At 43.4% G+C, this 144,179-nt stretch overlaps 11 protein-coding genes and 2 long non-coding RNA genes across 25 annotated transcripts; 10 read left to right on the plus strand and 3 right to left on the minus strand.

The window, feature by feature from the left end:
- Positions 1–11,172: 11,172 nt before the first annotated feature.
- LOC101739112 (uncharacterized) lies at positions 11,173–12,196 on the plus strand. Its single transcript, XR_001140308.3, has 2 exons — positions 11,173–11,475; positions 11,946–12,196. It is a non-coding gene; the product is annotated as an uncharacterized LOC101739112 (long non-coding RNA).
- A 292-nt stretch (positions 12,197–12,488) lies between these two features.
- Positions 12,489–14,930, minus strand: LOC134199118 (uncharacterized). The gene is made up of 2 exons (XR_009973472.1): positions 14,608–14,930; positions 12,489–14,129 (listed from the first exon to the last, which is right to left on the minus strand). It is a non-coding gene; the product is annotated as an uncharacterized LOC134199118 (long non-coding RNA).
- A 592-nt stretch (positions 14,931–15,522) lies between these two features.
- LOC101739574 (adenosine 3'-phospho 5'-phosphosulfate transporter 1) lies at positions 15,523–25,601 on the plus strand. 3 transcript variants are annotated; one of them, XM_062669296.1, is made up of 8 exons: positions 15,523–15,751; positions 16,457–16,562; positions 17,043–17,146; positions 17,953–18,146; positions 18,563–18,787; positions 19,359–19,509; positions 20,685–21,082; positions 24,752–25,601. In XM_062669296.1, exons 2-8 carry the CDS (start codon positions 16,480–16,482, stop codon positions 24,902–24,904), a joined length of 1,308 nt encoding a protein of 435 aa, XP_062525280.1. In that variant the 5' UTR covers positions 15,523–15,751; positions 16,457–16,479; the 3' UTR covers positions 24,905–25,601. The 3 variants fall into 3 exon arrangements, with proteins under 3 accessions (XP_062525280.1, XP_021209180.2, XP_021209181.2); XM_021353505.3 differs by having other exon boundaries at positions 15,524–15,751; positions 16,452–16,562; XM_021353506.3 differs by having other exon boundaries at positions 15,525–15,751; positions 16,452–16,562; positions 20,703–21,082.
- Positions 25,602–27,141: 1,540 nt separating this feature from the next.
- LOC101739718 (uncharacterized) lies at positions 27,142–44,301 on the plus strand. 11 transcript variants are annotated; one of them, XM_062669300.1, is made up of 10 exons: positions 27,146–27,308; positions 27,930–28,044; positions 28,641–28,789; positions 29,372–29,459; positions 37,854–37,923; positions 38,426–38,514; positions 40,124–40,367; positions 41,487–41,513; positions 42,848–43,093; positions 44,014–44,301. In XM_062669300.1, the coding sequence occupies exons 7-10, from the start codon at positions 40,311–40,313 to the stop codon at positions 44,161–44,163; spliced, it is 480 nt and encodes a 159-aa protein (XP_062525284.1). In that variant the 5' UTR covers positions 27,146–27,308; positions 27,930–28,044; positions 28,641–28,789; positions 29,372–29,459; positions 37,854–37,923; positions 38,426–38,514; positions 40,124–40,310; the 3' UTR covers positions 44,164–44,301. The 11 variants fall into 11 exon arrangements, with proteins under 11 accessions (XP_004923270.1, XP_062525284.1, XP_062525285.1 ...); XM_004923213.5 differs by lacking the exon at positions 27,930–28,044 and having other exon boundaries at positions 27,142–27,308; XM_062669301.1 differs by lacking the exon at positions 27,930–28,044 and having other exon boundaries at positions 40,100–40,367.
- On the minus strand, positions 35,211–36,624 carry LOC119628743 (uncharacterized). The gene is made up of 2 exons (XM_038012184.1): positions 36,592–36,624; positions 35,211–36,506 (listed from the first exon to the last, which is right to left on the minus strand). The coding sequence occupies exons 1-2, from the start codon at positions 36,622–36,624 to the stop codon at positions 35,211–35,213; spliced, it is 1,329 nt and encodes a 442-aa protein (XP_037868112.1).
- A 1,993-nt stretch (positions 44,302–46,294) lies between the features above and the next one.
- Positions 46,295–47,999, plus strand: LOC101740086 (uncharacterized). The gene is made up of 2 exons (XM_038012046.2): positions 46,295–46,527; positions 46,927–47,999. The coding sequence occupies exon 2, from the start codon at positions 46,935–46,937 to the stop codon at positions 47,781–47,783; it is 849 nt and encodes a 282-aa protein (XP_037867974.1). The 5' UTR covers positions 46,295–46,527; positions 46,927–46,934; the 3' UTR covers positions 47,784–47,999.
- Positions 48,000–51,148: 3,149 nt separating this feature from the next.
- On the plus strand, positions 51,149–52,695 carry LOC119628725 (uncharacterized). The gene is made up of 2 exons (XM_038012050.2): positions 51,149–51,185; positions 51,623–52,695. Exon 2 carries the CDS (start codon positions 51,631–51,633, stop codon positions 52,477–52,479), a length of 849 nt encoding a protein of 282 aa, XP_037867978.1. The 5' UTR covers positions 51,149–51,185; positions 51,623–51,630; the 3' UTR covers positions 52,480–52,695.
- Positions 52,696–55,840: 3,145 nt separating this feature from the next.
- On the plus strand, positions 55,841–64,940 carry LOC119628724 (uncharacterized). Its single transcript, XM_038012049.2, has 4 exons — positions 55,841–55,877; positions 58,470–58,572; positions 63,143–63,188; positions 63,926–64,940. Exon 4 carries the CDS (start codon positions 63,934–63,936, stop codon positions 64,780–64,782), a length of 849 nt encoding a protein of 282 aa, XP_037867977.1. The 5' UTR covers positions 55,841–55,877; positions 58,470–58,572; positions 63,143–63,188; positions 63,926–63,933; the 3' UTR covers positions 64,783–64,940.
- A 9,024-nt stretch (positions 64,941–73,964) lies between these two features.
- On the plus strand, positions 73,965–77,470 carry LOC134199120 (uncharacterized). Its single transcript, XM_062669305.1, has 2 exons — positions 73,965–75,965; positions 76,439–77,470. Exon 2 carries the CDS (start codon positions 76,447–76,449, stop codon positions 77,251–77,253), a length of 807 nt encoding a protein of 268 aa, XP_062525289.1. The 5' UTR covers positions 73,965–75,965; positions 76,439–76,446; the 3' UTR covers positions 77,254–77,470.
- Positions 77,471–80,788: 3,318 nt separating this feature from the next.
- Positions 80,789–82,716, plus strand: LOC101738062 (uncharacterized). Its single transcript, XM_062669307.1, has 2 exons — positions 80,789–81,174; positions 81,685–82,716. Exon 2 carries the CDS (start codon positions 81,693–81,695, stop codon positions 82,497–82,499), a length of 807 nt encoding a protein of 268 aa, XP_062525291.1. The 5' UTR covers positions 80,789–81,174; positions 81,685–81,692; the 3' UTR covers positions 82,500–82,716.
- Positions 82,717–87,423: 4,707 nt separating this feature from the next.
- On the plus strand, positions 87,424–89,036 carry LOC119628723 (uncharacterized). The gene is made up of 2 exons (XM_038012048.2): positions 87,424–87,681; positions 87,968–89,036. The coding sequence occupies exon 2, from the start codon at positions 87,976–87,978 to the stop codon at positions 88,822–88,824; it is 849 nt and encodes a 282-aa protein (XP_037867976.1). The 5' UTR covers positions 87,424–87,681; positions 87,968–87,975; the 3' UTR covers positions 88,825–89,036.
- Positions 89,037–92,043: 3,007 nt separating this feature from the next.
- LOC119628356 (uncharacterized) lies at positions 92,044–123,548 on the plus strand. Its single transcript, XM_062669306.1, has 2 exons — positions 92,044–92,078; positions 122,468–123,548. The coding sequence occupies exon 2, from the start codon at positions 122,476–122,478 to the stop codon at positions 123,322–123,324; it is 849 nt and encodes a 282-aa protein (XP_062525290.1). The 5' UTR covers positions 92,044–92,078; positions 122,468–122,475; the 3' UTR covers positions 123,325–123,548.
- A 13,530-nt stretch (positions 123,549–137,078) lies between these two features.
- Positions 137,079–138,403, minus strand: LOC105842978 (uncharacterized). The gene is made up of 2 exons (XM_012697612.3): positions 138,333–138,403; positions 137,079–138,083 (listed from the first exon to the last, which is right to left on the minus strand). The coding sequence occupies exon 2, from the start codon at positions 138,073–138,075 to the stop codon at positions 137,227–137,229; it is 849 nt and encodes a 282-aa protein (XP_012553066.1). The 5' UTR covers positions 138,076–138,083; positions 138,333–138,403; the 3' UTR covers positions 137,079–137,226.
- Between the last annotated feature and the right edge of the window lie 5,776 nt (positions 138,404–144,179).

The raw sequence follows: 144,179 nt of genomic DNA on the forward strand, positions 1-144,179 counted from the left end.
AATTATGTGTCGCCGTCGTCACTATCATTTTCTAATAGTGCTACCCCTTGGATTAAATTTATGGTAGCACCTGAGCTGGTGGAAGGAGTTGGCTCCTCATCGTCGACATAACGAAGAGTCGCTGTCGTCACTGGCGTAAATAATAAAACGCTCAGTGACTGAATCGACTATAATTATGGTCATTGGTATTTGGTCCTGCCATTGCAAGCAAATTTAAAACAATAACACTCGTAACAAAAACTAAATTTAAAACAGTAATAACAACTCGTAACAAAAACTCAATATAAACAAAGGGTTCCTACAACTTTAGTAGGCGCATGTGTAATCATGAGCGAACGGAACGTGGACGCGGTGCGGGAGGGTAGGGTCGACTGACTTACCAATCGCGCGCTCGGAACGGTGCTACGTCTTTCCCCGCGTCCCGCTTGACAACCAAAGAGACCTAAAAAACGACTTCTGCGCATCTAGCGACTCTTGCCAAGTTACGTGCCGGGGACTATACCTCATTATAACCAAGAAAAAAAATAAAAAATAAAAAATGTTTGGGGTGGACAGCCTGAACATACTATTGATACACAAATAAAACCAAAGAAACATGGCTGAAAAATGTATAGTGAGTAAGACAGGAGACCGGCTTCGTCCTCATCCCTACTACGTGATGTTTGCTGGATGAGAGGCGACACCTGACGGGGATAACTGATCGATTGAATTTAAAAAAAAATCATAATTAAAGGAACTTGAAATTATAAACTCTGAATAAGAATTTATCGTACTACAATTATAATATTTGATTGCCATCTTGCAACCTTATTGCGGATCTGTGCATAGAATAAAAAAAAATTAAAATCGGGATGGAAAAATAGGAGTTGATCGTATAAGAGTGAAAATTGAGAGTAATATATATTTTTCTTATTTTAAGTCATGACAAAATAAAAAATAAAATCTTGCCAAAAAATTTTAAATTTATAATTAACAAATAAAAAATAGGGGTTGATCGTAGAGGGGTGAAAATTTCAGAGTAATATGATTTTTTTTATTCTAAGTCATGACAAAATAAAAACAAAATTCTTGCAAAAAAATTTAGTTTTTAATTAGCAAATAAAAAATAAGGGTTGATTGTAGAAGGGTGAAAATTGAGGATTGTATGTATTTTTGTATGTTGTATTATAAAAAAATAGAAATTAAAAATTTTGTCTAAAAAATAAAATAAAAAATTTAGGGGTGGACTACCCCTAACATTTAGGGGGATGAAAAATATATGTTGGCCGATTCTCATAGATACCGGATAAGCACAAAAAATTTCATCAAAATCGGTCAAGCCGTTTCGGAGGAGTATGGCAACGAAAACTGTGACACGAGAATTTTATATATTAGATACTACTCGTATATTTTTGCATTAGACATCTATGACTTTTGCCCCCGCAACGTACAGTGAGTCGTACTCAATTATCGTAATGTTTTAAATTTGGTAATTAGAATTTTAGATATTTTGGCGAACTGAACAAATAGCTGCTACGAACGTACATTAACTTAATTAAAAACATTGAATAGGGCGTTTGTTTATAACTTTATTGACGTACCTATTCTCATTGTCGTAGAAAGTAAATTTGATATCAACTTCATTCAACTATGAATACCAAAAATTTATCTGATTTTTATTTATTTCATTTGAGGGTTAGACGAGCTCAGGGCTTTTTTGATGTTAAGTGGTTATCAGAGCGCGCAGACGCTATAACTTCATAGCCGTAGACTACATTGTAGCATGATACTCCCATTGGATTATCAACCCGGCGTCCCGTCCCATCCTTCAAAGCGAAATGAATATTTATAGCGGAATCTAAAAAATGTCGAACTTTGGGAATTTGACAATATTCAGATATTGATGATATGGCTACATACTGGTTGCATTTAATAAAGATTTGGATAATAAAGATTTAATAAAGATCGGTTTGAAGGGTGGGGCAGCCGTTGTAACTATACTGAGATCTTAGAACTTATATCTCAAGGTGGGTGGCGCATTTACGTTGTAGATGTCTATGGGCTCTAGTAAGCACTTAACAACAGGTGGGCTGTGAGCTCGTCCATCTATCTAAGCAATAAAAAAAAACATTCCAATCCACAGATAGTAATAAAATTGGTAGTTCGAAATCAGTAGTGACGTGAAATTCAAATCGATTCGAAAATAGGACGCATGTTATATTGAAATTAGAAAAAGTGGTGAACTATATTCGACATATCTTGAATATAAATAGTTGATGGCAGCTGTTTTGTGACTGATTCCGAAGGTAACTATAATATTTAAAGGTACCTATGTTATCTATGAAGAGGAGCGCGGTGGGAGTCTATAGATAACATAGTTTTCTTTTTCCATCAACATTATCACATATTTGTAAACTTTTTTAACACTTGCTATTTATTTTTAGATCTTAATAATTATATTATGTGCTTTCAGTAAATAGTATTAGTGTGAATATTTAGTTTATAATGTTCTCCAATTAACAAACAGTGTATGAACTTTTAATTTTTTTTTATAATTTTATTTTATTATATAATTATTATTATTTTATTATATAATTTTATTTTTTATTTTATGACTTTTTATAATTTATTTTACATCCCAAATTAAATAGCAGTTAGTGTTAACAATGATTTTACCAATAAAACACAGCTTTAAGCTCAAACATCTAAATAAATGTTTTAAAAATTAAAGCTTTCAGATTTTAAAAATCGACCAAAAGTACTTACAAAATTAAAAGATCACAAAATTATAAAGTAAAAAAATAATCTGAATCACTTGTTTTATTTATTATGAATCCCGGCACTGAACTCCGCGCCTAGCGTTCGCGTGCGGCGGCTACCGACCGAGAACTGGCGGAGCTCACGGGGAAAACTTTACTATTATTTTCATAGTCCACGGAAGCGACTGTGATCTTAAATTTTCATAGAAAAGTTTGATTGTCATTGTCTTACATGAATTCTGCTGAAAGATCGTGCATCTCTTCTAAATCAATTTTGTATGATGAAAATTGATTTGGTCATTGAAATTATGGAATAAGATCTAACTTTTTCATACCAATATGTCCATCCAACCAACATTCGTTCATTAGTATGATCCACCTCCTGGTCTATTGTTGTCGAAAGCTGTTGGACGAGCACGAGAGCCGTGCCCTAAGCACTTCATTTCGGATCCTCGGTACTTTTAGATACCTCAAGCACCGATCACCATCATCGCCGTACCCGTCGCTTGCGACGAAGGGCTCGACGAGTAAATTAAGCCGTAGAGACAACTCACTGAGTTTCTCGCCGGATCTTCTCAGTGGGTCGCGTTTCCGATCTGGTGATAGATTCTGCGAAGCACTGCTCTTACTAGGGCCAGTGCTAGCAACAACCCCCTGAGCTCACCTACAAGTCAAGGAGAAGCTGAAATAGCCTCTCAAGGCTATCAGCACCGGAAGAAAAAAAAACGAGAGCCATTATTAAAATGGAGTTCATGTCTCGGATTAGGGTGCCATATACTTTGTGATTTCTGCTGACTTTAGGAATATCAGCGTACATTTGTAATTTGGCATACACTCAATTTCATGAAAAATTGCGTGCCTTTTTATGGTGTGATTGAAATTGCCTTAAGATGTTTTGAGCAATTATAATCCCCCGCGATCGAAATACTTAGGACGATGCTATCAATCTATGCACGGTAAACAGAAGGATAAATGTTTTCAGTAGCCTCTTAAAAAAATCTCTTATTTTATATTATTCGGTATGCGCATTTGTCACTCAACTCTTAAAGTTTTTCGGAGTGCATGTGCTTAGGAGAAGTTTTCTAACGCAGAATACATACGACTACATTTCGCTCAGCCTTTCGCAATGTCACCGCTGCGTAACTCTATCTTGAGGAGCAAAGGTCGTTGTCTGTGAAGTTGTAATGAAATGTCGCATACAGATAACAAGTGCAGAGCACAACACAAACGCCCTATCAACAACACTAATTTGGGTGTTTTATCTGGAGCACCGCGGGACGGTTTCTAATTATCAAATTGCTGTTCCAATATAACTATGTGGTCCAACGATAAGATATTACAGTTGTTGTGCTTTGGTCGTAGTCCCCTATTTCAGAACCAGACGGTCTGATGTACATTTTAAGCATCATCAGGAAAAAGGTAAGCTTAAAAGAATCCGGGGAAGGTGTAGCGCGACGCCATCAATACGGGCTTCTGGCCCGACGCCCGAGGGAACCGGCGGTCGTGTCGCTGGCGACCGCGGGTCCGGCGTCTGGGGGACGGCGGGATGGATGTAATATGCTCTGCGTAAGCCGGGCTCGGGCCGGTCCAGGGTAGGGCGCCAGCTAAGAGCGACAGGAGTTTTTAGTGAGGTTCGACTCCCACATACCCCGACCGCCGTGCAGGTGGGGATCCGGAGTATTTTCTCCTGTGGAAAAAAAAAGGTTAAAAGAAGACGCTTGATCCTGAAGAAAGGTGTTTGGATTATAGGAAGATTTGCTTTAACTATTTTCGAAGCGAGGATGTGTGTAATTTGTCTGTGAGTGAACGAGGTTGTGGCCCCCCTGATATAAATTGGTTACCGGAGCTCTTACAACACAAACACATGCTCATACACATACACAATGCGAAAATACCACCTTTGTACGACTACATTTACTAGGAAGCTTTAAAATAAGATAAAATACAATATCCAAAAATATTGACTTTAATCAGGGTGGCTAGGACACCACACACCAGCGTTCCAGGAATGATCGCCCGCTGTACCCGGCTCCTTGCTGTAACGCTATAGTTCGCTTGATAGCGTGTTGATAGAAGCTTTTCGCTATCAAACCGCGCACCGCCTCACCGCCGTGGGTGCCTTAAAACAGCAGGTCTACGACTTAATATTTTATTTTTATTTTTGTTATCATCAACGGTAAGCGCCATGGTTATCAGTGCGCATTATTATCAGTCGGAAATTACTAGCTCGTAATCTTGTGTCTAAAGGCATACGCTTCAACTGTCAAGTAGGCAGTGGCCGGACTATTCTCGTGCGCCGTTAGAGTTTATTGGCGACCAATACCACTTGCCAATAGATCTGCAGCAATCTGTCCGTTTTTATCCACGGCTTAAAAACACAATATAACCGAATGACATGACGGCGGTGTGACATGCTACAAATTCTATGGAAGTTCTTCTCTTGCCGGTGGACATTTCTTACGTTATAGAGTTTTAGAGCCTACGACTCTTCGCATAACCAGGCTTGCGAACAACTCGAAGTGTCATATCAGCTTCGATTGATCTCTCCTTCATTGCTGAAACCCGACTGGTTACAATATTGTACGCAATGTATTTATTGCATTCTTAGTGATGTGACTGTACAGACCTTAATAAAATTGTTTTTATTAATAATTCTAAACTTTATAATTAGAATGCAAACTGTTCAATATTAGTTAATATGAGTTATAATAATAATTGTCTGTATTCGTAACGTAATTATTATAAATTAATTGACCGCGTGCCAGCTCCGACTGGGTGATAGTGTAAAAATGAATAAGAATTTTATAGAATTACATCACGGCATATAGTAGTATTTATGAAATTAATCACAACCGCCTTTTGTTCGTATTGAGTCACCGAGACAACGAGCTGCCGATTTATTTAAGACATTCTTTAACATAAAGACAATAGGTCGGCCTTATGCGGCGGAGTACGTCCATTGCCGGCCCCCTTAATGGTCTATGGTCAGGATGCCCATGTAGAGATATCTATGGTGTTCAATATGTTATTGCGGTTTGTTTTGCCACATATAATTGACGGGATTATATCGGGGCATAATTGATAGAAAATTAGTTTAAGAGATGGTGAACATTATAATATTCTGATTGAGTTGACATTGAGGAGTTAAACGCTGTACAGGAAGTAGTTGTAAAAGGAACAACAGCTGCCCTGATCGTCAGCTTTGGGCTCATTCAAACGATAACTTTCTACATCGTCGGCAACAATAGGCAGGACTTTGCAGACAATACCGCTCATCTATATATTAATAGGTACGTGAAGGAAAAACTTTGTATTTCTTTTTACGAAAATTACGCGGACGGAGGAATATGAAATTTCCCAGACTTATAGACAATATAGAGAAGGAGTGCAGAATGCTAATATTTTTTTAAATTATGCCTAAAAAGTACATTAAATCAATAAAAAAATATTATACACACTACGTACCATGTATTTGACGCACACACGCATGTATACTATTTATTTTTTGTCAAGCTTTTGTTCTTAACGTCTGTGATCAAATTGAGAATAGATTAAATATTGTTTTTCTATAGTGTAGTCTTGGCGAAATTTGTGATTATAGAAGTATACTTAATAGTCTTTGAAAAAATTATCATAATAGTGTACAAACTTATAATTTCAATTAATTATTATAGTTGAATTTCGACTACTGAGGGACCATTAGTTTCGATAAATTCATGAAGACAAAGAGTTTATTTACACAAATACTCACCGTGGACCTTTATGTTATTTATGACGACGCTTGCAGCTAGCTGAAAGTAAGTATTGTACTTTTTGACGAAGCATGTTGCGGATAATAACATGTACTTTTAGGTTAGGAGTATTGTGTTCTTTTTTTATAATAAATACTCATAGGTACTGTACGGTCGAATGGCGATGACTGTCGGTTGTGAGCCCGCGACCTGATCGCACACGTTTTGCGGTTTCTCATTCATGCCGTTTCAATGACTTACGCAAATTGATGCATGTAATGTTTTCCTTAATTGTAATCAATTACGGGTGACTTAGCTGAATTCATAAATCCACATACATCTATTTCTTTTTTTTTTGCAAATGAAAACTACCATTGCCTTCTCTGTCGATAGATAGGAAATATTGTTCAATGTTGACATCGCGAATTCCATTGTTGCCCATCTCGTCTCCCAGGCTTCCATAAGTTGGGGTCTTAGCGAAATTGTAGGCATTTTATGTTTTTACTAGCGTTTCTTTGTCCACGTGGAATAGTTACTTTGGCATAACACTTTTTACCCCCGACTTCATTTATGTAGAAAATGAAAATTATTTTTAAATAATAGAATGTTCTATTTAAGGAACCAAAGTCACGCTTTTTAGCCGACTTCAAAAGAGGAGGTTATCAATTCGACTACCATTTTTTTATCTATGTATGTTCACCGATTTCCTGAGAATGCTTGAACCGACCCTGATAATTCTTTTTTCATATACACACACATTACACGTACATTATCTACCGGTTTTAATTTCAATCAGTTACATGGCGTAACATTAACAAGGTTAAAGTTGTGAAAAAATACATATTTATTATTTGGAGGAATAACTGGTAATTCGTATAAGCTTATTACATTTATTTTTCCACTAGTAGGAAAGATGGTTGTGAATCCGCACGAATTTGGTACTATCAGGTTAAGCCTTGGGACCTTAAAACCTTGTCGGCTTCGAAAGGAAACAAACACTCCTTCGGCTATGTAGGGTAGCAAGCCCTTTCTGCGCCAAGAGAAATAGGTATCTAACACAAAGAGGCAGCCAATAAAGCCTCCGTATTGAAATGTCTCAAGTATAGCCGTAATTGAACGTGACAATCTGCCAGGTTCGATAGCGTCTGCTGCATAGTGATGAGAAATTAGCATGAGGTACATGGTAATGGCGTCGCGCCGTGCGTGCCAACATGGCGGCGCCAATGATATGCTGCAGATTGGTAAAATTTTTGGACATTTGGAAATTAATATGCGATTCTTATGCGTTCGGCAACGCTCTGCAACAACACGCAAAATACAAACTAACATCACATAACTATTCACGTTGACTAATTTCCTTCATAAAGAAAAAGTCATCATGTTCAAGAGTTTCTTTCTGTAACGTGGATAGGCTAATATTTATATGAGTTATGGACTCCCTACACCAGTGGCCGGGGCGTTAATGATAAGAATCTTTGTGGGGGTGAGAAATAATAATGCTAATTTTAAATGCGCAGCGAAGCGGACGGGTACAGCTAGTTAAGTTTCAGTAACCCCGGGGATCATCATCCGGATGGCATTATAGTCCTAGACTGGTCAAAAAACAATTGATACATAGAAATTAATCAAATCTCAACGCGACTTCAGACTATAGAGTGAGTGGAAATTTTAAAATGTTCTGGAAAAACTGCCGATCCCGTGGGTGCAGTTTGTCGGAGCAAAACTACGAGTCGCAGTGGTAAAAAAACAGAAAAGGAAGAGAGGGGAGAGGTTCGTTTGCTTCGTGTGTCGTACCGGTAGTCATCGGTCTACCCCTGACTGTGACTAGCAGCGCGCCCAAATATTTACTGTATTTTATTTATCTTATAAAAACAAAATCCGCAGTAAAAACCCGTCAAATAATAGTATCTGTTTCTAGTAGTGCGTAACCCTCAGACACAGCCCACTGAGTTTCTCGCCGGATCTTCTCAGTGGGTCGCGTTTCCGATCCGGTGGTAGATTCTGCGAAGCACTGCTCTTGCTAGGGTTCGTGTTAGCAACGTCGTCAGGTTAGAGCCCCGTGAGCTCACCTACTAGTTAAGGTTACGCTGATATAGCCTCTCAAGGCTATCAGCATAGGTAGGAAAAACAAAAAGTAGTGTGAAAGGACTTAATACGCTAAAATCTACTATAGATAAATGGTTTACATAATTCATTTTAAACTGGGTTTTTACAGTTACGTCAGTTTCACATATTTTATAGCAACATGACAATTTGAATCATCAAAAATAATAATATTATGCGAATTACACATAATATAATTACACATTATATAATTACACACAATAGCTGTATTTGCGATTTTAAATTTTATTTGCCATAGTAGGTACAGTGAAATATTATACAATTGCGTACATTTAAATTTAATTAGCGGAAATAGACAAAAGCGTAGTCAGCCTGAACGCGGAGTCTAACACTCAAAAAACTACAACTACTTCAAGAAACATACACATTAGAAAATAGAAATTAGACTGGTACATAGGATGAGGATATATATAATTAGTACGGACGGATGATGGATGGAGTAGTATTAGAGAAATAGCTTAAGAAGAAGTATCTTCTGATCGGTAGGCGATAAACTATTTTTATCGATAATGCTAAAGTCCCTCAATTGCTAATAAACAAATATAAAATATGTTCACAAATGACGACTATCTACAGTACAATGGTACTACTGTTTTTCCTTTCCGAATTAAAATATTTAAGTTGAAAATCATTAAAAGTTTTGTGCATTTTTTTATATAACTAGCTGACCCGGCAGACATCGTAGTGCCTCAATCGACAAATAAAAGGCCTAAGCTTTTGTATAAATAAATAAACTTAAAACAAACAAAAGGAATCCGTCCGACGGGGGACACATCAAAGGGAAAAAAACAAAATTGTTATTTTTATTTAATTCTGAGCATTTTCATATTTATCTATCTTTTAAACCTTCTCTGGACTTCCACAAATAATTCAAGACCAAAATTAGCCAAATCGGTGCAGCCGCTCTCGAGTTTTAGCGAGACTAACGAACAGCAATTCATTTTTATGTATATAGAAGAAGAAGAAGACAGAAAATAGATATATAAGATCAAAGGTTACAATAGCTAAACACGGGGCTAAATTATTTCGATGGAAAGATAAAGCCGCACATATAAAGAATAATGTACTCATCCAAACATTAGTGTTTATAAACAGTCTGTGTAGGGACTTATCGCTAAAATACTTATTGTTATTAATTGCTAATACAGACCAATTACATTACGTGTAAACGATTATGTGTTTAAGTTGTCATTTTGATCGCATTTAGTAATTATTGTGTTATCTGAAAGAATATTCTGTTTGTGTCGTGTGGGTATTTGATTTTATTTTGACTTTGATTGATGCAGATGGTTCTAATCATTATATTTTTTTTGCGGTTCAAGTCGACCGTATTAACATATCCAGTCAGGCCCATGGAAGAATGGCCTATGTCAATGGAAGCTAAGAAATTATCTATAATCTGAAAGCTTATTATTATTTTAATTTAAAAAAAAATATTGGTTTGCTCTCAATACTAGCGATGTTGCATTCACGGAAATGAGACCATAAAATTTTAGAAGTTAATAGCGTATTAAATTTTGAATACAGGAAAACTACAGATATAACGTAACTAATTCCGTTACAAAAAAAAGCGCTGTCATAAAAATCGAAAGTCTACTTTAAGATAAGGTCAAGGTCCCATTCAAGGCGTCCATGTCTCACCCCCATGAACTTGAAGCGGGTCATTAAGGTAATTGCGAATTGTCACTGACAAGGAAAATGACAATTCACTTCAATCAAACGTCACGAAAATTTCTATTGTTACCATACAGCTTCGTGCGAGAATAAAAGTTATTTGGCCTACCGTCTTCAAACACCTTTTAAAGCGATACTCTCTCGGCCTGGCTCCGCCCATGGTATTGCCATCGGCCATTTACGATAGAAACTTCTCACCAGTAGCTAACTTGATTGCTCGTCTGGCCTGGACGGTAATAAAATACAGACTACAAATACAAAATAGTCATACAGACTCGCGGCATATATGATGGCAAATTGCTTATGGACATCTGCTCTGTGGATTTCTTCGAGGTTATCATTTCATCTCCTTTATCATTGCACTATCTACTGTCTAAAACCGGAGCGTTCATTCACAGTGCCATTCCGGAGATCTTTCACACCACGCAACATCCGGCTTTGGAATGAACTCCTCCTCTGTGGTACTCGTAGGTACTATACTCGTAGGTATATACTTCGAAGAGAGTATTCTGAAGTGTGCTGCAGCCTGGAATTATTGATGTCAATGACGAACGATAACCACTTACAATCAGGTGGGCTGTATTTCTGCCGAAAAAAAAACATGTAACCTCAAAAAGAAATAGTACATATGAGTCGTCTATTATCAAAGGCGGCAATCTGTGCATTTGGACAACAAAATTTTATTGATATGTCAATACAGATTTATTTGAATATAATCGTCTCCTTCAAAGAATACGGTTCAAAACCTGCATTAAATAAAGGTTAATAGTTAACCTGTTATTTATCTAAGATGTCGTTCCGAAGAGTTTTGTGACTGCCGATGGAATACAAAGTCAATAATTCGTTTTTCTGATTTACCAATCATTGTCCAAAAGTCAGATTGCCGCCTTTGATAATAGTCGACTCATATAAAACCTATTCAAATGGGTAAGGAATCTTTATTTTCTCTAAAAAAGTTAAACGCAAAACTATAAGGAACGTTTGCTGTCACATGCAACATGTCAATCAACACACACAATGGTTGGCCTTCGATATTCGTAACCTTGTAAATTAAAGTTAATACTTTATTATAAACAAAGTAACAATAAAATTCAAAGCAGCTTTATGTTTTCATATTAAAGATGAGGCTGCTCCACGCAGTAGCTGTTGTGTTCACTATGTTGTTGTTCTTTGTGCGAGAAAAATACGTACTGGCCGGAGTATGCCCTGTTAGTTATTTTAATATAAAAAAACGAATTCAGGTACTCAGATATGTACTACGTAATCGACCAGTGAATATCCGATGTATTCATTATTGATATACGAGTTATTTGAAACGTTATTAAAAGAGACTTCCCTTAACGGTTGACTCTCTGACTGTACAATTACGTGCTCACTACTTAAGTACATTATGTATCTATCTTATAATTTAAATTAACCTATTAGTAGAAAGTGAGACAATGTATGTATATGTATAAACATAAATTATTTTACGTATTACGTATAATATAAAATTACTGATTCTGTTTGTGTCGTGAAGTGCACTCGCACTCTGAGAGAAAATGTAAGTTGTCTCTCATTCTTCCATTCTCTCTCATTCCACGCGGATAAAACTGCTGGCGTAAACGAAAAACAGTAAACGCGACATTAAATCGTACTTTTAAGAAGTTACTTATTTCGTATCTTTGTAATGTTTCAGGTAAAAAACCGTCGCATCGATATAGAACCATGTTCAGATGACGACACAGTTTCCAGTATCAGTCCGATGTCGTATTCTGCAAATAATTTCATTGCGCGCGCTCGAGTCAGTACTCACTCAAAGCCCAAATATAAACGAGACCCGGAAATTGAAGTCGACAACGAATATATCGGTGAACACCCGCAAGAATTCATCTAATCACGAAAACTTAAATTTTATAACTAATTAAAACAACATTGTGAGAAAGCCAATTTTAGTTTTATTAAAATGTATAATAAATTTAATTATAAAAAAAAACTTAAATCAAACTACTGTGTTGCCAAATTAGTCTGCCTTTTATTATCGTTTTGTGTGAAAAACTTAAATTTTAGAACTAATTAAAACAACAATGTGAGAAAGCCAATTTTAGTTTTATTAAAATGTATAATAAATTTAATTATAAAAAAAAACTTAAATCAAACTACTGTGTTGCCAAATTAGTCTGCCTTTTATTATCGTTTTGTGTGAAAAACTTCAATTTTAGAACTAATTAAAACAACAATGTGAGAAAGCCAATTTTAGTTTTATTAAAATGTATAATAAATTTAATTATAAAAAAAAACTTAAATCAAACTACTGTGTTGCCAAATTAGTCTGCCTTTTATTATCGTTTTGTGTGCAGTTCCGTCTTCTCGTGGCGGGTACCATTAAGTACCTGATATTCTTTTTGTAATACGGACACGCCGGTTCGTCACAGCCCAGTACTTCAGCTTCACGTAGGACTGGGCCGCCGTCCCGCAACACTTCATCTCCTATGATCAGTCTTCGTGCGCAAGCCAACAGACAAGGGCCACAGACCGCCACGGCACACACCGCGGCTAGAAATTGAATTATAAACATAACAGCTTGTAACCACATCATAGCTCATAATCACATATTGCTAGCTCTTCTTTATATCAAAATATCTATTTCAATATTTTATATTCTTGTTATAGATTACTAAAATCAGCATTTATTTTTGATATTACAATGCCCTTGGATTGATTAAGAATAAATATGTTTACAAAATGATGTGTCCGTAAAAATATAAAAATCTGAGTAAAAACTTTGATATTGTGACATAATATGAAACGTAAAAATTTACGTCTACGTTTTCGTTTATCTTTTACTTCATACAGTAAAAAGTTTGTATATCTATCTGTTAGAGAGCGGGATTTAGTAATAGCACTTATGACTTTTTCAAGATTATCTTACTATTATGTACAGGTTTTGAGCAGCAATATTCGGTCCGTGGGTTTAATGGACAAGGTCGGTGGAATACATTCTCTCTATGGTTTTCAATAACTATTATTATCGACCAGAAGTGAGGTAGTTAACAAAAAGAAATAAATAACCACTGAAGTAGGAAACCTATGGAAATGAAACGTCAACAAAAAATTCGTGCCACTGTGACGTCATCTGGCCACAAAACATGGCGGTTTTAGTGCTGACCAGAAGATTTTAATGTTAATAGGTTTTATCGACATACGTTCTTGGCTTATTTTATTTTAAATATTGTTGAGTATGAATGTATTTTTACTTATATATTATATAGAATTTATACTTTAATAGGAATTAAGCATATTGTTATGTGCAAAGATGATGTGATTTAGATATTATGTGAAATCTAAGACGAGTTCGTGCTTCAAATTTTCCAAGTAAACGATATGACGATTTTTAAAATTTGCTACACTGATTTTATAAAGTTGTCGTTTGCCGCAAAACATAAAGATATGGCATAGTACAGTGCCATCAGCCCATTTCTAGCATGCTGAATGTTATCGTATTTTGAGTACGCTTAGACTATTCCAATCTATTTTAATTGTTTTGCTGACTCTAAAGTCCGTAACAGACTACCGCAGTGCACCTCAAGGAAGGTGCACCGCAAATTTTAAACTTATCAAGGGACCGCCTGATAAAAAAAAACACCTACAGAACATTTATTCGTTAATGAAATTACAAACGTCATTCCTTGTGACTTCCTCTCTAAAATCACATAATTAATAAATATTTAACGAATTTACAATAGTGTTTTACTCACTGCGGAATAAAACTATTTTATTTAAATAGTTCCGGATTTTCGGCCTCATTAGACGGAGACGGAGACATTTACGTATATTCATATTTCATTTTATGTACGCACTGAAATACTGTTATATTGTTTTCCTGCGAGTTAAAGTGCTGAGTAAGAACGAGATAGATATATGTTTATGTGTGTGCCTTCAAAATGGGTGCTATTTATATAAGCAATTGTACGTATAGAACAATATGTCGTGTCCCTACTTTAAAGGTCTATGTAAATAACACAGAACTGGCCTAATTATATTTCACTGAATTAACAAAACTTCTAACAAAATGATTTCAATTTACTATTAACGAAAACTTAAAATTACACAAGTCCCAAACATTTTTCAACAAGAACCGCACACACGAACGCCACGCACAAAAAAGAGGCAAAGGCGCAGCAAGGGATTGCTTTTATAGTTTTAGCGCTGGCTCTCGGTCGGGGGTTGCCTGGACTCGGTAACACTATTTTAATTAATATATAAGACACAAGTTGCTGTTTAAGTATACATAATTTAGTGATAAGCGGCGACTGGTCCCCTGGTATTGCTTAGAGCCATAAATGATGGTGAATACTCACAAACACTCAATCATAATACTCATATAAAAATAAGGTGGGCCATTTGCTTGACTATCTACGTCCCGGCTCCTGTAAGCTGACGGCCTCCCCTGGTGAATCTCACGGTGTGACCTGATGGGGTAGAAGCTGCGCTACCAGCACTCTAGCGCACCGTAAGAGCGCCTAAAGCCAACCCTTGGGCCCGCGGTCCGCTCCAAACATCTGCGAACCGTCCACTCCTTCACAGTACTTCACACACTTGCGTTCCCGCCAAAGTTACATTTTTTATGGGATTTTATGACCTGGTAACTAACACCTTTAAGTCATGTCTTATTTTAATTTACATTCTTATTTTTATGAAAAATGATAGTATGGAGTGTAATGAAATGAAATGAAATGAAGATGATTAATTTGAGACATTAATCAATTGGGATGAAATGAGATGAGATGATATGGGATGAAATATAATCTCAGTAAAATGGTGGTCATTTACTGTGATTTTTTCAGTTGACTTTTTGGAGGATCCCGAGAAGTGACGTCCAGCAGCTTTGTTTAATTTTTACACATTTGTGCACTTTAAAAGATTTTAAATAGTTAATAAACTACTGTTATTACACATTTAAAGCTGAAGAAACACTAAATAGACAAATTAAAACAAATCACAACATCGCTTCTCGCGTTCCCGCCAATCAACATTTCAAACATAATACGATAGAGGTCTAGAAGATTTAAAGTCGTCAAGAATACCTTTTGAAAGATAAAACGCCAAGAGCAGGCGTATTGAACGATACGACTATGCCGGTTTTCAAATCTCGTAGTAAAGTATAATTTTTTTACTTGATCGGTTCTGTGTTAATTATCGATTTAAAAAATCTCATCTCAGTAAATCGATTTCAAATTGTTATCCCTACTATCCACAAATCTCAAATATGAAGTGTATAATCTATGCAAGTAGCATAGATTTTCCACTAAAAGTGATAGATGTCTAATTGAAATTAAAATAAATTCTTTTGTAAATAAATATTAATCAGTGAAAATGAATTTTGATTTGTGAATTAAACTAATGACGGAATTTGGTAAAAATTATCGTAAAAATAAGTTATTTTCTTTTTATTTGTAAGGACGTATAATCGGAGACCACAATGCGATCGAATGTCATAATTTGGTGAGCACTAACAGAATAGTGGAATAAAAAAAATGCACAGTAGTGAAATTAACATTTTGATTTTAAAAAAACTCCAATTTAAAACTTTAAATTGTAATGAATGGACAGAGATTGTAACCGAAATATCCTAGTGAAATATTTGTCAAAAGAGCTTATGGAACTCATAGTAAATCTAACAAATCAAATCAAGTCAAATACATAAGATATTTTGACTTAAGTAGTGTAAACTGTGTGTATTATAGTTTTATTTATAAGGGTCACTGTATCATTACTGGTGCTCAAAGACACCAAAAGCGGATACCCACTTTGGTCCATTACATAGAAGTCTCGATTTTATTATTTTACAGATTCAATCGGTTTCTTTTACTCTTCTCTTTCAATTTGTTACTTGACGTGTGCAGAATAATCTTTTCAATCATTTAGTAATTATTTTATCTGGTTTCATTTTATGTAGAGTTAGCTTTTGCAAGTTAGGAGTTTGTAGAGCTTTTGAGTCATTTTGAAGTAAACTTTGTTTTGTTGCTTGATTAATAACTGCATAGAACATTCACCAGAAAAACAATAAAAGAATAATTTAACTCATTCAAGATAATTTTGTGATATAGAAAGTTTTAGATATCTGTAAATAATAATAATAGCAAATTCTAGTCAAATAACAGTATTTTAAGGAGTATGTTTTTTTTAAACTTTATATTTCTAGGGTAGTGATAGCATCATGCATCCTGCTGATGTGGTTGATTGGTCGACTTTACCACGAACTTCTGTATGCCTATGAACAGTCCAGCACACTAACAAATATAGAGTATTCATGGTAATATTAATATTTAATTGTATCAATAAATTTATCTTTATTCGTTAAAAGATTATCTTAACAAAAAACGAAATTCATTTACCTAGTAATTTAAAAAAACACTAAAATTGTTACCAAGACTTTTTTACATATGTGATCTTATATGGAAGTGGAAATATTCAGGTTTTATGCTATCTAAAATGGTGAATGGGATGTTAACTAATGTGCAGGCAGTCAGTTAGCTATTACACCGTTTTTGAAATACATGAGTGCTGCTGACTAATAACTCTGGGGAGATATGCCCTCAGAGGGAAAAAAAGTGAAAAGAACCTTAATTACAAATTTTCAACTCAGATGTGCCCAGAAATAGTTAGGGTTGATGTCTAAAGATAAATTGCAATATTTTAGGCAAGACAGTATATATTGAAATTTATTTCACAATATAATTTGAAAGTGTTTAATTATTTGAAATATTTTAGTAATTTAGTGTGTATTCATTAGGTTGTTCCGGCTGCTGTTAAACGTTACTGGGTACTCAACGATACTGGTACCTGGATTCATACTTTACAAATATCTACATAAAATTAATTATTTCCAAAAAATAAGTAAGTATTATTTACAGTGCAGTATTATTTACAGCTAAAGTTTATTCTTTTACAGAGCTACTAATAATTCTATTCCATTAGAAATAAAATAAGCTAGAGCAGCACCAGAGTTAATTCATTCTCTAAATTAACATCACATGGTCAAAATATTCATAAAAGCTCCTTTTTGTTATTTATCTCATAAATGGGCTTGTTTTATTGCATACTATTTGGTTCATTATTTCAGTGGGTGTAGCATTCAATAATTAAGATCTGTTTTCATGACACTTTATTCAAAGTTTTGCAATCGTTATGTATGATCGGTGAGCAATTAGTGTTCGCCATGTATGCATGATAATTTACAGATGTGTAAAATGAAATAAAAGTATGTCTAATTCTTTCAATCTTTCTAAATGTGGGCCTAATGTATGATAAGATACAAATTGGTATTCATTGTTTGTAAAATAATTTAATATTCAAATATTAATGTGCATTTCATGTAAATTGAGAGATATGCATCTTTTTAATTATTGTACAATTATGATCATGTGATATCATTAAATCAAACCAAAAGTATTTTTTGAGAATTTGGAACTATGATAAGGCTGTGCACCCACTCACGCAGACTTCCAATACACTTGTAAAATTAAGAAGATGGTCAGTAAAACCAAATTTAATGGTGTATTTTCTATAATTTTGAATACCACTGTTGAGTTTGTAACAGTTGTAAACCTCTAAGTTACTTTTATAATATTCATATTGCCTATCTTCAGCTCTCACAGGCAAAACAACTGGCGAGATTGATCTGACTGAATAAACTTTTTTAGCGAATCCATCGTGTTTATCTCGTTGTCTGCAAGCTATTTTCGGTGAATGGGACGACAGGATACCAGATCCCGCAAAGCCTTCGAAGGTCGAAGGGGAAAAACGTAAAGATAGCATTGAACTGTTGTTCTGTTTCACCGGACTCATGGGTGCTTATCTAGTCTGGGGATTGTTGCAGGAGAAAATTATGACACAGGTAAGTTGATTTTGTTGCTCTTTTTTGAGGACTTAGGATTGGTTATTGATATTATGGACGACTGTTTGAAGTTGCTGGATAGACACTGGTCAGAGTCTACTTTTTAAACTGGATTTATAGGATATGAGTGAGTGGGTATTCGAAATATAAAATGAAAATTAAACTCTATAGACATTAGGTGGCAGCACTTTAGTAAATGTATTGTAATTGAGTGTTCTTGCTGTGTAGGTTATTGAAGACTACTGCTTTAAATTGAATTGTTTTTCAACCAGAAACCAGTAACCCAATAGCGGGACCCTACGCCACGCCAGCGAGCGCTAGTAGTAGGCGGGTAATAATAAGCCGTACGAGTGGCTCTACCGATGGCTGACGACAATTTGAAGTTGGGCAGTGCAATGTTCTACCGTCGTCCCCAGAAGTACGTGATGCCGGACGGGTCCACGGCGCGGTTCAGCGACTCGCAGCTGCTGGTGTTCGTGAACCGGCTGGTGGCGCTGGCGGTGGCGGCGCTGCGGCTGCGCGCGTCGGGCCGGGCGCTGCTGGGGGGCCCGCTCTACCCCTTCTCCTACAGCGCGCTCACCAACGTGCTCAGCGCCTGGTGCCAGTACGAGGCGCTCAAGTACGTCAGCTTCCCGGTGCAGGTCAGTCAGAACCAGTCAAATATTCCACTATTTCCACTTTCATCTTTAATTCTAAACCCAGGGTGCCACTGTAGCAATGGAACAGCAAGGTAACCAGTGTTCTTTTTTATAACATGCATGCATAATTTTTGGTGCGCTGCAGACTTGGCCCTCGCCAGTTTGCAAAGCATTACGTACAGTATGCGCGCGAGTTCATGTCCATCGGGGCCAGAGGCGACGCGCGGGGGACAGCTCACCCGCCTCCGCCCGCCTGCCCGCATTTGTCTGACTTCGAGTGTTGTTCTTGATGGTTGTGACACAAGTCCAGGTAGAAAAAACCTACTGAAAAAAAAATCCTTACTGATTCTGACTCTGATCTGTTACATTAAACCAAATTGACAGCTGTTGACTAAATCGGTAGTTATTATCGACATTACCATAATTAAGTAGATATCACAGCACTTTCGCATTCCTAAGGATGGACATGAACTCGCGCACCTACTATAACTATAAATTTGGTAAAAAAAAACCCAGTACGATCTTGTAATTGTTATTAAAACTAGTAACATTAGACTCGGACTGGGACTGGCAGGTGCTGTCCAAGTCGTGCAAGGTGATCCCGGTGATGCTGATGGGGGCGGTGCTGTCCCGGCACAAGTACTCGCGCGCGGAGTGGGGCACCGCCGCGCTCATCTCCCTGGGCATGGCGCTCTTCCTGCTGGGGACCGGGGCCGCCGTGCAAGGTCCCTACTCGAGCCTTTTGTTTATTGCTTAGATGGGTGGACGAGCTCACAGCTCACCTGGTGTTAAGTGATAGCAAACAATCACATAACCGATACTGATGATATATTTTTAACTAACCGATTAATAAAAAAACAAATTTCCGCTCTCAGCCCTTTTCGACCTTTGATATCGCATTGCACGAATTTATATGATCACCCACCGACCTTAATAAAGATTGTTTATTAGATATTTGGTTAAATTTTACATTGATTTATAGGTGAAGATCAAACACAGGTGTTTATAGATATTTATGGTATATTGTTATCGGCCGGTCATAGTATGAGCAGTAATGGTCGAAATCAGAATTTTCGGAGAGTCTACGGACATACAATACGCGTAATCGTAATAATGATTTTTTTTATTGCTTAGATGGGTGGACGAGCTCACAGCCCAAGTGTGAAGTGGTCACTGGAGCCCATAGACATCTACAACGTAAATGCGTCACCCACCTTGAGATTTAATTTCTGAGGTCTCAATATAGTTACAACGACTGCCTCACCGAAACAACCGAAGCGCCTGCTCTGGTCTCATTCCGAAAACGACTATTTAACAATTATAATATAGTCTTGTACATAATATAGAGCACAATCCCATCGTTTTTATTCCTTTCGGAAACAACCGGCCTTCGGTCCGCTGGTAGTCAATGGGTTCCGTCGTTAAATGGACATCAACAGTGTGAGTTTGAAGAAAGATGTGTCATAGCGCTCGGGAAGCACCCACGTTGTCTGTCTGTATGTATAGCAGTAACCAACTCCATATATTAGCAGCTTGTCGTTTCATCAAGAGAAAATCAATTAAAATACTTATTTCACTTCATTGCATAATCAATTTTAGTTTCATTTTTGAAACATAAAATAGGAATTTAATATACAAAGTCAGTAGGTTCGCTGATAGAAATATTGAAAATTATAATGGAACATTCGCGTTATCGAGATTCGACTTAGATAATGTCATTGAGATAACTAACGTGTTGACAATTTGATTTATCGTGACGGATTTCTGCTCTGAGAGTCTCGCTTCAGAACATTTGCGAGTAAATCTTAAGATGTGTTTACCGGTTACATATAGTTCGCGTGACGTCACAATTCAATATGATGGAATCGGCGTGAAATTAAAATACTTCCTTATTCCGAAGTGATGACGTTGCGTGCAGGCGCGCGCGGGGCGGGGGGCGCGGCGGGTGCGGCGGCGGCGGGTGCGGCGGCGGGCGCCGCGTCGGGCGCGTGCCTGCTGGCGCTGTACCTGTGCTGCGACTCGTTCACGTCGTCGTGGCAGGCGGCGCTGTTCGCGCGCGGCGGGGTGTCGGCGCTGCAGATGCTGTGCGCCGTGAACTGCTGCAGCTGCGCGCTGTCGGCCGCCGCGCTGCTGCAGGCGCCCGCGCTGTCCGCCGCCGCGCGCTTCCTGCAGAGCCCGGTGTTCGCGGCCGACTGCCTCGTGCTGTCGCTGAGCTCGGCGCTGGGGCAGCTCTTCATCTACCGGACGATATTCAAGTTCGGAGCCGTCGTCTTCACCATCATCATGACCCTGAGACAGGTGATCATTATTTATCGGCTTTCACTCATCGAGATTGATTCTCAGTCGACGGCTTGGCTGTGCCTATAATATTGCTGATGACCATGAGCGACGGTAACCACTTACCATGAGGTAGGCCAAATGCCTGTTTGCCTACGATGGCAATAAAAAAGCAAAGGTTTTAAATGACGACAGGCAATCGTGAGCACTCGTGAATCTCATAAATATATGTATACTTACAGAATTATTGATTTTACATTACGCTCTAGTGATCTTTACCCAAATAACTTTAATCAAAAATCATTTTCGTCCAGAATATAGAAAAACTATAGTAGAATTTTTTTGTCGTTGCAGTTTGGGTAATAAAAAATCGGAGCGGTGAAGCGAGTATTTCCCTCTCTCTTCCACTCACGAGCCTAATGGACGGGCATAGTGATGCGTATTATTGTTGTCGATAAGCGTTATCGATAGTGTATTTAGTTTTGTCATTTTGTGGGTTAGTGATAAAAATGAAAGAAAAAATCACTAATCGAACATTTACACCACATATCGCCGCAGCAAGTTAACGAGAACGGCAGAAATTAACACTTTGTAACTTTTTGGGATTTATTCTTATTTCAGTGAAAATTTTTAACACAATGTTGATAACAACACGTGAAAATATTATTTTGAATAAATTCAGCCGTTTTGATACAAAACAAAGGAGAAGCCATTGTGTCACTAAAGAAATTCAGAGAACGAATGCATAAAAACACATTTCTCTTCGACATAATGTACTATAATTTGCAGGTAAAACTACAAATGAATCATAACATAACAATGTCTCACCACCCTTCGTATACCGCCCCGCCGCACAGTGGGTCGATACTATGATTTTAGTGACTTAGGCACCAACTTTGTTTTTTTTCATTTTTCTTTATGTAGATAGATAGAGCTCGTTAATCTAAATAATAATTGTTTTAGGCAAAAATTACAAAAACTTTATAGTTTGGTCAGAAAAATGTGTTTTGTGATTTTTTTGTATGGAGCGGGTCACATTAAATTAAATTCCTGCTAAGTACCGCGAGGTCCCGCTTTGAAACTTTATTTTCCTTACACCTTGTGTATTCTACTATCATTTGATGCTACGAACATGTGCATAAAGTTGCAACTCTGCCAAATAAATGGATCGAAAAAAATGAATAAATACATAGAATAAAAACCTTTATATTTTTTTTCGTAAGTGCTTTTAAGTTAAATTTGATATGGATTAGTAAGTAAAAGCACGTAATGATACCCATAATTACATAATACCTAACAACAATACATTTAGTAGGTCTCTAATTAAGCAATCTCTCTAAGTTTTATATATTTTGTTTCACCATTCGATCTTTGGGCCAGAAGACAAAAGAAGATTGTGTAAAATATCCTCATTAGTCGACGTTCTACTTATTTTTTTAGAATAACAACTCTCTGTATATTTCCGAAAATCTTTATTGAGAGCTTCCGCTGCCTCTTCCGAGAGCTTACCTATTTGAATGGCACGAAAGTTCTTCATTATTGTATATCATCGCCATGAGCCAACAATTTATGGATACTGGAAGGCATATAATAACAGAGATATAAATTAACATACAATTCTGCAGTACCTATATCTACAAAATTCGGAAAAATTGGAAAGGTCCACGCGCTCTCCAGATGTAACAGTCTGAAGAATCACGTGAAACCTCTCTATTCAATCTTTACGTATTCCTGTTATGTGGGCTGTTCCTTCTGCATCCCTGAAAAATCTTCTAGCAGTATTGCCATCATTGGTTGTTCCTACTTCTTGCTTGACAACATCTATAAGTAAACCGCATTCCTTTTTAAACGCTTGCTGTATAGCGCTTTTTCTGATTGATATTTTTTCTTTGTCATCCCCCCTTGCAACCCCATTTCTTGAAGTCCAAATGATAAGATGCAAACAAAAAAGTGTCATATAAAAAATAATCTCACAGGAAACTACATACGATGAAAAAATTGTGAAGTAATAAAATGATATTTACCGATATGAAGTAAGCACTCCATGCATCTTATCCAGACATGTTAATATGTAAACCCATACTGGAAGATTTCTTCATTATTTTCTCTTTGACAAGCAAGTGACTCCAAAAAACTCTGACGGTTTTGCTTTGCAAATATCACAGACAGCAGAAAATGTTTCTGACAAATATGAGGTTATTTTGCCGTCTTACTTTTTTTACTACTTTTCACTTTACTTGTACTTAAACACTCCTTAACTTTTTTTAGATCTTCGGGGTGATTTGACTAGTGTTTCATTATTTCTCCTACATCGTCATTTCCAGTGTTTCTCAAACTATCAGTTGTAGTAGCTTTCATTTCATCCGGGGATAACGAAAGCGATTGGTAAATTTGTTCAATACGTCTTCGTTTTTGCCTGGATCCCAATTCTTCAAAAGGTTTTCGAGGCGTAAAAGTAGATGTCGAGGGTCGAGGCTTCTGTAGTACATTTGAGGGTGGTACATTTTCAACATCTTCAGTATTAGAAATCTCGAGCCTTTCCTGTGCAGTGTTGATAGCTTTAGATATCATTCCTACGGGCCAGTTTATTGCACCTTCTAACCAATCACATTTTTTTCTTATAAACTGCTAACATGCGACTACTTCGTTTTCATATTGCACTTATATTTGAACAAAAGTGCATACAGAATTTTTGGAGCTCAATACTTTTCTCTTCGGTCACGTTTATTTGATTTTGTAGGAATTGAAAGAGTTTTTTATTATCAGACAGCGACTGTAGTTGCTCTCTTAAAATCATAAATAATTCTAAATTGTTAACAAAATTATTCATTATAACGGAAAAAGGAAGATCACAACGACAATCACGAGATGCTAGTAGTAGTACGAATAAACGAACACTAGTTAGTATATAATAAACATGGTCACTTTATACTTCCAGAGACAAACAAATGTTTACTATATTTTCTACTACCCAGTAATGGCTGCTTAACTAGTTATCCTCATTAAATAATGTTAACTATCCTAATAATTAGAGAGATTGCTTAATTAGAGACCTACTAAATGTATTGTTGTTAGGTATTATGTAATTATGGGTATCATTACGTGCTTTTACTTACTAATCCAAATCAAATTTAACTTAAAAGTACTTACGAAAAAAAAAAAAAAGGTTTTTATTCTATGTATTTATTCATTTTTTTCGATCCATTTATTTGGCAGAGTTGCAACTTTATGCACATGTTCGTAGCATCAAATGATAGTAGAATACACAAGGTGTAAGGAAAATAAAGTTTCAAAGCGGGACCTCGCGGTACTTAGCAGGAATTTAATTTAATGTGACCCGCTCCATACAAAAAAATCACAAAACACATTTTTCTGACCAAACTATTAAGTTTTTGTAATTTTTGCTTAAAACAATTATTATTTAGATTAACGAGCTCTATCTATCTACATAAAGAAAAATGAAAAAAAACAAAGTTGGTGCCTAAGTCACTAAAATCATAGTATCGACCCACTGTGCGCCGCCGTGTACCTGCCTTCGATGACTCATTTGTTTTTATCGATAATGGCGTTGCGCCCGCGCAACATGCTCACCGCCCTAGCCGGGCTATGTTTTATGACCCAAATTGCAGCGACAAAATAATTCTACTATAAGTATAGTCTTATAGCCCTTTGCACCCCTTGCGCCCGCAGGCCGCGTCCGTGCTGCTGTCGTGCGCCGTGTACGGGCACGCCGTGTCGGGGCCGGCCGCGGCGGGCGTGCTGCTCGTGTTCGCCGCCCTCGCGCTGCGCCTCTACTGCAAGCAGCGGGCTCCCCGCGCGCCCCCCGCCGCCGCCGCGCTCTAGCGCATGCAGTGGGACACCCCCGCGTGCCCTCCCCCCGGCACAACACTCGCCGGTTGAACCGTAGGTTGTGTACTGATTGTATACCGCACTCTCACTTGCGGTCTAAAATTGTTTTATTTATATAATAATAAGCGGTAATCATGTCGGTTGGACCCTAGCTTGGTGGACTTAGACAATGCCTCAAAACTTCCATTAAAAGTATCACGGGTCAGTGTGGTGGTCTAGTGCTGGTATAATTGTAGTATAACTATGTAGTTACACAGATAACCCTATTATCGATGTATAAAATTTTATACATCAATATTAGAAATTATATTGATTTTTAATATTGTCTGTTTCTGTGACAAACATTCTTTATATATAGTTAGCGATGACGCACGTGCGCAAGCGCTGCGGGCGGCCGCCAGTCCGGAGCCTGTGTAGCCGTCGGATGCTTGTATTATTTTACCCGCTAACCAGCTTCGCAGCGCTTGCGCATAGTTTTGCTTATAAACTGATAGTGTTTATAAAACTGTGCGGGTGGTTTAATTTGACTACATTTCATAATTGACCACAGCTTATTACCAAGCGATAACAGCATTTATTTATTTATACAAGGAGAACCAACCGACGACTGTATTTTGTTCACAAATCTCAAGTCTCGAAATTTAGAAACATAAGGTTATATTGTAGGTTTAATAAAGTTTTACATATTGTATACGATTTTTTATTAAATTTATATTATCCTTATTTTGACCGTCATGCGTGCGCACGAGTGTGCGTGCGTCCGTGCGCACCAGTGTGTGTGTGTGCGTATGTATAGAAGAAAGTGCGTGCGTGCGCACGAGTATGCGTGTGCATGTGCGCGAGTGTGTTTGTTCGTGCGCATGAGTGCTTATGTGCGTGTGCGTGTGTGTGTGTAAATGCGTGCTCACAAGTGTGTGTCTTCGTGTGCACAAGTGCGTGTGTGCGTTTACAATCTACTAATAAATTGTTTAATCTAATTTTACTTACCATTAATTTCAATATTAAAAACACAATTTATTTAACAACAATTACTTTTAAAGTACGTACTGTAACTGATAAAAGTATTGAACTTGCTTAGTCATTTTGTTTTGTTCGTTGCTATAACATGGCTGCCTTCAGGCAAGGGGCTTCAATTGTTAGCGGATCATAAACACTTGATATTTGATGTATCGCTGTGGAGGAGAGACCTTCAAAGTGTTTGAAATGTTCTCGTTGAGAACGTGCTCTCCGTACACACTTTGGTAAAGCTTACGTAATGTGTACTTTTATGTTCTCTTCATTATTTATTCAGATCATTACCGTTCAGCAGATATATTATATTCAGTTGATTTTATATATTTTTTTAAATTTGGGGAAACCTATTATATCGGCTTATTGTTTTGATGCAAATATGATAGAGGGGTATATAAGCATCTTATTGTTATGATAGTTAAAGTCAATAAATTTGGAAACAATAGAATTGCTTCTGTTTGATTCTTGTCTACCCACCTATCATATTACAGTTATGATAAAAAGGGGATAGAAAAGCCTTTTCTTACTATGTTTGTTAAAAATTAGATAAATAGAATTGATGCTACTATTATTGAACTATCCACCAAAAATATTTAATTACGCGCGTGTCTGAGCGTTTGCGTGTTCGCTTGCTTGCTGCTGGGCAGCACAGACTGACCGTCAGTGAGCAGGGTAAGAGTAGGGTGAGTGCCCCCGGGTGGGTCGCCGCCCGCGCACCGGGACGCGCTCGTCTCGACGCCGATGAGTATTGTAATGTCGTATTTTGTTCATTTTTCCGACTTAATTGAACGACTTTTACGGCGTAATCTCGTGATTTGTCGCGACGAAACGATTTGATAGTCTGGGACCAAGAAAACTGGTGGTAGGACCTCTTGTGAGTTCGCGCGGGTAGGTACCACCACCCTGCCTATTTCTGCCGTGAAGCAGTAATGCGTTTCGGTTTGAAGGGTGGGGCAACCGTTGTAACTATACCTGAGACTTTAGAACTTATATCTCAAGGTGGGTGGCGTATTTACGTTGTAGATGTCTATGGCCTCCTGTAACCACTTAACATCAGGTGGGCTGTGAGCTCGTCCACCCATCTATGCAATAAATAAAATAAAATAAAAAACTAGACTATTCGAAATGTCCGCAATGTAATAACGGGCCGGGAAATTTTAAATAAAACATTGCAAAAAGAATATCATCACATTTACAATTCTGACAGCACAAAAAGGTCGTTGACGTGACTTTTCAAATTGACAGACATGGTTTAGCATTATTTGGTGTTTTCTCAACAAATTGAAAATGTTTTCGTAATCAAATCGTTCTACCGATCCTCATAACAATGATTTTTTTTTAGTGTTCATTATCTAGTAAATTGAACTTATCGCACATTGGACCGAATGTTAGTAATTTTTTTAATGTTTTAAGCTGCCATATTTTTCTAAGATATCTCATCCCAGTAGACTCCTCGCAGTACGTTAAGGATTTTAAAGATACACTAATAGACTCGTATCGGTTCTACGTGTTCTAGCCCATCCTCTCTTCATGGGTGTTGGGCTTGGGCATTAGCGATACCCAATCAAATTTCAATGAAATAACTATTCCTTTGAGAAAATCCGGAGAGAAACTCAGTGGGCTGTGCCTATGGGTTAGTTTATTTACCGAACCCTTCGTCGCAAACAACGGGTTCAACGAGGACGATGACCGGTGCTTAAGGTACCTAAAAGCACCATTAATGGATCGGGAGGATGCGGATGATGCGGAGGATGCGGATCGGATGGATGATGACGTGTTTAGGGCAACGTCGACTGTTTACCATTCGGTCCACAGAATCGGGTATGGCTACATTGGAAATCGCCTAAAATTACACTGGAATATATGTATAAGCAGTGGGTAGGGCATATTACTCGTAGAACGGATGGCCGCTAGAGCCAAAAAGTTCTCGAGTGGTGACCGCGTGCCGGAAAACGTAGCGTGGGTAGGCTTCCCACAAGATAGACCCAAGATCTATTGAGGTTTGCAGGGATCCGCTGGATGCAGGCGACGCAGGACCGATCGTTGTGGCGAAGTTTTAGGGAGCAGTGGACGTCTGTGGACTGAAAGATAGATACGTAAAAAGGGAACGCAGGAGAAACTATGTAATTAAAAACATGAAACGAAACTAGAACTATGTACAGTACAGATGGTTCGCGCCTGTTCGTAAACGGCACATTTTTTTATTGCTTAGGGAGCCCATAGACATCTACAACGTAAATGCACCACTCATCTTGAGATATAAGTTCTGAAGTCTCATGTATAGTTACAACGGCTGCCCCACCCTTCAAACCGAAACGCATTACTGCTTCACGGCAGAAATAACACGTCATTTCGGATCCTCCCGATCCACTAACGGTGCTTTTAGATACCTCAAGCACCGGTCATCGATTTCGTCGAACCCGTCGCTTGCGACGAAGGGCTCGACGTGTAAATTAACCCTCAGACGCAGCCCACTGAGTTTCTCGCCGGATCTTAGTGCGTCGCGTTTCCGATCCGGTGGTAGATTCTGCGAAGCACGGCTCTTGCTAGGGTTCGTGTTAGTAACGTCGTCAGGTTTGAGCCCCGGGAGCTCACCTACTGGTTAAGGTTGCGCTGAAATAGCCTCTCAAGGCTCTCAGCTAGGTAGGCAAAAAAAAGCAGAAATAGGCAGGGTGGTGGTACCTACCCGCTCGGACTCACAAGAGCTTGTGTCCGGTAGCGGGAGCGCGTAATGTTGCTGCAAGTGCTGGTGACGTCACTGGTGGCGGCGGGCCTGGCCCCGTGCGTGGTGCAGAGCGCCTGCCGCACGCGCCCGCAGGCCCCGCCCTCCGCGGTGTGCATGCACCGGCTGGACGCGTGCGCCCACAGGTACCCCGGCTCTACCACCACACTACACTACTCACTCACTCACTGACTACATCAGGGGCAGTGCTAGCCGCTCGGTGGAGACTTCGTCCTGTCGTCTCGACATGATGCCGTGGAGGTGCAACCTGCGTAACAATTACTGATCTTTTGAATCGCACGAAGATTGCGTTTAAGCTGTCTTTCATTCCCCACTTGGTATTAGGGAACACGTTAGGCCTTTTTTTTTTAATTTAAAATATTACGAACCATGGAAACATATAAAACCGTAGAGTATGTGTCTAAAATTTTTTTTTTATAACTTTGATGGGTGTACGAGCTCACAGTCCACCTGATGTTAAGTGGTTACTGGAGCCCATAGACATCTATAACGTAAATGCGCTACCCACCTTGAGATAAGTTCTAAGGTCTCAGTATAGTTACAACGGCTTCCCCACCCTTCAAACCGAAACGCATTACTGATTCACGGCAGAAATAGGCGGGGTGGTGGTACCTACCCGCGCGGACTCCCAAGAGATCCTATCACCAGTAAAACGGCAATAACACAATAAATATGCAGACACATTAAATGGAATTGTTCGTTGACAGGAAGTCTACTAAATCAATGAAGAATAATAATTAAATACACGACCTACAGACATACCTACATAACTACACTTGAAAAATCTTATCAGACGTAAGTTCTTTGATTAAAAATGTAAATTATTGGATTATTATTATTTTTTTTTTTTATTTTTTTTTATTATTATTATTATTATTATTATTTATTTTTTTTTGTCAGGAGGAAATCGCCGGACTTCCGCCCTCCACTGGGGATGGAGGGCGGGGCATGTCAGAGTCGAACTGACTAAAACCTCCTGTCGCTCAACAACCAACGTCCAAACCTCGCATGAGACAGAACTCATGAAGAGGCAGAGGGGGGAAAGTGAAGCGTTTAGTGCGGAGCACATCTCTCCCATCACCCTCCCCCTCGGGACGCCGGACCGGCGGTCGTCGGCGCCACGACCACCAGCCCTCTCGGTCGGCAGGCTATCCGAAGCCCGCCTAGATGGCGCCGGTTAGAGTGAGCTATCCTACGGAATACCCCGCTGGACCAGAACCAGCGTGAGTCGAGGATAGCCGGCCTTCCATCACCCGGATGCTCTTGCGTAAAACGCGTGCAGAGCAGCTTGCACGTCGTCTTCTTAGGCCCCCTTCGCCGGTCCCCAGACCGACATATGAGGGGGACCCGAAACACTTAGAGGGCCAGGGCTTGGGCGAGATCCGCCTCCCTGGCCCCCGCTCGACGGCGGCGGGATTGTGCGTCTCTCACGCGCCCCGCCGCCTCCTTCTGCGAGATGGTGCACTCGCAGAAGTCGAGCATCGCCTTCCACGACTCGTCGTCGCCGAGCATCGATGCCACAACAGTCGGCAACGACAAGTCGTTTTCTGTTTTTGCGACGAGGACACGGCGCCACCCCTCCCATGCGGGGCAGGTAACGAGCGTGTGCTCCGCCGTGTCCAAGTCGCAACCACAATGGTGGCACTCTGCCGTCGGCTCGGCTCCGATCCGGTGCAGGAACTCACCGAAGCAACCATGCCCAGTGAGCACCTGCGTGAGCCGGAAAGTGAGGCGTCCTCTGTCACGATTCACCCAATCCACAAGGACCGGGCGAATCGCCTCGACGGTCCTACGACCGGCCGAAGGATCAGCCAGCCGTCTGGACCATGACTCCAGCACGGGGTGAATTGAACTTGGTTCAATTCAACCCGATAAAGACACAAGTTTGCGCGTTCACTGCGAAGAAGGACCTCTTTGTCATGGCGCCGCAATTCCAAGGAGTATCCCTGCAACCTTCCGAGAGTATTGGGATACTTGGGGTCGACATTTCGAGCGATGTCCAGTTTCGGAGTCATTTGGAAGGCAAAGCCAAGTTGGCGTCCAAAATGCTGGGAGTCCTCAACAGAGCGAAGCGGTACTTCACGCCTGGACAAAGGCTTTTGCTTTATAAAGCACAAGTCCGGCCTCGCGTGGAGTACTGCTCCCATCTCTGGGCCGGGGCTCCCAAATACCAGCTTCTTCCATTTGACTCCATACAGAGGCGGGCCGTTCGGATTGTCGATAATCCCATTCTCACGGATCGTTTGGAGCCTCTGGGTCTGCGGAGGGACTTCGGTTCCCTCTGTATTTTGTACCGTATGTTCCATGGGGAGTGCTCTGAGGAATTGTTCGAGATGATACCGGCATCTCGTTTTTACCATCGCACCGCCCGCCACCGGAGTAGAGTTCATCCATACTACCTGGAGCCACTGCGGTCATCCACAGTGCGTTTCCAGAGATCTTTTTTGCCACGTACCATCCGGCTATGGAATGAGCTCCCCTCCACGGTGTTTCCTGAGCGCTATGACATGTCCTTCTTCAAACGAGGCTTGTGGAGAGTATTAAGCGGTAGGCAGCGGCTTGGCTCTGCCCCTGGCATTGCTGAAGTCCATGGGCGACGGTAACCACTCACCATCAGGTGGGCCGTATGCTCGTCTGCCTACAAGGGCAATAAAAAAAAAAAAAAAAAAAAAAAAAACGGACCGCCGAGATTGGGCCCTCCGCGCTCTGACCACACAGGGGCTGGGACGCGCCACGCCCCGGGCACGAAGGTCAGCCCGCCACTGATAGTCAGCAGCGAGCGCCTCCGCTTCCAGAATCCAAGGCGGCGTCCCAGCCAGTACACACGCCGCCTCAAAGGAGATGGTGCGATAACCACGGATGACCCTGACCGCGATGGTGCGTTGCGGCCGTTGCAGCAGCTTCGCCACCCCCGCGGCCAGGGACTGGCCCCACACAGGTGCCCCGTATAGGGCCATTGATCGCACCACCCCCGTATAGAGACGGCGCGTCACCTGGTCAGGCCCCCCGACGTTGGGCAGAAGCCGGCTTAACGCGCCGGTCACCCCCAACAAACGAGGGACCAGGTTCTGAAAGTGAGCACGGAAGGTCCAACGACTGTCCAGGATGAGGCCGAGGTACTTCAACTGCACCCCGACCCCGATACGGACGCCTCCAACCACGATATGGGCATCGACAGGTGGCACTCTCCGGGGCCTGTGGAACCACATGGCCTCGGATTTACTGAGCGCCACGTCGAGGCCCAATCTCCTGATTTTGCCGACGACATGCGCCACCCCAGCGGTAGCAAGACGGGCAGACTCAGCAAAACTCCCCCCCCGGGCCACGACTAACGTGTCGTCTGCGTAACAGATTACGCTCAGGCCCGGGAGGAGGGCACCCCTTAGCACCCAGTCATACCCGATATTCCACAAAAGAGGGCCGAGCACCGACCCCTGTGGAACACCGCGCACGACCGGGAATCGGTGCAGGATCCCACCGTGTCCGGTACACGTGACCGATCTGTCCTCCAAGTAGGAACCCACCAGCCGGCGGAGGTAGGGAGGCACTCCATGTCGTTCCAGCGCCCCCCCTATCACGGACCAGGGCAGGGTGTTAAACGCATTGGCGATGTCGAGCGACACCGCCAAAGCCACCCCACCCCTGGAGACGGCCTCCTCCGAGAGGGCCCGCACGCGAAGGATCGCGTCTACTGTTGAGCGGCCCTCTCGGAAGCCATACTGCTCCGCCGACAGATTGGGTCCCACCCTGACCAGATGCTGAATGATGCGGGTCGCCAGAATGCGTTCCAGCAGCTTGCCCACCTCATCCAGGAACACGATGGGACGGTACCCAGCGGCAGTATCCGCCGGGCGCCCTTCCTTTCTCAACAGCACGAGTCTGCCCGTCCTCCACGATGAAGGAAACCGTCCCGACTCGAGGCAGGAGTTGTAAAGCCTCAAGAGTCGGTCCCCTAGGGCACCAAGAGCCAAGGCCCAAACCCGGCCATGGATGCCATCCGGGCCGGGTGCAGTGTCTTTCGCGCACATTTTGCGCACGGCCACACGGAGCTCCGCCCCCGTTATGCGGGGCACCTCAGCAGGGACTTCGCCGTCGTATTCCGGCGGCGCGTCCATAGCGGGAGCGACAAATCCTTCCCGCTCCTGCGGGAACAGCGCCGAGACGATGTCCCGCAGCTGCTGAGGCTGGAGACGCTCCGTGATCGGGGGGGCCCATGGGCGCATTTTATTGCGCACCATATGATAGGGCCGCCCCCACGGATCCTCATCCAGCGTCTCCAAGAGACCCTCCATGTGTTGGTTCTTGGCTCTTCTGATGGCCAGCTGCAATGCCCTCTGCGCGACGCGAAATGCACCGTGCAGCCGGGCCTCTGCCGCCGCGAACGCAACCGGATCGTTGCGCCGCGGCAGGCGGCGGCGGCGATGCCTGGCGCACTCGCGCCTCGCCCGAACGCACTCCACGCGGAGTTGCGCAATTTCGGGCGACCACCAGTACGCCTGGCGATTAGGAAGTCGAGGGCCGATCCGGGGCATCGACGCATCACAGATGCGACGCATCGTGTCCCGGAACCACCCTGCCTCTCCCTCGACCTCGACCGGGTGTGGACGCATGGGCGCCCACGCCGCCACCGTAGAGGCTTCCATCAGGAGCTCCTTGTTCAGGCGCTTCAGTGCCCACTTGGGGAATGACCGGGACGCACCACGGGGGTGGTCCCCGTGGACGTCCGCGACTGCGGAGCGGGCGGAGAGATCAAACCGAATATATCGGTGATCTGACAGTGTCTCCGCCCCCTCCAAAACTCTCCAGTCGCGGATACGGCGTGCGATGGCCGGGCTTGCGAACGTAACGTCCACAATAGACTCGCCCTGCCACCGCACGCACGTCGCAACCGAACCTCTATTCAACAAACAGAGGCCGGCCGCGTTCGCCCACCTCTCCAGTAGCCTACCACGAGCGTCCGAGCGGGGGGAGCCCCATGCGACAGACTTCGCATTGAGGTCCCCCGCGAGAATCACTGGGCGGGGAGCAAGGCGGCGAGCAATCGCCCCGATCCCGCCCAGGAAATGCCCGAACTCGACAGTAGGCCTGTTCGGAGAGAAGTACGCCCCGATCACGACGGTCCCTTCCAACTGCACCGCGACGAACCCTTGGCCCCTGGTCACCATCGCCAGGGGGGGGATCGCCGCGTCTCTTCTTATGACTATGGCCGCCAGGCCGTCATCTTCCCCGAACCAGCAATCATTTGCCGGGGGAACGAAGTACGGCTCGGCGACCACAGCCACATCTATGGACCACTCCGCCATGCTCTGAGACAGCATGTCCTGAGCTCTGGCGGAGTGATTCAGGTTTCCTTGGAGGAAACGATAGATGTAGTCCATTACTGTTGAACCACATCCATCGCTCCCTCCCCTTCACCGCTGCCCCCGCCCTCCGGCACCGGCGCCGCAGCGGGGATTACAACGTTGGCCAGTGCTCCTCTGGCCAACTTTCTCTTCTGCCGGTGCTTTGCCTTGCGACGCCGGTTGCGTTCGGTATTATCACCGGACGGGAAGCACGCTTTGCCTCCTGCCCGATGGTTTGCCCCGCGCCCGGCTGCAGCGCACAGAGCGCAGTGCGGGGCGGCCGTGCAGGACGCCGCTTTATGACCCGGTTGGCCGCATCGGAAGCAGAGACCACTTCGGTCAACCGAGCTGGTGCACCTGGCGAGGCCGTGTCCAGTGCTAAAGCACCGCAGGCATCTCCAGGCCCGCGGTTCTTGAAGACGCACGTGGGCCGCTATCCAGCCCACTCGCAGTCTCCCTGGATCCCCCGTCGATCTTCCCGGTGGAGGAGTGGCCAAGAAGGTAGCCGCCTCAACCGGACAGCGCGCCCACGCCGACCTGGCCCCGGAGTACCCTGAGCGGAGTTCACCCACGGTCACACTCTCTGGAGCACATCCACCCTGGGCGGCTATCGCGGCTGCCACCTCCTCTTTGGTGGCGCAGTCGTCCAGGCCGGTGATCCTAATCTCGGCCATCCTCACCGGCCTGTGCACGCGCACCTCTTCCTCCGGCAGCGCCACGCGGAGCGTCGCCACTAGTTTTTCTGCGATGCCAGAGCTGTCGGCACCGGGACACTCCAGCAGCTTCGCCCCATTGGCAGTCTGCCGGAAACGGAGGCCTTCTTCTGCCCCGATTTCTTTCAAATTTACAGCCGCGCGCGCCCGGGCCATCACATTATTATAGGTAAGGCCCTTTTCGGCGGCGGCCGGCAGCAATGTCACTACAACGGCAGCCGACCGCGCTGCACGCGGCTTCTTCTTCTTGCTTTTCTTCTTGCCAGCGGCTGGTGCTCGACCCTCGCGGGGAGCAGCCACGGCCGCTAGCGCTGTTTTACGGGCTGCAGCGGTCGGCGCTCGACCCCCCCGGGGAGCTGCCAGAGCCGCTGTCTGTCGCCATGCCTGGGTGCCCCGCCTCACCACTTCCGTCCAGCCCTCGTCCATGCTTGATGGGGGAGGAGGAAGGGGACGAGGCTGTGGTTGGGACCGTGGGTCGGGATTCTGGTCCCTCACACCTCTGTTGTTCTGGTTCCGGCCTCCACGCCGAACCACTCTCGCAGGTGGGGTAGGAGCGGAGGTCGGCCGGGCGGCCCGATCCCGCGGGCTGACCGCGGCTGTTGGCACCGGGATGCAGTCTCCGGAACGAATTGAGGAGCGGAGCATCTCCTCGAGGCCGGCAAAGTGCTTGCCGACCTCAACCGCCACCGCCCGCGAGATGCAGGCCACAATTTCCTCTCTGCTTGGGAGGCAGTCATCCACCCCCCCATCCCAGCAGCCATATTGTTTGGCCTCTGCGACCCCGCAGCACGCGGGGGCGAAAGAGGTGGCTCCGCAATCCTAGGCCGTGGCAGCGCCGGCCACTCGTCCACCATCTTCGCAAGTGGCGAACGGATGTCGCCAGCCTGCGCTGGCGCAGGCCTTACTCTTCCTCTCCGTGTGGATGCAGAGGCAGCCGGTATCGACGGAGGCGGCGCAGGCCTTAACTCAACTCTCCGTGGGGGTCGGGGGAGCACGGGAGTGAGTGCTCGCGTCACAGGGGCCACAGGGATGGGCGCTGTCATAGGCGCCGCCACACTCATTGCAGCCTGCGAGGGCACGTTAGTGTCCATCGTACCCACGGAGGGCCCAGAGCATGCCAGCGTAGGCACTGGCGACAGGGAAGTCTCTCCCTGCGAGGCCGAGGAGTCCCCCGGGATGCGACTCTCCCTGGAGTCAAGCTGTGCGACGAGGCCTTTGTTTTCAGCCTCCCGGCTCGCCACCAAGTCATAGAGCTTGGACATGGTGGGGATCAGTCTCGTCCTTACCATAGCGGCTCCCTCCCGAAGCCTTTTCCGGTAGCTGCTGCCTGGTTGGGCGCCCTTGGCAGCCACGGTTGACAGCAGTTTACCGAGATTGACCAGCGCGAGGTCGAGATCACGAAACGTCTCGTCCCCGCTAGCCAGAGACGCAACCGACGTCGACATCGACTCCACCGATGTCGCCGGTGACACGGCACCCCTCCTCCTTACTGGTGCCCGCTGGGGTGCGGGCATCGTGTCTTTCGACGCGGCAGGCCCCGAAATCACCGGAGCCACGTCCTCGATGGCCATGGTCTTTTCCGGCACCTCAGTGCTGGAGGATGACGCACCGCCGTCGTCGGAAGTTACTACGGGGGTCTTCCTTTGGCCCCTCTTTTTCCCCGCCGATGGTTTGGTGGGGATGATCGCACCCGAATCACTGGCGAGCGTAGAGCGCATCGAGCCGGCGATCAGGGAGCGCGTCGGTTCGACGGGAATTCCGCTGCCCGTCGCACAGCCTCCTTCATCCTGGCAATTGTTGCGTACGTGGGGCAGCGTGCTTCCACCGAGGTGAAAGCACGGAGGGATTCTCCGCCCGACTCGCGGGCGGTACCCTCCTGGGTACTAACTTTTCACAATTGGCCATTGTCATGTAGGTGTTCCTTTTTTATTAACCAGGGGTTTGGTCCCCTAGGATCTACGACACCCTCGGGACTGGAAACCCTCCAGCCATACATCCCATCGCCGGGTGTCGAGCTTGAGATTGGGGCATTTTTGAAGAGGTTTACATCCTCGCGGCTCCGACCAGTAAAGGTAGGAGCCCCCGTTCCCCATCACTGGGGTTTACGGTTTGGCCGGCGGTGGCCGAAGCCTGTCCGCCGCCCACAACGCGGTGTGGAGCCACGCCGGCAAGCCGGTACCTCCCATATCTGGAAGGCTTTCCCCTGTAGCCGAAGCCGGGGACATGGTAACCCGCAGCCGGAAGACACAAAAGTGCCGCCAGCTCATCAGGCTCCCGAGAGCCAACCCCTCATCCCCTGAATGCCTCCCTTTGCCAGTGCAAAGGGCGTGGGGAGAAAGCCCCTCGCTCTCTCTCAAGGCAGCACCCGTTGAATACGGAGGCAGCCAAGGAGAGCTGGGTGCAGTTCTCTTGGTCGCGGCGTCCCACACAGATTCCTCTGCACGCGATTTTAGGGACGCACGCTTAAGCCCCACCGCCACGACAAGGCGGAACTACATTCGGTGGGGAATTATTTATGGTAATGAGTTGTAACTTGTACTATAGAAAATAGCTTGAACGGCGACTCGGGAACCAATTTCCGCGTCTCAAGGACGATGGCGTCGTTCGCATTGTGATATCCGCGGGCTCCGGTGACCACTTAGCACCAGGCAGGTCGTGACATTGTTCATTTGGTTAAGCAATAACCCACCGGTCACGTGGCACGCAGCTGTCTGCGGACATTCGTAGGTGGCTCTTGGCTTCATTTCGTCTTCTCTAATCTTGTATCTACTTATATACGTAATATTGGAAACAATTCGTGAACATTTTAAAAGAATAAATTTGCCGTTTTTATTGGTGCGATTCTTTTTTTCGAGGATGCGGAAGAAGAACAAAGATTTGTAAATGAGAAAAAAATTACGAGTTTTAGCGGCATTGCTAAAAACCACTAATGCGAGTAAAAGCTTATCATTGAAAGGCCTGCCCGCTCGCTTATCTTGGATAGCTTCAAGTACCAAGCACATTTGCGGTCACGTACCTAATCAATTTGTTATAATTTTAGTCAATTTAAAACCAATTAAACGCGATCTAGTCTAATAGCGGATATTGTTGCGTGCAATTAATTAAATGAATTATGTTTGGCTCCGCATCTGCAGGTACACGGAGGAATCGAGGACGTGGAAATTCGATTGAATAACCTACACTTCATTAAAAATATTTACCAACGTATGTTTGATGAGGTTTTTTTTCCTACCTATACTGATAGCCTTGAGAGACTATTTCAGCTTCACCCTAACGTGTGTAGATGAGCTCACGAGTGAGCTCAGGAGTGTTGCTAACACTGGCCCTAGCAAGAGCCGTGCTTCGCAGAATATACCACCGGATCGGAAACGCGATCCACTGAGGAGATCCGGCTAGAAACTCAGTGGACAAATGATAAGGTTTTAAGCATTCCTTTGATGAGGTTTTAATCATGTGCCTATTTCTGCTGTGAAGCAATAATGCGTTTCGGTTTGAAGGGTGGGGCAGCCGTTGAAACATATTGAGATCTTAGAACTTATCTCAAGGTGGGTGGCGCATGTACGTTGTAGATGTCTATGGGCTCCAGTAACCACTTAACACCAGGTGGGCTGGGAGCTCGTCCACGCATGTAAGCAATAAAAAAAAACCATCTTAATTGTGTTGGAACAATAGCGGGGACGGAGCTGATGGCAAGCTGTTTTTACAGATGCCATTGGATTGGAAATTAAACGACAAAAACGCCGCGCTAAAGAAATTTTCAATATAAGCGTACTTATATTTAGAGATTGAGTAAAGGTGACTATGAACATATATTTGTTAATTGTAATTTTTAAATTTCATGTTTTAATATTCGTTTTGGGCTAGTCAAATATGTATAAAATATGTAAATTTAAAAGAAAATATGATCTTTGACATCTCAGGTGATTATTGCAACGTAAGCGAATTGCTCAAGTGTATTCTAATTACCGATCGCGGTTACGTACCCGTCTACTGAATAATCATGTGTGGATGCTTCAGATAACCTTACATTTTTAGTTAGGAGGTTACTTTATCGCCAAGTGAGCTGAAGTCGCAGGTACCAGTCACCACACTACACGATGTAGTAGGCTTATATAAGTAGTGCGGTTAAAGAGTTGACAATTTTCTCGCATAAACTTGGACACCCGCAAAGACAAACATACAACAGAAGGAAATATTTGGAGAATGAATGCCTTTGTTGTGACATGATGTCCGTGTAAAGTTTATAAGCATCGTATTGTTTTATTGTTCCGATGATCTCCCCTACCATTTGCTTTATGGATTTCGAGTTAAATGTGGTCGATGTGGTCGAGCGCTATGACATGTCCTTCTTCAAACGAGGCTTGTGGAGAGTATTAAGCGGTAGGCAGCGGCTCGGCTCTGCCCCTGGCATTGCTGAAGTCCATGGGCGACGGTAACCACTCACCATCAGGTGGGCCGTATGCCCGTCTGCCTACAAAGGCAATAAAAAAAAAAAAAAAAAAAAATCTTTATAAAGTGTGGTGAAATTTTACAAATTCGGGCGGGATGTCAGTGATGCTCAAATAGAATACCGTGCGTTAATTACTAAACGTTTTATGTTCAAATTACACTTTTATATCTGATACTACAAACAATGAAAGAAAAATGCTAGAGATGCCATCCCTCATGAGGTATCAGATTGGATCTAACCTCGGCGTCTAATGAGAGCTGGCTCTAAGGCTACGTTAATAAATATCAACCATCGTGTTCCGAAAAAAAGAATACATGTAAAAATAAGGGATGTAATGAAATGTTTAGCAATTATAAAAATTGGTGAGCCACAAAAAAACAGCATTGAAATAATTTGGTCGGCATACAAAGATTTGTTTACAATTTAAAAAATCAGGCAGCAATCCTTGCTCCGCAAATAATTCTGATAATGGTCAAAAACTAAATCATAAATAGTTCAGTTAATCAGTTTACAATAACATGAGTATGCATATAATTAATATGCTGTACAAGAATAATTACAGCAAAAACAATTACAAGATTTTGGAATGTTTGCTGGCCATGGGTTGCTGATCAATTAGCTATTTCTGCTCACATATTATATTATTCTACTCACAAAAATACGTATACTATGCTAACCATTTAAATAACACCCTAAAAATGATACCTACATGAGAGCAGGTTATAAAGGACATAATCAATGTATAGTTTTTAACTAAACTACCTTGTACCTTTTTTTATTGCCGTATAGGCAGACGAGTTTACGGCCTACTTGATGGCGAGTGGCTATCGTCGCTCATGGACGCTAGCAATGCTAGGGACAGAACCAAGCCGCTGCCTACCGTTGAAACCCGCCTGCGGACTACGTGACAGATGTCAATCCGCCGACCAGTTATTTCGTTTCGATATTTTAAAGGAACCGAACTCGGCAAGTGCTCGACGTCTAGTTGGCGATCGACCGTACGGCGCAGTACAGTCGTAGGGGCCGCGATGCGTATATCACGCGGCGGCGTCAGGACGGGCCGTGAGTGCTCGTGCGGACGGTGCTGTGGGGGCCGCTGGTTGCTGTGCTGCTTCACTTGCCGCTGCTCGTGCCACGCGACATGACGGGACCCGCCGCCGCCGCCGTGCTGCTGGCGCTGCTCGCCGCCGCGGGGCAGGTGCGTGTGCACTACCACCCAGCCTTTTTTTTTAATTGAAATATTACTGTTGGCCCGGAGGCCTTTCCAGTTTCACCAGGACAGGACGTTTAAACTTCCATGTACTTTGAAATCGTCGTGGCCTAAAGGATAAGACGTCCGGTGCGTTCGTGTTGAAGCGATGCACCGGTGTTCGAATCCTGCAGGCGGGTACCAATTTTTCTAATGAAATACGTACTCAACAAATGTTTACGAAAAATCAAACCCGCAAAATTATAATTTGCGTAACTACTAGTGGTAGGACCAATTGTGAGTTCGCGCGGGTAGGTACCACCACCCTGCCTATTTCTGCCGTGAAGCAGTAATTCGTTTCGGTTTGAAGGGTGGGGCAGCCGTTGTAACTATGTATACTTGAGACCTTTAGAACTTATATCTCAAGGCGGATGGAGCATTTACGTTGTAGATGTCTATGGGCTCCAGTAACCACTTAACACCAGGTGGACTGTGAGCTCGTCCATACATCTAAGCAATAAAAAATAAAACCCTACGTTACGTACTGAAGTAATTATTTCGATTTCTCTCTTCAATTTTTTTACTAGGGTGCCAGAATGTCTAGTAGACTCTGGGACCGACGAATCCGAACGATGTTGAGAAACAGTCTACTTCTAAGAGACTTAAAGACTAAAACATACATTAACAAACAAAAGAAGGCAAATTTGGCAATCCAGGCTCCTTAGTAACAGAAATCGACATATTTACTTCAGTGCGCCGCGTAGGGCACCGGTGACCTATACGGCAGTCGACGTGCTTAGCGACTGATACATCCCCGCCGCGGGATCACCAGAATGTCCGACCTAATGTTAGCGCAAACTCTCTGAACTAATACAACGATGACGTATTTCATATATGGATTAAAACACTTAATTAATTAATAAACATTATCTAATATGAGCGCGCACTTAACCGAACACTTAGGAAAAAGACAAGAAAGAAGTTGAGTAAAGAGCGAGATAGCTATATTGTAGAATGACAGGTGTCAAATGCGTTTAGGAAATGGTTTTATCTCACAACGTACACGTAACTTTGTAGGGGAATAAGGTATAGTAGCATATCTTAATATTTCTGATTATTACTTTTCAGGCTACAACAGGATGCAAGAATTGTGTGGTGAGTTTTTTTTTTTTTAATTAAAACTGAAACTTGGTTGTTCATGCTGTTAATGCGTCTTTCCAATGAAAGATGGCTGAGTTTTACTTAAAGTGAAAGTATCAATACTGTTACTTCATTTTTCTAGACGTTTGGTCATTTTTTCCTTGCCTATTCGATTGTGGCCTAAGGGTCTATTCCAACTACGCACCCCCGGGTAGGTGAATATTGAAGTGAAAACTTCTTTAGAATCGTTGTGATTTCAAACCGGATGCAACGGAAAAAACGACAGGTAAGAGACACAAATACAAAAGAATGAGACAGAAATATACATACTATTTAATACAGCGCCATCTGTGAGATTTTTTTAATGCTAACGTGTGTATGAAAGCTCTTGTAGTGAATTTTAATTTAGGATTATACGTGAAATTAAAATATCAATTCACAGAGGGTGCTACCTTACAATTATTTACTAATGACAAAATTTTAAGACGTTTAGGATAATTGTATTTTAATTTTGGAAGGTTTCACTTCTACCACGTGTGAATTGCACACATGTATTTTTTATTTATGTGCTACAGCAGGATGAGATCATAATTTTACCTGGGACATGTGCCTACAAATAACAGGAGATCCATCCATAATATCACAACCTCAACGGACCTTAGTTTAAAAAAAAAGGGGTTGTCATTTTAAGTATTATTTTTAGAAAATATTACAGACCAGTTTAAGTTACTTACTCCAATATTTATTGTAATTTTTTTTTTATAATTTATTCAAAAATTTTCGCTTTTCAAGGTGATATGATTAGGTATCGGGGGCATAATAAAAGTGAAGCCTTTGTCTCAAAAAAATTTAACTTGTGACATGGTATTCATTTCATCAATGTCACCCATTCATTTAACAATTATGTAATTTCAATTTTGTCTAACAAATTAAGTAACATTTTCTGACATGTTCAGGTTATTATACATCGCATTGATAAACTAGATTATAAGACAAGTCTAGTGTTCAATTCATGACTACCTTCAGACTTTGAGTTGAAATTATAAAATATGTTATCACTAAAATCATATCAAAACTGACATTTGAGTTGAGGACACACAGAAGAAAAATTATATAAGCTAAAGTATCCGTTTCAATGAAGCCAATCTGACGACGGGTGGTAGATTCTAAGAAGTACTGCTCTTGCTAGAGTTAGTGCTAGCAATGTCCTCTCAGGTTGAGTCCCGTTATTTTTTCTTCCAACTCGGAGCAGCTGGAATAACTCCACGAGGCTACTGGCGATTAGGTAGGGAATAAAATGAATAAATAAAAACTTGATTCACTAGTTTAAACAACCTTGCTTGTTACAGATATTGGGTAAGGAAGAGAGGGCGATGTTTCGTTCTCACTCCGACGCCTGCCTCGCGCAGTCGCGAGTGGAGCCGAGGCTGTTGGAGTCCATGATGAACGGCGAGCTGATAGATGACGCAGCGCTGAGGAAGCACGTGTACTGCGTCCTGCTCAGTTGTAAGATGATCGGGAAGGACGGGAAGCTGCTCAAAGCCGCGATACTTGGGAAGCTGGCTGCCAGACCGGCCGGGCGTGACGTCACCAAGGTACGCATCGTGTGCTCCAGCGTTTGGTTTTGGTGCAGCGGCAACCGTACTTGAGACGTACTGTGAGGAGGGACTGCGGCTCTTTTTTTACCTGCCTAAGCTGATGGTCTTGAGATACAATTTTAGTGTAACCTTAACCTGTAGGTGACCTCACGGGGCTCAAGCTTGACGTTGTTGCTACCACGAACCCTAGCAAGAGCAGTGCTTCGCGGAATCTAGCATCAGATCGGAAATGCGACTCACCGAGAAGATCCGGCGAGAAGTTTAGTGGGCTGTGTCTGTGGGTTGATTTACTCGCCGAGCCCTTTGTCGCAAGCGACGGCTCGACCGGTGTTTAGGGTACCTAAAAGTACCGTTACCGTTGTCGCGGGACTGCGGTACTGACGCTAGCCGTGGCGGGCTGCCCGCCGGGCCGGAGCCGGGCCGGAGCCGGGCCGGAGTGGACCAGACCCTACTCCAGCGCGGCACTTGTTAAACTTGACTAATTTGGGGCCGCGCGAATGCACCTTTGGGCTCGTACTTACTACACTGACTCTAGAAGATGACATACTACACATTTTATTAAGCTTAAACTTAGCAGTAGAGTTCATCCATACTACCTGGAGCCACTGCGGTCATCCACAGTGCGTTTCCAGAGGCCTTTTTTGCCACGTACCATCCGGCTATGGAATGAACTCCCCTCCACGGTGTTTCCCGAGCGCTATGACATGTCCTTCTTCAAACGAGGCTTGTGGAGAGTATTAAGCAGTAGGCAGCGGCTTGGCTCCGCCTTTGGTATTGCTGAAGTCCATCATGGGTGACGGTAACCACTCATCATTGGGTGGGCCGTGCGCTCGTTCGTCTGCCTACAAGGGCAATAAAAAAAAAATCTTAGGCTTAAGTTCAGTCCAAATTCAGTACTCGGATGGGCTCGGATGCAGGTGCTGGAGGCGTGCGCCGAGCAGCCCGGCGCTAGTCCCGAGGACGTGGCCTGGAATATATTCAGATGCGGCTACAACAGGAAGGCGGTGCTGTTCGACTACATGCCCGCCGGTGGCGCCTCTAGCGGCAACACGGAGAATCATCCCTAGTTACTTAGTTCCGATACCTACGTACAGATGTCGCTGTTCTAAATAAATTATTATTCCGGTTTATGGTGTATTAAAATTACGGTATACATTATTAACAGAGTCCATGTATTATTTATAATTAATAAATATTTTATGTTATATTGGTTTACTTAGTTTAACAATATTAGCAGTGCTTTAGGTTATTTGATCCAGAATAGTATTCACAGATGTCGCTCACGTTCATTAAGGAGTGTGAGTCAGTACATAAACAAGTGAAACAGTTTTAGAATCAGGCGTTGTTTTGATTACATTTGAGTAGGGTCAGAGTGTCATCATGATGATAAGACACCGTAGACCAATTTCCTAATCATTGATTTAACGAGTTATTGTCGGCCCCGACGAGGGCACAACCCGCTTTGTGTAACTCAGTGTCAGAGGCACTCCGGGGTGCGCGCCGCAGCTATATGTAACGGCGGTACACCGGACTCTATACCGGGTGTGGGAACTGTACACTGGTGCCTTGTACCGGGCTGTACAGCTCTAGGCAGCGGCTTTACATTTATGGTGGGGACGAACCCTGCTCGCAACTGGTTAGAAAGAGATGAGAAAAACGTCTCAAACAATATCTCACCGGCCAAAATTTAAAGCTTATCACTGAGTGGCTCTGAGTTGAAGCATCAGCCAGTGACACAGTAAGGGCGAGTAAATAGTACCTATACTTAGTCTGGCCATAAATACTGTTACAATTAAAAATAAACAAAACATTACATTTGAATTTGGAATCTGTCATTTTTATATGATTGCTCATTGAGTTTTCTCATTTTGGCGCCAATACATTGTACAATATTTTGCGATATTAAAATGGCGTGAGTGATAAAGAGAACCGAATCGCTGTGATTGCATTACACAAAGTAGGTATGGAGCCAAATGCAATTTTTAAAACTCTCCATACGCTTGGTATTAGTAAAATGTTTGTGTACCGGGCTATTAATAGGTGCAATGAGACCTCCTCTGTTTGTGACAGAAAAAGATCTGGCCGTCCACGTCGTGTTCGTACGAAAAAAGTAGTCAAAGCAGTAAGGGAAAGAATTAGAAGAAATCCTGTCCGAAAGCAAAAGATTTTATCTCGGGAGATGAAGATAGCACCTAGAACCATATCGCGTATTTTAAAAGATGACTTAGTACTTGCAGCCTATAAGAGACGTACTGGTCATTTCTTAACTGATAATTTAAAAGAGAATAGGGTGGTAAAATCGAAACAACTACTGAAGCGGTACGCAAAGGGAGGTCATAGAAAAAAATTGTTTACGGATGAGAAATTTTTACAATTGGGCAACAATTTAACAAACAAACAATTACCGTATTTATGCTCAAAGTTGTAAGGAAGCTTCCCAATTAGTCGACAGAGTGCATCGTGGGGACTATCCGACTTCAGTGATGGTTTGGTGGGGTATTAGCTATGAAGGAGTGACTGAGCTATACTTTTGTGAAAAAGGTATCAAAACATCGGCACGAGTGTATCAAGATACCATTCTTGAGAAGGTAGTGAAGCCCCTTATTAGTACCATGTTCAATAATCAAGAATGGTCCTTCCAGTAAGACACGGCGCCAGGTCATAAAGCTTGGTCTACGCAGTCAACGTTTCGGACTTCATCAGAGCTGAAGACTGGCCGTCGTCTAGTCCCGATCTTAATCCGCTGGATTATGATTTATGGTCAGTTTTAGAGAGTACGGCTTGCTCTAAGCGCCATGATAATTTGGAGTCCTTAAAACAATCCGTACGATTGGCAGTGAACATTTTTCCCATGGAAAGAGTGCGTGCTTCTATTGATAACTGGCCTCAACATTTAAAGGACTGTATTGCAGCCAATGGAGACCACTTCGAATAAGCTTTTTATACTTTAATTGTTTTATATTTATGTATTAAACTAACACACTGTAAAAGTAATAAATGTTATTTGCAATAGATTTTTTTTCCTTTGTCTCAGTTTTTATGGCAAGACTAGGTATATTATGTAGGTACAGATGAGGTACGAGAGATCGTGGCCCTCCAGCAACTCAACACGCATCGGAAACCTGACCCCTGAGATTATTTTGCCATGTTCTCAATCACTCGGCCAACACTACAATACGATTACGATAACAATTACGACTGTTAGTAGTTTATACACAAGAGAAAGTGAGAAACAACGCTCTCCGCTTAAATTTCATTCATTTAGAAGAATTGCAAATTCACGCGGGCGAAGTCGCGGCGCACGTCTCGTGAATGATACGTCATGTACTTGACCTCAAGGGTATCTGTTGTTTTTCTAAACGTCTTTTATGTTTCTTAAATACAGATCGGACAAATACAGAAGCGTCTGTCGTGCTCTGTTGCTCAAAACGGTAAGTCACTGTTCTTATTGTATTTAGATGTTTGTTAAAGCTTGAGATAGATGCAAAGAATACTCGAAAACTGAGCCCTTGACCGCAGCGGGAAGCCAGTTTTGAGACATGAGGTCGAAGTCATAACTACCAACTGCTTTGAAGGTTTTAAATTAAGTCTTAACATTAACGCTCGTGAACAACTGGACAGGGGACTCCAGATCGTCTCAAGTTCAGAGATACAGTCAAAGAACATTGTTGATCAGTGGCGCACACTTGAGATCTTCTCCAAAGTGTCACCCGGGTAACGAGCGCACGCGGGGGCCGGGGGGACGCTCCGGTCCCCGCGTGATGTCTGACTGACGTGACGCTCACCTTCTCCTCTATAGTACTATAGACTGTTTGTTATTGACATTATAGATTCCAAGATGAGGGTGCTGTTAGTTTGCCTGGCAAGCTTACTGGTCTGCCTGAAGACGGCTGAACCTCACTCATTGCCGCAAAAGGATTACGACACCGACTCCAGCAAACATGACATTACCGATCCACTGAATGACACCAGCGGAAATAATAGCAGCTCGGTCCCCGACAACACCAGCGGAATCTTTGATTCTAAAACCACAATATTAATCCTGCGTTACGTAACTACGGGTGACAAGAAAGAGTTCAAGGGTATATACGCCCACAAGAACGGCAAAGTGAAAAAAATTTTAGCAGGCGGCAGGGCCGTCTCAGATTGGTTTTCGAAGTCACGCGCCTATTTGGGCAATAAGGACGGTATCTACGCTTACGACACAGAAACAGAGAAGCTTGAGAAGTACGGCAATCTGAGTGACAGCATCATCGGGATCTTAAAAGAGAACCGCACTGACGACCTGTACATTCTGACGGAAGACCACGTCGTCTACAAGGTCACGGAGGAAGGCACCAAGAAAGTCAAAGTCAACGAAGCTGAGCATGCTGAGCAAATAGCGCTGGACTGGGATGACAACTTGTACTACATCGGAGCGAACAATCAACCGTATGTTGTCACTTCGGACGGTGCGAAGAAGATCGAAGGTCTTCCAGCTAATCCAACCTCAGCCTCGTTCTCTAGGGCTCCAATCACGACAGAACATAGATCCTGGTTTATGTCCGGAAAACAGCCCTACATCATCTATCGCAACGCGACCAGCGAACCATACGTATTCAACGACCAAGAGAAGTTGGAATATGAGAAAAGAATTCGTGCTCTCCAACTTATTTTCTTACAGTTGAGGAATCAAGCAGAGGAATAACGTATTATCTTCGGGTTTCGCGTGTTGTAGAGATAATTAAAATGACTTTTACAGACTGACCGTGCCGAACGCAGTCGGCCATGACCACGAAAACTAAAGAATTCGAAGCTTTGGGATTTTAATAGTGACAATAGCAAACTGGAGGTCAAACTGTAAAAGCAATTTTAATTATAGAAATAACGTGTTTTTTGATTGAAATGAATGAATCTTGTCGAATGTTGTTGTTTTATTTCTTGTTTACCTGGACCATATAAAGCACATTGGTACGAGCATAAAGTAGAGCATCCAATGTATGTGGTTGCCGTTGCTCGTGGATCCCAACAATCTCATTCGAAAAAGAAAATTACAGATCTGTGAAGAAATACCTAGAGAGCGTATTTGCTCATCTTGATAGAACGTGACAGAATCATTTATCAAAAAGATCCACGTGGTGCGCCCTTTTTCAAATGATGAATCTTTTTCCCGAGGCGGAAGATACAGTGCTAGGATGGAAATTACAGGGTCAGCGGACCTATGCTTAGGTTGAGTTGCACGTCGAACTCTTTTAAGAGTTCGACGAGCATGGTTACCGGGTCCCTAAGCCGGCTCTTAGTGTTAGAGCTGAAGGAGTCTAATACAACAGTTATTGAAGCTGATGGATTCGTAAGGACGTGTCTAGGACGTCGACGGTGACTAGCTTTTGCGTAATCAGGATTTCGGGAGTAGTTAGCGGCGGCAACGGTAAGGCGATTATCATTTTTTTTTTATTGCCTTTGTAGGCAGACGAGCATACGGCCCACCTGATGGTGAGTGGTTACCGTCGCCCATGGACTTCAGCAATGCCAAGGGCAGAGCCAAGCCGCTGCCTATCATGACGCATAGCCTTATCAAAGTACCGTTCCGACGCCTTACTGGTGGTAGGAGGATGTCTTCTGAGTACGCACGAGTAGGTAGACTTCCACGGTGAAAGAATAACATCGTGTAATAGAGATCAAACCCGCAAAATTATAATTTGCGTAATTACTGGTGGTAGGACCTCTTGTGAGTCCGTATGGGTAGGTACCACCACCCCACCTATTTCTGCCGTGAAGCAGTGATGCGTTTCGATTTGAATAGTGAGGCAGCCGTTGTAACTACCTAGTCAGGTCATAAATTCTGTCACATGTTTAATGTAAAATAATTGAAACAAGTTTATTCATTATGTAACCATTCATATACCAAAATGAACTTAACAAAACATAGATTCTTATGACACTAAAGTTTATTCAAATTGACCTCCGTAATTTTCAATACAGGCCTTCGATCTGCGCGGCCAGTCGTCTATCGCAGCACGAACGAGGTCCATGTCAATATCGGCGGCTGCCTTAATCAAGGATGTCTTGAGTGACTCCAAATTGGGATGAGGCTTTGAGCACGCCTTTTCCTCCAAGTGTTGCCATATCTTGTAATCTAACGGATACAAATCTGGACTGGAGGAGGGCCAGTCTTCGTGCCGGATGAAGTCGATTTCACGCGCCGCCAGCCAGTCTTGTGTCCTCTTCGCTCTATGAGCTGGCGCCGAATCTTGTTGGAATACCCAGTGCCTGTTATTGAATATGGTATGAGAAACAGGTTCCACAACTCCCAACCATACCATGAGCGAGGATGGAAAATGACCTCGTTGGACACGCGGAATACGGTTGCTCGCTTCTTTACTACTGTGTGCGTATACCTTATCATTTTGTTTGTTGTAGCTCTCTTCTACGGTAAAAAAATTTTCATCCGAAAAAAGAATTTCCCGATATTTTTTTCCCGCGTACCGCTTCAACAAAGCGCGGCATCTCTTCAGTCTCAGGGCCATTAGACGAGCATTCAAACGATGTCCTGTTTTTCTTCGATATGCCCGAAGCCCTAAGTCTTCATTTAACACCCTTTTCACCGTGGTTCTGCTTAACCCCATCTGAAGGGCCAACAGTTTCTGCTTACGTTTGGGATTTCTTTGAATTCGCGCCTTCACAGCTTTTATCACTGCTGGAGTCCTAACAGACCGAGGGCGACCACTTCTTGACCTGTCATCTACACTAGAGTCTTCATTGTATCGTTTGATGGTACGATAAACGAATCTTTTGGTTATATTCAAGTTTTTCAGTATGTTAAAAATTTGAATTGGCGCGTAACCGCAACGATGCAACGCAATAACTGCAACACGGTCTTCTTTAAGCGTCTAAGTACTCCATATTTAAAAATGAGTAAAATTCTAAAAGTATACATTTTTATTTTCATGAACAATTCGAAATTCGAATTCAATAAACTTTTTTGTGGCCAGCATTCTAAAAGAAAAGTTTTTACTGTGTGACAATACTTATGACCTGACTAGGTATATTGGGACCTTAGAACTTATATTTCAGGGCGGGTGGTGCATTAACGTTGTAGATGTCTATCAGTAACCACTTAACACCAGGTCTGCTGTGAGCTCGTCCAACCATTAAGCAATAAAAAAAAATTACACTCTCGAGTAGGCCGGAGGGCGCCGAGAACTATGTTATATGGCTCCCTCCCGCGGCAACTGTGCATACCGTGCACGGAATTGACGAGTAAGCCTTGTTCAAGAAGGTCGACTTTGAAGAGCTCGGCACTGAACTCTTTGGGGATGCCACGTATCACGGCACGAAGTTCACGCTCCTCCTGGAGCGTATACGTACGAAAACTTAAACGTTCCTTACGGAGATAAAAGAAGCGGGCCCTGTGGTTGTCGGGTGTTTGTACCTTAATTTTGATTCTGTTCCTAGTTTACGGGCTCAGGTGAAATTAATTTTTCGCCCTTAGCTTCCAGGGAGACTCGATCCGAGGCGGCCTCTTGAAGGATTACTGGGAACGGGATCTGGGTTTTTGACTGTGTCACCGGACATGGCGACACTGTGGCACGGTGGTCGGGGGCACGCGTTCGCGGCTTTACTATTTTTGGTGGTCGCGGGAGACAGGGACTGCGTGGCACGCTTCTTCCCCTTTTGGACCAGGGTGAAGCAATCTGTTGCCAGGGCAGGGAATGGGTCAACCTTCATATCCGAGTCCGAGTCGGAGGACGAGGAGGAGGGCACAGGAGCAGCGAGCGCGACGGAAGTACGTCCGCACGCGACGGTTGCTCGGATCAGAATGTTACATATTTCAAGAAAATTAGCAGCTTAAGCTGTTTGAGCGATCGGTACATGAACAAGACACACAGTTTTAGAATCAAACATTGTTTTGTTTACACTTTAGTAAGGTCAGAGTGTCATAATATTACATTCATTAAATTCACGCGGGCAAAGTCGCGGCGCACGTCTCATGAATGATACATGTACTTGACCTTAAGGGTATCTGTTGTTTTTCTAAACATCTTTTATGGTTCTTAAATACTGATCGCACAAATCCAGAAGTCTCAGTCGTGCTCTGTTGCTCGAAACGGTAAGTAATTGTTCTTATTACTGTATTAGATTACTGTATTTAGATGTTCGTAAATGGTTGAGACGGATGCAAATAGTGCGCGAAAACTAAACCAATGACCACAGCAGGAAGCCTGCCTTGAGACATGAGGTTGAAGTCATAACTACCAACTAGAGCATTAAAGTTGAAGGTTAAAACCTTAATTAAATATTAACATTAACGTCCATGAATAACTGGATAGGACTCCATATCGTGTCAAGTTCAGAGATTCAGTCAAACAACATTGTTGATTGGGTGACACTGAGTGGCGCACATTCGAGACCTTCTCCAAAGTGTCACCCGGGTAACGAGCGCACGCGGGGGCCGGGGGGACGCTCAGGTCCCCACGTGATGTCTGACTGACGTGACGCCCACCTTCCCCTCTATAGTACTAAAGACTCTTTTTGTTGAAATTATAGATTCCAAGATGAGGGTGTTGTTAGTTTGTCTGGCAGGCTTACTGGTCTGCCTGAAGACGGCTGATTCTCACTCATTGCCGCAAAAAGATTACGACACTGACTCCAGCAACCATGACATCACCAATCCACTGTATGACACCAGCGGAAATAATAGCAGCTCGGATCCCGACAACTCCAGGGGAATGTTCGATTTTGGCCCCACAACGTTCCTCGTGCACTACGTAACTAGGGATGACAATAAAGAGTACAAAAGTATATACGCCCACAAGAACGGCAAAGCGAAGAAAGTTTTAGAAGACGGCATAGCCGTCTTTGATGAGTTTCCGAAGTCGCGCGCCTATTTGGGCAATAAGGACGGTATCTACATTTACGACACAGAAACAGAGAAGCTTGAGAAGTACGGCAATCTGAGTGACAGCGTCATCGGGATCGTAAAAGAAAACCGCACCGACGACCTGTACATTCTGACCGAAGACCACGTCGTCTACAAGGTCACGGAGGAAGGCACCAAGAAGATCAAGGTCAACGAAGCTGAGCATGCCGAGAGAATAGCGTTGGACTGGGATGACAACTTGTACTACATCGGAGCGAACGATCATCCGTATGTTGTCGCTTCGGACGGTGCGAAAAAGATCGAAGGTCTTCCAGCTAACCCAACCTCAGTGTTTATCTGTAGGCCTCCGATCAAGATAAAACACGGAGCGTGGTTTATGTCCGGAAAACAGCCCTACATCATCTATCCCAACGCGACCAGCAAACCATACGTATATAACGACCAAGAGAAGCTGGAACACGAGAAAAGAATTCGTGATCTTGATGTTATTTTCTCACAGTTCAGGAACCAAATAGAGGAATGACGTATTATCTTCGGATTTTGCGCGTTGTAGAGATAATTATAATGACTTTTATATACTGACCATGCCAGACGCAGTCGGCCATGACCACGCAAACTGTAAAGAATTCTAAACATTGGGAATTTAATATTGACAATAACACCCGAGGTTCAACTGTAAAAGCAATTTTAATTATAGACATAACGTGTTTTTTGATTGAAATGAATGAATCTTGTCGAATGTTGTTGTTTTATTTCTTGTTTACCTGGACCATATTACAACGCATATCATTATAAGCATAAAGTAGAGCATCCGATGTATGTGGTTGCCGTTGCTCGTGGACACCACCAACGCCGGAGACACAGCCTGGGCGCTGCCTAACACGAGGGTTCACTAAAAGTCCACTTTAGACCTTGGATCTCAATAGAAAAAGTAAATTCCACACCTCTGAAGAAACACCGAGACAGCGCATTTGCATTGCATCATGATAGAATGTAACAGAATCACTTCCAGAAGAGATCCCCGTGGTGCGCCCCTTTTCAAATGATGAATCTTTTCCCTGAGGCGGAAGATACAGTGCTAAGATGGAAATGACAGTGTCGCGGTCGTCTCCTACAAATGTTAGAAGAGTCTCCACGGAACACACAGATCATAATGTAGAACAAACAATTGTTAAAGGACTGTCGACATTTGTTCCTTGATTCCTTTTCATTTGTTGATTCCGGTTTATGATATATTAAAATTGCGGATTCACGGTATATGTTATTAACAGAATCCATGTATTATTAATACGTGTTATTACGTATGGTTGAAGGATGACTGGTAGCCCGGAGGCTTTTCTTATTTCACCACGACAGGTGGGCGGGCACGGGCTCAGCCAGGAGGAGTAGGATTTGCTTACAGCTACCCAGGCGTCTCCAAAGGGAACCTAACAACTCAAGATCAGCTATTTCGCCGGGGACCGAACCTCCTACGAGGTCACCGCGCCTTGGGGGCGCGCGGCGTATGTGGGACTCAACAATCTGCAGGTGTTGAGAGCAGACCGCGGGCCCATGGAGTTTTAGGGCCCACCCACTAAACGACTCCCCTGCACTCTTACATCTGACGTCCGATCCCCTCCAAGGTCAGAACCCGGATGAGGTAGGGGGGCTACCGCGGTCAACACTACAACCAGACGGCGCGGCTCATCCGAAGAACGGATCAATAACGCCCAGCCGACGGAGCCTTCGAGGCGAATTGAAGGCTCTGAAACGTCGGCCGTCTCGGTACGGTAGCCCGTCAGGCCGCCCAGACGGTGCCGCTGGTGTCCCGGAATACCTCGCTGGAACAGAACCAACCTGCCGGGTCGGGACGCGATACAACGCCAACCGGTCGCTCTATTACTCCTCGGCAGCGCATGCTTTAGGGCCCTACTCACCAAACGATTCCCCTTGCACTCACCCGTCGTCCGATCTCCACCCGCGATCAGAACCCAATCAGAGTAGGGGGGCTCCAACAGTCAACACTAGAACAAGACTTTCGGTACCACCCCTAGGGCGCCCGACCGACGGATGGTCGAGGCGATAGTCAATGACTGCCAGCTGGGTCGGAACGCAATACACCGCCAGCTGGTTGCTCTTACCCAGCAGTTCTATGAAACTGCTATCATGTAGCACGCTAGAGTGCAGTTAGTGCAACGCGCGGTTCTTCGGTCTCCGACTCGGCGGTGACGGGTGGGTGCGGAGTAGGACGAGCTCTCCCTCTCTCGTTCCGCCACCTCCTTTTGCAAGATGGTGAACTCACGAAAGTCGAGCATCGACAAAAAGTGCCCGTATGATGAGCACGAGACTGTCCGGATCGCCCATGTTGAATTTGTTTGAAAATCAAACCGTTGTGCCAGACTTTGTCGGCTTTTGCGACGTCAAAGAAGAGGCCTCCCGTGTAGAACGGTTTTTGTCGGTTAAGCCCTTCGAGAATGTGCTCCGTGAGATGGTGCACCTGTTATACATATTTTGAGTGATTTGTGTGAAATTCGAATTGTTCATCGATGAGAATGACCTTCGATGAGACGAAGTCTCTGCAACGTTTGTAGAGTGGACGCTCGTACAGTTTGCCTAGAGACATGAGTAGGTTAATAGGGCGGAAGCTAGTCGGATGATTTTTTGGTATACCGGCTTTATGTATGCCGATATCGTCCGCTTTTTTTATTTTTTTTATTGCTTAGATGTGTGGACGAGCTCACAGCCCACCTGATGTTAAGTGGTTACTGGAGCCCATAGACATCTACAACGTAAATGCGCCACACACCTTGAGATATAGTTCTAAGGTCTCAGTATAGTCACAACGGCTGCCCCACCCTTCAAACCGAAACGCGTTACTGCTTCACTGCAGAAATAGGCGGGGCGGTGATACCTACCCGTGCGGACTCACAAGAGGTCCTACCACCAGTAATTACGCAAATTATAATTTTGCGGGTTTCATTTTTATTACACGATGTTATTCCTTCACCGTGGAAGTCAATCGTGAACATTTGTTGAGTACGTATTTCATTAGAAAAATTGGTACCCGCCTGCGGGATTCGAACACCGGTGCATCGCTTCAACACGAATGCACCGGACGTCTTATCCGTTAGGCCACGACGACTTCAAACCGCTTCTTTCGATAACGCGGGATAGATACAGTTCCTCATAGCGGTTACATATTTTAACAAAATTCGCAGTACTTTAGGTTGTTTGTTCCAGAATTGTTTTGAAGTCGTCGTGGCCTAAAGGATAAGACGTCCGGTGCATTCGTATCGAGCGATGCACCGGTGTTCGAATCCCGCAGGCGAGTACCAATTTTTCTAATGAAATACGTACTTAACAAATGTTCACGATTGACTTCCACGGTGAAGGAATAACATCGTGCAATAAAAATCAAACCCGCAAAAATTATAATTTGCGTAATGACTGGTGGTAGGACCTTTTGTGAGTCCGCGCGGGTAGGTACCATCGCCCCGCCTATTTCTGCCGTGAAGCAGTAATGCGTTTCGGTTTGAAGGGTGGGGTAGCCGTTGTGACAATACTGAGACCTTAGAACTATATCTCAAGGTGTGTGGCGCATTTTACGTTATAGATGTCTATGGGCTCCAGTAACCACTTAACACCAGGTGGGCTGTGAGCTGGTCCACATACCTATGCAATAAAAAAAAAAAAAAAAAGAATAATATTCACAGATGTCGCACGCGTTCATTAACGAGTGTGAACCAATCAGTACATGAACAAGTCAAACAGTTTTAGAATCAGACGTTAATTTGGTAGCACACGAAAAAGGTCAAAGTGTCATTCATCATGACGATAAGACATAGTAGATCGAATTCCCAAAACATTGATTTAATGAATTACTGTACTTTGTGTAACTCAGTGTCAGAGGAACTCCGGGGTGCGCGCCGCGGATTATTCGATGTCTTGTTTGTTCGATATTTGTAGAAGGATATGTCAGGGCGCTGAGCGACATCAGACTCTATTCCAGCTGTGGGAACTACACTGGTGTCTTGTACCGGGCTGTAGGGCCCTAGGCAGCGGCTTCACTTTTGTGGTGGCGAAGAACTTTGTTGGAAACTGGTTAGGGAGACATAAGCGTCTCAACAATGCTCGACTTTATTCCAAGCTTATGACTCAGTGGCTGGGGCTCTGAGTTGAAGAATCGGTCAGTGAGTTAGTGCGGACGAGTAAATAGTACATAATAATATATACATATTGTTACGCGCTGGGGTTCACGATAAATAAATGTTCCACTAAAGTACAATTTAAAACTGTATTTATCACTTAGAACGCTTCACAAACACTTTAAAATTCTCAATTCGCTTCTTCCGTTTCGCTTCAGGTGATCCGTTTTCTGTTTCGCTTCGAGTAGTTCCGATTATTAACTGAATGCGTGTCATCTCTGCAACGCCTTTATAGTCGATACGACATCATCGTTGAGAGCATTCCTCATAAGTTGAGCACTTTCGGTGCGTACTTCCGCTATCTGACAATAGATGGCATTGTACTTCTAGCACGCCTCTGTTCGACGGGTTTTCCGCTGCCCGTCGCATAGCCCCCTTCATCATGGCATGCTTTTCCCCCCCAGAATACGCGGAGCAGCGTACTCCCACCGAGGTGGAAGCATGGAGGGATTCTCCACCTAAGGTGGTACTCTCCTGGGGTAATTTTTCTTTTAAGTGTGCCATCATTATTATTGTTCCTTTGTTATTTAACCAGGGGTCGATCCCCTGGGACGGTCCTCACGACTGGACTCCCTCCAGCCACTCATCTCATCGCCGGGCACGTCACAAGCTTAAGATTAAGGCATTTTTTATAGAGGTTCGCATCCTCGCGGCCCCTGTTACGCAGCGGCCTCCGCCTCCTACTCGGTAGGGATTACGGTATGCTTTTACGAAGCCACGCCGGTAAACCGGTACCCCCCTCTTGAGGGCCTTCCCCTCAAGCTGCCAAGAGGCAGCCGGGGATATGGCCTAGCATCCAAGAGGGCTCCAGAAGGGAGCCCTCTCCCTCTTCGCGCACCCTTTGTCTAGCAAAGGTAGGAAACGGGAAAACGGTGTGCAGTCCTCTTAGTTCGCGGCACCCCTGTGCAGACAACGCTGCTCCACGGTATCGGGGTGCACGCTTAAGCCCCACCGCCGCGACAAGGCGAGACTTCTTGTGAGTCCGCACGGGTAGGTACCACTACCCCGCCTATTTCTGCCGTGAAGCAGTAATGCGTTTCGGTTTGAAGGGTGGGGCAGCCGTTATGACTATAATGAGACCTTAGAACTATATCTCAAGGTCTGTGGGTGTGCATTTACGTTGTGGATGTCTATGAGCTCCAGTAACCACTTAACACCGGGGGGGCTGTGAGCTCGTCCACACATCTAAGCAATAAAAGAAAAACAAAGTACAACTTGAAACACTCCACAAACAATTTAAAATTCTCAATTCGCTCCTTCCACTTCGCTTCAGGTGATCCGTTCGCTGCTTCGCTTCGAGTAGTTTCGATTACTGAGTGACTGCGTTCCATCTCTGCAACGCCTTTATAGTCGATACGACATCCTCTATCGAACATTCCTCACAAATCGATCCGGTATCTTACAACTAATGGTGTTGCACTTTTCAAGAGTTCTAGATGATACTAGATCCCTTGGTATTCGTTTCGGCTATTCGGCGATAGATGGCGTTAGTGGCGTAACAATGTGTAGGTACAGATCAGGTGCGAGACCACCCTCCAGCAGCTGGACACACACCGGCACCGGACCCCTGAGATGATTGACATATTTTGCCATGCTCTCAATAATCTCCGTGGGAAACTTTTTTTTGTTATGTTCACATAGCATGGTATTGGCTCGAACTGTAAGAGTAGTACACACGAATATACGCAAATATAAATCAAGTAAAAACCGTTCATTTAATGAACATGATAAACGGGATCACTCGGCCAGTAATACTGGGCCTATTATCTTTTTTATTTATTTATTACCTAGATGTGTGGACGAGCTCACAGCCCACCCGGTGTTAAGTGGTTACTGGAACCCATAGACATCTACAACGTAAATGCGCCACACACCTTGAGATATAAGTTCTAAGGACTCAGTAAAGTTACAACGGCTGCTCCACCCTTCAAACCGAAACGCATTATTGCTTCACGGCAGAAATAGGCGGGGCGGTGGTACCTACCCGTGCGGACTCACAAGAGGCCCTACCACCTTGTATGTGTATGGTAGGGCCTCTTGTGTGGCGCATTTACGTTGTAGATGTCTATGGGTTCCAGTAACCACTTAACACCAGGTGGGCTGTGAACTCGTCCACACACCTAGGCAATAAAAAAATTAAAAAAATAATAGTTCGTCATCATGTCTGGAAAATGACGCCATTTTGACGTAAACGTGGAGGGTCGCGCGGCGCCACTGCTCCTGCAGCAGTAGCGTCGCGCGACCACGGTCGCTTGCTAGCCACGCCCACAGGTCGCGCGACCGGGTCGCTTGCGTTGTTTAGGGTTTCATATATTTTTATACTAAGCAGTGAGTCGCGAGACGCGGGCGCTGGCCTGTCGCGATCGCGACGAAAAAAAAAGTACAGATCGGACAAATACAGAAGTGTCAGTCGTGCTCTGTTGCTCGAAGCGGTAAGTCATTGTTCTTATTCTTACCAACTGTATTTAGATGTTCGTCAATGCTTGAGATGGACAGAAATAATAAGCGAAAACTGAGCCCATGACCACAGCGGGAAAGCTGCCTTGAGACATGAGGTGGAAGTCTTAACTACTAACGGCATTAAAGTAGTTCCGGTAGATGCTCTGGTCCCCGCGTGATGCCTGACTGACGTGACGCTCATCTTACCCTCTATAGTAATGTTACGCTGGTAAGAGTAACGCCATCTATCGCCGAATAGTCGAATGAATATGTAAGGATCTAGTAGCATCTAGAACGCTTGAGAAGTATAACGCCATCTATTATCAGATAGCGGAAACACAATACTAGAAATGTGTGGAATATTCTCGATGATTCTAGGGATGTGGTATAGGCTATCAAAGCGTTGCAGAGATGGCACGTAGTCAGTTAGTAATCAGGACTACTCGAAGCGAAACAGCCAACGAATCATCTGCAGGCCGAAATAGGTTTTAAATAGCTTAAGAAAAAATAGATACAATATAAAAAAAAATAGTTAATAAGTGATTACGTAAAACATGTATAATCTTCAATTAATTTATAAGCCATTTAAGCCATTAAAGTTAGTGTATCAGATGAGAGATTCTTAATAGACCTTTTGGTCTGAGTACGAACGATTGAGTAGCGCTCTCGTTACGGTAACATATAGATCGCGGGACTCGTTAACGAGGCTTCTCGAAATTGCACGCGGCAGCGATTTTTTGTGATGGCCGCGCGTGTTCTTGATTTTTTTGTTGCCCTTGTAAGCAGCCGAGAATACGGCCCACCTGATGGTGAGTGGTTACCGTCGCCCATGGACTTTAGCAATGCCAGAGGCAGAGCTAAGCCGCTGCCTACCGCTTAACACTCTCCACAAGCCTCATTTGAAGAAGGACATGTCATAGCGCTCGGGAAAGACTGTGGAGGGGAGCTCATTCCATAGCCGGATGGTACGTGGCAAAAAAATTCTCTGGAAACGCACTGTGGATGACCGCAGTGGCTCCAGGTAGTATGGATGAACTCTACTCTGATGGCGGGCGGTGCAATGCTAAAAAAGAGATGCCGGTATCATCTCGAACAATTCCTCAGAGCACTTCCCATGGAACATACGGTACAAAATACAGAGGGAACCGAAGTCCCTCCGCAGACCCAGAGGTTCCAAACGATCCGTGAGAATGGGATTATAGACAATTCGAACGGCCCTTCTCTGTAGGGAATCAAATGGAAGAAGCTGGTACTTGGGAGCCCCGGCCCAGAGATGGGAGCAGTACTCCACGCGAGGCCAGACTTGTGCTTTATAAAGCAAAAGCCTTTGTCCAGACGTGAAGTACCGCTTCGCTCTGTTGAGGACTCCTAGCATTTTGGACGCCAACTTGGCTTTGCCTTCCAAGTGACTCCGAAACTGGACGTCGCTCGAAATGTCAACCCCAAGTATCCCGATACTCTCGGAAGGTTGCAGGGATACTCCAGGGAGGGGGGATTGGAATTGCGGCGCCATGATAAAGGGGTCCTTCTTCGCAGTGAACGCACAAACTTGTGTCTTTATCGGGTTGAATTGAACTTGGTTCCACCCCACCGGAGACTCGCCCCAGAGAGTTCTCCACTTCAGACACAAGTTTTGATCGTCTCCCCCGTGCTGTCATCCGCATAGCAATGCATGCCGTCAATAGACAGCATGTCATTGATATACAGGATGAAAAGCGTAGGGGAGAGCACCGAAATTTGTGGAACGCCAGCGTTAATGGTAATGGCATCAGAACAGTCACCGTCTACAACGACCGTGATGCTCCGCCCATCCAAAAAGCTAGCGATCCACTTGCAGAGACCCTCGGGGATTCCGTAAGATGGTAGCTTCGATAGAAGTGCCCTATGCCAGACCCTGTCGAAGGCCTTCGCGATATCAAGGCTCACAGCAAGAGCCTCGCCCTTGTTCTCCAAGGCTTCAGCCCACCTGTGAGTAAGGTATACAAAAAGATCGCCAGCTGAGCGACCGTGACGGAAACCGTACTGTCGGTCACTGATCACCTGCGATCTTCAAGATACTTCAGGAGTTGTGTATTTATTATTCGCTCCGTCACCTTGGAAAGCAAGGAAGTTATCGCGATAGGCCTGTAGCTCGATGGGTCCGACCGGTCACCCTTCTTGGGGATAGGGTGGACGTGGGCGGTCGTCCATGAAGACGGAACCCTGTTAGTGCAATAAGAGAGGCGTTACAAACGCGTTAGCGCAGACGTCAGCTCAGGGGCACACGTTTTCAGAACCACTGCAGGGATGTCGTCTGGTCCACTCGACTTATGGACGTCCAGGAGTCGGAATTCCCGCCTGACTGCACACTGTGTAAAGCAGATCTCCGGCAGGGAACTATCACACCTTGGGATGTTCGGTGGTGTGGCACCCCCGTCGTCCACAGTCGAGTTCGAGGCGAAGAGTTTGACCAGAAGGTCAGCCTTCTCTTTCGCACTATGGGTCAGACTGTCATCGGTGGTGTAGTGGTGGGAGACTAGACCTGCAAAAGTTTCCTTCTGCAGCTTTGGCGAGCGCCAAAAAAGCACGGCTCCCGGAGGGATAGCTCTTCTGTCGCTCGCCAATTCTAGCAACGTGCTCCAACTTCGCCCTGGCAATAACCTTCTTGTAGGACCTGGAAGCGGCGTTATATCTCCGCCTTTTCTCTGAGATGTTAGGATCCCGACGTCTCCTGGCATCATCCCATGCCACGTATGCGGACCGCCTGAGGTGTCCAGCGTCCCTGTTGGCCTTGTTATACCAGGGTCTGCTGCTACCCCCAACGGGCGCTTCAGAGGAGGGAATAAACAATTCCATTCCATGGAGCACCACGTCTTTAAGACGGTCTGCACCGACGTCAGGATCAGCAGAGGAAAAGCAGAATCGCCTCCATGGGTAGGATGCGTAAAATTCACGCAATCCATCCCAATCTGCTGACATATACTGCCAAACTCTTCGATACCTGGTCATCGTTCGACAACTAGGACGAGAGAGTGGTGTGGTAGCACGCATAAGGCAGTGATCAGACGATCCAAGCGGAGCGTCGACCACCACACCGTATCCGGCTGGATCGGTGGTTAGCAGAAGATCCAACAGAGAAGGTTCGTGCCCCTCAATATCTGGGACACGGGCGGGCTGTGTCACCAGCTGGGAGAAGCCGTAGGCCAGGGCGAAATCGTAGGCAGCCCGACCCGGGAGGTCAGGTGGTTCTGGACCCCAACTCCTCCTGGTGGTGAGCGCTAAAGTCTCCAAGAACCACTACCTCCGCAGATGGGTACTGCTCAAGCACGCGGTTAGTCCCCTCTTGCACATGCTCGTCTCAAGATGGTGGTGTACGGCGTCGAAGTTGCTATGTAGACCCTTTACATTGCTGAAATTCACATTAAATGTAGAATGGGGAATCGCCGACAAAACCCTTTTTCTTTTTCGAGCTGTCATAATTTTATTTGGAAAGTGGGATTAGGTGGGGTAGGAAGTTCGAGGCGAAATCATGACAACACCTGAATAAAGCGCGAAACACAGTACGTGCTCGACCACGGGTTGCGTGAGAGACTGACGCAGGGCATGGAAGGGCCCCCGGTCCGCCCTGCGTGCGATCGCCGGGATCCACTCCATTCTCCGACTCCGGCACGACGATCGCATGACAGGATTTTACACCGGTTGGCGGGACAGCTTTCCGGGGCGGAGCTTAGTAGTGACACCCGGGTTCAAGTCCCCAACTGACCGGAGGGCGGCGGCGAACTCCGTTTCACTAGGTCTCCCTATACCCCCGTCAAACAATCACGTCCCGCGAGCTCGCACGCACATCTGTTTCGCATGTTCCAGGTATCATCAAGATTCACCCCGAACAAGGAAGAGGAAAGGGAAGGAATAAAATTGGCTTTCCAACCCATACGCCGGAGCATAGCTAGACTGTTTGGCGGCAGACTCTAATTGGAGAGTGGTCGCCAGCCAGTCGGACAAATCCTACCACCGATTATGTATTCGTCTCCCGTTTAGCACCACCCAGGGGTCACTTGTAGGGAATCGCCGGTTAAACCTACGGAAGCAGGAAGCAATCAATCCCCAAAAGTTCTTGTTTAACGGAGGATTCTTGAAAATGGACGCGCCAACAAAATGGTGTGTACTGGGTGCGTGCGATCATACGGCTGGTCGGGGCGGAATGAAATGGAGGGGCGCGCGCGTCCCGCGGCGTCGTAGAGGGGGGCACCGCTTCTTTCGTTAACACTTGGATTAACATACATTTACATTAACGATTAGGGTACTTTGCATCGCGGCCTATACTGGGCCTATCTACTATAATAAATACGATTACGATTATGATTATTGTTCGTGCTTTTTAAATTATCAATCAATTTGTTCGACTGTCACTTTATACACAAGAGAATGCGACAATCTCTGCGGAAATTGCATTCATTCGGAAGAATTGAAAATCAACGCGGGCAAAGTCGCGGCGTATTTCTCGTGAATGATATTATATTATATACTTGACCTCAAGGGTATCTATTGTTTTTCCTAAACATCTTTTATGTTTCATAAATACAGATCGGACAAATACAGAAGTGTCAGTCGTGCTCTGTTGCTCGAAACGGTAAGTCACTGTTCTTAACTTTTTTTTATGCTTGAAGGCTTACTGGTAGCCCGGAGGCCTTTCCAGTTTTACCAGGATAGGTGGGCGGGCAAAGGCTCACCTAGGAACTGTTCTTAACTCTCAACCGCAGTGAAGTAGAGGGTTTTAAATTAAATCTTAACATTATGGACCTGGGCGATAATTCTTGTGTGCGCGTACTTATGTACGCACGTAAGAAGTTATACTTTATTTTTATTAAATTTCTTTTTTTTTTTAATATTAAATAATTAATAATAAATATTTAACGTTAATAATTTAATAATATTTAGTATGATTTATATTAAATAATAATTTTGTCATTTATATTACTAAATAATAAGTCAATCAAAAATTCTAGTCGTACGTGCATGTGTTATAAATACATTAAAAAAAATAACCTACTCTCTGAATAGCTTAATTGAAGCGACCAGTAGAAATTATAGTCCACGCTTTACACAGGATTACAGTAGAGAGTTTTAAACGTCCGTGAATAACTGAGTAGGACTCCGGATCGTGTCAAGTTCAGACATTCAGTCAAACAACATTGTTGATTAGTTGACACCGAGTGGCGCACACTCGAGATCTTCTCCAAAGTGTCACCCGGGTAACGAGCGCACGCGGGGGCCGGGGGGATGCTCCGGTCCCCACGTGATGTCTGACTGACGTGACGCTCACCTTCCCCTCTATAGTACTAAAGGCTCCTTTTATTGACATTATAGATTCCAAGATGAGGGTGCTGTTAGTTTGCCTGGCAAGCTTACTGGTCTGCCTGAAGACGGCTGATTCTCACTCATTGCCGCAAAAGGATTATGACACTGACTCCAGCAACCATGACATTACCAATCCACTGAATGACACCAGCGGAAATAATAGCAGCTCGGTCCCCGACAACTCCAGCGGAATCTTTGATTCTAACACCACAACATTCATTGCGCGTACCATAACTAGGCGTGGCAATAAAGTGGACAAAAGTATATACGCCTACAAAAACGGCAAAGTGAAGAAAATTTTAGAAGACGGCAATGCCATCTCAGATTGGTCTCCGAAGTCGCGCACCTTTTTGGGTAATAAGGACGGTATCTACATTTACGACACAGAAACAGAGAAGCTTGAGAAGTACGGCAATCTGAGTGACAACGTCATCGGGATCACAATAGAGAACCACAGTGACGACCTGTACATTCTGACAGAAGACCACGTCGTCTACAAGGTCACGGAGGAAGGCACCAAGAAAGTCAAAATCAACGAAGCTGAGCATGCCGAGAAAATAGCGCTGGACTGGGATGACAACTTATACTACATCGGAGCGAACGATCACCCGTATGTTGTCACTTCAGCCGGTGCGAAGAAGATCGAAGGTCTTCCAGTTAACTCAACCATACCGTTAATCTCTAGGCCTCCGATCACAATAAAGCACGGAGCGTGGCTTATGTCCCTAAAACAGCCTTACATCATCTATCCCAACGCGACCAGTGAACCGTACGTGTTCAGTGACCAAGAGAAGTTGGAATATATGAAAACAGAGCGCGCTTTTGAAACTATTCTCTCACAGTTGGAGAACCAACTAGCGGAATAACGTAATATCTTCGGATTTCGCGAGTTGTAGTGATAATTAAAATGACTTTTACAGACGACGACAAACACGACATTAAACTGTAAAAGCAGTCTTAATTATATTATAGGAATAACGTGTTTTTGATTGAAATGAAATCCGAATGAATCTTGTGGAATGTTGTTGTTGTTTTATTTCTTGTTTACCTGAACCATTTATACTTCTATAGCATATGAGCGTAAAGTAGAGCATCCGATGTGTGATCCGATATGTCACGAAACTCGATGGGCAATTCCAAAACATAATCCTTTAACGAGAGAAACGGCTGCATCTATGTGTTAGAATTGTATTAGCGGTGCTTATTTAATAGATGGCGCTGGTAAACATAAAAAATAAAAAGTATTTTATTTTCACGTTAGTAATTTCATATTTCTCATTGCTATAGGTTGCTAGTTCTCATTCAATCGCCTCTTTCAAGTTGAGTCTACTTATCACGATAATAATAATTAATAAATTATTCTTTAAACAGAGTTCTCAACGAAATATTGAAGTGGTCAAAAAGTGTAAACTTATGCAGCAAATCTCTGGAGGAACTGGAGTTCATGAGAGTTTTTTGTTTAGGTTCATGCTATTTTTTATTTATTGACTTTGTAGGCAGACGAGCATACGGCCCACCTGATGGTGAGTGGTTACCGTCACCCATAGACTTCAGCAATGTCAGGGTCAAGCCGCTGCCTACCGCTTTATACTCTCCACAAGCCTCGTTTGAAGAAGGACATGTCATGTGTAGCGCTCGGGAAACACCGTGGAAGGTAGCTCATTCCATTGCCGGATGGTAAGTGGCAAAAAAAACCTCTGAAAACGCACTGTGGATGACCGCAGTGGCTCCAGATAGTATGGATGACCTCTACTCCGGTGGCCGGCAGTGTGATGGTAAAAAAGAGATGCCGGTATCATCTCGGACAATTCCTCAGAGCACTCCCCATGGAACATACGGTACAAAATACAGAGGGAACCGAAGTCCCTCCGCAGACCCAGAGGTTCCAAACGATCCGTGAGAATGGGATTATCGACAATCCGAACGGCCCTCCTCTGTATGGAGTCAAATGGAAGAAGCTGGTACTTGGGAGCCCCGGCCCAGAGATGGGAGCAGTACTCCACGCGAGGCCAGACTTGTGCTTTATAAAGCAAAAGCCTTTGTTCAGACGTGAAGTACCGCTTCGCTCTGTTGAGGACTCCCCGCATTTTGGACGCCAACTTGGCTTTGCCTACCAAATGACACCGAAACTGGACATCGCTTGAAATGTCGACCACAAGTATCCCAATACTCTCGGAAGGTTGCAGGGATACGCCAGGGAGGGGGGATTGGAATTGCGGCGCCATGTCAAAGGGGCCCTTCTTCGCAGTGAACGCGCAAACTTGTGTTTTTAACGGGTTGAATTGAACCAAGTTCAATTCAACCCGTTCTGCACACAAGTTCTGATCGTCTCTCTTGCACCACGCTCCGAGAAAGACTCTGATGGCCGATATATCACCCATCCCCCGTGCTGTCATCCGCATAGCAATGCATGCCGTCAATAGACAGCATGTCGTTGATAAACAGGATGAAAAGCATGGGGGAGAGCGCCGAACCTTGTGGAACGCCAGCGTTAAGGGTCACGGTATCAGAACAGTCACCGTCTACAACGACCGTGATGCTCCGTCCATCCAAAAAGCTAGCGATCCACTTGCAGAGACCCTCAGGAATTTTGTAAGATAGTAGCTTCGACAGAAGTGCCCTATGCCAGACCCTGTCGAAGGCCTTCGCGATATCAAGGCTCACAGCAAGAGCCTCGCCCTTGCTTTCGAAGGCTTGAGCCCACCTGTGAGTAAGGTATACAAAAAGATCGCCAGTTGAGCGACCGTGACGGAAACCGTACTGTCGGTCACTGATCAGCTGGGGATCTTCAAGATACTTCAGGAGTTGTATATTTATTATTCGCTCCATCACCTTGGAAAGCAAGGAAGTTATCGCGATAGGCCTATAGCTCGATGGGTCTGACCGGTCACCCTTCTTGGGGATAGGGTGGACGTGGGCGGTCGTCCATGAAGACGGAACCCTGTTAGTGCAATAAGAGAGGCGTTACAAACGCGTTAGCGCAAGCGTCAGCTCAGGGGCACACGTTTTCAGAACCACTGCAGGGATGTCGTCTGGCCCACTCAACTTATGGACGTCCAGGAGTCGGAATTCCCGCCTGACTGTACACTGTGTAAAGCAGATCTCCGGCAGGGAACTATCACACCGGGGGATGATCGGTGGTGTGACACCCCCGTCGTCCACAGTTGAGTTCGAGGCGAAAAGTTTGACCAGAAGGTCAGCCTTCTCTGTCAGACTGTCATCGGACTTGCGTAGTGGTGGGACACTAGACCTGCAAAAGTTTCCTTCTGCAGCTTTGGTGAGCGACAAAAAAGCACGGCTCCCGGAGGGATAGCTCTTCAGTCGCTCGCCAATTCTAGCAACGTGCTCCAACTTCGCCTTGGCAATAACCTTCTTGTAGGACCTGGAAGCGGCGTTATATCTCCGCCTTTTCTCTGAGATGTTAGGATCCCGACGTCTCCTGGCATCATCCCATGCCACGTATGCGGACCGCCTGAGGTGTCCAGCGTCTTTAACTTTGATAGTTCGACCATTATCTTCTTTTGAACGCCGACGATAAACTGGATATCCATCGTTCCCTGTGACTGTTTCAGCAACTAACGGTCGCGGATATCGTTTTGTGCACTTTCCATCAGCCATGCAAGGCGATAATGGATTTAATGCACCGCACGGTCCATGCACCATCTGTGTCGTCACAATGTCGTGTAGATGGGGATTAGTGACTGGATCAGGAATTTCAGCTGATACGATGTCATCCACTTCGTTTGAATGTAATTTGGTCAGCAACCAAATTAGGATATGAGCATGCGGTAAACATTCGTTTAGTAATTAGATTTAAAATAAGAATTTAATCGATCAGAAATTTAACTTTTTATTATTTTTCCTGGGTTCTTAGCTTTGAGATTAATATAAATATAATCTATGTTATATGTTTAGTTCGATTTATGTTAAAAAGAATATAAAGTAACAAATAAAAATGTTGTAAAACGTTATTTATTTCAAAAGGTTTCTAAACGTTTTGTTGGTTTTCAAAATGACATCCAGCAAAGTGACGTTTTCTAAAGTCGGGGCGGAATAAGGTGAATGAAGTTAGCCCCTCAAAAAAATTTTTTTTTCCTATTTTATACTTATTTTCTATTAATTCATTTGTTCATCATTTGTTCATGATTGTTCACTGTTAATAATTGTTTGTTCTGCATTTATTTATTTAAAAAAAATATTTAAAAATATACCTACAAGTTAGCCCCTCTAATGCAATTTTTAATATTTTTTCATCCTTAATGACTCGTAAATATTCATTTTCGATTGTTCTTATATAAAATACGTTTGTTCTCTTTCGATATTACTCGTTTTTTGTTTAATTTACTATTTTTATTAGTTGAATAAATGTATGCAAAATTTGTGTACTGCGCATGCGTCAACTATAATGCCTAAACTTTCTACGCGGTTTTAATTGTGAAAAAAAAAAACAAATATAAATCCTGAAGGAGAAATTAATTGGTATACAGTTTAATTAAAAAAATTAAAAAATAAATAAATGAAATAATGTGCATTGGCGTTAAGTTAGACCAAATACATTTTTTCCATCCTCCTACTTATCGTTCTGAAAGTATAAAAAAGATAGGGAGTTCACATATGTAATATAAACAAATAAGTAAATATGTTCATTATTTATCTTTCAAGAGATAATATTATAGGTATACATTATAATAAGTTTTTTACACAGTCGAAATTATATTCCTAACATTAGTAAAATAACATTTTAATACGATAGGTAAGAGGATGGAAAAATGTATTTGGTCTAACTTAACGCCAATGCACATTATTTCATTTATTTATTTTTTAATTTTTTTAATTAAACTGTATACCAATTAATTGCTCCTTCAGGATTTATATTTGTTTTTTTTTTTCACGATTAAAACCGCGTAGAAAGTTTAGGCATTATAGTTGACGCATGCGCAGTACACATATTTTGCATACATTTATTCAACTAATAAAAATAGTAAATTAAACAAAAAACGAGTAATATCGAAAGAGAACAAACGTGTTTTATATAAGAACAATCGAAAATGAATATTTACGAGTCATTAAGGATGAAAAAATATTAAAAATTGCATTAGAGGGGCTAACTTGTAGGTATATTTTTAAATATTTTTTTTAAATAAATAAATGCAGAACAAACAATTATTAACAGTGAACAATCATGAACAAATGATGAACAAATGAATTAATAGAAAATAAGTATAAAATAGGAAAAAAAATTTTTTTTGAGGGGCTAACTTCATTCACCTGGCGAAATAAGCCCCCTGAGTAGAGAACAATGAGTAGCTGTCAAACAATGTATCACGCACGGGCGCCATCTACTTAAAATGTTGATTTGTAGTACATGCTATGTATCAGAGATGGCGCTGTATGTGAAAAAAGATGTTCCCGCTTTTCTGTTGAAAATTTTCTGAATGAATATGCTGAATGCTGAATTTTCTTTGCTATAAACCTCACGGAGCCCGAGATCTTTCCAACGAATGCAAAACCGTGAAAATCGGTTCGTGCGTTCTGGAGTTATAGCGTCAGGAAGGAAAACCCGACTTATTTTTATATATTAGATAAAGTCAACCGTCGTGAAATAATTATCGAAATATACAGAACATCCTTTTTTTTTTTACATCCTGGAGTCTGAATTGTTTTACAAAGGGCTAATACCATTTTAGCACCCAGTGTCATCTGCTGTTCCTCCTCCCTAAAATAGATGTACCGAAAAGTGTCATCTTCCGGTACATCTATTTTTACAAGTTCTTGAATCCCGACATATTGGGTTTCATAAGATTATACTGCCTCCGGTTTTCTGATTTAGTGCTCTTGTATGGTATGACTATTTCTTCTATACTATACTTCATTTCTTCTTTTGTCGAAAGGCAGTTCCTTCTTATTTTTTCAATGAACGGACGTATCTTGTAATACCGGTCCTCATCTGGATAGGTGTTGTCCACAAAATGAATGTTGCGTCTAATCTGCTCGAATCGTTTTAATGGCATGATATCGGCCACTTATGCATATTTGAATTCTGTAGACAAATAAAAAGATAAGATTATTATTTGTCTATACCCATGATAAGAAGATTTTGTTATCATCTAATTTGGCAAGGTGCAGAATACTGGACATAATATTAAGCTGTTACTTTATTAGTAAATCGACATTGGGAAGCATACTGGACGTAGAAGTTGCAAGCATTATAAAAACTAAATAAAACTCAATAAGACAATAAAAATATTGTAAGTAGCTATCTGGGTATATTATCTTTAGTTTTCAATCAATTCCAAGAAAAAAAAGCCGTAAATTAATGAATAAAACACGACTTATGTACTGAAAGCCCTCGCGGCACGTCCTTCCTTACTGTCATATCGCCGCCGAATGTTGGCGTCCGGATCAAGTGCACCCGTTGCTGATTTTTGACCACGTAGGTAAATAATTAAGGATGCCTTATAGCACACAGAGTACTGAATATATGGTATATTTTAATATCCAGTTTTTTTTCCATTCAATGGGAAGTATATCGCACATAGTCGAATTGAGGGTTTAAGCGTTTTCAGTCCGAAAATTTTGATGTCAAAAATGCACATCGCTCTGGTTACGGATAAAATCGATGCCATTTTTTAAAAAATGGAGTAAAATCTGCATATCAGTAGTGACGATGTAAGTGAAGAACTGGGAATCGACCTAAAAACAGTTTTGGCGCATTTGAACAAAACTGGGTACACAAAAAAGCTCGATGTCGGGGTTCCTCACGAGCTCACTGGAAGAAACCTAATAAGTCTTGTACTAATTTGTGATTCTTTATTACGACGTAATGAGACCGAACCATTTTTGAAGAAGCTGATAACTGGTGATGAAAAGTGGATCATGTACGACAAGAACGTGCGAGAAAGGTCGTGGTCAAAAGCCGGTCAGGCTTCACAGACTGTAGCGAAACCCGGACTAGCTCGCAACAAGGTGATACTGTGTGTGTGGTATGATTGGAAGGGCATTATTCATTAGGAGCTGTTACCACCAGGCGGGACCGTCGATTCTGAACTCTACTGCGAACAACTGATGAGATTAAAGAAAGAAGTTGAGAGAAAGCGGCCGGAATTACTCAACAGAAGGGGTGTGGTTTTTCAGCATGATAACGCTAGACCTCACACATCTTTAAGAGAGCTTGGCTGGGAGGTGTTAATGAATCTGCCGTATAGTCCTGACTTTGCACCTTCAGATTTCCATCTGTTTCGGTCTCTTCAGAATTCTTTAGGCAGTGTCAGGTTAACATCACGAGAGGACTGCCGAAACCAATTGCGTGGCAATTGGTATTTTGATCAGAAGCCCCAAAATTTCTATAGAAATGGGATCATGTCCCTACCTATATGGCAAAAAGTTATCGAACAAAATGGTACCTATAAAAACTATATTAAAAAATGTTGTGAATTTTCTTAAAAAATGCGAAGAAACTTTTTCCCCAACCTATTATTATATAGAAATAGTAAACAATGCTTACAATAAGTGAGTTGTTTAGGCTTACTTATACTATTTGACACTGGACGGTAATGAGTTTATTGTAAAAAAATATTCGAAGACAACTTTTTGAACAATAATTATATACGTATTTCCATTTTATATAAAAATTATGATTTATATATAAAAATTATCAGTAATTTCTTATAAAATGCTAGGAAAATGCCTTTGATTATATACACGTGTATATAATCAAAGGAAAATGCTGTGAAATGCCCTTATGTTAACAACAAGAACGAAAGTAAAGAAAACCTCAATTTATGTCAGTTTACGTATGTATAATATTTTAAAACTCTGCATGGTAGTTTTTTTTTTATGTTTAAAATAATTTCTGGTGCAATGTAATTAAGGTAAAATTGGTCTAATTTTTTAACTATCATTGCTTTATCCGCAGAAACTTGTTACAACTTGATTGCGTACGGTGTGCGGGCTATCTATCCTACGAAATCTATGTTAAGTATTTTAACTTTTTATAACATCATACAGGGTAGAAATATAAACTAATTATTCGTTATTGTGTAGTAGGTGGGTTTTAATTTTAGTGATATTTAAAATACTATATAAAGTAAATGAAATTACCCCCATTTTTTTCTGGGCCTCTAAACGCCCCCCCTCTAGGTTTCAAACGCCGCAGGGGGCGTTATCGCCCACTTTGAGAAAGACTGGCCTAGAGACATGAGGAGGCTAATCGGGCGGTAGCTCGTCAGATGATTTTTTGGTTTACCGGGTTTATGTATGCCGATAACGTCCGCTTCTTTCCACACCGTCGGAAAGACGCAGTTCGTCATAGCGGCATTGAAAATAGATGCCAACATCACGATCAGTTGGGCGGGTAGAAGCTTAATAACGCGGTTAAAAATACCGTCTGAACCGGGAGCCTTGCGAGGACGTAAGCCTTTGATCAAGTCTTTAACTTCCATCGGGGTGACGGATGAGCAGAGTTTAGACTTCTTAGACTTCTTAGGAATTGAGTGATGGGAGTGCACTGGGCCTGCAATGAATCAGTCAGCAGCTCTGATTTTTCGTCATCATCAAACGCCGCGAGTCGATCTGAGGGGCCTACGAGGGGTGAGATAGTTACTATTGTAGCCGATTTGAGAGTACGAGCTACGAGCTAAGCGGTAGTAAGAGCAGTGGTAGGGCGCGACTTTTTCTAAGAAATTAGACCTTCTGGCATCTCAGACTTCGGCGATGCGAGATTTTATGTCGCGTTGCAGGGCACGCATTCGAATACGATTTTGCGCGGTAGGACACCTATTGTAGGCGCGTATCGAGGCGTTCTTAGCTCCCTAACATCGTCGGGTAATTTGAAGCGATGAAGGAAGTCCTCCGCTGCAACTTGCTTCGGTGACCTATCTCATGTGGAGGTGATATGTGACGTTAACTGGTTTTTTTTTTTTTACTGGTATCCTGATGTTATGGGGTAGAGTCTGGGCTGAACGGGAGCGATATTGGATCAGATTCAGCCAGGTTGATGCCCAGTCACTGCGCGGACCGCGACGAGGAAGACACAGCGGAACATACATTGGCGCGTTGCTCTGGATTCGACGAGCAACGCGCCGCCCTCGTCGCGGTCATAGGTGAGGACCTCTCGCTGCCGCGCGTCGTGGCTACGATGCTCGGCAGCGACGCGTCCTGGAAGGCGATGCTCGACTTCTGCGAGTCCACCATCTCGCAGAAGGAGGCGGCGGAGCGAGAGAGGGAGAGCTCTTCCCTTTCCGCACCGATCCGTCGCCGTCGAGCCGGGGGCCGGAGGCGGGAATACGCCCGTACGTCCCGGCCCCTGTAGGTGGTGGCCTCCCCCCGGTGAAGGTCAAGGGGCGACCTGAGGGGGTGAGGCCGCGCGGCGCGCTACCAGCACTCTAGCGCGCTGCCGTGGAGTGAATAGAGCGACCGGTCGACGGTGTATCGCGTCCCGACCCGGCAGGCTGGTTCTGGTCCAGCGGGGTATTCCGGGACACCAGCGGCACCGTCTGGGCGGCCCGACGGGCTGCCGTACCGAGACGGCCGACGTTTCAGAGCCTTCGATTCGCCTCGAAGGCTCCGTCGGCTGGGCGTCCTTGGGGTGAGCCGCGCCGTCTGGTTGTAGTGTTGACCGCGGTAGCCCCCCTACCTCATCCGGGTTCTGACCTCGGAGGGGATCGGACGTCGGGTGTAAGAGTGCAGGGGAGTCGTTTAGTGGGTGGGTCCTAAAATCCTTGGGCCCGCGGTCTGCTCACAACACCATGCAGATCGTTGAGTCTCACATACCCCGCGCGCCCCTTTTGCGCGGGGACCTCGTAGGAGGTACGGCCCTCTACCCGAAAAAAAAAAAAAAAAAAAAAGGTTGATGCCCAGTGTGTGCCAATCCACCAAAGTTTTCGTGACGGGAACCGAATCGGGAGTACGACCGAGTTTCATAACGAGACGGTGGTCTGAGTCTAACTCTGAAACTACTTCGATCGAACGTAACCGCAGAATTACGTTTTTTATAATGCTATGTTGAGTATATCCAGGCGCTGCGTGATATTTAGCGGGTAGTGAGTCGGTGTCGAACGTGTGAACGACGATATAGAAAGTTATATCATCGACTAACGCGTCGACGCGTCTGCCGTTGGGGGCTGTGGTATGCGAGTTCCAAATGATGTGTTTACAGATTATGTCGCCCACCAGAACGACAAAGCTTTCCATGCCGAGGAGCGCCTCGTTATCACTGCTTAAAACGATCTTATCAGGTGGAAAATAAATGGACGCGACGAGTGTCCCGACAGTGAGATTCGGCACCCTGATGCTTCGATGCTAGCGAGCGCGGGAGGATCGAGTGGGATGCAATGCAGGGCTCTTCAGTTAAATGATGGTACCACCACCACATGCATGTGATGCACGGAGTTGACAGGTAGTCTTTGATATAGAAAGTCGACCTTGACGAGCTCAGCTTCCAACTCTTCAGGAATGCCACTTATGACCGCATGGAATTCGCTCTCCTTCTCGAGCGTATACGTATGGAAACTTATACGCTCCTTGCGGAGGTAAGAGGAGAGTGCCCTATGGTCGTCGGATGTCGTTACCTTTATTTGAATCCCGTTCACGAGGTTATGGGCGCTCACGAAATATATATTTTTGGCCTTAATGGCCAGGGAAACTCGGTTCCAAGCTGCCTTCTCTTCAAGGATTACTCGCGGAGTCGCGATGCATTCGCGGCTTTGCTTGCTTCGGCGGCCGCGAGAGCTCAGGCTTCCGCAGTGCGCTTTTTACCTTTTTGAACCACTGTGAATCCATTAGTCGAGGGGGCAAGGGAAGAGCCGACCTCCATGTCCGACTCCGAGTCGAATGAAGAGGAGGGTGCAGGCGACCTGCAGTCGGGTATTTTAGAGGGCGCGGGAGCGGCGGCCACGACGGAAGCCCCGGACATATGCTTGGGATCAGTGGACGACGCGGGGCGGCGCGGATGCCGCGGAAGAACGCTGTACTGGAACTGAGACCACACTGGTTGACTAGGGAGCTTTGCTAGCGAGTATCGGTGACACGGGAGCGGTGGGAGCGACAGAAGCTGCGGCGTACAGCGCAGGAGGTTTCACGGCGCCTTTAGCTTTGTAAGCTAAAAATTTTGATTCGAGGGCTGGGTATTTTTCCCGTAAAAATTCCGCGAGCAGAGTGTTAGCTGGAGAGAACTCCATTTCTTCTGACTGCCCAGTTGGAGCTGCCCCGGAACTTAAACACGAGCTCACTTTACGGCGAGGTCCCTGCGTCGGTGACACTAAATTGGCGGAAACGATTATAGGGATTTTATTAATGGTTCTACATTGATCCAGGGCCGCAATGCCTTGCAATTAGGCGCAGGTAGAAATTCCTAGAAGTACACATCAGTGGCACATCTGGGCCACAGATGTACCACGAATAATGACCTATTATCACACGTAGTCACTTCCGATAAAAGACGTGGACACCAGATGTACCACGAATCGAGGTCGGGCGATCGAACGATCTACGAGAACGTCCGCACGTGACGGGTGCCTGAATCGGAATGGCAGGTGAGGTATGAGAGGTCGAGGCCGGCTGCCCTCCACCTGGACACGCACCCGCAACTTGAACCCTGATATTATCTTGCCATGTTCTCAATAAATTAATGAGATAGTTTTTTTTGTTGTCGTTGTGTTCATACAGTGTGGTATTGGTTTGAACTGTAAGAGTAGTGCACACAATAATACGAAAATATCAATTAATTAAAAACGTTTGAACGGATTTAAAAAACGGGTAAACTTAACACAAATATTCTTAATGTTTTGGGTTAACACATACAATATTAACACGTAGGTTAGTTTGTATTATGATGAATGGAATCATTCGGCCCATACTGGGCCTATTATCTAGGTACTTTGTTAAAAAGAACGCGGGAGTCACGGTACACCTCTCATGAACGATATAGTATGTACTTCAGATACGATTTGACCTCAAGGGTATCTGCTGTTTTTTCTAAACATCTTTTATGTTTCATAAATACTAATCGGACAAATACAGAAGCGTCAGTCGTGCTCTGTTGCTCGAAACGGTAAGTAAGCCACTGTTCTTATTGTATTTAGACTTAACATTAACGTCCATGAACAACTGGATAGGACTCCAAATCGTGTCAAGTTCATAGATTCAGTCATGACATTGTTGATTAGTTGACACTTAGTGGCGCATACTCGAGATCTTTTCAAGAGTTTTTTTTTTATTGCTTATATGTGTGTAAATGCTCTACCCACCTTGAGATACAAGTTCTACGTCTCAGTATAGTTATAACGGCTACCCACCCTTCAAACCGAAACACATTACTGCTTCACGGCAGAAATAGGCAGGGTGGTGGTACCTATCCATGCAGACTTATAAGAGGTCCTACCACCACTAAAGTTACTAGTGTCACCCGGGTAACGAGCGCACGCGGGGGCCGGGGGGACGCTCCGGTCCCCACGTGATGTCTGACTGACGTGACGCTCACCTTCCCCTCTATAGTACTAAAGACTGTTTTTATTGACATTATAGATTCCAAGATGAGGGTGCTGTTAGTTTGCCTGGCAGGTTTACTGGTCTGCCTGAAGACGGCTGATTCTCACTCATTGCCGCAAAAGGATTACGGCACCAGCGGAAATAATAGCAGCTCGGATCCCCACAGCTCCACCGGAAACCTCGATTCTAACACCACAACGTTTATTGTGCGTTTCGTAACTAGGAATGACAAGAAAGAGTCCATGGGCATCTATGCCCACAAGAACGGCAAAGTAAAAAAAATTTTAGAAGACGGCCTTGCCATCTCAGATTGGCCTCCGAACCCGCGAACCTATTTGGGCAATAAGGACGGTATCTACGCTTACGACAAAGAAACAGAGAAGCTTGAGAAGTACGGCAATCTGAGTGACAGCATCATCGGGATCGTAAAAGAGAACCGCAGTGACGACCTGTACATTCTCACGGAAGATCACGTCGTCTACAAGGTCATCGAGGAAGGCACCAAGAAGATCAAGGTCAACGAGGCTGAGCATGCTGAGCAAATAGCGCTGGACTGGGATGAAAACTTGTACTACATCGGAGCGAACAATCAACCGTATGTTGTCGCTTCGGACGGTGCGAAGAAGATAGAAGGTCTTCCAGCTAACCCAACCTCAGCGTTAATCTCCAGGCCTCCGATCACGATAGAGCACGGAGCGTGGTTTATTTCCGGGCAACAGCCCTACATCATCTATCCCAACGCGACCAGCAAACCATACGTATTCAACGACCAAGAGAAGTTGGAATATGAGAAAAGAAATCGTGCTGTCGAAGCTATATTCTTACAAGTGAGGGAGCAAGCAGGGGAATAACGTATTATCTTCGGGTTTCGCGTGTTGTAGAGATAATTAAAATTACTTTTACAGACTGACCGTGTCGGACGCAGTCGGCCATGACCACGAAAACTGTAAATAATTCGAAAAATTGGGAAGTTAATAGTGACAATAACAAACCCGAGGTTAAGCTGTAAAAGTAATTTTAATTATAGACATATCGTGTTTTTGTATGAAATGAATGATTGTTGTGGAACGTTGTTGTCTTATTTCTTATTTACCTGGAGCATATAAAGCACATTATTACGAGCTCAAAGTAGAGCATCCGATTTATGTGGTTGCCGTCGCTCGTGGACACCAACAAGGCCACAGTCTGGACGCTGCCTACGATGAGAGTTCGCTAAAAGTTTTTACGATTTAGATGTCTATGGGCTCCAGTAACCACTTAACACCAGGCGGGCTGTGAGCTCGTCCAACCATCAAAGGAATAAAAAATAAAAAAAAAGTCCACTAGACCTTGGATCTCATTGGAAAAAGTAAATACCATAGCTTTGAAGAAGTACCCAGAGAGCACATTTGTTTAGTTTGATAGAACGTGACAGAATCACTTCTACTATCACCACTACTACTACTACTACTACTACTACTACTACTACTACTACTATCACCTATTAGTACTACTACTGCTACTGCAACTACCTACCTATGCCCGTTCACAAGACGCTCTACCAGCATTATACGAAAATTACAAGTTAGTATTCCGGGTTTGGTTTTTACACGATGCTATTCATCATGTGGGTAATCATATATATATGGTTATGGTTATGGACAGACTTGGTTAAGTTATCTACGAAGAGTTCCCTTACTGAGTGTACACGTACCGCCACAAATAGAGAAAGATGGAGAAGTCTCTCAAAAGCCGCAACCAAATATTAAGACTTACGTAACCACGACCACTCCGCCAGGAGTGAACGACTGAGAAGAAGAAGAATTCATCGTGGAAGTCATTCGTGAAGATGTGTCGAGCATGTATTTCATTAGAAAAGTTGGTTTTGAGTACCGGCACAGTCACAACGGTCGATATCAATACAGCGAATGATTGTCCTTTGGGTCGCGACGATTTCAGAGATTCTCCGGTTGACGGAAGTACTCACTATACCTGATTGCTAGTTATTTACTTGCCTATAGTCGCAGGAAGAGAGCCGCTGCTCTTAGTGCAGTCCATGGACAAGGGCGTGTAATGTCGCCGCTAACCTTGACAAATAAAACTGCCGTTATTATGTAATATATTGTTATTGTATTGTAGTATATTGTCTTCAATTTAGTTTCTACACTCCTGTTTGTTCAAGTGATTAGTTTATCAATTGAACTTGACTAGCACTTTAGATTTCGTACTATCAACAATAATTCTCGATACGGAGCCGGAGCCGCGGCTAATGTTTACCTAATTAAAAAATTTCGTAGTATCCAGATTGCGCAATTATTATTTTTTAATTTTAGTGATGTAGTGTGCACCTCACACTTGGGATGATATAACGAATTTTGTTTCAAATACAATTCGGCCAATGTTCATTCCTGTCTAACGCAGACGAACTGGCAGCCGACCTCGCGGGAGTATCCGCTGTGGCCCACGAACTCAGTAAAGGTCAGAGGCTTATTCAAGAGGTTTCCAACTGTAGACATGCTTACCTGTGTCTGCTTATCCTGCGATTAAGCTCATCATTTTTACGAGCACAAATAAACAGACAAACTTGCAGTCCCCCCGCCGCACAGCGGTGACGGGAGCCCATACAAATCACAATGTGAAGGGGAGGTGATTATAATAAAGTCAATGTTCTATGTGTAACTGAATATTGGCTTAAAAAATATGAATTTTAAAAATCACCAGGTTGTGAGTTCCTTCTGCAGAGAGAATGCTATACAAGATGGCTCACTGATTATTGTTAATAAAGATTATAAATGTAAGGAACGTAGAGACATTGTGAGCCTCTCTGTGGAACGGATTATTGAAATGGCATGTGTAGAGCTTGAGCGAGTCATTGTTGTAAGTGTGTACAGACCTCCTGATGCGTTATATGATTCATTTGAAAATATTTTGGAAAATGTATTGCTAAAGCTTTCTGTCTCTAATAAACAAATTTTTGTGTGTGGTCATTTTAATATTAATCTTTTAGAAAACACAAATACCACTATTAGATTCAGAACATTGTTAAAGTCATATAACCTCCCAAACTTATTTTAGAGCCTACTAGGACAACGACCACATCGGCAACATGTTTAGATAACATATTTACAAATGTAACACCGATTAACAAAAAAAATAATAATCAGTTAACATCAGACCATGGTGGACAATTTGTGTCTTTTGAATCTAATATGAATTCTAAAGATAAAAATACTCTTGTGATTGTTCCTATTAATAAAAAACGAATTGAGAAGCTTAGAAATAATATTAAGCAAAAACATTCAGAAATTATTTTAAACAAAAACCCAAATTTGTCATACCAGAATATGTTTGAGAGAATTAATTTGGTCTTTACTGATGTATTTATTCCTAAAACTGTAACATTAAAAAACAAAACGGTGTTCAGCGAGTGGGCCACCACTGGAGTGTAAAAAAGTAGAAAAAAGTTGTATGATCTGTACTCTGAAAAAGTTTATAATAATGATGAAACATTTCATCAATATGTCAGGAACTATTCAAAACTATTTAGAAAAGTTTGTTTAGCGGCAAAATCTTTACATTTAAGTGACTTAATAAAAAATGCCCCTGACAAGATAAAAATGACTTGGAACATCATTGGTAGAGAAAGTGGAAAAGTCGGAAATAGCCATCAAGAATTCTCAATATAAATAGACGATAAATTGGTAGTCATGAAGATATGGCTAATGCTTTTGAAAAGTTCTTCTCTGACATTCCAGTTTCAACTACCACTTCTCTAAATTCATCCCCCACAGCAGCTGAAATATTATTGCATAACCATGTCAACAAATGTAATGAATTTTTTAAATTTAAGAAAATTAATTCGAGCAGTATAATAGAAAGTTTTAATAGCCTTAATAGTATGGTGTTTTTTTTTTTTTTTCACCCGTCATCACAGGGCGTCGCGTCTTACCTCCGACGTTATGTCGGAGTCTGTTTTTACATTTCTCCTTTCATATCAATTCACCCTGTTTTCTTTTCACACTCACTATCATCCTCATTCATTCATTCATCGTCTTTCATTCTATCTCCATATCAGGAGTTGGGAAAGGTTTTCTTTTATTTACATCTCTAATACTTATTTCTATATTCACAATACTTATTTTCCTATTATTTATCTATTTTAAAACTAAGTTACTAACATATATGTTCACCATATATATCTTAACTTACCTTATTTATCTATTTCTATTAATCACCTTCTTTGCTACATTTTTACAAAATTCTAAAAACTTATCTCTAATGTACTTATTTTCTACTATTTTACAAATATTTTCTACTTTAATCTCATAATCTATGAGATTTTCTGTATCATACCTTTCTCTACCAAAGACAGGACATTCTATCATTATGTGCTCTACAGTAATAGTATGGTGTTGGCTTGAACTGTAAGAGTAGTGCACACCATAATACGCAAATAGCAATCAAGTAAAAACGTCTGAGCCGATTTAAAGAACGGGTAAATTTAACACAAATATTCTTAATGTCTTGGGTTAACACATATAATATTAACACCTAGGTTAGTTTGTGTCATGATAAATGGAATCACTTGACCCATACTGTACCTGTCATATAGGTACTTTATTAAAGTGAACGCGGGCGAAGTCGCGGCGCACCTCTCGTGAACGATATAGTATGTACTTCAAATACGATTTGACCTCAAGGGTATCTGCTGTTTTTTCTAAACATCTTTTATGTTTCTTAAATAAAGATCGGACAAACACAGAAGTCTCAGTCGTGCTCTGTTGCTCGAAACGGTAAGTCACTGTTCTTATTCTATTCAGATGTTTTTTTTATTGCCTTTTTAGGCAGACGAGCGTACGGCCCACCTGATGGTAAGTGGTTACCGTCGCTCATGAACTTCAGCAATAATGCCCGGAGCAAAGTCAAGCCGCTGCCTACTGCTTAATACTCTCCACAAGCCTCGTTTGAAGATGTATTTAGACGGTCAATGCTTAAGATGGATGCAAAGAATACTGAGCCCATTAAAGTAAGGGATTTTAAATAAAATATTAAGGTTAATGTCCGTGAAAAACTTAGTAGGATTCCAGTTCGTGTCAAGTTCAGACATTCAGTCAAACAACATTGTTGATTAGTTGACACTGAGTGGCGCACACTCGAGATCTTCTTCAAAGTGTCACCCGGGGGTAACGAGCGCACGCGGGGGCCGGGGGGATGCTCCGGTCCCCGCGTGATGTCTGACTGACGTGACGCCCACCTTCCCCTCTATAGTTCCCCTCTAAGGACTTCTTATATTGACATTGCAGATTCCAAGATGAGGGTGCTGTTAATTTGCCTGGCGGGCTTACTGGTTTGCCTGAAGACGGCTGATTCTCACTCATTGCCGCAAAAGGACTACGACACCAGCGGAAATAATAGCAGCTCGGATCCCGACAACTCCAGCGGATTGTTCGATTTTGGCCCCACAACGTTCTTCGTGCGCCATGTATTTAGGGATGACAATAAAGTGGACAAAAGTATATACGCCCACAAGAACGGTAAAGCGAAGAAAGTTTTAGAAGACGGCATGGCCATCTTTGTTGAGTTTCCGAAGCCGCGCGCCTATTTGGGCAATAAGGACGGTATCTACGTTTACGACACAGAAATAGAGAAGCTTGAGAAGTACGGCAATCTGAGTGACAACGTCATCGGGATCGCAAAAGAGAACCGCAGTGACGACCTGTACATACTGACGGAAGACCACGTCGTCTACAAGGTCATCGAGGAAGGCACTAAGAAAATCAAGGTCAACGAAGTTGAGCATGCTGAGAAAATAGCGCTGGACTGGGATGAAAACTTGTACTACATCGGAGCGAATAATCAACCGTATGTTGTCGCTTCGGACGGTGCGAAGAAGATCGAAGGTCTTCCAGCTAACCCAACCCTAACGTTAATCTCTAGGCCTCCGATCAAGATAAAACACGGAGCGTGGTTTATGTCCGAAAAACAGCCCTACATTATTTATCCCAACGCGACCAGCGAACCGTACGTGTTCAACGACCAAGAGAAGTTGGAATATGAGAAAAGAATTCGTGATCTCGATGCTATTTTCTTACAGATGAGGAACGAAACAGAGGAATAAATAATAATCTTCGGATTTCACGTGTTGTAGAGAAAATTAAAATGACTTTTACAGACTGACCGTGTCGGACGCAGTCCGCCATGACCACGAAAACTGTAAAGAATTCGAAAAATTGGGAATTTAATAATAACAATAACGAACTCGGGGTTAAGCTGTAAAAGTAATTTTAATTGTAAAAATAACGTGTTTTTGATTGAAATGAACGAATCTTGTTGAATGTTTTGTTTTATTTCTTATTTACCCAGACCACATAAAGCATATTGTTATGAGCATAAAGTAGAGCATACGATTTTTTTTTTTTTTATGATTGAATGATTACTGTGGCCCGGAGGCTTTTCCAGTTTCACCAGGACAGGTGGGCGAGCAAAGGCTCAGCCAAAAGGGGTGGGATTTGCTAACAGCTACTCGAGCGCCTCCGAAGACCTAACAACTCAAGAGCAGCTGCTCCGCGAATGAATCTACTACCGGATCGGAATCGCAACCCGCTGAGAAGATCTGGCGAGAAACTCAGCGAGCTGATTCATGGGTTAGGTTGCACGGCGGCCCGGCTGCACGCTGACTGTCGTAAAAAGCAGACGGCGTTGCAGCTGGCCATCGGCGAGGCCAAGAAGCAGAGCATGAAGACTCTCTTGGAGTCGCTCGACGAAGATCCCTGGGGGCGCCCATACAAGATGGTTCGTAGGAAACTGCAGCCGTGGGCGCTCCCGGTGACCGAGCGGCTCCAGCCTCAGCAGCTGCGGGAAATTGTTGCGGCACTCTTCCCGCCGGCAGCGGGAGGGGACTTTGAGCCGCCCCAGATGGACGCCACGTGGGGCACGCCGCCGCGTTCCCGCTGCCGAGGTGCCCCCTCCTCCTATCATGGGGGTGGAGATCCATGCGGCCGTGTCCAAAATGAGAGCGAAATACGCGGCCCCCGGCCCTGACGGCGTTCACAGACGGGTCTGGAGCTTGGCCTTCGAGGGGACGGTTCCCGTCGAAATGGAAGACGGGCAGACTGGTCCTTCTGCGGAAGGACGGGCGCCCCGCGGACTCACCCGCGGGCTATCGCCCCATCGTGTTGCTGGACGAAGCGGGCAAGATGCTCGAGAGGATCGTCGCAGCCCGCATCGTCCGGCACCTGACCGAGACGGGTCCCGATCTTTTGGCGGAGCAATACGGCTTCAGAGAGGGCCGCTCGTCGATAGACGCGATTTTGCGCGTGCATGCTCTCTCCGACGAAGCCGTATCCCGGGGCGGGGTGGCGATGGCGTTATCCTTAGATGTAAGGAACGCCTTCAACACCCTGCCCTGGTCGGTGATCGCGGGGGCGCTGGAGTATCACGGCGTCATGGGGGTGGTGCGGTCGATGGCACTATACGGCGCTCCCGTATGGTGCCACGCCCTGACCCGCAAGAACGTCGCGGCGCTGTGACGTCCGCAGCGCGCGATTGCGGTCAGGGCGATCCGAGGATACCACACCGTCTCCTTCGACGCGGCGTGCTTGCTCGCCGGGGCGCCACCCTGGGACCTGGAGGCGGAGGCGCTCGCTGCCGATTACCGGTGGCGTAGCGACCTCCGCTCTAGGGGGGAAGGGCGCCCCAGCGAAGGTGTAGTTCGAGCGCGGAGGCTCACTCTCGGCGGTCCGTGCTGGAGGCGTGGTCTCGCCGCTTGGCGGACCTGTCGGCCGGCCTCCGTACCGACGAGGCGGTCTGTCCGGTCCTCGCGGACTGGGTGGGCCGCGACCGCGGATGCCTCACCTTCCGGCTGACGCAAATGTTGACCGGCCATGGTTGTTTTGGCCGGTACATTTTCAAAATAGCCGGAAGGGAACCGACTGCGCAGTGCCACCACTGCGCGGACCGCGACGAGGAAGACACAGCGGAACACACATTGGCGCGTTGCTCTGGATTCGACGAGCAACGCGCCGCCCTCGTCGCGGTCATTGGAGAGGACCTCTCGCTGCCGCGCGTCGTGGCTACGATGCTTGGCAGCGACGCGTCCTGGAAGGCGATGCTCGACTTCTGCGAGTCCACCATCTCGCAAAAGGAGGCGGCGGAGCGAGAGAGGGAGAGCTCTTCCCTTTCCGCACCGATCCGTCGCCGTCGAGCCGGGGGCCGGAGACGGGAATACGCCCGTACGTCCCGGGCCCCTGTAGGTAGCGGCCTCCCCCCGGTGAAGGTCAAGGGGAGACCTGAGGGGGTGAGGCCGCGCGGCGCGCTACCAGCACTCTAGCGCGCTGCCGTGGAGTGAATAGAGCGACCGGTCGACGGTGTATCGCGTCCCGACCCGGCAGGCTGGTTCTGGTCCAGCGGGGTATTCCGGGACACCAGCGGCACCGTCTGGGTGGCCCGACGGGCTGCCGTACCGAGACGGCCGACGTTTCAGAGCCTTCGATTCGCCTCGAAGGCTCCGTCGGCTGGGCGTCCTTGGGGTGAGCCGCGCCGTCTTGTTGTAGTGTTGACCGCGGTAGCCCCCCCTACCTCATCCGGGTTCTGACCTCGGAGGGGATCGGACGTCGGGTGTAAGAGTGCAGGGGAGTCGTTTAGTGGGTGGGTCCTAAATTCCTTGGGCCCGCGGTCTGCTCACAACACCATGCAGACCGTTGAGTCTCACATACCCCGCGCGCCCCTTTTGCGCGGGGACCTCGTAGGAGGTTCGGCACTCTACCCGAAAAAAAAAAAAAGGTTCAGTCCAAATTCAGTACTCGGGTGGGGTCGGTTGCAGGTGCTGGAGGCGTGCGCCGAGCAGCCCGGCGCTAGTCCCGAAGACGTGGCGTGGAACATATTATTCAGATGCGGCTACAACAGGAAGGCGGTGCTGTTCGACTACATGCCCGCCGGTGGCGCCTCTAGCGGCAACACGGAGAATCATCCCTAGTTACTTAGTTCCGATACCTACGTTGGATGCGGAAGGCGGAGGACTGCATTATGTGGAAGGCGTTGGAGAAGGCCTATGTCCAGCACTGGGCAGATAAAGGCTGATGATGATGATGATGATGATGATGATGATACCTACGTACAGATGTCGCTGTTCTAAATAAATTATTATTCCGGTTTATGGTGTATTAAAATTACGGTATACAGTATTAACAGAGTCCATGTATTATTTATTATTAATAAATATTTTATGTTATATTGGTTTACTTAGTTTAACAATATTAGCAGTGGTTTAGGTTATTTGATCCAGAATAGTATTCACAGATGTCGCTCACGTTCATTAAGGAGTGTGAGTCAGTACATAAACAAGTCAAACAGTTTTAGAATCAGGCGTTGTTTTGATTACATTTGAGTAGGGTCAGAGTGTCATCATGATGATAAGACACCGTAGACCAATTTCCTAATCATTGATTTAACGAGTTATTGTCGGCCCCGACGAGGGCACATACCGCTATGTGTAACTCAGTGTCAGAGGCACTCCGGGGCGCGCGCTGCAGCTATATGTAACGGCGGTACACCGGACTCTATACCGGGTGTGGGAACTGTACACTGGTGCCTTGTACCGGGCTGTAGAGCTCTAGGCAGCGGCTTTACATTTATGGTGGGGACGAACCCTGCTCGCAACTGGTTAGAAAGAGATGAGAATGGCTCTGAGTTGAAGCATCAGCCAGTGATACAGTAAGGGCGAGTAAATAGTACCTATACTTAGTCTGGCCATAATAATTACTGTTACAATTACAAATAAACAAAATATTACATTTGAATTTAGAAATCTCTCATTTTTATGTTATTGCTCATTGAGATTTCTCATTTTGGCGCCAATACATTGTACAATATTTTGCGATATTAAAATGGAGTGGGGTGATAAATAGAACCGAATCGCTGTGATTGCATTACACAAAGTAGGTATGGAGCCAAATGCAATTTTTCAAACTCTCCATACGCTTGGTATTAGTAAAATGTTTGTGTATCGGGCTATTAATAGGTGCAATGAGACCTCCTCTGTTTGTGACAGAAAAAGATCTGGCGGTCCACGTAGTGTTCGTACGAAAAAAGGTGGTCAAAGCAGTAAGGGAAATAATTCGAAGAAATCCTGTCCGAAAGCAAAATATTTTATCTCGGGAGATGAAGATAACACCTAGAACCATGTCGCGTATTTTAAAAGATGACTTAGGACTTGCAGCCTATAAGAGACGTACTGGTCATTTCTTAACTGATAATTTAAAAGAGAATAGGGTGGTAAAATCGAAACAACTGAAGCGGTACGCAAAGGGAGGTCATAGAAAATTTTTGTTTACGGATGAGAATTTTTTTACAATTGAGCAAACAAAATGACCGTATTTATGCTTAAAGCTCTAAGGAAGCTTCTCAATTAGTCGACAGAGTGCAACGTGGGCACTATCCGACTTCAGTGATGGTTTGGTGGGGTATTAGCTATGAAGGAGTGACTGAGCCATACCTTTGTGAAAAAGGTATCAAAACATCGACACAAGTGTATCAAGATACTATTCTTGGGAAGGCAGTGAAGCCCCTTAGCAGCAACATGTTCAATAATCAAGAATGGCCCTTCCAGCAAAACTCGGCGCCAGGTCATAAAGCTCGGTCTACGCAGTCTTGGTTGGAAACGAACGTTTCGGACTTCATCGGAGCTGAAGACTGGCCGTCGTCTAGTCCCGATCTAAATCCGCTGGATTCTGATTTATGGTCAGTTTTAGAGAGTACGGCTTGCTCTAAACGCCATGATAATTTGGAGTCCCTAAAACCGAATAAGCTTTTTATACTTTAATTGTTTTATATTTATGTATTAAACTAACACACTGTAAAAGTAATAAATGTTATTTGCAATAGATTTTTTTTTCCTTTGTCTCAGTATTTATGGCAAGACTAGGTATATTATGTAGGTACAGATGAGGTACGAGAGATCGTGGCCCTCCAGCAACTCAACACGCATCGGAAACCTGACCCCTGAGATTATTTTGCCATGTTCTCAATCACTCGGCCAACACTGCAATACGATTACGATAACAATTACGACTGTTAGTAGTTTATACACAAGAGAAAGTGAGAAACAACGCTCTCCGCTTAAATTTCATTCATTTAGAAGAATTGCAAATTCACGCGGGCGAAGTCGCGGCGCACGTCTCGTGAATGATACGTCATGTACTTGACCTCAAGGGTATCTGTTGTTTTTCTAAACATATTTTATGTTTCTTAAATACAGATCGGACAAATACAGAAGCGTCTGTCGTGCTCTGTTGCTCAAAACGGTAAGTCACTGTTCTTATTGTATTTAGATGTTTGTTAAAGTTTGAGATAGATGCAAAGAATACGCAAAAACTGAGCCCATGACCGCAGCAGGAAGTCTGCCTTGAGACATGAGGTCGAAGTCATAACTACCAACTGCATTGAAATAGAGGGTTTTAAATTAAGTCACCCGGGTAACGAGCGCACGCGGGGGCCGGGGGGATGCTCCGGTCCCCGCGTGATGTCTGACTGACGTGACGCTCACCTTCCCCTCTATAGTACTAAAGACTATTTTTATTGACATTATAGAATCCAAGATGAGGGTGCTGTTAGTTTGCCTGGCAGGCTTACTGGTCTGCCTGAAGACGGCTGATTCTCACTCATTGCCGCAAAAGGATTACGACACTGACTCCAGCAAACCTGACATTACCAATCCACTGAATGACACCAGCGGAAATAATAGCAGCTCGGTCCCCGACAACTCCAGCGGAATCTTTGATTCTAACACCACAATATTCATCGTGCGTTACGTAACTAGGGGTGACAAGAAAGAGTACAAGGGTATATACGCCCACAAGAACGGCAAAGTGAAAAAAATCTTAGTAGGCGGCAGGGCCTTCTCAGATTGGTTTTCGAAGTCACGCGCCTATTTGGGCCATAAGGACGGTATCTACGTTTACGACACAGAAACAGAGAAGCTTGAGAAGTACGGCAATCTGAGTGACAGCATCATCGGGATCTTAAAAGAGAACCGCACCGACGACCTGTACATTCTGACGGAAGACCACGTCGTCTACAAGGTCATCGAGGAAGGCACCAAGAAAATCAAAATCAACGAAGCTGAGCATGCTGAGCAAATAGCGCTGGACTGGGATGACAACTTGTACTACATCGGAGCGAACAATCAACCGTATGTTGTCACTTCGGACGGTGCGAAGAAGATCGAAGGTCTTCCAGCTAATCCAACCTCAGCGTCGTTCTCTAGGGCTCCAATCACGACAGAACATAGATCCTGGTTTATGTCCGGAAAACAGCCGTACATCATCTATCCCAATGCGACCAGCGAACCATACGTATTCAACGACCAAGAGAAGTTGGAATATGAGAAAAGAATTCGTGCTCTCCAACTTATTTTCTTACAATTGAGGAATCAAGCAGAGGAATAACGTATTATCTTCGGGTTTCGCGTGTTGTAGAGATAATTAAAATGACTTTTACAGACTGACCGTGCCGGACGCAGTCGGCCATGAACACGAAAACTAAAGAATTCGTAGCTTTGGGAATTTAATAGGGACAATAACAAACTGGAGGTCAAACTGTAAAAGAAATTTTACTTATAGAAATAACGTGTTGATGGAAATGAACGAATCTTGTGGAATGTTGTTGTTTTATTTCTTGTTTACCTGGACCATACAGAAACCATATTATTAGGAGCATAAATTAGAGCATCAGATGTATGTGGTTGCCGTCGTTCGTGGACACCTACAAGGCCGCAGACACAGCCTGGACGCTGCTTACCATGAGGGTTCGCTAAAAGTCCATTTTAAACCTTGGATCTCATTCGAAAAAGTAAATCACATAGCTGTGAAGAAATACCCAGAGAACGTATTTGCTCCTCTTGATAGCACGTGACTCGCCCCGATGAAAGTTAAAGACTTGATCAAAGACCTACGTCCTCGCAAGGCTCCTGGTTCCGACGGTATATCCAACCGCGTTATTAAACTTCTACCCGTCCAACTCATTGTGATGTTGGCATCTATCTTCAATGCCGCTATGGCGAGCTGTATCTTTCCCGCGGTGTGGAAAGAAGCGGACGTTATCGGCATACATAAACCCGGTAAACCAAAAAATCATCCGACGAGCTACCGGCCGATTAGCCTCCTCATGTCTCTAGGCAAACTGTATGAGCGTCTGCTCTACAAACGCCTCAGAGGCTTCGTCTCATCCAAGGGCATTCTCATCGGTAAACAATTCGGATTCCGTACAAATCACTCATGCGCACAACAGGTTCACCGCCTCACGGAGCACATTCTTGTGGGGCTTAATCGACCAAAACCGTTATACACGGGAGCTCTCTTCTTCGACGTCGCAAAAGCGTTCGACAAAGTCTGGCACAACGGTTTGATTTTCAAACTATTCAACATGGGCGTGCCGGATAGTCTCGTGCTCATCATACGGGACTTCTTGTTGAACCGCTCTTTTCGATATCGAATCGAGGGAACCCGCTCCTCCCTACGACCTCTCACAGCTGGAGTCCCGCAAGGCTCTGTCCTCTCACCCCTCCTATTTAGCTTATTCGTTAACGATATTCCCCAGTCGCTGCCGACCCATTTAGCTTTATTCGTCGACGACACGACTGTTTACTATTCCAGTAGAAACAAGTCCCTAATCGCGAAGAAGCTTCAGAGCGCAGCCCTAGGACAGTGGTTCCGAAAATGGCGCATAGACATCAACCCAGCGAAAAGTACTGCGGTGCTATTTCGGAGAGGAAGCTCCACACAGATTTCCTCCCGGATTAGGAGGAGGAATCTCACACCCCCGATTACTCTCTTAAGACAACCCATACCCTGGGCCAGGAAGGTCAAGTACCTGGGCGTTACCCTGGATGCATCGATGACATTCCGCCCGCATATAAAATCAGTCCGTGACCGTGCCGCGTTTATTCTCGGTAGACTCTACCCCATGATCTGTAAGCGGAGTAGAATCAGCTCGCTGAGTTTCTCGCCGGATCTTCTCAGCGGGTCGCGATTTCGATCCGGTAGTAGATTCATTCGCAAAGCAGCTACTATTGAGCTGTTAGGTCTCCTTCGGAGGCGTTTGGGTAGCTGTTAGCAAATCCCACCCCTCCTGGCTGAGCCTTTGCTCGCCCACCTGTCCTGGTGAAACTGGAAAGGACGACGAAAGAGTTCGACGAGTACGGTTATCGGGTCCCTAAGCCCGCTCTTAGTGTTAGAGTTGAAGGCGTCTAATACAACAGTTATTGGAGCTGATGGATTCGTAAGGATGTGTCTAGGACGTCGACGGTGACTAGCTCTTGCGTGATCAGGATTTCGGGAGTAGTTAGCGGCGGCAACGATAAGGCGATTATCATGACGCATAGCCTTATCAAAGTACCGTTCCGACGCCTTACTGGTGGTAGGACGATGTCTTCTGAGTACGCACGGGTACAGGTAGTCTTCCACGGCGAAGGAATAACATCGTGTAATAAAAATCAAACCCGCAAAATTATAATTTGCGTAATTATTGGTGATAGGACCTCTTGTGAGTCCGCATGGGTAGGTACCACCACCCTGCTTATTTCTGCCGTGAAGCAGTGATGCGTTTCGATTTGAGGGGTGGGGTAGCCGTTGTAACTATATTGAGATCTTAGAACTTATATTTCAGGGTGGGTGGTGAATTTACGTTGTAGATGTCTATTAGTAACCACTTAACACCAGGTCTGCTGTGAGCTCGTCCAACCATTAAGCAATAAAAAAAAATTACACTCTCGAGTAGGCCGGAGGGCGCCGAGAACTATGTTATATGGCTCCCTCCCGCGGCAACTGTGCATACCGTGCACGGAATTGACGAGTAAGCCTTGTTCAAGAAGGTCGACTTTGAAGAGCTCGGCACTGAACTCTTTGGGGATGCCGCGTATCACGGCACGAAGTTCACGCTCCTCCTGGAGCGTATACGTACGAAAACTTAAACGTTCCTTACGGAGATAAAAGAAGCGGGCCCTGTGGTTGTCGGGTGTTTGTACCTTAATTTTGATTCTGTTCCTAGTTTACGGGCTCAGGTGAAATTAATTTTTCGCCCTTAGCTTCCAGGGAGACTCGATCCGAGGCGGCCTCTTGAAGGATTACTGGGAACGGGATCTGGGTTTTTGACTGTGTCACCGGACATGGCGACACTGTGGCACGGTGGTCGGGGGCACGCGTTCGCGGCTTTACTATTTTTGGTGGTCGCGGGAGACAGGGACTGCGTGGCACGCTTCTTCCCCTTTTGGACCAGGGTGAAGCAATCTGTTGCCAGGGCAGGGAATGGGTCAACCTTCATGTCCGAGTCCGAGTCGGAGGACGAGGAGGAGGGCACAGGAGCAGCGAGCGCGACGGAAGTGCGTCCGCACGCGACGGTTGCTCGGATCAGAATGTTACATATTTCAAGAAAATTAGCAGCTTAAGCTGTTTGAGCGATCGATACATGAACAAGACACACAGTTTTAGAATCAAACATTGTTTTGTTTACACTTTAGTAAGGTCAGAGTGTCATAATATTACATTCATTAAATTCACGCGGGCAAAGTCGCGGCGCACGTCTCATGAATGATACATGTACTTGACCTTAAGGGTATCTGTTGTTTTTCTAAACATCTTTTATGGTTCTTAAATACTGATCGCACAAATCCAGAAGTCTCAGTCGTGCTCTGTTGCTCGAAACGGTAAGTAATTGTTCTTATTACTGTATTAGATTACTGTATTTAGATGTTCGTAAATGGTTGAGACGGATGCAAATAGTGCGCGAAAACTAAACCAATGACCACAGCAGGAAGCCTGCCTTGAGACATGAGGTTGAAGTCATAACTACCAACTAGAGCATTAAAGTTGAAGGTTAAAACCTTAATTAAATATTAACATTAACGTCCATGAATAACTGGATAGGACTCCATATCGTGTCAAGTTCAGAGATTCAGTCAAACAACATTGTTGATTGGGTGACACTGAGTGGCGCACATTCGAGACCTTCTCCAAAGTGTCACCCGGGTAACGAGCGCACGCGGGGGCCGGGGGGACGCTCAGGTCCCCACGTGATGTCTGACTGACGTGACGCCCACCTTCCCCTCTATAGTACTAAAGACTCTTTTTGTTGAAATTATAGATTCCAAGATGAGGGTGTTGTTAGTTTGTCTGGCAGGCTTACTGGTCTGCCTGAAGACGGCTGATTCTCACTCATTGCCGCAAAAAGATTACGACACTGACTCCAGCAACCATGACATCACCAATCCACTGTATGACACCAGCGGAAATAATAGCAGCTCGGATCCCGACAACTCCAGGGGAATGTTCGATTTTGGCCCCACAACGTTCCTCGTGCACTACGTAACTAGGGATGACAATAAAGAGTATAAAAGTATATACGCCCACAAGAACGGCAAAGCGAAGAAAGTTTTAGAAGACGGCATAGCCGTCTTTGATGAGTTTCCGAAGTCGCGCGCCTATTTGGGCAATAAGGACGGTATCTACATTTACGACACAGAAACAGAGAAGCTTGAGAAGTACGGCAATCTGAGTGACAACGTCATCGGGATCGTAAAAGAAAACCGCACCGACGACCTGTACATTCTGACCGAAGACCACGTCGTCTACAAGGTCACGGAGGAAGGCACCAAGAAGATCAAGGTCAACGAAGCTGAGCATGCCGAGAGAATAGCGTTGGACTGGGATGACAACTTGTACTACATCGGAGCGAACGATCACCCGTATGTTGTGGCATCGGACGGTGCGAAAAAGATCGAAGGTCTTCCAGCTAACCCAACCTCAGTGTTTATCTGTAGGCCTCCGATCAAGATAAAACACGGAGCGTGGTTTATGTCCGGAAAACAGCCCTACATCATCTATCCCAACGCGACCAGCAAACCATACGTATATAACGACCAAGAGAAGCTGGAACACGAGAAAAGAATTCGTGATCTTGATGTTATTTTCTCACAGTTCAGGAACCAAATAGAGGAATGACGTATTATCTTCGGATTTTGCGCGTTGTAGAGATAATTATAATGACTTTTATATACTGACCATGCCAGACGCAGTCGGCCATGACCACGCAAACTGTAAAGAATTCTAAACATTGGGAATTTAATATTGACAATAACACCCGAGGTTCAACTGTAAAAGCAATTTTAATTATAGACATAACGTGTTTTTTGATTGAAATGAATGAATCTTGTCGAATGTTGTTGTTTTATTTCTTGTTTACCTGGACCATATAAAGCACATTGGTACGAGCATAAAGTAGAGCATCCGATGTATGTGGTTGCCGTTGCTCGTGCACACCAACAACGCCGGAGACACAGCGTGGGCGCTGCCTACCACGAGGGTTCGCTAAAAGTCCACTTTAGACCTTGGTTGTCAATAGAAATAGTAAATTCCACACCTCTGAAGAAACACCGAGAGAGCGCATTTGCATTGCATCATGATAGAATGTAACAGAATCACTTTCAGAAGAGATCCCCGTGGTGCGCCCCTTTTCAAATGATGAATCTTTTCCCTGAGGCGGAAGATACAGTGCTAAGATGGAAATGACAGTGTCGCGGTCGTCTCCTACAAATGTTAGAAGAGTCTCCACGGAACACACAGATCATAATGTAGAACAAACAATTGTTAAAGGACTGTCGACATTTGTTCCTTGATTCCTTTTCATTTGTTGATTCCGGTTTATGATATATTAAAATTGCGGATTCACGGTATATGTTATTAACAGAATCCATGTATTATTAATACGTGTTATTACGTATGGTTGAAGGATGACTGGTAGCCCGGAGGCTTTTCTTATTTCACCACGACAGGTGGGCGGGCACGGGCTCAGCCAGGAGGAGTAGGATTTGCTTACAGCTACCCAGGCGTCTCCAAAGGGAACCTAACAACTCAAGATCAGCTATTTCGCCGGGGACCGAACCTCCTACGAGGTCACCGCGCCTTGGGGGCGCGCGGCGTATGTGGGACTCAACAATCTGCAGGTGTTGAGAGCAGACCGCGGGCCCATGGAGTTTTAGGGCCCACCCACTAAACGACTCCCCTGCACTCTTACATCTGACGTCCGATCCCCTCCAAGGTCAGAACCCGGATGAGGTAGGGGGGCTACCGCGGTCAACACTACAACCAGACGGCGCGGCTCATCCGAAGAACGGATCAAGAACGCCCAGCCGACGGAGCATTCGAGGCGAATTGAAGGCTCTGAAACGTCGGCCGTCTCGGTACGGTAGCCCGTCAGGCCGCCCAGACGGTGCCGCTGGTGTCCCGGAATACCTCGCTGGACCAGAACCAACCTGCCGGGTCGGGACGCGATACAACGCCAACCGGTCGCTCTATTACTCCTCGGCAGCGCATGCTTTAGGGCCCTACTCACCAAACGATTCCCCTTGCACTCACCCGTCGTCCGATCTCCACCCGCGATCAGAACCCAATCAGAGTAGGGGGGCTCCAACAGTCAACACTAGAACAAGACTTTCGGTACCACCCCTAGGGCGCCCGACCGACGGATGGTCGAGGCGATAGTCAATGACTGCCAGCTGGGTCGGAACGCAATACACCGCCAGCTGGTTGCTCTTACCCAGCAGTTCTATGAAACTGCTATCATGTAGCACGCTAGAGTGCAGTTAGTGCAACGCGCGGTTCTTCGGTCTCCGACTCAGCGGTGACGGGTAGGTGCGGAGAGGGATGAGCTCTCCCTCTCTCGTTCCGCCACCTCCTTTTGCAAGATGGTGAACTCACGAAAGTCGAGCATCGACAAAAAGTGTCCGTATGATGAGCACGAGACTGTCCGGATCGCCCATGTTGAATTTGTTTGAAAATCAAACCGTTGTGCCAGACTTTGTCGGCTTTTGCGACGTCAAAGAAGAGGCCTCCCGTGTAGAACGGTTTTTGTCGGTTAAGCCCTTCGAGAATGTGCTCCGTGAGATGGTGCACCTGTTATACATATTTTGGGTGATTTGTGTGAAATTCGAATTGTTCATCGATGAGAATGACCTTCGATGAGACGAAGTCTCTGCAACGTTTGTAGAGTGGACGCTCGTACAGTTTGCCTAGAGACATGAGTAGGTTAATAGGGCGGAAGCTAGTCGGATGATTTTTTGGTATACCGGCTTTATGTATGCCGATATCGTCCGCTTTTTTTATTTTTTTTATTGCTTAGATGTGTGGACGAGCTCACAGCCCACCTGATGTTAAGTGTTTACTGGAGCCCATAGACATCTACAACGTAAATGCGCCACACACCTTGAGATATAGTTCTAAGGTCTCAGTATAGTCACAACGGCTGCCCCACCCTTCAAACCGAAACGCGTTACTGCTTCACTGCAGAAATAGGCGGGGCGGTGGTACCTACCCGTGCGGACTCACAAGAGGTTCTACCACCAGTAATTACGCAAATTATAATTTTGCGGGTTTCATTTTTATTACACGATGTTATTCCTTCACCGTGGAAGTCAATCGTGAACATTTGTTGAGTACGTATTTCATTAGAAAAATTGGTACCCGCCTGCGGGATTCGAACACCGGTGCATCGCTTCAACACGAATGCACCGGACGTCTTATCCGTTAGGCCACGACGACTTCAAACCGCTTCTTTCGATAACGCGGGATAGATACAGTTCCTCATAGCGGTTACATATTTTAACAAAATTAGCAGTACTTTAGGTTGTTTGTTCCAGAACAATATTTACAGATGTCGCACGCGTTCATTAACGAGTGTGAATCAATCAGTACATGAACAAGTCAAACAGTTTTAGAATCAGACGTTAATTTGGTAGCACACGAAAAAGGTCAAAATATCGTCATGACGATAAGACATAGTAGATCGAATTCCCAAAACATTGATTTAATGAATTACTGTTCTTTGTGTAACTCAGTGTCAGAGGAACTCCGGGGTGCGCGCCGCGGATAATTCGATGTCTTGTTTCTTCGATATTTGTAGAAGGATATGTCAGGGCACTGGGCTACACCGGACTCTATCTACAGCTGTGGGAACTACACTGGTGTCTTGTATCGGGCTGTAGAGTTCTAGGCAGAGGCTTCACTTTTGTGGTGAGGACGAACTTTGCTGGCAACTGGTTAGTGAGAGATGACAAAAGCGTCTCAAACAATGCCTCCCCGACATAATTCCAAGCTTATGACTCAGTGGCTGGGGCTCTGAGTTGAAGAATCAGTCAGTGGGTCAGTGAAGACGAGTAAATAGTAAATAATAATATATACATATTGTTACGCGCTGGGGTTCACGATAAATAAATGTTCCACCAAAGTACAACTTAAAACCGTATTTATCACTTAGAACACTTAAAACACTTTAAATTCTCAATTCGCTTCACCTGTATCGCTTCAGGTGATCCGTTCGCTCTTTCGCCTCGAGTAGTTCCGAATCCAAATCAAATAAAAAAAAAACTTTTTTTTGATTTGATTTGATTTGATTTGATTTGATTTGATATTGAAAGAGTGTACTGAGAGAGAGTGTAGTGTAAACAATACAAAATCTATAAATTTCTCTTGAGTCTTGAATCCGAGTTGCTTGAACAGAAATTATAATGGCAGAAAAACAAAATAGATAACATGGAGAGATTGAAGAGAAAGAAAAATTTGCTCTTTTTCGGAGTCGAAGAAGGTGAAAGTTCATATCAGGATCTGTTGCAAATTGTGTTAGAAATTATAAACAAATATTTAAACACTGAATGCAATAAAAACAACGTTGAGTTTGTAAGGTGAGTTGTAAAAAGAGGGGAAAACATGAGACCTATTGTAGAGTAACATTAAGCACTATGGGGTTAAAATAAAATTACTTAAAAATTAGCAAAAACTGGTATCATCACTCTTTTACATAAAAGAAGATTTCCCCCAAGAAATACTAAAAAAACGCAGGGAGCTTCAAAGCGAGCTAAACAAGGAAAGAGAATCCGGAAACAGGGCAATCATAAAATATGATAGACTTGTCGTTTTAGGAACCAAAAATAGACAAAAGGAAAATTTATAACAAGCGAGCAAATTGAACATGAGAAAAAAGATGAGAAAAGGAACTCATCAGAATCACTGGAATCATTGAGAAGTTCCAGCAACAGCGAAAACAAAAAACAAATAACAAAAATTATTAAAATAATAATATGACGAGCTACCTTATACAAAAGCCAACGCTAACACTTCATGGGCTCCCCTCTCGGTCTTCTCCGGAACAAGAAAACAAGGAAACGAGAAAATAACAATTAGCGCGAATTCTTCTCAACCTCAATCTCCCAAGACGGCTGGTCACCGCGGGAGAATCAGACCAAAACCCTCCCAAGACAAAAAATTTTATAACAAAAAACCCAAACATATGTTATGTAGCTACATACAACGTTAGAACTCTATCAACCCATGCACACCTCTTAGAGATACTGGATGCACTAGAAAATATAAAGTTCGACATTGTTGGCTTGTCAGAAGTTAGACGACTAGGTAACTCAATACAAGAATATAAAAACGAAATACTTTACTGCATAGGACAAACACCAGGACTGTATGGTGAGGGTTTTCTGGTGAAAAGGTATCTCAAAAATTTCATAGAAAGTTTTATGGGCTTATCAGAACAAGTGGCGCTCTTAAAACTTAATATGAACGAACTCAAAATAAACATTATACAAGTATATGCGCCAACAGACGGCGCCACGGAAGAAGCAAAAGAGGCTTTCTATGGCACCATCGAAAAAGCTGTAAAATTATCTGGGGAAAACATTATAATCATGGGCGACTTTAACGCGCAAATAGGACAATCGACACGTGAAGACATTCATGTAATAAACAAATATGGATATGGCAAAAGAAACTGCAGCGGGGAATGACTGATTGAATTTGCACACGAAAACAACCTCTGTATAATAAATTATATATTTCTTTTAAAAAAAATCAAACAAAGGTGGACATGGAGATCTCAGGATGGAAACATCAAAAATGAACTAGACTACATACTTACCAACCTACATAAAAACGTTCAAAACGTATAAGGTGCTAAATATTCAATACTCGTCAGATCACAGATGCGTCATCAACAGCCCACAGTCGTCCACTGCTGGACATAGGCCTCTTCCAATCCACACCACTGAGCCCGGTCTACGGCTCTCCTCATCCACTTCTTGCCGGCCACCGTTCGAAGGTCATCGCACCACCTAGCCAGGGGCGTCTCACATTACGTCTTCTGCTGCGCAGTCTCCACTCGAGGACCCGTCTGCTCCAGCGATCGTCAGTCCTACCGCATATATGGCCAGCCCATTACCACTTCAGCTTGCTGACTCTTTGAGCTATGTCGATGGCTTTACTTCTCTGTCGAACAACCTCATTCCGGATTTTATCCTTCAGAGAAACTCCGAGCATGGCTCTTTCCGTGGCTCGCTGAGCGACCTTGAGCTGACGGACCAACCGTACTGTGAGTGTCCACGTCTCGGCTCCGTAAGTCATTACCAGTAGGACGCACTGGTTAAAAACTTTCGTTTTCAGGCACTGTGGGATGTGCGATGAAAAGACTCCACGCAGTTTGCCGAACGCCGCCCAGCCCAGTTGGATTCTTCTCTTGACTTCCCTCTCCAAGCTGTGTTTACCCATCTGCAGCGTCTGCTCGAGGTATAAGTATTCATCAACAGCTTCAAGCGGGCAGCCTTTCACGACGATCGGACCCGGGCTAATGTAATCATTGAAGTGAGATGTACTGGCCATTAATTAATGTTGCATTAACAGATGCGTAAGGGCAACTTAAAATGTATTAAAAAAAGAAGAAACAATAACTCAAATTACTTAATGTGCATCACATTAGAAAATAATACAGAATTATTTTAGGTATTTGGAAATATTGTAGCAACTATCAAGAGTCTCTTGACAACCATGGTGACATAGTCCAGATTTACTACAATAAAATAACAGCCGCTATTGAAACCAGTTTAAAACGGCTCTATTACCTAGCAACAAAAATCGCAGTGCTATGTCTGAACGCACAAGAAGATCAATAACACGTAGAAAATACCTTCAAAAGACGAAACCTAAATCATTAAAAATGAAAACGCGACGTTACGCGCATGGGTGTAATTAATTTCAATTAAGATCAAGGTCGCAACGCCGGGCGACCATAGGGCCCTCTCAGCTTACCTTCGAAAGGAGAACATAGGTTTCCATACCTATACTCTTCAGGAGCACCGCGAACTCCGCGTTGGGTAATACGCGTAATACGCGGAGTACCCAAAGAATTAGACATCGAGTACATCGTCCATACATCTGAGAAATAAAAAAAATAAAAAAACATTAAGGAGGATCTGAACGCTCAGTCCCTCCTGTTAGTTAGTGTGCACCGGATGCACACTGGGCGGGGCAAACAGCCCTATAAATGATTCTAGTAGCGCTAGAACCCACGCCGGAGGCCAAAAAGAAGATCGCATGGCTCTCGACAATTTGCGGCCTATCCGGGGTCTCCATTGAAGCCCACCATAAACGTGGCACTCCCAGGCAGTGCTACGGATGCCAGCTCTATGGCCACTCGGTGCGTAATTGCCACGCGCGTCCACGCTGCGTGAAGTGCCTCGGCGATCACGCAACGTTAGATTGCTCGCGAGTTAGGGAAACCGCGACCGAACCCCCAAGTTGTGTCCTATGCCTTAAGCAAGGGCACCCCGCGAACTACCGTGGATGTCCTAGGGCTCCGCGAAAACGTCCGAACCACCCAGCCCCCCGAACCGTCGGCCCAAAGACTTCGGCGCCTTCAGTGGCGAAACCTGCCTTCGTGTCGGCTGCGGTTCCCACTGTCTCGGCGTGGAAAAATCCGCTGCCGTATACAATGGCGGGAACGCAAACCGCACCCCAGCCCCCAGCTCGCGACACGCCCCGCGCCCCAGCCCCTGCTCGCACCTCGCCCCGCGCCCTCGTTCCGCCCCCCGCAACCCTCAGCCATCAAGGACTTCGCGCTCGTGCGCGACATCGTCACCACGGATTAACTTCGACCGTCTGCGATCATTCGCAGACGCGATACGTAGGTCGTCAACCCCCCTAAAAGCGGCTCGCGGCCGCGTTCGATCACATGGACGTTTACGAGTCCGTATCCCGCACTTTAGAAATCTTTATCGGTAATCAATGGCGCGAAGCGGTAGAGAAAAACCATTTTCCCTTATGTTAGCATTCTATAATTCTAACGGACTCGCGCGGCAACGCGATCAAATTTGCGAATTCCTTCGCGACAATTTGGTAGATATTCTGTTAGTGCAGGAGACCTGTCTGAAGTCCTCGCGTCGTGACCTGAAAGTCGCGAATTACGTCATTGTTAGGAATGACAGACTCACCGCCCGCAAGGGTGGGACTGCCATTTACTATAGGCGGGCCCTGCACTGTGTTCCTCTCGATACTCCCTCGCTCTTACATATCGAGGCGTCTGTGTGCCGTATCTCGCTGATGGGACACCAGCCGATCGTCATCGCATCCGTTTACCTCCCCCCGACAAGCCCCTCCTGAGCAGTGACATCGAGTCACTGTTCGGTACGGGAGACTCTGTCATCCTGGCAGGCGATTTAAATTGCCACCACACTAGGTGGAACTGCCATCGTACTAATTTAAACGGTAGGCGTCTCGTAGCGTTTATAGACGACCTCACCTTCGAAATAGTCGGTCGCCCAACTCCAACATGTTATCCGTATAACATCGCGCTCCGTCCGAGCACTATAGACCTGGCACTGCTTAGGAACGTAACTCTGCACTTGCGTTCCATCGAAGCACTGTCAGAGCTCGACTCAGACCACCGACCTGTCGTTATGCAGCTCGGTCGCCCTCACAACCCAGCCGCAGTTACGAGGACCATGGTGGATTGGAATAAGCTGGGCACGTGCTTAGCAGAAGCCGCTCCACCAATCCTCCCTTACGGCCCGGATTCGAATCTATCCCCCGAGGACATCGTCGAATCCATAAAAATCATTACCGATCACATCTCTTCCGCGATCATAAGATCTTCGAAAGAAGTCGATGTGGAGGATGGCTTCCACTGCATCAGACTGTCCCCCGAATTTAGGAATCTCTTAAGAGTTAGGAACGCGGCAATCCGGGCCTACGATCGTCTTCCCATGCATTCAAACCGGATTCGGATGCGTCGTCTACAGCGGGATGTCACATCCCGCCTAAGCGACGCCTGAAATGAGAATTGAGATAGTTATTTAGAAGAACTCGCACCCTCTCACCAATCATACTGGCGACTAGCTAGGACTCTTAAATCCGAAACTACCGCTACTATGCCTCCCCTCGTACGCCCTTCAGGTCAACCACCGGCTTTCGATGACGATGACAAGGCTGAGCTGCTGGCCTATGCACTACAAGAGCAGTGCACCACCAGCACTCAATACGCGGACCCCGAACACACTGAGTTAGTCGAGAGGGAGGTCGAGCGCAGAGCTTCCCTGCCGCCCTCGGACGCGTTACCCCCCATTACCACTGACGAAATTAGGGAAGCGATCCACAATCTCCAACCTAAGAAGGCACCCGGCTCCGACGGCATCTGCAACCGTGCGCTTAAACTCTTACAAGTCCAACTGATAGCAGGGTTGGCTACCATTTTAAATGCCGCTATGACGCACTGCATCTTTCCCGCGGTGTGGAAAGAAGCGGACGTTATCGGTATACACAAGCCGGGCAAACCGAAAAACGAAACCGCTAGTTACCGTCCGATTAGTCTCCTCCCAACGATAGGCAAAATTTACAAACGGCTCCTTCGGAAACGCCTCTGGGACTTCGTTGCCGCGAATAAAATTCTAATAGACGAGCAGTTTGGATTCCGCACTAAACACTCGTGCGTACAACAAGTGCACCGCCTCACGGAGCACATCTTAATAAGGCTAAATAGGCGTAAACAAATCCCGACCGGCGCCCTCTTCTTCGATATCGCGAAGGCGTTCGACAAAGTCTGGCACAAAACATGGGAGTTCCAGACAGACCCGTGCTCATCATACGAGACTTCTTGTCGAAGCGTTCGTTTCGAAATCGAGTAGAGGGAACTCGCCCTCACCCCCGTCATCTGACTGCCGGAGTCTCGCAAGGCTCCGCGCTCTCCCCTTTATTATTTAGTTTGTATCATTGATATACCCCGGTCTCCGGAGACCCATCTAGCGCTCTTCGCCGATGACACCGCTATCTACTACTAGTGTAGGAAGATGTCGTTGCTGCATCGGCGAATCCAGATCGCAGTAGCCACCATGGGACAGTGGTTCCGGAAGTGGCGCATCGACATCAACCCCACGAAAAGCACAGCGGTGCTCTTAAAAAAGGGTTGCCCTCCGAATACCACTTCGAGCATCCCACTTCCTATCGACTCTACCCTATGCATTGTAGTCGAAGCAAACTGTCCCTCCGCAATAAGGTAACTCTCTAAGAAACTTGCATACGCCCCGTCATGACGTATGCAAGCGTAGTGTTCGCTCACGCAGCCCGCACCCACTTGAAATCCCTTCAGGTTATTCAATCCCGATTCGGCAGGATAGCCTTCTAGTGTGTCAGAGGACGCGTGTAATAACAAAGCCGGTTGATTACGCACTACTTTATTATATTGTCGGCGGACGCAGCCGCCGATGCTTACATACCTAACAATTTCTCCCTCCCAAATGTCCCCCTTATCCTAAAAGAACTTTCTGAAATCAATGGGTGGCTTATTCCGGCGTGGTCGGTCGGGAGCCGGCTTATCTAGTGTCGGTGATATTGGCTGTGGCGTACTAAACTGGGGGCTATTTCTTCCACTGGAAGGCGAGCAGCTGGTGGGAGTTACGGGCTCTGCTGATTGTGGGCTTATAGTGGCAGTAATTTGATCTTGGTCAGCACTGACCATAGTCTCCGCTTCCACAGACTGCCTCGTTCCTGCTGGCTGGCAGGTATGCGATGATGACGATGACCCTACTTCTGCTAGTGGAGCTGATCCTGTTGCAGTCACTAAAGCCCCCTTAGTTCTAGATGTTGTTGCCTCGCTCCCACAGTTGCTGTTCCGTGGATCTGGTATATCCCATACGTCGAATGTGCCAGAGTTTTCTGAAGGTCCACTCTCCCCTTTAAACACGTATAGTTGATTTTTATGCCTTTTAATAATCTTATTTTGATCTGGAAAACTGATGTCGTACATAACTTTGCCTGTCCTTTTTATCACAACACCTTTTGCCCAGTAACTTTTCGACATAATAATATATTGTTTGAACCATACTTGTTCCCCCGGCTCTAAGTCTCTGGTAATTTTGCCACCATAATTCTTAGCCTGTGAGGACTGTTTGTTACTGATTAGCAAGGGTAACTCAGATTGCGAGGGCGATGTGTTTACCGTTAACAAGTCTAACCGCGAGCGGAGTGGATGACCAAAAACCAACTGAGCCGGAGACGTTCCCATGGTACTATTTACCGAATTACGGTAATCAAAAAGGAATTTCGCTAATCGTATCAGAATTTCATCAGTTCTACACCCAGACGAAAAAATAGTTTTGATACCTTTTTTAACAATTTTAACAAATGATTCCGCCTGTCCATTACTCGACGGATGGTATACTGGAGAAAATAATTGTGTTATGTCATTTAACATACAAAAATTGCTAAACTCCTGGGAAGCAAAAGCGGTTCCGTTGTCACTCACTATAGTTTTAGGTACCCCAAACCTTGACATGAATTCGCATAATTTCGCGATTACGGCTTTAGAGGAGCTATTGCTATTCATGTCATAGCATTCTATGCACTTAGAGTATGCATCTACTATTATTAAGTAAACTTTGTTATTTAAAGGACCGAAAAAACCAAAATGAATCCTATGAAAAGCGGCATCAGGATAGGGCGAAGGTGCAAGGGCCGCGCGCGGTGGTGACGGGTGCAGTTGCGCGCACACCCGGCACATGCCTGCCAGTTTCTCTAGCTCAGCGTCTACCCGGAAACCACAATCTACTGCGAGCGTCTGCTTTCATTTTAACGATACCAAAGTGCGAGCTGTGTAGTTCTCAATATTCTGCCGCGTACACTTTGTGGAATAATTACTTTGTGACCACGCATGAGAATACCATTTTCTAGTGCGATACCGTTTTGACATAAGTAATAAGCCTCATGACTGGCAGGCATCCCTCCACTGCGAAACTGATATGCTCGTACGCTGCTACCTCGTCCCGCACGCCTTCCTCACCTTCGGAAACCGGTTTTGCTACGGGTAGGGCCCGCGATAAGAAGTCAGCTGTGTTCGATGCGCTGTTTACATATTCTATATTATAGTTATATGCGCTTAAGAGTATTGCATAACGTTGTAATCGATTAGCTGTTACTTCTGGTATACCTCTATTATTCCCGAAAATTACCGTAAGCGGCTTATGGTCCGTACGCAAAGTAAAAGGTTCCGACCTACCATAAAGGAATTGGTGGTACTTTTTCACACCAAATATTATAGCAGTCGCCTCCTTTTGGATTTGTGAATATTTTTTTTCTGCAGGCGTTAGCGAGCGAGATGCGTACGACACCGGTCTCTCGACCCCATTCCGATCCACCTGTGAGAGGATAGCACCTAACCCGACCGGGAACGCATCTACAGTCACGATTGTTTTTGCATCAGTAATAAAATGTGCTAACACCTGTTTCGATGCTAACATTTTCTTCACGCAAGTGAAAGCCGCGTCTTGCTCATAGTTCCAATGCCATTTGACGCCTTTTTGTAATAAGAAGTGTAATGGGCTTAATATAGACGATGCGTTTGGGACAAAATTCCTATAGTAGTTTATAAGCCCTAATAGCGGCATCTAAAACAGCTTTTACTTTGTCTGGGTTTTTTTTTATCCCGTTTTTATCTATGGTGTAGCCTAAGTGTGATACTTCGTTTTGGAAAAATGCGCACTTGTCCTTACGCAGGGTCAAGCCCGCATCCTGTAGACGACACAAAACTTCTTTTAATTTTCGTTCGTGCAGAACCCTATTTTCAGCAGTGAGTACCAAGTCGTCCAAGTAACAATACACGCCCTCCATGTCCCCTACCAACGATTCCATGGCCCGTTGAAAGATAGCTGGCGCGCTCGACAAACCGAACACTAACCGAGTATAATTAAATAGGCCACGCGGGGTGTTAATGCATGTTAACTTTTGTGAATCTTTATTAATTTTAAATTGCATGTACGCCATAGACAAGTCTAGTTTACTGTACTCCTCACCGTTATGAAGTTTAGTAAACAGTTCTTGAACCGATGGTCGAGGATATTTTTCCACGAGTAGTTGTTTGTTGATTGTACAAGAATAATCCGCACAAATACGAACGCTGCCATCATTTTTTAGAACCGGGACTATTGGTGAGGCATAGTCTGAGTACTTTACTGGTTCTAAAATCATTCCGATAGAGGCACCCGTCACGTGCGAACGTGCTCATCGACCACTCGATCGCCCGGCCTTTGTTCGCCCGGCTTTTGTTAGCCCGGCCATTGTTCGCGCGGCTTGTGTTCGTGATACATCTGCCGATCAAGTGTTTTTCCTGGAAGTTTTTATTTGTATTGTTTCTTTTTGTTATTTCTGTGTTCGTGGTACATCTGCCGACCAAGTGTTTTCCTGGAAGTGTTTATTTGTTTTTTTCTTTTTATTATTTCTGTTTTGTTGTGTTCTTTGTCCTGTAGTAATAGCGCCGCATCCCCACCTGCGTTCAATAGAACCGCTCAGGTCCGAGATATTGGGGCCTCGCCGCAAGGCGAGTATTTTTAAGACCCGGGGCCGCCCCACCTGGGCACTCAGCGATCATGGACGCTGTATTTGCGGAGTTCCTCCGACTTCGCTACCCACAGCTCGCCTCAGAGTTTCTTACCTTCAAGGCTAATCACACTGCGAGCCCTCTCGAGGACTCCGCCGTGCTCGCTGCTCCTGCGTCGCCTGTACCTGCGTGCAACGCTTCTACATCGAGCACCGCAGCCTCCGTCGTGCCTGCCGTTCCCGCGTCGCCTATACTGGCGAGTAAAACTGCTGCGTCGTCCGCCGTGGCCACCGTTCCAGCAGCGCGATCGTCCGCGGCCTCCGTCGCGCCCTCCAAAACATCTGCTCGTAGGTCACCTGCGCCCGCCTCCTCGTCCTCCGGCTCTGACTCGGAGATGGAGGTCGACCTCGCCCCCGCCTCATCGACGGATGGATTCACCCTGGTACAAAAGGGTAAGAAGCGTGCCGCGGAGTCTCGAGCTCCCGCGGCCGCTAAAATTAGCAAAGCCGCGAACGCGTCGCGCCCCCGCCCTCAGACTCCCGTTGCGCCTCCAGCCCGTGCCACTCCGTCGCCGCGTCCGGTGGCACAAAATAAAACCCAGACCCCTCCCCCGGTAATCCTCCAAGAGAAGGCAGCTTGGGATCGAGTTTCCCTGGCCCTTAAGGCCAAAAATATCAACTTCACGAATGCCCGTAACCTCGCGAACGGCATTCAAATTAAGGTTCGAACACCCGACGACCATAGGGCCCTCTCTTCTTACCTCCGTAAGGAGCGTATAAGTTTTCACACGTATACGCTCTAGGAGGAGCGCGAACTCCGTGCCGTCATACGTGACATCCCTAAAGAGTTGGATGCCGAGCTAGTCAAGGCCGACCTTCTCGAACAAGGCCTACCGGTTAACTCCGTACACCGCATGCACACAGGTCGCGGAAGGGAGCCATATAACATGGTTCTCGTCGCCCTCCAGCCTACCCCCGAGGGTAAGCAAATATTCAACATCCGAACGGTATGTAGCCTTTCCGGAATCGCCGTCGAAACCCCACACAAGAAAGGCACACCTAGCCAGTGCCATAACTGCCAATTATACGGGCATTCTTCCCGTAACTGTCACGCGCGCCCCCGATGCGTCAAGTGTTTAGGCGATCACGCCACGGCCCTATGCACTCGCGATCAAAAAACCGCGACGGAACCGCCTAGCTGCGTCCTGTGTCAAACACAGGGTCACCCCGCAAATTACCGCGGATGCCCCCGAGCCCCGAAAATAAATCGCCGCGTCGCCCGCCAAAACCGCCTCCGAGCTTCCGGCCCAGACATCAAAGCCTCGGCACCCTCTGTGTCGCAGGCTAAGCCAGCGTTCGTTCCGGCGCCGGTGCCCAGTGTCTCGGCTTGGGCGAAACCGCTGCCGTACACGAACACGGTTACAACTCCCTCCTCCGCGATTCGTCTCGCCCCCGCAACTCGTCCCTCTCCCGCGACTTGCCCTCCGACCGCGTCCGAAAATCTCGCTTTAGCGATCGACTTCTTTCAGTCGATCAACTTTGAGCGCGTTAACGCTTTGGGCGACGCCATTCGCGCTGCCTCCACTGCACAACACTTTATCGCCGTTGTGCAAGAATACGCCGACGTATACGCGTCATTAAATACGTACGTCCTCCCCTCACTCCGCCGGTAATCAATGGCGTATATAAGTAGAATAAAGCCCCTATCCGTAACGATAGGATTTTTTAACGCTTACGGTCTCGCAAATCAACGTGATCAGGTTTCTGACTTTTTGCGTGACCATCAAATTGATATCTTTTTGGTGCAGGAGACCCTACTTAAGCCCGCGCGCCGTGACCCTAAAATCGCGAACTATAACATGGTCAGGAACGACAGGCTCTCTGCTCGTGGTGGTGGTACCGTTATTTACTATAGAAGAGCCCTGCATTGCGTCCCGCTCGATCCTCCCGCGCTCGCTAATATCGAAGCATCAGTGTGCCGAATCTCACTGACGGGACACGCGCCGATCGTTATCGCGTCCGTTTATCTTCCACCGGATAAGATCGTTCTAAGCAGTGATATCGAGGCGCTGCTCGGCATGGGGAGCTCTGTCATTCTGGCGGGCGACCTAAATTGTAAACACATCAGGTGGAACTCACACACCACAACCCCGAATGGCAGGCGGCTTGACGCGTTAGTCGATGATCTCGCCTTCGATATCGTCGCTCCGCTAACCCCGACTCACTATCCGCTAAATATCGCGCATCGCCCGGATATACTCGACATAGCGTTATTAAAAAACGTAACTCTGCGCTTACACTCGATCGAAGTAGTTTCAGAGTTAGATTCAGACCACCGTCCCGTCGTTATGAAGCTCGGTCGCGCTCCCGATTCCGTTCCCGTCACGAGGACTGTGGTGGATTGGCACACGTTGGGCTTCAGCCTGGCTGAATCTGATCCACCATCGCTCTCGTTTAACCCGGACTCTACCCCGTCTCCTCAGGATACCGCTGAAGCCATAGACATCTTAACGTCACACATCACTTCGACATTAGATAGATCATCGAAACAAGTTGTAGCGGAGGACTTCCTTCACCGCTTCAAATTGTCCGACGATATTAGGGAACTCCTTAGAGCTAAGAACGCCTCGATACGCGCGTACGACAGGTATCCTACCGCCGAAAATCGTATTCGAATGCGTGCCCTACAACGCGACGTAAAGTCTCGCATCGCCGAAGTCCGAGATGCCAGATGGTCTGATTTCTTAGAAGGACTCGCGCCCTCCCAAAGGTCTTACTACCGCTTAGCTCGTACTCTCAAATCGGATACGGTAGTAACAATGCCCCCCCTCGTAGGCCCCTCAGGCCGACTCGCGGCGTTTGATGATGACAAAAAGCAGAGCTGCTGGCCGATACATTGCAAACCCAGTGCACGCCCAGCACTCAATCCGTGGACCCTGTTCATGTAGAATTAGTAGACAGTGAGGTAGAACGCAGAGTCTCCTTGCCACCCTCGGATGCGTTACCACCCGTCACCCCGATGGAAGTTAAAGACTTGATCAAAGACCTACGTCCTCGCAAGGCTCCCGGTTCCGACGGTATATCCAACCGTGTTATTAAACTTCTACCCGTCCAACTCATCGTGATGTTGGCATCTATTTTCAATGCCGCTATGGCGAACTGTATCTTTCCCGCGGTGTGGAAAGAAGCGGACGTTATCGGCATACATAAACCCGGTAAACCAAAAAATCATCCGACGAGCTACCGCCCGATTAGCCTCCTCATGTCTCTAGGCAAACTGTATGAGCGTCTGCTCTACAAACGCCTCAGAGACTTTGTCTCATCCAAGGGCATTCTCATCGATGAACAATTCGGATTCCGTACAAATCACTCATGCGTTCAACAGGTGCACCGCCTCACGGAGCACATTCTTGTGGGGCTTAATCGACCAAAACCGTTATACACGGGAGCTCTCTTCTTCGACGTCGCAAAAGCGTTCGACAAAGTCTGGCACAACGGTTTGATTTTCAAACTATTCAACATGGGCGTGCCGGATAGTCTCGTGCTCATCATACGGGACTTCTTGTCGAACCGCTCTTTTCGATATCGAGTCGAGGGAACCCGCTCCTCCCCACGACCTCTCACAGCTGGAGTCCCGCAAGGCTCTGTCCTCTCACCCCTCCTATTTAGCTTATTCGTTAACGATATTCCCCGGTCGCCGCCGACCCATTTAGCTTTATTCGCCGACGACACGACTGTTTACTATTCCAGTAGAAACAAGTCCCTAATCGCGAAGATGCTTCAGAGCGCAGCCCTAGCCCTAGGACAGTGGTTCCGAAAATGGCGCATAGACATCAACCCAGCGAAAAGTACTGCGGTGCTATTTCAGAGGGGAAGCTCCACACGGATTTCCTCCCGGATTAGGAGGAGGAATCTCACACCCCCGATTACTCTCTTTAGACAACCCATACCCTGGGCCAGGAAGGTCAAGTACCTGGGCGTTACCCTGGATGCATCGATGACATTCCGCCCGCATATAAAATCAGTCCGTGACCGTGCCGCGTTTATTCTCGGTAGACTCTACCCCATGATCTGTAAGCGGAGTAAAATGTCCCTTAGGAACAAGGTGACACTTTACAAAACTTGCATAAGGCCCGTCATGACTTACGCGAGTGTGGTGTTCGGTCACGCGGCCCGCACACACATAGACACCCTCCAATCTCTACAATCCCGCTTTTGCAGGTTAGCCGTCGGAGCTCCGTGGTTCGTGAGGAACGTTGACCTACACGACGACCTGGGCCTCGAATCTATCCAGAAATACATGAAGTCAGCGTCGGAACGGTACTTCGATAAGGCTATGCGTCATGATAATCGCCTTATCGTTGCCGCCGCTGACTACTCCCCGAATCCTGATCATGCAGGAGCCAGTCACCGTCGACGCCCTAGACACGTCCTTACGGATCCATCAGATCCAATAACCTTTGCATTAGATGCCTTCAGCTCTAATACTAGGGGCAGGCTTAGGGACCCCGGTAACCGTACTCGTCGAACTCGACAAAGAATTCGCCGTGCAACCTAACCCACGAATCAGCTCGCTGAGTTTCTCGCCGGATCTTCTCAGCGGGTCGCGATTCCGATCCGGTAGTAGATTCATTCGCGAAGCAGCTGCTCTTGAGCTGTTAGGTCTCCTTCGGAGGCGCTCGGGTAGCTGTTAGCAAATCCCACCCCTCCTGGCTGAACCTTTGCTCGCCCACCTGTCCTGGTGAAACTGGAAAGGCCTCCGGGCCACCAGTAATACTTCAATCATAAAAAAAAAAAAAAAAAAAATGGTTCTAAAATATCCAAGGAAACCAACCATTCGAGTTCTGCATTAATTATATCTTTTAATGCAAAAGGTACCGGTCGCGACTTTATAAAAACCGGTTTCGCGTTATCTTTTAATGTTAAACTGATCTCGAATTTGTTAAAGCAACCTAGTTCGTTTGAAAATAACTTTGGAAATAGTTTTGTCAGTTCCATTACCGTAGTAACATCAACGTTTTTGCAATAACCAATGGTTGAAATGAGTTCTAATTTAAATTCATGCATAAAGTCGCGCCCTAGTAAGGAAGGTCCCCCATCCCGAACAACGTAGATAACTCAATAACGCTTAGTGTTTCAAATACTCGACATTCATATTAAGTACCCCTATTATGTTCAAGGTACCCACCCCCATCATACGTAAATAATTTTTTAGCAGGTGGTGACAACGGAACCCCGGAAAACCAACGCTTGTATGTCTTTTCGGATATAATAGACACAGGGGAACCACTGTCAATTTCGCATCTAAATTTACAACCTTCTAAACACACGGTCTCGTACAAAGGCTCACCATTTGGACAACTTATATTTTTCAAAAACTCACCGTCATCGCCGTCGTCATCGTCGCTACCCTGCTCTAAGTGCTTCACTTTATTCCTGGGGCACATTCTACGGAGATGACCTTTACGATCACATATTCTGCACTTAAATTTAGAAAATCGACACTGACGTTTTGTGATTTTTGTAACCACATACTAAGCATTTTTCGCCGGCTGTTCGGTCCGCGCTCCCTTTTGCTTGTTGAGCAATCTTGAAAACGCCTTCCCGACCGGATGTTTCCGGCACTACCGCTGCAGCTGCACCTTCTCGTGCGCACCGCACGCTCTCTGCTAGCTCCACAGCTTTGCTCAACGTCAGCTCTCTGATTTCTTGTGCGAAAAGCCTTTCTCGCTCGGGTCCTCGCAACATTCCAATGACGAATTTATCTAGCAGAGATTCTTCTAGGTTTTTGAAAGCGCAGTGTGCGGCCAGACCTCGCAAGCGTGCGGCCCATTGCCCATGAGTTTCACCATTTTGCTGCATCGCTGCGTAAAAATTATACCGCTCTGCGAATCCGCACCGCTTTGGAATAAAGTGTTCATCTAAAATACCTAAAATGCTTTCATAGCTCTTTGTCGCAATATCGTCGGGTAACGCTAAGTTGCTTGCGAGCTGGTAGGTACTCTCTGTGAGTGCGCTGAGAGACTGCTCTTCTCTTGATTCCGGCTTTATCAGACTGCTCATCGATACCGTTAGCTATGCACTATTGCTGCAATCTACTCTTATATGTCGTCCAATCTTGATTTTGATGATCAAAACTCGACAAAACACTTAAATAAGACGTCCCGAATATTATTTTTCCGTCACGTGTGGGTATACGTAAAGCTCGTCGCCAGTAGTGTGTCAGAGGACGCGTGTAATAACAAAGCCGGTTGATTACGCACTACTTTATTATACTTACATACCTAACACCTTCGAAGCACCATGATTCCTGAGGAACGTGGATCTCCACGGAGACCTGGAGCTCGACTCTGTTAGTAAGTATCTACAGTCGGTATCGCTGCGCCACTTTGAGAGGGCGGCACGACATGAGAACCCTCTTGTCGTGGCCGCTGGAAACTACATACCCGACCCTGTAGACTGAATGGTAAGCCGTCGACGTCGCCCAAACCACGTCATTATGGATCCTCCTGATCCATTAACGGTGCTTTTAGGCACCACAAGTACCGGTCACCGTCCTCGTTGAACCCGTCGCTTGCGACGAAGGGCTCGACGAGCGAATTATCCCATAGACACAGCCCACTGAGTTTCTCGCCGGATCTTCTCAGTGAGTCGCATTTCCGATCCGGTGGTAGATTCTGCGAAGCACTGCTCTTGCTAGGGTCAGTGTTAGCAACTCTCCGGTTTGAGCCCCGTGAGCTCACCTACAAACGTTAGGGTGAAGCTGAAATAGCCTCTCAAGGCTATAAGCATAGGTAGGAAAAAAAATCACGGTCTATACTGAGCCTATCTACTATAATAGGTACCATTACGATTACAATTATTGTTCGTGCTTTTTAAATTATCAATCGATTAGTTCGACTGTCACTTTATACACAAGAGAATGCGACAAGTAATAAATGCTCTCTGCGGAAATTGCATTCATTCGGAAGAATTGAAAATCAATGCGGGCAAGTCGCGGCGCACGTCTCGTCAATGATACATGTACTTGACCTCAAGGGTATCTATTGTTTTTTCTAAACGTCTTTTATGGTTCTTAAATACAGATCGGACAAATACAGAAGTGTCAGTCGTGCTCTGTTGCTCGAAACGGTAAGTCACTGTTCTTAACTTTTTTTTTATGCTCGAAGGCTTACTGGTAGCCCGGAGGCCTTTCCAGTTTTACCAGGATAGGTGGACGAGCAAAGGCTCAGCCAGGAACTGTTCTTAACTACCAACTGCATTGAAGTAGAGGGTTTTAAATTAAATCTTAACATTAAAGACCAGGGTCGATAATTCACTACTTTACAAGGTTTTACCCAGAGATGGAACTGATATGTATCGGTAGAGTTAAAAACCCTTACTTAAAAACTGAAGCTGGAAAAAAATTAGGACGTCTAATTTTGTAAATATTGATTATATTTATTTTTTATCATTTTTATACATTTATCTCAAAAACAAATAAAAAATGGGTCGTGTTACTTCTTCTTTTATACTGATTCATATCAGTTTTCCTTATTAAAGACCAACAGTAATTCGCTAACATATTTTTAGCCCAAAATCCTTGGTATCTTTCCTCGAAAATCTTCAAATCTTGGTGAAAACGTCCGCCATGCTCATCACTCACGCTTCCCAGGTTCTCAGGAAAAAAGTCCAGATGAGAATGTAAAAAATGAATTTTTAACGACATATTCACTCCCGTTCTTTGTTAATTTCTCAGTAAATTGGAAATAATTTCTGCTTAATTGTTCCTATTCAGATTTATTGTTTCCTAAGAAATTTTTCACTAATGCTTTAAATGAATACTAAGCATCTTTTTCGACATTGGATAAGTTTTATTTTTTATTTCTTAGATGGGTAGACGAGCTCACAGCCCACCTGGTGTTAAGTGGTTACTGGAGCCCATAGACATCCACAACGTAAATGCGCCCACCCACCTTGAGATACAAGTTCTAAGGTCTCAAGTATAGTTACAACGGCTGCCCCACCCTTCAAACCAAAACGCATTACTGCTTCACGGCAGAAATAGGCAGGGTGGTGGTACCCACCCGCGCGGACTCACAAGAGGTCCTACCACCAGTAATTACGCAAATTATAATTTTGCGGGTTTGATTTTTATTACACGATGTTATTCCTTCACCGTGGAAGTCAATCGTGAACATTTGTTGAGTACGTATTTCATTAGAAAAATTGGTACCCGCCTGCGGGATTCGAACACCGGTGCATCGCTTCAACACGAATGCACCGGACGTCTTATCCGTTAGGCCACGACTACTACAGAAGTTATCATCAACATTTTCATCCTTTAATATTTTTCTTATTTGGGAACCCACAAAGATTCCTGTCCGCGCCAGTACTTCATGTACAAGCGGGGACTACGAGGTCTGCGGGGGGGTCCAACCACCACCACGGCATCGACGACTCGAGCGGCGAGGGCCGAACACACACAGCGACACAGAACACTACTGGAACGATATAGAATCGCACGCGCGACTCGCGGCTAATATTGCAAATACTTTATATACAGTCCACCTAACAATAAAACCTCAAGAACAAAACCTTTATTTTACTGAGCTACCGAACATAATGGTCCCAAGTGGAAGAAGAGCCGTCTTATAAGTCGCCGTGAAGAATTTTACCAACAAGATTCAATCATTCGGACTTTCTACCCGACCCGCCCGACATTACAACGTAAAAAAGTGTCGTCTTCAAGGATCGAGATTAAAACCGAGTGAGTCCGTTCCATATCCCATCTTTATTTGTCCTCTTATTCCCTAGAAATTTATATAGACTTATTTTGTGCCATACATGTAATTTTTTTCTGCTAACTTGTGTGTAATTTTTTTTTCGCTTGACCTTCACATGACCTGCAGCCTCCCATTGTTCTAGATCGATCACCCGACCGGACCGCATTCCTGAATATCTATTTCCTTATACCTATTGCTACGTTGATTTTATTAAATTAATTGCTTTTTTCCTTAACTTATTTTTTTGATTTCTACCTGCTTACTTTTATTTTTTAAATTTATTTCCTTTAGCTTATTGCTTATTATCTTATATGGCTTGCTTGAAAACATAATGTCCGACGAAAGAATTAAAAAGCTGTTAAAGCTACGTGGCAGTCAGAAAGCGAAGTTAACGCATTTTTCAAATTATATAAACATCGCGAAGTCATATTCATCATTAAGCAATCCGCACCGAATAGAACTACAAAATAGACTTAAGGCTATCGACGAAGCTTACATAGATTTTAATAAATTACAGACTGAAATCGAAACTATTTCAGAAGATGAAGAGAAAGAGTACGCAGAACGGGAGCAGTTTGAGACTGTTTACTTTACCGTCACTGCGCTTGCGCATAGTATGCTGGAACCAACACCCAGTAGTGGGCAAACCAGTTACGGTGGATCCGGGACGATCTCCAATGAAAAGAAAGATTTTTTTCGTCTTCCAGACATCAACCTACCCTCTTTCGATGGAGATTTGCATCACTGGCTCGAGTTCCGAGATATGTATATTTCGCTTATACACGACAACACACGTATTAATGAAATTAGTAAATTCCATTATTTGCGAACGTCCCTGAAGGGAAATGCGTCATCAGTGATTCAAAGCCTAGAATTTACAGCTAGTAATTACAAAATTGCATGGGAATTATTAACGGAAAGATACAACAATAAAAAAATTCTTATTAATAATCATATTCAGGCTTTATTCAACGTTGAACAAGTGCAAAAAGATTCATCAAAATCATTAAGATTTTTAATAGATATTATTAATAAAAATTTAAGATCACTAAACATCTTGGATCAGCCCACAGACCAATGGGATGTCTTGATTATATTCATGATGAGTAAAAAACTAGATTTTATTTCAAACAGGCAGTGGGAAGAGTTTAAAAGTTCATTAAGTGAGCAACCAACTTTAAAACAATTTATCACATTTTTAAATAACAGAGCAGAATTATTAGAAACACTTAGTAGCAACAAACAACTACACAAAAATCCTCAAACTGACACACAAGTTCATAAATCAAAATCATTCGCTATAGTTACAAACAATACAAATCAAATAAAACATCCTATCTGTCCACTGTGTAAACAAAATCATTATCTATTCAGTTGCGATGCATTTAGAGCTTTAGACGTTAACTCACGTATTAATAAAGTTTCCACCTACCATAATCTTTGTAAAAATTGTTTACGCACAGGTCATCAAGACAAAAATTGTAGACTTACCCACTGTAAATATTGTAACTCACGTCACAACACTCTCCTTCACCGAGAAGTCGACAAAAATACAACTTCGAACATAAACACAGAAAACATAGTATTGTCTGTACACACAAATTCGTCATCAAACATCCATTCAACTATTGCACCCAATCATCAAACCAATGTATTACTTTCCACAGCGATGGTTAAAGTGATGGACAAGAATGGACGTTGTCACAACGCCCGGGCTCTGCTGGACAACGGCAGTACTTCTAACTTCGTGACCTCCGACCTCTGCGAGAAACTAGGTCTGCCGCGTCATAACACAAACTCAACTGTCATCGGAATCAACAGTAAACTTTCATCTAGTACTAAAATGTGTACATTGTCACTACAAGCTTGTAATGGCAGCTATAAGGCGAGCGTCGATTGCTATATATTGCCAAATATCACTACATCATTGCCTTCAACATTTATATACAAAGAACACATACCCATACCTACCGGAATCGAACTAGCCGACCCCTCTTTTAACGTTCCTTCGGCTATTGATATACTAGTCGGGGCGAGCATCTTTTGGAACATTTTAGGATCAAACACAATAAGCCTAGGTAAACATCAACCCACTTTACGTGAATCCAAACTAGGATGGATTGTGTCTGGCAGTGTTCTTCAACATTCCTCTTATAAAAATACTCACACGCATTGCCACTTCACTCAATCTCTTGAATCTCAGCTTAGTCGGTTCTGGGAGTTAGACTCAGTCTCTTCTAGTCATTCTTTGTCTAAGGAAGAACGAGAATGCGAGACAATCTTCAGAGAGACAACAAGACGAAATAAAAAAGGTGAGTTTATAGTTACTATTCCTCTTAAACAGTCTCCTGACGTTCTGGGATATTCATACACAAAAGCAAAATTAAGATTTCTTTCTGTAGAGAGAAAATTACAGCGCGATGAGAAACTGAAAAATGATTATCATAATTTTATGCGTGAGTATATAAATCTTGGGCATATGATACAAAATATACCTCATACACATAAATCAACATCAAACAATCACTCTTCTAACATAACATCGGACACTCATTCATCGTACATAACAAAAAACGTTCATTCATCGGACAACACATCAAATAACAATCCTTCTAGCCTTACGTCAAACATACAATCACATAACACAACATTAAACACATCCATACAACAATCCGAACCATACAACACTTCAAACATAATACCGAAATCTACATCTGAGAATCTGCACGTAACTTCATTTAATAAAAACATAAATAATTACTTACCTCATCATGGAGTGATACGGGAATCCAGCACAACCACTAAACTACGAGTAGTGTTTGATGCATCAGCAGCGACGTCCTCCGGTAAGTCATTTAATGACATACAGCACATTGGCCCTACAGTACAAGACGATCTTCTTTCCATCCTGCTGCGATTCAGGCAACACAAATATGTGGTTACCAGCGATGTGGAGAAAATGTATCGGGCTATACAAGTAGAACCTTCTCAACGTAGTTTACAGCAAATATTATTTAGATTTGATCCGTCAGAACCGTTGCATACTTACATTCTGAACACTGTAACATACGGAACGGCATCCGCTCCCTTCTTAGCTACTCGATGTTTAATTGCTCTTGCTGAGCAATGCACAGATCCAGAGACTAAACGAGCAATAGCACATGACTTTTATATGGATGACTATTTGGGAGGGGGTAATTCAATTGAGATGGTAACAAAACTTTGTCGTAATATTATCAATACACTAGACTCAGCAAAATTTAACTTACGTAAATGGCGATCTAATAGTACAAAAATATTGCAAACTATTTCTGATATTAAGGCAGATAAAGATAAGACGTTAAATTTGAATAACTCTGCGCCGAGCAAAACTCTTGGTCTTCACTGGAACTCTGAATCAGATAACTTCTTCTTTTTGTTAAATTCACATCAGACCTTTAAAGTCACTAAACGCACAATCTTGTCAGAAATTAGTCAGGTTTTCGATCCTTTGGGGCTCGTCGGACCATGCATTGTTGAAGTCAAATTAATAATACAACAGTTATGGAAAACCAAGTCCGACTGGGATGAAGAAGTTCCAATCAACTTAAAAACATCATATTTGAGCTTAATGCAATCACTTCCATCACTTAATAATATAAATATTCCTCGATGGTCCTTTAACGACGACACTGTTACCATCGAAATTCATACGTTCTCAGACGCATCAGAACGCGCTTACGGAGCGAGTTGTTATATTAAAACTGTTACAAGTAATGGCAATATTCGCGTTCGCCTTTTAGCTTCTAAGAATAAGATTGCACCCATTAAGTCAAGTACAATACCTCGTCTTGAATTATGCGCGGCCTTATTAGGTACTAGACTATATATAAAAATTATCAAGTCACTCACTGTTCAGTTTGATCGTTCTTTCTTCTGGACAGATTCTACTATTGTGCTAGGATGGCTAACCGCACCTTCTAATCGCTTAAAATCGTTCGTTCGAAATAGAATTAATGAAATACATGAAAGTACGAATGGTCACAGCTGGAGCTACGTACCGTCTAAAGAGAACCCAGCAGACCTGGTTTCTCGGGGGGCGAGGGCTGATGTACTCAGCGCATCCAGTCTGTGGTGGATTGGTCCATCTTTTTTACATTCAACTCATACACAATTTCCAGTCAATCCTAACGCACAAACACTAAAAAACCTTCCGGAGATGTCTTTTGTTGTTAACACTACAGAAAATTCAATTGTCATGTTAATGAATAAAATATCAGACTTTTCGAAATTATTAAGAATTACAGCATACATCAAAAGATTTATTTATAATTTAAAAAATAAAAACTCACGGAATACAGATAATAATTTATTATTTACGGAAATATCTTCAGCTCACAATACCTTAATTCGTCTTGCACAGCAGGATACATTTCCGGAGGAATATCATATTCTCAAATCAAACCAAATTTTGCCCTCGAAAAATAGACTTTTATCTCTCTCTCCTTTTCTCGACTCTGACGACATTATTCGTGTTGGAGGTCGACTTAATAATTCTTTCTACAGTTACGATGTTAAACACCCAATACTCTTGTGCAGTAAACACATTCTTACGAAACTTATTTTTGTTAAACAACACAAAGATTCCCTTCACGCTAGCCCTTTACTTCTACTTTCACAAATAAGACAGAAATACTGGCCGCTTGGTGGGAGAAATTTAGCGAAGCGTGTAGTAGGCCTATGCATTCGCTGTGTTAGGCAGAAGGCTAAAACTACACAGCCCGTTATGAGCGACTTACCGAGCGATAGGCTGCAGTTAGAATTTCCGTTTCTGAATACTGGAATTGATTACGCCGGGCCGGTGATGATTCTCAATCGAAAGGGGCGTGGTGGTAAACTGATAAAATCATATATTTGTGTTTTTATTTGCTTTGCAGTGAAAGCGTTGCATTTGGAGATCGTCTCGGATCTTACCAAGGAGGGCTTCCTTAGCGCACTCGATCGCTTCATTGCCCGTCGAGGGAAACCGCAGAATATTTACTGCGATAATGGAACTTCGTTCGTTGGAGCCTCCAACTATTTAATTCATAATTGTGTTAATGACATCAACAGTCTAGGTATAAGGTTTAAATTTATTCCCGTTTACTCACCTCATTTCGGTGGACTGTGGGAAGCTGCCGTTAAGTCTGTTAAATTTCATTTGGTAAGAATATTGGGTCAATCACACTTAACTTATGAAGAGATGACAACTTGTCTGGCACAGATTGAGTCTATTTTAAATTCTAGACCTCTTACACCGATGTCATCAGATCCATCTGACTTAACCTTCCTTACGCCCGCCCATTTCCTTATTGGTCGGCCACTCACTTCGGTACCATATCCCGACATCACGGAAGTCAACATCACTCGTCTTCAACGTTTCCAACGAGTTGAAAGCCTAAAGCAACATTTTTGGAGGCGATACTGTAATGAATATGTTTCTCTCTTACAACAGAGATACAAATGGAAAAAATCTTCAGGTCAACTGCGGATCGGTGCAATGGTCATTATCAAGGACAAGACATTGCCGCCAATGATGTGGCTTTTGGGACGAATAGTTCGTCTCGTACATGGCAACGACGGCATCGCGAGGGTTGCTGACATTGCAACCACGAAAGGCATACTACGCCGGGCATACAACAACATATGCCCGCTTCCTGTGGACTCCTCGGAGATCCATATTGAAGAAGACGACTCTTCAACGCCGGGGAGGATGTCCGCGCCAGTACTTCATGTACAAGCGGGGACTACGAGGTCTGCGGGGGGGTCCAACCACCACCACGGCATCGACGACTCGAGCGGCGAGGGCCGAACACACACAGCGACACAGAACACTACTGGAACGATATAGAATCGCACGCGCGACTCGCGGCTAATATTGCATTAATACTTTATATACAGTCCACAATAAAACCTCAAGAACAAAACCTTTATTTTACTGAGCTACCGAACAATTCCTCCTTTGAGTTTTGCATCAGATAAACTAGGTAAAATGGTTTTTAAATACTTTAAAGCTTGTCCATCTCTGTCAAGTGCTTTGACAAAGTTTTTCATTAATCCCAGTTTCATGTAATAGCTGTAAGCTGGGTAATGATGGATTAGGAACTTTTTCAGAATGTAGCACAGGTTTTGTGACTGATGCAACATCAGGATATTGTATGTGCTTTCGATTTTTGTTGTTAAAACCTGTAGTTTCAGTGAGGCAGAAGTAACAGTCAGTAGTATGATTTGTTGGTTCTCTCCATATCATTGAGATGCCGAATCGTAAATGTTTTCTTTTTCCTGCAGTCCAGTTCAATAATATACTTCTGCAATTTTCGCACACTACACCAGGAACCCATTTTTTATCAAGGTTTGTTACCGATTTGAAAGTAATGGAACTAGGCTCGTTTTACGTGATTCAGTGATTGGTCTCTTCTTTTTTGACAAAATAATTTGACCACAAACATAGCAAAAGTTATTTAGGTTTAATTTACACTGCCTTGATGATATTTTAAAACAAATAAAAATGTTTGAATAACACTTAAACGCAATAAAAACAAACTATAAACTCAGACACGGCTAACAAGGTAGCTTACTTAGGTGGATTCTGGTGAATGTGGTTATATCAAAAACTTGACGTGATAAAATTATGAGACATATATTTTTATACAGAAAACACACCCAATATGAATTATCTTTGGGTAAACGAAAAACTTTTTTTTTGTAAAGCAGTAATTTTTAAAAATTATAATAGGATGAAACCCGTTAAAAAGAGACGAAAATATAAGAAAAATGAAAGGAAAAATAAATTTACGGGTGATCCGAGGTCGGGAAGTGGGGGGGGGTATAATATGGGTAAAAAACGGCTTGTCTCGATTTTTGGCAAAACTACCAGTCCTATGGAAAGAAATTAAATGCCAAAGTTGTAGATAATAAAGAGTAGAAAACAAAGAGACCTAAAGCTTTTGTGATTACACTTTTTTCACATAACCTCAAAATTTATGTGAAAAATAAAAATAATCAAGATTTTGGTTTTTCATTTTTATGTTATGAAAAAAAAAAATTCACGAAATTTGGTGAAAACTTACCTTTTTATGTCCTGAAGACACTGTAATTTTTTTGATTTGAAATATTTATTTTTCATCTTATTTTGACTTAATATCGAAAAAATACCCTAATTTTCAATCTAAATTTCTCGCTACAAAATATCAGCTTTGTAAAAAAAGTCGGGGAGTTTTATGTTCATTGAAATCTCTTCTTTGTTATAATGTAAAAAAAAATACATTACTATGGTAAATGTTCTCAGAAAATGCAAAGAAAAAAACTCGAATCCGAATTTTTTTTTAATCACTGTTCTCGTCCTTTTTTAATGAGTTTCATCCTACTATATATTTTTTTCACTTTTTACCATTTTCAAAGGCTTCAGCCCTGGTCTATTAACGTCCATCAATAAGTGGATAGGACTCCATATCGTGTCAAGTTCAGAGATTCAGTCAAACAACATTGTTGATTGGGTGACTCGAGATCTTCTCCAAAGTGTCACCCGGGTTACACGCGCGGTCCGGGGGGGTGATGTCTGACTGACGTGACGCTCACCTTCCCCTCTATAGTACTAAAGACTCTTTTTATTGACATTATAGATTCCAAGATGAGGGTGCTGTTAGTTTGCCTGGCAGGCTTACTGGTCTGCCTGAAGACGGCTGATTCTCACTCATTGCCGCAAAAGGATTACGAAACTGACTCCAGCAAACATGACATTACCATACCACTGAATGACACCAGCGGAAATAATAGCAGCTCGGTCCCCGACAACTCCAACGGAATCTTTGATTCTAACACAACAACGTTCATCGCGCGCTCCGTAACTAGGGTTGGCAAGAAAGAGTCCATGGGCATCTACGCCCACAAGAACGGTAAAGTGAAAAAAATTTTAGAAGGCAGCATGGCCGTCTCTCCTTGGTCTTCGAAGTCGCGCGCCTATTTGGGCAATAAGGACGGTATCTACGTTTACGACACAGAAACAGAGAAGCTTGAGAAGTACGGCAATCTGAGTGACAACGTCATCGGGATCGCAAAAGAGAACCGCACCGACGACCTGTACATTCTGACGGAAGACCACGTCGTCTACAAGGTCACGGAGGAAGGCACCAAGAAGATCAAGGTCAACGAGGCTGAGCATGCTGAGAGAATAGCGTTAGACTGGGATGACAACTTGTACTACATCGGAGCGAACAATCAACCGTATGTTGTCGCTTCGGACGGTGCGAAGAAGATCGAAGGTCTTCCAGCTAACTCAACCCCAACGTTAATCTCTAGGCCTCCGATCACGATAGAGCACGGAGCGTGGTTTATATCCGGACAACAGGCCTACATCATCTATCCCAACGCGACCAGCGAACTATACGTATTCAACGACCAAGAGAAGCTGGAATATGAGAAAAGAAATCGTGCTGTCCAAGCTATTTTCTTACAAGTGAGGGACCAAACAGAGGAATAACGTATTATCTTTAGATTTCGCGTGTTGTAGAGATAATTAAAATGACTTTTACAGACTGACCGTGTCGGACGCAGTCCGCCATGACCACGAAAACTGTAAAGAATTCGAAACATTTGGAATTTAATAGTGACAACAACAAACATGAGGTTAAGCTGTAAAAGTAATTTTAATTATAGGAATAACGTGTTTTTGATTGAAATGAAATCCGAATGAATCTTGTGGAATGTTGTTGTTTTATTTCTTGTTTATCTGGACCATATAGAGCGTATTGTTACGAGCATAAAGTAGAGCATCCGATGTATGTGGTTGCCGTTGCTCGTGGACACCACCAACGCCGGAGACACAGCCTGGGCGCTGCCTATCACGAGGGTTCACTAAAAGTCCACTTTAGACCTTGGATCTCAATAGAAAAAGTAAATTCCACACCTCTGAAGAAACACCGAGACAGCGCATTTGCATTGCATCATGATAGAATGTAACAGAATCACTTCCAGAAGAGATCCTCGTGGTGCGCCCCTTTTCAAATGATCAATCTTTTCTCTGAGGCGGAAGGTACAGTGCTAAGATGGAAATGACAGTGTCGCGGTCGTCTCCTACAAATGTTAGAAGAGTCTCCACGGAACACACGGATCATAATGTAGAACGAACAATTGTTAAATGACTTTCGACATTTGTTCCTTGATTCCTTTTCATTTGTTGATTCCGGTATATGGTATATTAAAATTGCGGAGCCACGGTGTATATTATTAACAGAAATCATGGATCGTTAATAAGTATATTGTTTTTCCTTTATTGATGCACAAAACAAATATCAACCATAGAAATTATAAGTTTAAAATTTTAATATAACCGTCTGGATTGCAATTCTGCAAATTGCTGGATTGCAAAAAAAGATGCATACAGAAAAATTATAACAACTGTACAGATGTCTAAATATCTTGTGTGTATATATAGATATACACATACGCTCACACACACACACACACACACACACATGTAAGTTACTATCTAATAAATTTAATATAATGTATCATTAATTTTATTTTATACTAGCTGACCCGGCATACTTCGTAGTGTCTCAATCGATAAAATGTCGCACTCTTTCCGTGGGAAAAATTTTCACTGCCAATCGTATGGATTGTTTTAGGGACTCCAAATTATCATCGCGCTTAGAGCAAGCCATACTCTCTAAAACTGACCATAAATCATAATCCAGCGGATTATGATCGGGACTAGACGACGGCCAGTCTTCAGCTCTGATGAAGTCCGAAACGCTCGTTTCCAACCAAGACTGCGTAGACCGAGCTTTATGACCTGGCGCCGAGTCTTGTTGGAAAGATCATTCTTGATTATTGAACATGGTGTTGTTAAGGGGCTTCACTACCTTCTCAAGAATGGTATGTTAATACACTTGTGCCGATGTTTTGATACCTTTTTCACAAAAGTATGGCCCAGTCACTCCTTCATAGCTAATACTCCACCAAACCATCACTGAAGTCGGATAGTGCCCACGTTGCACTCTGTCGACTAATTGGGAAGCTTCCTTAGAGCTTTGAGCATAAATACGGTCGTTTTGTTTGTTAAAATGTTGCTCAATTGTAAAAAAAATCTCAACCGTAAACTAAATTTTTCTATGACCTCCCTTTACGTACCGCTTCAGTAGTTGTTTCGATTTTACCACTTTGAATTATCAGTTAAGAAATAACCAGTACGTCTCTTATAGGCTGCAAGTCCTAAGTCATCTTTTAAAATACGCGACATGGTTCTAGGTGCTATCTTCATCTCCCGAGATAAAATCTTTTGCTTTCGGACAGGATTTCTTCTAATTCTTTCCCTTACTGCTTTGACCACCTTTTTCGTACGAATACTCCGTGGACGGCCAGATCTTTTTCTGTCACAAACAGAGGAGGTCTCATTGCCCTATTGATAGCCCGGTACACAAACATTTTACGAATACCAGGCGTGTGGAGAGTTTTAAAAATTGCATTTGGCTCCATACCTACTTTGTGTAATGCAATCACAGCGATTCGGTTATCTTTATTACCCCACTCCATTTTAATATCGCAAAATATTGTACAATTCATTGGCGCCAAACTCAATGAGCAATCATATAAAAATGACAGATTCCAAATTGAAATGTAATATTTTGTTTATTTTTAATTGTAACAGTATTTATGGCCAGACTAAGTATTTAAAAATGAATTGTTGTTCGTTAGTCTCGCTGAAACTCGAGAACGGCTGGACCGATTTGGCTAATTTTGGTCTTGAATACGTTGTGGAAGTCCAGAGAAGGTTTAAAAGGTAGATAAATATGAAAAGGCTCGGAATGAAATAAAAATAACAATTTTGTTTTTCCTTTGATGTGTCCCCCGCCGGACGGATTCCTTTTGTTTGTTTTAAGTTATTTTATACAAGTTAAGTTTATTTTTAGGTCTGTTGTTTATCGATTGAGGCACTACGAAGTCTGCCGGGTCATCTAGTATTACAATATAATTGTAATGATCATATTTTGAACATAATTGGGCCAGGGCCAGAAACAAACAAAATGAAGAAATGAAATAATAAGTACAATAGTAAGTACAACATGTAAATACAATAATAAGTAATAAGTACAATAAGTACCAGCATTGTATTGTAGATAATTAAATCTATTTTAAACTAAACGATGGAAATTCATTCGGCACTTAATTACAATAATGGAATTATTATAAAAATACATTATGGAATTATTCTCAAGATAGAACATAAGTACATTTAAATAAGAGTACTCTTAAAATAAGAGGGAAATTAAATATATTTACATATTTATTATATAAAATTTATAATTTTATTACTGGTGGTAGGACCTCTTGTGAGTCCACGCAGGTAGGTACCACCACACCGCCTATTTCTGCCGTGAAGCATTAATGCATTTCGGTTTGAAGGGTGGGACAGCCGTTGTAACTATACTGAGACTTTAAAACTTATATCTCAAGGTGGGTGGCGCATTTACGTCGTAGATGTCTATGGGCTCCGGTAACCACCCACTTAACACCAGGTAGGCTATGAGCTCGTCCACCTATCTAAGCCATAAAATATATATATACATATAAACAGATATTTAAGATTTCTCAATAAAGAAACACAGCTAAGTTTTGGGCTCTGGTAACCACTTAACACCAGGTAGGCTATGAGCTCGTCCACCTATATAAGCCATAACAAAAAATATATACATATACATATAAACAAATATTTAAGATTTCTTAATAAAGAAACACAGCTAAGTTTGCTTTTAAGCAGAGTGGATTATATATAGTTTGGTAAATATACAGTTTTCAAAATAAAATATTAATTAATAGGCACAGGACTTAATTTTCTATAAGACCTTGTATAAGTTTTATTGCCTATCCTGACTTCGGCCACTCTCACTTTACTGTCACAGCCAGGAAAAATTTTAACAATTCGGGCCATAGGCCAGCTTAATGGAGCAGTATTGTCTGATATCACTATAACCAGTTCTTCCACCATAAAATCTAAACGAACAATAGTCCACTTTGGCCGGTTCTGGAGTAAAGTGAGAGAGTCTGTCGACCATACGGTCGACGGGTAGGTACCCTGCCTATTTCTGCCGTGAAGCAGTAATGCGTTTCGGTTTGAAGGGTGGGGCAGCCGTTGTAACTATACTTGAGACCTTAGAACTTATATCTCAAGGTGGGTGGCGCATTTACGTTATAGATGTCTATGGGCTCCAGTAGCCACTTAACACCAGGTGGGCTGTGAGATCGTCCACCCATCTAAGCAATAAAAATAAAATAAAAACCATGCCTTCCAGAAATCGTGTTTAAGATTTGTGAAAACATTCCAAAATTTTAAGCGAATAACATTCTCATTAGAGAGGTCTACTTCAGTCGAGCCAATAAGAAAATTGCCGGGGGTCAAGTAGCTTGTACCAGAAACATGAAAAACATGGAAGAGATTTCAGCATGAAATAAGTAGTGCCCTTGTACTCTGTATCCTTATTGACGTGTCTTTTCTAACAGCTGTGTGTACAAAGTATATTAAATAAAAAATAAATAAACATCTGAGGACATGGGAAGCAGAGGTCTTGAGTTAAGAATTGCTTCAATTTCAATAATTACTGGACCTTCATAGTTAATACAAAGATTACCAACAACTCTTTTTAAATGGAATTTTAAACTTTTCACTCCTGCCTCCCATAACCCAACAAATTCAGGTGAATAGTTAGATATGAATTTAAATTTTATATAATTTTGTGCAAAATAATTTTTCACAGGACTTTTATGTGTTTGCGAATTGAACAGCTCATATAACTCATAGCATTGTCACAAAAAATAGTGGAGGGTAACCCACCCATCGGAGCAGAGTTCATCCATATTATCTCGAACCGCTGCGTTCATCGACAGTGCGTTTCCAACGATCTTTTTTGCCACGTACCATCCGGCTTTGGAATGAACTCCCCTCCACGGTGTTTCCCGAGCGCTATGTCCTTCTTCAAACGAGGCTTGCGGAGAGTACTCAATGGTAGGCAGCGGCTTGGCTCTGCCCCTGGCAATGCTGACGTCCATGGGCGACGGTGACCACTTACCATCAGGTAGGCCATATGCTCGTCTGCATACAAAGGCAATAAAAAAAGAAGTCTCGTTATAAATCTTTTGAGAGATGCCAAAAAAGCCTCAGTGGTAAGATCAGTGAGCACTTCAACATGTATTGCTTTTGTAATAAAACAAACAAAAAGCGCTACATAAGCCTTGGAAATTATCGGTCTCCGAATCCTAGCGACCTTTATACTAAAGGGGCCACAAAAGTCCACACCTACTGTTTGAAGGGGCCTTTCTGCAGTGATACGCTCTTTGGGAAGGGAACCCATAAGCTGCTTAGCAGCTACAGCTTCAACACGATGACGCTTGACACATTTATGTATGAACTTTTTAACTTCTCTGATACCACTAATGAAGTAAATCTTCTGTGAGAGAGAGCTGAGTACCAATTTGGGACCCGCATGGAGAAGATGTAAATGTTCTTTCTCAATAATCAAAGAAGCAAGGTAAGAAGACTTGGGTATGATCGCGGGGTCTTCCTTTTCACATGAAAAGTTTGGAGCATTTTGTAGATGACCTCCTACTCTGAGGATGTTATCCTTATCTAAAAAAGGATGTAAATTGACTAAGCCTGACTTGATAGTCTTGCCTCTAAGTAGAGACTCTATTTCAGTATTTAAATATATATTTTTTTTAAAAGAGCGAATTATAACTTTTAAAGAATTATTCAAGTTTGTGTGAAGTAAAGTAGCATAAACCTTTTCATTTAGGCAGTTGTTTTTAAACCGCAGCAAAAGAGCTACCACACGCTGTAATTTAATAAGAGTTGGATATTTTTCAAATAGTGTTAAATCTATTTCTCCTGAAGTACAAATATTGGTTACAATCTCATCATCCTCGTCGATGTGGAGAATAGGAAATTCAAAGCTTATTAAAGGATGAGTGAACACTACGTCAGACAAGTAGCGTGGTCCTTGTCACTATAAGTCTCATGACTTCAGAACCTGAGGACGTGAGCCTCTTGATAATAGGTCAGCTGGGCTATCAGCTGATTTTACATGTGACCATTGAAATGTTGGGTCAGCTCTTGGATTTGATTGACCCGTCTAGACACATACACATCGCGAATATTTTTGCGAGTTCAACCACGCCAAGACAATTTGTGAGTCACTATACAAATGAAACTGACTGTGGAAATCTATCCTTTAAAGTGTCTAAATCTATTTGCGAACTGAGACTCTTACTCTTGAGCAAAGCACTGTTCAGTTTGAGCCTGGAAATTGTTAAAGTTTTACCCTTGGGAGCAAGTCGTGACTTTGAAGACAACAAGTTTGCAGAGACTGTTCCTTTATTGCCAGAAAGTCTAAAATAAATACAGCATCCAAATACTTTGAGTGACGCGTCAGCATAGCCGACCAACTCTATTTTATTAAAAGATTCACAAAGCAAGCCTTTGAGAACAGTAAGAGTCTCCATCAAAATCAAGTCGTGCATAAGCTTCCTACAAAACTCTAATTGAGCCTGGGGCAGCACAGTGTCTCAACTAATTTTAAGAGCCCACAACTCTTGCATAAAAAGCTTTGCAACGAATATAATTGGACCGGTCGACCCTAATGGATCAAACATTTTGCCAATGTAGCTGAGAACCTTTCTTTGAGTATTTAAATCTTTTAGGTTACTCATAGGGTCTGTAAAACTGAACTGATCGGGCATGATATTATATTTCAAACCAAGGGTTTTGATAATATGATTCTTGTTTATATAAATTTTCTCAAAATACTTGTGTTCACTAGGGGTGTCATCGAGAATTTCGGGTACGTTAGAACACCATTTGTGTAATAAGAAGCTCAACTAATTGGGTAAAATCATCTGCACCAGTTAAAATGTCCTTGTCGTAGGTATTTGAGCGCAAAGCCTGAGCCGCAAGAGGGTAGGTACTACCGTGTTTTTACGTTACGTACGTATTAAAGTGTAACTAAATAAATGTCCTAAATTGGATAAGAATATCAAAAAGTTAACTTTGAGCAATGCGACCATTTATCATAACATCATTAAGAGAGAGTTTATTTTTTTGACTTCATGCTACTGTAGTGTAGATAATATGTATTGCAATATGACGTGTGTGTGTGTGCGATGTCGGGCAACGCCCCTGCGAGGGCAGTCGTTCGTCTACCGCCAGCTAAGCAAGTTGTGCAATAAGTGCCTAATATGTCATCAGTATTTTGTTGAAAAACCCAACCAAATATTACTAAACTACCATTAAATACAACACGAAGCTTTGTTGTCTTACTGTTCTCGTTTAAAACAGCATGATGTGATAGGAAATAAACAGGGCCGTTTTGAATGTCATAATTACTAATAGCAATTTTTTTGGCATGTCCCATTGCAATAAATTCATCTATAAATACTTTGTATAACTCAAAACACTTGGTATCTTTTTTCAGTTTCCTCTCCAGTGCGATAAATCTCTGTAACGCTGCTGAAAAGGAATCACCTAACTGCAGGTTATCTATATTGTCTGTAAGAGGCATATCAATGTAAAATTTCTGATTTTTAACTTGTACCGACTGAATAAATGTACTCTCAGCCTTTTCCATCCAGTCACACTTTTCAGGTACTTCAGGATCTTTTTCAGCCAACCAAAACTATGCCATGACATTTTAAAATTTTTGAGAATCACAGATTACAAAATTTGACACTAAAGTTTCATTAATATTTTGTGCTTAGACACAGTTCCCCCAACAATATAACCAAACAAGGTGTTCTGCAAAATTAATCCATTTGACAACCTAACGTGACCATCTAATAATTCTAGTAGAATACCAAAATAGATGCCAGCACCTAAAAGGAGGGAAATTTTACCAGGCTCAATGAAATTGTCATCAGCTAACTGAATACCTTGTGGTAAATCGTAACCTGCAAGATTAAATTGTTGTTGTGGTAGCTGTGTGGTAATTGTGTCCAGAATACTACACCTCCTATCAAGACTAATATCTTGTGCTGGAGACTGAATAGCAATATTCACATATTTATTTATTTTACTAGCAAACCCGGCGAACTCCGTTTCGCCACCAGATGGCTTCGTTTTATGTAACATTTCGTTTGGTGATTAAAAGATGAAGAATTTTTTTTTGTTTGTTTTATATTTGAAAAGGAAAAAAAAAATCATTTCACAACAGTAATGAATTCATTTCGATTACAAAAATGAAGTGTTATTTAATTGAACTTCTCTAAGTAAATGAAAGTGAATCCAAAGTAAATACTGAATCGAAGCGTTATACGTGTCTTTAGTAAACCACATTTTTTGTTTTTTGTTCTGACGTTAACACAAACAAAGCGGATGGTTTCCCAACTGGTGAACACGCAACGTATAACTGCCCATGTGAAAAACAATGATTTTCTAAATTTATCCCGCAAACACTAAGCGATTGGCCTTGCGACTTATTAATTGTCATTGCGAACGCAAGGCGAACTGGAAATTGCAATCGTTTGAAGTCAAACGGAAGATCAGTCGGATACATTGGTATTCGAGGAATACATATATTTTCACCTGCGTACTTTCCGTTAATAATGGTTGCCTCAATCAAATTCGGCATAAGTCTTTTTACCGAAAGTCGAGTACCGTTGCAAAGTCGCCCTGGATTGAAATTACGCAATATCATAATGACTGTACCAACTTTGAGTTGCAAGTTATGTGGTGGAAATCCTGGTAACTCCAGAGAGTTCAAAAACTCCGTTGGATAATTTACTACATCATTGGGATTTGTTATGGAATCAACGGATTTGTATGTCACCAAATCGCCAGCAATTTTTGATTGAATGGTGAAATTCAGTGCGTGTACATCATTATTCTTTGCGGCAAGAATTGCTCGTTGACTTAACCAAGCATAATTCTAATAATTCTCACTAATGTTTGGGAAAACATTTTCAATAAGAGCTAATTGAGAGTCTACAAATCGGCGGCAAAAAGTCGTTGGTAAGAGTGATTAATCCAGATGTCGCATCAACTGGGACTTTTCCATTGCCAACAGCTAACAATTGTTTGGAAAATTGTGCAGCACTTTGATCATTTTGAAGTTGAACTCTCATATTAGTGGTTAGCGATAATGTTTTACGTTATTTCATAAAAGTGATGCCTTCAGGCAAGCATTCAATTCATCTGCAGGCGTTCCACGGGGAATTACTGGCAACGTCTGCCTGAAATCGCCTGCCAACAATATCATCAAGCCGCCAAAGATGTTGTTATTTCGCCGAAAATCCTTCAGTGTGAAGCTAAGTGCTTCAAGTGATTTCTTATGTGCCATTGTGCACTCATCCCAAGCAATGAGCTTGCATTGCATCAACAATTTTCCCATTGCACTGGATCGGGAAATATTGCATGTTGGAGTATCAATTGTATTTAAATTGAGTAGCAACTTTAGCGCAGAATGTGCAGTACGACCGCCATCTAGAAGAGTCGCCGCAATTCCAGATGATGCTAAAAAAGCCAAAGCTATGTCACATCTTGATCAAATAGTGGCCAAAATCAATGAAATGACAAATGTTTTCCCTGTTCCTCTAGGTGCGTCCAGGAAGAATAGACCACCAGTATTATTGTTCATCGCCTGCATTAATGTTTCGTATACTTGTTTTTGCTGTTCATTCAGCAACGGCACATTGTATTGCAGCTCTCGATTTAATCAGCTCAGCTCGTTGTGCCGCATTAGCCTCAGTGAAGTAAACTCTTTGGCCATTTTCCAAACGCACTGCTAAATGTACAACTGTGGGATATCTTTCATGAATTTGAAATGACAATAATCGCCACAGTGCTTCATTAGTAGTGACGTAACTGCCCATTTGGAAGTTGCTGATTTCGTCATTCGCATTTTCCGACGCAATACCAAACACAACCATGTCCCTGCACTTTGTGACGTACTTGCACAAATATTTGATTGATTTGGCCGAATGACAACTCTCAACGTTTGCATGTGTTTCGAAAAATCGTGATAGCAGCGGGCAATATGGTACAATGAATTCATTTCCGATCTCAATCTCTTGATTTTGAACTTTAACTTTGATAGTTCGACCATTATCTTCTTTTGAACGCCGACGATAAACTGGATATCCATCGTTCCCTGTGACTGTTTCAGCAACTAATGGTCGCGGATATCGTTTTGTGCACTTTCCATCAGCCATGCAAGGCGATAATGGATTTAATGCACCGCACGGTCCATGCACCATCTGTGTCGTCACAATGTCGTGTAGATGGGGATTAGTGACTGGATCAGGAATTTCAGCTGATACGATGTCATCCACTTCATTTGAATGTAATTTGGTCAGCAACCAAATTAGGATATGAGCATGCGGTAAACATTCGTTTAGTAATTAGATTTAAAATAAGAATTTAATCGATAAGAAATTTAACTTTTTATTATTTTTCCTGGGTTCTTAGCTTTGAGATTATTATAAATATAATCTATGTTATATGTTTAGTTCGATTTATGTTAAAAAGAATATAAAGTAACAAACAAAAATGTTGTAAAACGTTATTTATTTCAAAAGGTTTCTAAACGTTTTGTTGGTTTTCAAAATGACATCCAGCAAAGTGACGTTTTCTAAAGTCGGGGCGGAATAAGCCCCCTGAGCAGAGAACAATGAGTACAGGTGAATGAGGTTAGCCCCTCAAAAAAATTTTTTTTTCCTATTTTATACTTATTTTCTATTAATTCGTTTGTTCATCATTTGTTCATGATTGTTCACTGTTAATAATTGTTTGTTCTGCATTTATTTATTTAAAAAAAATATTTAAAAATATACCTACAAGTTAGCCCCTCTAATGCAATTTTTAATATTTTTTCATCCTTAATGACTCGTAAATATTCATTTTCGATTGTTCTTATATAAAACACGTTTGTTCTCTTTCGAAATTACTCGTTTTTTGTTTAATTTACTATTTTTATTAGTTGAATAAATGTATGCAAAATATGTGTACTGCGCATGCGTCAACTATAATGCCTAAACTTTCTACGCGGTTTTAATTGTGAAAAAAAAACAAATATAAATCCTGAAGGAGCAATTAATTGGTATACAGTTTAATTAAAAAAAAATAAAAAATAAATAAATGAAATAATGTGCATTGGCGTTAAGTTAGACCAAATACATTTTTTCCATCCTCCTACTTATCGTTATGAAGGTATAAAAAAGATAGGGAGTTCACATAGGTAATATAAACAAATAAGTAAATATGTTCATTATTTATCTTTCAAGAGACTATATTATCTCTATATACATATATACTATATAATGTATACATTATAATAACTTTTTTACACAGTCGAAATTATATTCCTAACATTAGTAAAATAACATTTTAATACGATAGGTAAGAGGATGGAAAAAATGTATTTGGTCTAACTTAACGCCAATGCACATTATTTCATTTATTTATCTTTTAATTTTTTTAATTAAACTGTATACCAATTAATTGCTCCTTCAGGATTTATATTTGTTTTTTTTTTCACAATTAAAACCGCGTAGAAAGTTTAGGCATTATAGTTGACGCATGCGCAGTACACATATTTTGCATACATTTATTCAACTAATAAAAATAGTAAATTAAACAAAAAACGAGTAATTTCGAAAGAGAACAAACGTGTTTTATATAAGAACAATCGAAAATGAATATTTACGAGTCATTAAGGATGAAAAAATATTAAAAATTGCATTAGAGGGGCTAACTTGTAGGTATATTTTTAAATATTTTTTTTAAATAAATAAATGCAGAACAAACAATTATTAACAATGAACAATCATGAACAAATGATGAACAAACGAATTAATAGAAAATAAGTATAAAATAGGAAAAAAAAATTTTTTGAGGGGCTAACTTCATTCACCTTATGAGTACCTAGCTGTCAAACAATGTATCACGCACGGGCGCCATCTACTTAAAATGTTGATTTGTAGTACATGCTATGTATCAGAGATGGCGCTGTATGTGAAAAAAGACGTTCCCGCTTTTCTGTTGAAAATTTTCTGAATGAATATGCTGAATGCTGAATTTTCTTTGCTATAAACCTCACGGAGCCCGAGATCTTTCCAACGAATGCAAAACCGTGAAAATCGGTTCGTGCGTTCTGGAGTTATAGCGTCAGGAAGGAAAACCCGACTTATTTTTATATAGTAGATTATTAGCTGTATCTTTTCCGTATCTAGAAAGAAAATTGATGCTGAACCACAATATGACATAGTATTTGTATTAATTATACTAATATATTTATAACTATTATATTATAGTATATATAACCTATGACCTGGTTATCATAAGAGTCCTACCCATTATAAGTATTACGTTTTGAAGTTTTAAACATTTGCATAAGTAAATAATTGTATTGTAATGTGTCATTGACAGTTACGTGTATAATAAGATTACAGTAATATTACGAGTATATTGAACTTTCACACAAAATACGATTTGAGTCGTAATCTACCGACCTTTGACAATGCAGAAAAGATCCTTCATCTTGATGTCGTCATACCCATAATATAACACTTTTCCTCTTTAACATATAAATAAATATAAAATAATGTGACTTAGACATAAATTTTATGAAAAAGTTGATAGCATGAACCTAAACAAAAAACTCACGTGAACTCCAGTTCCCCCAGAAATTTGCTACATAGTTTTCCTTTTCTTTAAATCTATACTAATATCATAAAGAGGAAAGATTTGTTTGTTTGTTTGTATTGAAAAGGCTCCGAAAGTACTGAACCGATTTGAAAAATTCTTTCATTGTTTGGAAGCTACACTTTTCCCGAGTGACATAAGCTATAATCTTTTTTGAAAAAAGTTAGGGATCTTTACTAAAACTCTAATAATGCAACCCAAGGTGTAAAAAAGTTACCTAAAATATTCTTTACATAGCGTGCCCTGTGAAAACTATTGATGATAGAATAAAATAATGTACTACGATTTTGTAGAACACATTATTATTTACAAAAAGTGTCGCGATAGTTAGCATCTTTACAACTATTATAGTTATGCTGCAATAAGACTTCTTTTATTTAAAAAAATAAAACAACGTCAAGTATCGTTGAAATTTTTGTTAAAGACCCGAGCGGAGCCGGAGCGGGCCGCTAGTAAATTAATAATTTCACACCTTTTGACCATTTCAATATTTCGGTGAGAACTCTGTTTAAAGAATAATTTATTAATTATTATTATCGTGATAAGCAGATTCAACTTGAAAGAGACGAATGAATTCAATGAGAAGTAGCAAGCAGCTAAAAACAATCAGCAAAGTCTTGGTAATAAAAGTTTAGCCTGATAGTTTGAATATCTTTAGTCTACTCTCTTTAAGTTTTGTAAAACATGACATAACGGTTAATTTTTAAGGCAACTCGATATTATTATAAACCAAATTTCCATTGCCTCAGATTGTAGTTTAATAGTAGAGTGGTTTGTAAATGCACTAACAGAATCCTGTGTCACGAGTTCAAGGCGATAATTAGCCCACTGAGTTTCTAGCTGCATCTTCTCAGTGGATCGCGATTCCGATTCGGTGATAGATTCTACGAAGTACTGCTCTTGATAGTGCTAATGTTAGCAAGCTCTCTGAGGTTGAGCCCGTGAACTCACCTAGCCGTCCGGCCGTAACTGGAATAGCCTCTTGGGCTACCAACGAATAAGTAGAGAAAAAAATCGATAATATTGAGTTCGTATTTTTGTAAATTTACAGTTAAATTTGGATATTAGTAAAAATGTCATTTCGCAACATGGGTCTCCGTAAAGAATTTGTCGTTGGTATATCTGAGGGACAAGACTCGATAGTAGTGCGAATAATAATATATTATACTCCTTGTCTTACGCACAAGTAAAACTGAAAATGAACAAACTGAATGTTGATCGCGCTTCGTGTCTCAGCATCTCAGCATCTCACGGTCTCCTTCCCTGGTATGAGGGACAGTTTTAGTTACTACGGCAGTGAAATATCAAATTACTAACGTGAAGATAAAGTACTTTTAATTTTTTAAGTTTACCATCTATTAAATAAAAACCGCTAATACAATTCGAACACATAGATGCAGCCGTTTCTCTCGTTAAGGGATTATGTTTTGGAATTGCCCATCGAGTTTCGCGACATATCGGATCACACATCGGATGCTCTACTTTACGCTCATATGCTATAGAAGTATAAATGGTTCAGGTAAACAAGAAATAAAACAACAACAACAACATTCCACAAGATTCATTCGGATTTCATTTCAAACAAAAACACGTTATTCCTATAATATAATTAGGACTGCTTTTACAGTTTAGTGTCGTGTTTGTCGTCGTCTGTCATTTTAATTATCTCTACAACTCGCGAAATCCAAAGATATTATGTTATTCCACTGGTTGGTTATCCACCTGTGAGAGAATAGTCTTAAGAGCACGAACTGTTTTCTCATATTCCAACTTCTCTTGGTCGTTGAATACGTATGGTTCGCTGGTCGCGTTGGGATAGATGATGTAGGCCTGTTTTTCGCACATAAACCACGCTCCGTGCTCTATCTTGATCGGAGGCCTAGAGATAAACGTTCTGGTTGAGTTAACTGGAAGACCTTCGATCTTCTTCGCACCGTCCGAAGTGACAACATACGGGTGATCGTTTGCTCCGATGTAGTACAAGTTGTCATCCCAGTCCAGCGCTATTTTCTCAACGTGCTCAGCTTCGTTAATTTTGACTTTCTTGGTGCCTTCCTCCGTGACCTTGTAGACGACGTGGTCTTCCGTCAGGATGTACAGGTCGTCACTGCGGTTCTCTTTTACGATCCCGATGACGTTGTCACTCAGATTGCCGTACTTCTCAAGCTTCTCTGTTTCTGTGTCGTAAACGTAGATACCGTCCTTATTGCCCAAATAGGCGCGCGACTTCGAAGACCAAGGAGAGACGGCCAGGCTGTCTTCTAAAATCATTTTCACTTTACCGTTCTTGTAGGCGTAGATGCCCATGGACTCTTTCTTGCCACCCCTAGTTACGGAACGCGCGATGAACCGTGTGGTGCTATAATCAAAGATTCCGCTGAAATTGTCGTGGACCGAGCTGCTATTATTTCCGCTGGTGTCATTCAGTGGATCGGTAATGTCATGTTTGTTGGAGTCAGTGTCGTAATCCTTTTGCGGCAATGAGTGAGAATCAGCCGTCTTCAGGCAGACTAGTAAGCTTGCCAGGCAAACTAACAGCACCCTCATCTTGGAATCTATAATGTCAATAAAAATAGTCTTTAGTACTATAGAGGGGAAGGTGAGCGTCACGTCAGTCGGGCATCACGTGGGGACCGGAGCATCTACCGGAGCTACTTTAATCCCGTTGGTAGTTATGACTTCGACCTCATGTCTCAAGGCAGCTTTCCCGCTGTGGTCATGGGCTCAGATTTCGCTTATTATTTCTGTCCATCTCAAGCATTGACGAACATCTAAATACAGTAAGAATAAGAACAATGACTTACCGTTTCGAGCAACAGAGCACGACTGAGACTTCTGTATTTGTCCGATCTGTATTTAAGAACCTTATAAGATTATTAGAAAAACAACAGATACCCTTGAGGTCAAGTACATGGCGTATTATTCACGAGACGTGCGCCGCGACTTCGCCTGCGTGAATTTATTTTAGTAGATAATTCTTCTTCCTATTCGCACACTCTTGACAGAGTGGTCGTGGTCATGCATCAGTCGGATCCTGCGATACCGATGCTCTCGCAATGTGACGCCATGTGGCACGATGTTTCGCAGAGTGAGAACAATCATTTATGTTGAAGTGAGTCACAAATTTTATGAGGTCGGTCCATCGTGCTGGAGATCGTCCGCAAGATCTTTTGCCCTCGACTTTCCCTTGCACCACCAACCGCTCAATGGAGTCTTCATTACGAGTGATGTGCCCGAAGAACTTGCGGATTCGTATTTGGACTGTTGACGATAGTCTCTTCTTGATGTTGAGCTCTTTCAGGATCGAAACGTTGGTACGGTGCGCACTCCACGGTATTCTGAGGAGACGTCTCCAACACCACATTTCCAGTGTGTCAATCTTACGACGGTCTTGCATCCTCAGCGTCCAATACTGGGCCTATTATCTACTGAGCTTATTCCATTGATTGAGAGATTCCAAGTGATTCCATTTGTCGTGTTCATTAAATGAAAGGTTTTTACATGATTTATATTTGCGTATTATCGTATGTACTACTCCTACAGTTCAAGCCAATACCATGCTATATGAACATAACAAAACAAAAATCCCAGGGAGATTATTGAGAGCATGGCAAAATATGTCAATCATCTCAGGGATCCGATGCCGGTGTGTGTCAAGCTGTTGGAGGTTGGTCTCGTACCTCATCTGTACCTACATATTGTTACGCCATCTATCGCCGAATAGCCGAAACGAATACCAAAGGGTCTAGTAACATGTAGAACGCTCGAGAAGTACAACGCCATTTATTGTCAGATAGCGGAAACACGCATCGAAAGTGCTCGTCTTGTGAGGAATGTTCGATCGAGGTTTTCTTATCGACTATAAAAGCGTTGCAGAGATGGCACACATACAGTCAATAATCTATTCGAAGCGAAACAGCGAACGGATCACCTGAAGCAAAGCGGAAGGAGCGTATTAAGAATTTTAAAGTGTTTATAATTTGTTCTAGGTGATAAATACAGTTTTAAGTTGTACTTTGGTGGTACATTTATTTATCCTGAACCCCAGCGCGTAACAATATGTACTTATAGATAGATTGGTTTAGGTACATTTTTTATGGTTGAAGGGTGACTGGTGGCCCGGAGGCCTTTGAAGTCGTCGTGGCCTAAAGGATAAGATTTCCAGTGTATTCGTGTTGAGCGATGCACCGGTGTTCGAATCCCAGGCTGATACCAATTTTCCTAATGAAATACGTACTCAACAAATGTTCACGATTGACCTCCACGGTGAAGGTATAGCATCGTATAATAAAAATCAAACCCGCAAAATTATAATTTGCGTAATTACTGGTGGTAGGACCTCTTGTGAGTCCGCACGGGTAGGTACCACCATCCCGGCTATTTCCGCCGTGAAGCAGTAATGCGTTTCGGCGTGAAGGGTGGGACAGCCTTTGTAACCATACTGAGACCTTAGAACTCATAGCTCAAGGTGGGTGGCGCCATTTACGTTATGGATGTCTATGGGCTCCGGTAAACATTTAACACCAGGTGGGCTGTGAGCTCGAACACCCATCTATGCAATAAATAAAAAGGTCTTTCCTGTTTCAACACGACAGCTGGGCGAGCACGGGCTCAGCCAGAAGGGGTGGGATTTGCTTACAGCTACCTGATCACCTCCAAAGGAGACTTAACAACTCAAGAGCAACTGCTTCGCAAATGAATCTACTACCGGATCGGAATCACGACCCGCTGAGAAGAACCGGCGAGAAACTCAACGGACTGATGCTTAGGTAGGTTGCACGTCGATCTCTTTGTCGAGTTCGGTTATCGGGGTACCTAAGCCTGCTCCTAGTGTTAGAGCTTAAGACGTCTAATGCAAGAATTATTGGATCTAATGAATCCGCAAGGACGTGTCTAGAGCTTAAATTAAATTGCAATAATAAATAAATAGAGATTTTAGGTAACTATGTGCTTATGTTGTTTTAATTATACTTGAACATAGATAAGGTAAGGTTCGGGATAAATAAAAATTTCACCAAAGTACAACTTAAAAACTGTATTCAGCACTTAAAACACTTAAACACTTCACAAACACTCAACAAATACTTTAAAACTCTCAATTCGCTTGTTCCGCTTCGTTTCTGGTGATTCTTTCGCTGTTTCGCTCTGAGTAGTTCCCTTTACTGACTGACTGCGTGCCATTCCTACAACGCTTTTATAGTCGATACCTCATCCCTAGAAATATCGAGAATGTTCCACACAACTCTAGTCGTAGTTTCCGCTATCTGTCAATAGATGGCGTTGTAATTCTCGAGCATTCTGGATCCTTCGATATCCGTTCGACTATTCGGCGATAGATGGCGTTACTCTTACCGGCGTAACAATATCACTTTCTCCAAAATAGCTAGTACTAGCGGCAAAAACTTCATCTTCATCATATGTGTCATGATCGAAATCATCTGCATATTAGGTATCCGATATGCGATCATCATCACTATCGGAGTCATCATCACCAACATGGATAATAAATTCTATGGTAAACGCGTCCACCACATGATCACTTTTCTCATATTGCTCTTCTATTTTATTCACTTTTTAGCACAGTGTATTCGAATCAGTGGCAGCCATCAAATTGACTTTTTATTTGATCAGATCGGTCCCAGCTTTAAAGCTCCAACTAACATTCTTGATGCTAACATGAAAGTACAGATAGTTAGTATTAGTTGCAAATCATTTGATTTTGTTTACTTTACTACCTAACACCATATATTTGAAATTTGAGAATAAAGTTTAAAATGTTACTTTATTAGAATATTATATAATCAGTACTAAGTTGATAAAGAGCTACCAAAAACAATATAAATTAAATGAGGTTGATAAAAAATGTGTGGCTAATAAAATTGGACGAAAGTGTAGTTTGCTGCAGTGATGCGCGTGCACAACACAGCACAACTGACGACATGCAACCACTGAAGTAGGAAACCTATGGAAATGAAACGTCAACAAAAAATCCGTGACGTCATCTGGCCACAAAACATGGCGGTTTTAGTGCTGTACAAAAGATTTCAATGTAATCAGTTTTTATCGATAAACGTTCTTGGCTCATTTTATTTTAAATATTGTAGAATATTAGTTATTTGTAGAATTTTTACTTTAATAGGAAGTAAGTAGGTATATTGTTATGTGCAAATATGATATGATTTAGATGTGTGAAATCTAAGACAAGTTCGTCCTTCAAATTTGCCAAGTAAACGATATGATGATTTTTAAAAGTTGCTACACTGATTTTATAAAGTTGTCGTTTGTCGCAAAACATAAAGATATGGCGTAGTACAGTGCTATCTGCCCATTTCTAGCATGCTAAATGTTATCGTATTTTGAGTACGTGTTTTTCTTAGACTATTACAATCTATTTTAATTGTTTTGCTGACCTAAAGTCCGTAACGCACTACCGCAGCGCACCTCAAGGAAGGTGCGCCGCACCAATTTTAAACTTATCAAGGGACCGCGTGATAAAAAAAAACACCTACAGAACATTTATTCATTAATTACAAACATCATTCCTTGTGACTTTCTCTCTAAAATCACTTAATTTTTAAATAGTTAACGAATTTACAATAATGTTTTACTCACTGCGGAATAAAACTATTTTATTTAAATAGTTCCGAAGAGATTTTGTCGGTAGCCTTTTGCCCGAAATATCTAAACAGAATATCTAAAATATATGTTTTGATGACATATTTTTTTAAGAGGTATTTATGATAGGTGTCATGATCCATAGATTCCCACCGAAAAATGGGATGAGGGCTTCATAATGAATTTAAATATATAGATAATAGTTTTGGGGTATCGACTTTCTTGAGATCCTATAAAATATGTTTTAATTATTATTATTATTTTTTTATTGCTAAGATGGGTGGACGAGCTCACAGCCCACCTGGTATTAAGTGATTACTGGAGCATATACACATCTACAACGTAAATGCGCCACCCACCTTGAGATATAAGTTCTAAGGTCTCAGTATAGTTACAACGGCTACCCCACCCTTCAAACCGAAACGCATTACTACTTCACGGCAGAAATAGGCAGGGCGGTGGTACCTACCCGTGCGGACTCACAAGAGGTCCTACCACCAGTGATTACGCAAATTATAATTTTGCGGGTTTGATTTTTATTGCACGATGTTATTCCTTCACCGTGGAAGTCAATCGTGAACATTTGTTAAGTACGTATTTCAATAGAAAAATTTGGTACCCACCTGCGGGATTCGAACATCGATGCATCGCAACAACGAATGCACCGGACGTCTTATTCTTTAGGCCACGACGACTTTAATTATTATTTTTGTATGTTTTAAGCATGATAAAATAAGAAATTTAATATAAGCAATCATATTAAATCGATATCAAAGTCAATAAATAATGTACAACCCAAAATAGACGGCCGAACTGACGTGACAATGACATTTGGTGCGCTCAACATGGCGGATTTTCGGCCTCATTAGACATTTACGTATATTCATGTTTCATTTTATGTACGCACTGAAATACTGTTATATTGTTTTCCTGCGAGTTAAAGTGCTGAGTAAGAACGAGATAGATATATGTTTATGTGTGTGCCTTCAAAATGGGTGCTATTTATATAAGCAATTGTACGTATAGAACAATATGTCGTGTCCCTACTATATAGGTCTATGCACGCGACACGACGCGGGAAGACCCAATCACGTAATCAACATGGCCGGTGTTACCTCTCCCCCTTCCTTCGTCCCCCCAGACCCGACCCAGACCCTTCGTTCCCATAGACCCAAAAATATACTTCTGCGCATGACAAGGTCAGAGCTCAAGACTCGTGCCGATTACTATACTAGTTCTTTTGATACTCGTATCTGCTATTCGGCGACAGATGACGTTACTCTTACCGGCGTAACAGTATGGTTATACATAGTAATATGGAGGTATCGATGAGGTACGAGAGGTCGCGGCCGGCTGCCCTCCAGCAACTGGTCTTCTGAGATTATTGTACGGATAAAATTTAACACAAAGATAGTTTACGACTTGGATGAACATACATTAACACTGAGGTTAATTTTTGTAACGGCGTATACTCGGCCTATTATCTATTATCATCATCATCATCATCATCATTTCAGCCTATCGCCATCCACTGCTGAACATAGGCCTCTCCAATAGATTTCCAGTGCGACCGGTCCATTGCCACCTGCATCCAACGAGACCCAGCGCTTTTTACTAGGTCGTCGGTCCATCTAGTAGGTGGCCGTCCCACACTGCGCTTGCCAGTACGTGGTCGCCACTCCAGGATCTTTCTGCCCCATCGACCGTCCTCTCTTCGTGCTATGTGGCCGGCCCATTGCCACTTCAGTTCACTAATTCTACGGGCTATGTCAGCAACCTTCGTTCTTCTACGGATCTCCTCATTTAGGATTCAATCGCGTAGAGAAATGCCGAGCATAGCCCTCTCCATAGCTCGCTGCGCGACTTTGAGCCTTCTAAAAAGATCCCTAGTGAAGCACCACGTCTCCGAGCCGTAAGTCATCACTGGTAACACACATTGGTTGTACACCTTTGTCTTAAGGCATTGAGGTATTTTGGACGTGAAGACGTTGTGCAGTTTACCGAACGCTGCCCAGCCGAGTTGGATCCGTCTACTG

This window comes from Bombyx mori, chromosome 7 (assembly GCF_030269925.1).
Source record: "Bombyx mori chromosome 7, ASM3026992v2".
NCBI classification, from domain to species: Eukaryota; Metazoa; Arthropoda; class Insecta; order Lepidoptera; family Bombycidae; genus Bombyx; species Bombyx mori.

Excerpts from the sequence above, each read along its gene's own strand:
- LOC119628725 (XM_038012050.2), top strand. The coding sequence starts at position 51,631 with ATGAGGGTGTTGTTAGTTTGTCTGGCAGGCTTACTGGTCTGCCTGAAG.
- LOC101739574 (XM_021353505.3), top strand. The coding sequence starts at position 15,729 with ATGCGATCGAATGTCATAATTTG. Across the intron at positions 18,147-18,562 it reads AGGAGAAAATTATGACACAG|AAGTACGTGATGCCGGACGG; the intron begins GTAAGTTGATTT and ends CGTCGTCCCCAG. Across the intron at positions 19,510-20,684 it reads GACCGGGGCCGCCGTGCAAG|TGATGACGTTGCGTGCAGGC; the intron begins GTCCCTACTCGA and ends CTTATTCCGAAG.
- LOC101739718 (XM_004923213.5), top strand. The coding sequence starts at position 40,311 with ATGACGGGACCCGCCGCCGCCGCCGTGCTGCTGGCGCTGCTCGCCGCC. Across the intron at positions 40,368-41,486 it reads TGCTCGCCGCCGCGGGGCAG|GCTACAACAGGATGCAAGAA; the intron begins GTGCGTGTGCAC and ends ATTACTTTTCAG. Across the intron at positions 41,514-42,847 it reads CAGGATGCAAGAATTGTGTG|ATATTGGGTAAGGAAGAGAG; the intron begins GTGAGTTTTTTT and ends TGCTTGTTACAG.
- LOC134199120 (XM_062669305.1), top strand. The coding sequence starts at position 76,447 with ATGAGGGTGCTGTTAGTTTGCCTGGCAGGTTTACTGGTCTGCCTGAAG.
- LOC105842978 (XM_012697612.3), bottom strand. The coding sequence starts at position 138,075 with ATGAGGGTGCTGTTAGTTTGCCTGGCAAGCTTACTAGTCTGCCTGAAG.
- LOC119628723 (XM_038012048.2), top strand. The coding sequence starts at position 87,976 with ATGAGGGTGCTGTTAGTTTGCCTGGCAGGCTTACTGGTCTGCCTGAAG.
- LOC119628356 (XM_062669306.1), top strand. The coding sequence starts at position 122,476 with ATGAGGGTGCTGTTAGTTTGCCTGGCAGGCTTACTGGTCTGCCTGAAG.
- LOC119628743 (XM_038012184.1), bottom strand. The coding sequence starts at position 36,624 with ATGGCCAATTGTGAAAAGTTAGTACCCAGGAGG. Across the intron at positions 36,507-36,591 it reads AAAAGTTAGTACCCAGGAGG|GATGAAGGAGGCTGTGCGAC; the intron begins GTACCGCCCGCG and ends AACAATTGCCAG.
- LOC101740086 (XM_038012046.2), top strand. The coding sequence starts at position 46,935 with ATGAGGGTGCTGTTAGTTTGCCTGGCAAGCTTACTGGTCTGCCTGAAG.
- LOC119628724 (XM_038012049.2), top strand. The coding sequence starts at position 63,934 with ATGAGGGTGCTGTTAGTTTGCCTGGCAAGCTTACTGGTCTGCCTGAAG.
- LOC101738062 (XM_062669307.1), top strand. The coding sequence starts at position 81,693 with ATGAGGGTGCTGTTAATTTGCCTGGCGGGCTTACTGGTTTGCCTGAAG.